General features: G+C 46.2%; 1 protein-coding gene across 2 annotated transcripts; it reads right to left on the bottom strand.

Moving 5' to 3' along the window:
• Window positions 1-15,386: 15,386 nt before the first annotated feature.
• GASK1A (golgi associated kinase 1A) lies at window positions 15,387-99,610 on the bottom strand. Of its 2 annotated transcripts, none has more exons than XM_015131214.3 (5): window positions 99,106-99,610; window positions 40,348-41,634; window positions 18,828-18,950; window positions 16,951-17,054; window positions 15,387-16,310 (listed from the first exon to the last, which is right to left on the bottom strand). In XM_015131214.3, the coding sequence occupies exons 1-5, from the start codon at window positions 99,106-99,108 to the stop codon at window positions 16,100-16,102; spliced, it is 1,728 nt and encodes a 575-aa protein (XP_014986700.3). In that variant the 5' UTR covers window positions 99,109-99,610; the 3' UTR covers window positions 15,387-16,099. The 2 variants fall into 2 exon arrangements, with proteins under 2 accessions (XP_014986700.3, XP_077848393.1); XM_077992267.1 differs by lacking the exon at window positions 99,106-99,610 and adding an exon at window positions 77,455-77,597.
• Window positions 99,611-114,380: the final 14,770 nt, after the last annotated feature.

The raw sequence follows: 114,380 nt of genomic DNA, 5'->3' as shown, positions 1-114,380 counted from the left end.
AGTTTCTGCACTTAGGGAAGCCTAAGGCCATGCTTTCTTACCAGATGGTATAGCTTATTCTTTGTCCTTCCAGCCCAGGTGTAGCTTATCAATCAGAGGTCAAAAACTCCCATGGGCAGTTTGGCCTAATACCGCACCTGACATCCAGCTAACTGGCTTGTCTGACTTCCCTGGGAGCAGAGCTAGAAAGTTAGCCCAAGATCAAATCTGTCCTGAAGAAAGAGGAGTTTTGGCCTTTTATTGTTGGGGAGACCTGCTGCAGGTCTGACTCCTGTAAGGGGCAGAGGGAAAGAAGCCGGGGAGAGGAGGTGGAGCCTAGGCTGTAGCTCAGTGCTGAGAACCTCTCAGCAGGCTGATCAGGGAGTTCTTGAGCCAAAGGTGTCCATTAGATAAGTATCCCTCCCCCCGCCCACCACCCAGTACTAGTCGTCACCTGGGAGCTGCAGTGGGAAATGTGGCCTCAGCATCAGTACTTGGTGGATTCAGCATGGCAGCTGGGCCATCCCCTTGTTCTCTGCTGCAGGAGATCTGAATGGTGCATTTTCATGGTCGCCATGGATCTTTATGACATTCCTTTTACCCAGAATATCTTTCTTCCTAACTGTAGCGTCCATCTGCCACCACCATAAACTGCCATGGGAACCCACACATCAAGACTCAGCTCAAAGCCAGAGATCTCAGACACTGCTGGGGCTGGGGGAGTGAAATGGTACAACCCCTTGGAAAACCATTTGGCGGTTTTTACTAAAGCTGAGCACTTAGTTGCCCTATCTCTCAGCAATTCCACTTCTTGAGATATACCCAAGGAAATGAGTGCTTATGTCAGCAAAAAGACATGTCTTCAAATGTCCATGGTTCTACTCTTAATGGCCAAACACCATAAACAATTCAAGTGTTCATCAACAGGTATATTCATACAATGGACACGACGATTTTAAAAAGAATGAAGTGAATCTCAGACAACACTGGGTAAAAGAAGGCAGACCCAAAAGAATACTTACTGTGTGATTCCATTTGTATGAAGTCCTAGAACAGGAATACAAACATAGAAATGGAAGTCAGAATGGTGGTTACCGGGAAGGGAGGTAAAGACTGGGATGGACACAAGTGGGTTGTGTGTTGGCAACATTGTGGTCTGGATGGTGGTTGCACCGTGGACATTGAGGAAAGCCACCATCTTGCTTACACGGCACATTAGTGCATTCACTCACCTCTGTGCTTTCTGTACGGCACACCTTGATTTAAAAGGAAGACCACTTAGCCCAAGGGCCAGCTCTCTTGAAAACCCAGTTTGTCACACCCACAAAGCCTTACCCCTGTTGGCCCCGCCACTGTCTCCCGGGAAGCACTTACCTCTCCACGAGGCATTGCTCACAGGCTGGGAGCTCAGTGAGGGTTTGTGTCATGTGAGTCACAGCCAAGTCAATGAATGGTTCCTTGGCTCAATGAATATACGTATCTCTGCCTTTGTCCAAACTTTTTTACAAATTGGGAATCTGCTTTATGTGAAACTTTGCCCCCCCCCCTTTTTTTTCCTCTAACATTATGACATGACCACCGCCATGTCACTGACAACTACTCTTTGGAAACAACACTGTGGTTAGCTAGAGAATGTTGTGTACAATCACTAGGAGATTAACCTTCTTCCCCCAGGCTCCACGGAGGAGCTGGATCCATGCCCAGCAGCCCAGGCCACCCCTTGACAGCACTAAGTAGTAGCAGCATTTTTTCTTTTGCCGCTGCTGCTTTTTTAAAAAAACCATTTACTGGTGTTTATGTTGAAATACACAGATCTTCAGTGTAGAGTTACATGAATTTTGACAAATACATACATCGATGTAACACACACATCCCTACACAATAGAGACCATCTCCATCATCTCCATATTCATAGGGGGATGAATGTATAAATAATCTCTTATGACTCCTATACACACACACACAGGAGTGATTAAGAGCTTACGTAACATCAAGGGCATTTACATTTCTCTATCCTGTTTATTATGAATCTGCATCTTAACCATCAAAGAGTCAGGTGAGGGGAAGAGCACAAGAGAGAGCTGAGGTCTGGGATATGCAGACAGCTACTAAGCCAAAGTCTGTCACAAGTAACCCAGTGGCTCCCGGGGCCAGAGCTCCTCAGCCCTTGGCTTCTGCTCCTCTTCCCCCTGACTTCTGCCGTAAGTCCACTCTGAAACCATCCTGCTGGCTGTAGATGGGGTGGCAGCAGGGGCGTGCCACATCTGGACAGGGGGGCCACATGATAACTTAAACCCATAAGGAATGCCTCAGGTGTTCCTCAGCCCCTGACCAGCCTCCAGCTGTTCCAATCAGCCACAGCCCGATATAGTCAGGCTGTCCAGGTGCCCAACAGTCCATGTGGCCTACAGCTGACGGAAGACCTAGTTAAGCCAGGGTTTCCACCCTTCAGGACAGGAGGGCAGTTTCAGGCCTCCAAGTAGTCCTTTTCCAGACGCAGGGAAGGACAGAAGGGAGGCAGCCTCCTGCTGCCACCACTGGTCTCTGCAGAAGTGCAGCCCTGCACCCTCCCAGTCCAAGTGATGGTGGTGATGATGGCCTGGCTAGGCCCCTGCAGTCAGCACCAGAGGCAGCGAACCAAGGCTGCATTGACCTGTGGACCGGCACTGTGGGCCTCCCTTCAGGAGGGTACAGGTTGTGGGGCCCAGGTCCCACCGCAGAAGCAGCACAAAGCCAGCCTCGCAGTCCGCTCTAGCCACACTGAGCCTATGGGAAAGCAGGTGGGCAGAGTGAGTTACCTTAAAGGGATGTGGTCTGAAGCCTCCTGTGTCATTTCTGTTTCCATTATGTTTATATATGAATTTTTGAAAGCCAAATAAATTCTAATTAACATTTTAAAAAACACACCCCTTCCAAACAGCAGCATAGTCAGCTATGTTTGTCCTTTAACCAAAGGAGTTTCATTTCTCAAAGAAAAAAATTCATGAAGTCACACACAACTAATTTAGAATTTGAGATAATTCTGTCCTGGATCCTGGGAATAAAAAGTACAAGAAGATGTAATCTTTGCCTTCTGGGAGCTTACATTTAGTGGAAATAATCAAATGATGCGTTTTTGAGTGTTGTACTTTCAGACTTTTGACTGGTTCAGGTAGGTCAGCCTTTTCCTAGGGTTGCTAAATTTAGCAAACAAAAGTAGGGGACACCCAGTTCAATGTGAATTTCTGATAAACAATGTTTTGCAATACTACCTTTTCCAACTAATGGAAAATGGGGGTGGGGGTGGATTACTGTGTAACTGTGAGGTTAATATCCCCCAGTATCCCCAAATCATCCCCATTTTCCAAGTTCAAATATAGAGACATTGGTGGAGAGGGAAGACTCAACCATGCCTCCACTAAAATAAGAAACAGCAACAATACCAAATGCCAGCAATCATGCAGAACAACTGGGTTTACATTCATTGCTGGTAAGAATGTAAAATGGTACTCTGTGAAATAGATGAGCAGTTTCTTAAGAAATTAAACATGTACTTATCCTATGACTCAGAAATTGGACTCCTGGGCATTTACCCCAGAGAAATGAAAATGATGTTCACACAAAAGCCTGTACACAAATGTTCCCAGCAGATTTGTTTGCAATAGTCAAGAACTGAAAATGACCCAGATGCCCTTCAATGGGCAAATCGTTAAACAAACCGTGGCACATCTGTACCACGGAATACTACTCAGCAACAAAAGGGATTGGGTTACTGATACATCGACAACTTGGATGATCTCGAGGACATTGTGCTGAGTGGAAGAAAAGCCAACCTCAAAAGTTTACATCCTGGGTGGTTCCATTTATGTAACATTCCTCTTGAAATGAGAAAATTTTAGAAATGGAGAACAGATTTGTGGTTGCCAGGGATTAGGAATGGGAGAGAGTGAAAGGGGTAGGTGTGACTATATAGGAGTGCAGGAGATCTTTGTGGCAATGAAACAGTTCTTTATCTTGATTGCCGAGGTGTTTGATGAGTGTACACGTGATAACAGGACTGTGGAATCACACATATTGTACCAATGTCAAGTTCTTGGTTTTGATATCACACTACAATTAAGGAGGATGTAACTACAGGGGAATCTAGGTGAAGGGTACACAGGACCTCCCTGTACTATCTTTGGAACTTCTGTGAATTTATGATTTTTTCCAAAACAGAAAGTGTTTAGCAAATCCTTGGAAGGGCTGGGGGAGTGTGCTCTAGAGTCAGCCTCAAGGAAAAATTCTGCAAACGCCACAACCCCAGCGGCTGCTGCTGTGGCTGTGAGTTCAAGAACCACAAATGGAGCTGGGATGTAGGGATGAGGATGCTGTTACCAGTGTCACAACCACCTCTCAACCATCACAAAGCTGGTGACTGGGCACTGGAATCATAGTCCAGCCCCACTCTGCCAGCCTCCCACCCTTGGGACCCAGAAAGCTGGCAGGTGGATACTGAAGCCTGCTCTAGGACACCTCTCATCTCCACCACTTTGCCTGTGAACTGAAAATAGCTAAAAGGCACAGGAGGATGTCCATACAGGAAGACAGCCCTCCCAGGAGAGCATCTGAAAGGTAGAGTCTAATTTGCATCCAGAGCCCAGCTGCAAGGGAGCCTGGGTAATGGAGTGTGCAGCATTTCAGTCTCAGCAGTGCAGGAGGCTCCGTAGAAAGAGGGTGGGGTGGAGGTTGGGCAGCCCAATCCCTGACATTCACCATGGTCACCCACCAGAACTAGGTGTGCCTTCATGTGGGCAGCAGAACTTCCATGTGGGCAGGGCAGAGAAAGGATGCATCCATTCATTCCCGATGTGAAAATCATCCAAGATGCCTGGGATCCTACCCCACTGTTGTGTGTGGGTGTGTGTTTTAAATGAAGCAGCAGTCGTGAGAACCAGGCAATCAGATGTCCAAGAAGCAGGGCACCCTTAGCATTCCCTTTAGGCACGGCTTCCCGGGTCATGCTCCTCATACCCAAGGTGATGCCCAGCGCACCACTCACTTGACACATGGACACAGGGAGGGCAAAGCCTTGTGTCCTGTTGTTATGCAGAGTCTGTGGTATACAATGATCCATGGCAAATGTGGCTGGGAACACACACACAGGAGACTGTAAAAATCCATATCCTCATATCCATCAGCTTTAAGTGACTTTACCTGTACCTACACTTTGAGGGTCCCTGGACCTCCATTCCCTCGGGCACTAGGGACCTTCCAGAGCTCACCCAGCTTAGCCTGCTCTGGGTCAGGGGACATGCCTGTGTTGGACCTATCACTCCACCTTCTACTCTCTCCCTGCGCCTGCCTCAAAAGGCCAGATGTTCCCTAGGAATCCTTACGAGGAGCTAGGTCCTACAGTGGAATTTTGGACACTAGCAGTAGGTCAGCAGGGCCAAGTTAGACTTCCCTAGCATTTCTCAGATCACACCTCACATGTGGCTCCTTCTTCATCTACAAGTAAGCCTGCTGCTTTCTTGCAGGCCAAGCCCCTCCCATCACCAGCACCCCTCCAACCAACACCACCTCTGGGGTTCCCTGGGCCTCACTCCACCATCTCCCCAAGAGGTGCTTCCTCCTCTGCACCACAGCCTCCCAGAGTCCTGCAGTCCAGCACTCTCCCCTACCCAGCCTCCTCCAAGTCCACTGGACCCATGACCCCTACTGCTATTTTCCTGCACAAACTGGGTGCTGCTACCTCTGCTGCTGTGTGAGATGTGTCGAACCCTGAGTTTCCACCTAGAGACACTTTCCTCTCTGGTTACATTGCCTTGGAGACTCAGTGATTCTTCCCTGGTTGCTTGGACAAAACCACCCAATGTGCCCTGCCCAGAGGTCCCAGAGGCTGAGCTCTCAGGCACCCCAAAAGTCTTCAGTGCCTATACCCAAATGCCATATCTCCAGCCCCCCGAAATGAGCACCCCTGAGCAATGCTAACCAGAACCCAAGATAGTTCAGGAGAGGCCTCAGGCAGCACTTTTGCTGGTCCAGGGTTGGGAGAGGGAGGCAACAGAGGAGGAAGAACTCCACAGTTCCTCGGAGAGATCATAAGAAATCCCCCTGGGCCTCCTCCCCATTGAAGAGACCTTGGGGCAGAGTAGGTGCATGTATGAGGGGAGGAAAGACCAGTGTTGGTAGCAAGGCAGGCTTCAGAGCCAAAACCTCCTGCCTGGGCAAAAGGAAAATGGGTAGTCCAGGAGTGGGATGGAGGAAGTCTACCTGAGCCGGCCAGCGCACCTCAGAGGGTCAGGTGGTGGCTGTTTACTCACCCACAAGCCCAGGCCAAGTGAAAATATCTCCAGATATTCACAGAGGTCTCTCCTGCATTTCTGTGTAGGCAGAGATCTTCCTTTGACCCCCTTTTGCCAACAGTGCTTTGTCTATCCTCCCAGGCTTTCTGGATCCTCAGTTACAGGAGACGTGCTTACCATACACAACACCAAGACACAGACAGTGACAGCCAGACGGAATATGGAAGACTGGGCCTGTCCCCAAACATCTGGAACGTGGGGCCACCACAGCATGGCCTCTTACTCCTTCCAAATTCTACGTTCTCTGTGGGAAATTTGCTTGATAATAATTGTTGAATAAGTAAATGAATGAATGAATGTAAGAAGGAAGGAAGGATGCTACAGTGGTTGGGATCAAGGGCTCTGGAGTCAAACAGACCTGGGTTCAAATCCCAGCTCCACTAGTTACCTGCTGTGTGACCTTGGGCAAGTGACCCAGCCTCTCTGAGCATTAGTTTCCTTATCTGTCAAGTGGGAACAATAATGCCTACCTTGTGGAGTTGTGAGAGTTTGAGATGAGGAAGTATCTAAAGCTTCTGGCATGGTGTGAGACCACTGTAAATGTTCAGAACATGCCAGGTGGTGCTTATGGCTGTCTTAGAGTGAGCCTCCTCCCTCAGACAAGCTCAATGCTGCCCATTCACAAGGCAATGCAAGGGTGACATGTTCCAGTCAGGGATGCAGGGACAGGCTTCTCACAAGCAGAGTGGTTTATCGTTCCCTTCATGCCCTTTGAAACATCATGTGGCCTGGGCATCCCCTCATCCCACACCACCTGCTTCCGCCACCAGCCCCTTTGGGGTAAGCTACAGCTCCTGGCAGCTGCCTCCCTGGAGTCACCCAGGTGCTCCTGTTGAGGAACAATGACCATATTTCTCTCCACCAACAGGGGGCAGCATTTTCTGCCTGGGATTCCTGCAAGGAGCAGGTGTGGCTTCCCCACCCAGCTGTCTTCCCTAAGTGGACCTGAAATCTGGAGACCCCTCTGGCATTCCTCAGGGGGACCATCCTTTCCAGCAGCTCTCCAAAGCAAAGAGCCCTGAATTGTAGCATTTACCGATTTCCATGGTATAAATACTCTTACCGTGGCAGATTCCAGGCCACCAGTGTGACATCACTGAATGCAGAGTTGGAAAGAAATGCATAGTAGTGCACACTTACACAGTGTTTCCACTGTACAGATATACAATAGATGTAAATAACCTCGAGATCATAGATGATAGCAAAATATAGTAAAATAATTGTGAGTGGTATATTTTGAATACTTATTACTTCTGTTTCAATGTAATTTATTTAATGGTAACTATATATAGGGTTTTTTTTTCTCTTTTTAAATACCCTTCAATTGGGACATGCTTTTTTAAAAAAAAATAATGAGTTGGGGCCTCGCTATATTGCCCAGTCTTGAACTACTGAGCTCAAGGGATCCTCCTACCTCAGCCTCCTGAGTAGCTGGGATTACAGGCATGTGCTACCACACCCAGCATATAGTTTAATTTTTTAAATAATGGCTGTGCTTTACAACATAAGCTCTTAAAAGCCGATATGAACAGACTACAGTATTTCACTGTGGCAGGCTGAAAGAATGGCCCTCCAAAGAAATATTCACTTCCTACTCCCCAGAATCTACAATTATTACGTTAAATGCAAAAGACTGAATATTATGTTATTTGGTGAAAGTGATATCTAAAAATTCTGAGAGGAGGCTCTTACCCTGGATTATCCAGGTGAGCCCTAGATCTAATAACAAGTGAAGTGTCCTTGTACGAGCAAGGCCGCAGGAGATTCGACACAGACACACATGGAGTGGAGAAGGCAATGTGAAAACAGAGGTAGGGATTGGAGTGATACAGCCACAAACCAAAACACAAAACAAGACCAGGCGTGGTGGCTCACGCCTGTAATCCTAGCACTTTGGGAGGCCGAGGCGGGTGGATACCTGAGGTCAGGAGTTCAAGACCAACCTGACCAACATGGAGAAACCCCATCTCTACCAAAAATACAAAATTAGCCAGGTGTGGTGGCATATGCCCGTAGTCCCAGCTACTTGGGAGGCTGAGGCAAGAGAATCACTTGAACCTGGGAGGTGGAGGTTGCAGTGAGCTGAGATGTCGCCATTGCACTCCAGTCTGGGCAATAAAAGTGCAACTCCATCTCAAAACAAACAAACAAACAAAACAGGAGGAATGCCAAGCAGCCAGCACATGCTAGAAGAAGCATGCAACAGATTCTCTCCAGAGCCTCAGGTGGCAGCACGGACCTGCCAACACCTTGATTTTGACTCACCCCCAGAACTATGGTTTTGAACCACCCATTGGTGGTAGATTGTCATGGCAGCCTGAGAAAACAGTTACAGGCCTGACGCTTCTTCTCACATGGACCTCAGGTATTTGTCTTGTCCTTAAGCAAAACAAAACCAATGGCTGCCTTCTTTGCAGAGATTTCTTCCTTTGGATTAAAAGCTGGCTTAAACTCCTATCCCTCCTGAGTCTTCCTATCAGTCTCCAAACTCTCCTTTTGGAGGGACTTACATAGTTCAGGTTTTGCTAGAATAAGCTGTTTGCTTAGTTCTCAAATACATTATAGAATGATTCCACCACAATTTCCAAATTGCCTGGCATTTTCATAAACTCCGGAAAGGCTCCACCTTTTCCTTAACAGCAAAGACTTGAAAAATGTCGTGCCTGGACCAGCAGTGCCAGTAGTACCTGGAACTTGATAGAAATGCAGATTCTCAGGCCACGCCCCAGGCCCACTGAGTCAGAAATTCTGAGGGTGGGGCGCAGCAATCTGTGTTTCAACAAGATCTCCAGATGATTCTGATGCTGGCTCAAGTTCACAGCTGCAGCCACAGACGGATGGTTTCAGAGTCTACTCAGGCTCTCAGACTCAGCAGCAGGCCAGGGGATGTCTGAGAGTCGGGGTGGAGCTAGCCCAGAGCTCCTGCACTGAGGAGGTTGCTCAGGACTCCACACATGTGAGCTGCACACTGCAGGAATTAGAGCACAAGGAAGAGACCGGCTCCTGCCAGGAGGGGCAGACCCTCCAGCCTGGGTGGAGCCCTGCCATCCAGATGGCTTAGGCTATGGGAACTTCTGCCCATTCTTCCCACTGCCATTCTCTTCTGTCGGGCACTCCCTCTCTGGATCAGCCACAAGCTCTCTGGTGCCTTTGAAACAGTGCCTGGAGGTGCGGACAGAGGAGGAGAAGCACTCATGCTTCCTACTTCCACTCAGTTGATAAGAGTCTGCCCAGCACGGGCCTACAGTATGGCAGAAGTCAGTTAAACCTCAGCCCACTGAGGCACGTGGGCCAGCTCCTCACATCCCTCCAGCCTCATGGGGGATGAACGGGCCAAGGGGCTGTTTGGCTTCCTTCCAATCTCCTGGCTCCCGACCCAACTCAGGGAACCCGCGTCTGACATTCCACTTAGGGTGGGGGCCGTGGCTAGGGGAGGAGGAGCATCGCATTCACCCCTCCAGGGAAGAGCCATCGCCTGCATCCTTGACCAGGCTTTCCTGTCCCTGGACTTCAGGATCCTTGTCTGCAGAACAGAGGGGTTTGAGCCAAGTCAGGATGCCTCAAAGTGCATCTTCAGGAATGCTGACAGATGTTACTTAACGCCTCTGTGCCTCATCTGTAAAACGGAGATAACAACAGCAATACAAAGGCCACAAAAAAAAAAAAAAAAAAAAAAAAAAAGAAGGGCTCTTTGACAAAAGTTTACGAAGGGCTGCACTGAACAGGGCGGTAGCCTCAGGATCACAGAGCCTTCAGATGCTGCGGTGGCCACATGGCCAAGATGCACCACACCCAGAGCCTCCACCTTGGAAATTTCTGAAGTCAAAGATCTCGGGATCCCTGAAGCATCTGTCCAGCATCACAGGTTAAAATCTGCTGCTCCCATCTGTGTGGCCTCAGGCAAGCCACCTCTTTCTTTTCCCTCCCCGCTACCTCTGTCGTTCGTTCCTTATCTGTAGGGTAACCATAATCAAATTGGGGTTGTTGTAAGTCATTCATAAAATAATCTGTATAAAGCCCGTAGTATGACTTATTACAGGTCTGTCCAGAATCCCATACTCAAACCCTGCGGGCCAGATGTGATTCAGAATTCTGAATCTTTCAGATTTAGAAAGGTAATATGGTGCACATGCCGTGCATTATGCAGTACCCTCAGCAGAGTCTGAGGATACACCCAATAACAAAACACATCGCTATTTCTGCAGTAAGTTGTATAAATATTCACACTGAGTGGGACATGAGTTTTGGCATCAAACATACAAAAAAGCTTTTGATTTTCATGTTCTCGGGAATTGTTGGAATTGCATCTAGAAGGTTGTGAACCTATGTTACTATCATCAGCTCCTCCAGCTTGGAAACCATCATTTTTCTTGGAACAGCCCATTCAGCTGGGGATGCAGGAGGAGCAGGTTGGACTTGGGGTGAGGCCTGTCTGGCAGCACGGAGGCTGGCAATCATGATTGCCTCAGCAGAGCCTCTGAGGCCGGTTTGCCTGAAGCGGAGCAGAACCCCCACCCCACCCCACCCACTGCAGACCCATGGCAGCTCCAACCCTACAGACTCTTGTAAGGTTAGTGGGAACATCTTGATTTCCAACTGTTTGCTTCACTTGGCACATGGTTCTCATTCCAGAGGGAACGGCTGGGTGAACAGCAAGCACTGAGGTGAAGAGGCTTTCTTGAAAAGGATAAAAGTGGATGAAGTTTCCAGTTTGCAGGAAAGACACAGCTAACAGATTAGGCAGACTTTAACAAGCAAAGAGCCAAATGCATGTGAATGTGCTTGACCAGGAGTTGCAGTTTGCGGCTCCCCGGTCCAGAGAACCAGCCCTGCCACATCATTAACAGAAAGTTCTTCTGCTAATCCTTCTGAATCCAAAGGGATTAGCAGAAGAGGAACTGTCAGGGTGGCTAGGCTGGGCAGCGTGGTGGGAAAAATGGTGGTCTTGGAGGCGAGACTTGCTAGCACAGTTCCTGCTGGGTTTGAAGTCCCACCCTTCTACCTACAAGCTGGGTGACCTCAGGTATGTTATTTAACCCCTCTGTGCCTCATCTGTAAAATGAAGATAGTAACAATCACACTTCCCCATGTGGTTGCTGTGAGGTTAAAAGCTTTGATCCATGTAAACCACCTATCCTAGGGAGCCTGTCCTCCTAACCCCAGGGAGGAAGAGGTCAGTGTTGATGGGAGTGCCCGGAAATGGTGTCCTTGCCAGATAAGCTAAGGAGGGAGAGCTGGCCCTATGCCACAGTGCTACAAGTGGTTGCACTGGGCAGGCTGAGAGGGGCCACTCCATATCTGCCCACATGGCCCCCGTCTGTGCTGAGTAGACCTGTTCACGACAGCACACAAAAGGGCTTGGTGCAAGCTGGGGCCTTGCTCACTGACAGGAAGAGTCTGGCGTGGTCTTTTCAAAGAGAAACTCTATACACACACACACACACACACACACACACACACACACAACCAGGCAGATTTCCCCTCCTTTCTTAGGCGGCCACCTCTGCCCCATTTCAGTGTAAAGGAAATCTGCTCTCAGGATGTGGCTCAGTTTGCCTGCTCTTCAAGGTGCTGGGCCACTGCATTCACCTGGATTACCAGCTATCTTTGTTTAATCCTCACAGCCAGGCAGTATGGAAATCAACAAAGACCACCCAAGGGAGAATAGACAGAGGCTTGCTACGGCAAGGGGGTCAACACCATCACTTGCATTTGGCAGGGACTCCGAGACAGGTAGGGACTGGGAAAGCTTTATAGTGAGAAAGAAAGGGAAGGCTCCAGGTGCACCCTGATTGGAGGCTGTTGGCACGAGAGACACTGGAGGAGGGCAAACTAGAAGTGGGGCATCCTAAGTGATTGATTAGGGGAGCATATTTGGCTTTCTCTGATTGATCCCGAGTTGGAAGTAGGGACAAAAGTAAGGAAGCTGGCAGTCACTGACTAGGTCCTCACCCTACTGGGCAGATGATACAAACATTGTGGTTGGTTCTCTGAGCTGCTACAGAGGTGGTGGGTAGAGTTTTATTATTATATGTAGTTTGGTCATTGTCCACTTGCATGTTCAGTCCCTCGGTGGTGAGACAGGATTAGATCTGTTTTATTTCAAAGGGGCTGTTTAAGTCACAAAGTAGAATGAGCCTCATCCTGATGTGAGAACTCCAACTCTGCTTTGCAATGAAATGTTTCTTTGTATTCCTTTTTCCTTGACATTTTCTAGGATGACAAGTGTCTCACTCCCACCTGGCTGAGTGTAGGTCTACCAGGCAGAATGCAAAGCAGAGACTGTTAAACAGAAACTGGTTGAGGCCTGGAGGAGCAGCATCACTTGATAAGGGTATCCTTGGAAAGAAGTGAGAACACAGGAAGAAGAGAGGAGAAAAGACAAAAAATCAAAGTCAAAAAAACATTGGTGACCTTAAGAGAAATGCCTGAACTCTCTAAATCCAAACTCCCTTTTCCAAGGGCCTGAGTCTTGCCCAGGACACTTCTACATTTCCACGCCCACTGAATATGCCAGGCATGTTGGTTTATTGTAGGCCCCTGCTACCTATCTCCTACAGTAGGTTGTAAAAGATCTAGCAAAAGGCACAGGGCCTGGATGGTTTTATGGGAGAGTGCTATAAAACTTTTGAGGAATAAATGGTTCTTATTTAAACTGTTACAAAGCATTAAAAAGATAATATAATTCTGAATTTATTTTATGAGGTATGTTTAAATTTAATAGTAAGACAGCCATGGAGTGCCCAAAAAAGAAAACCTTATGAATGTATATGCAAAGATTCTAAATAAAATATTTGCAAGTTAAATTCTGCAGTTCCCAAAATACTAACATACCTCAGCCAGATAGGTTTATTCTGAGAATGTAAAGATTATTCAGCATTAGAAAATAAAGGAGAAAAACTAAATGCCCAATAGATATTGAAAAGGGCATTTAATAAAATTCAATCCCCATTCTTGATTTTTGAAAAATTATTTTAGTAAGCTAAGAATAAAAAGAAACTTCCTTAACTTGATGAAAGATATTTATCAGAATGATTTCATTAAACCTTACAAAACTTAATAGAAACCACAGAGGTGTTCCCATTAAAGTCTGGAATAAGATGTGGATGCCTACTATTGTTGCTCTCCAGAAAGCTCCCAACCTAAGTAATAAGACAATATAAATAAATGAGAGGAGTACACAAACACACTTGTGAAATATAAATGTAAAATTATCATTATTTGAAAGTATTATTTTCTACTTAAAAACTATAAGATATGCACCTAAAAGTCTATCTAGAAAAATCTAATCAAGAAAAAGAACTCATTCTCAATAGGATTGAGAAAATTACAAGCTAACTTTAAAATGAGCTTATTTGTCGAAGAAATCTTTAAAATGTTACTAGAGTTCAGTGGCTCATGCCTGTAATCCCAGCACTTTGGAGGCTGGGATGGGAGGGTGCTTTGAGCTCAAGAGTTCAAGACCAGTCTGGGCAATATGGCAAAATCCCATCTCTACAAAACAATACAAAAATTAGCTGGTCATGGTGGTGTGCACTTGCCATCCCAGCTACTCAGGAGACTGAGGTGAGAGGATCACCCGAGCCCGGGAGGCTGAGGCTGCAGTGAGCTGAGATCTTGCCACTGCACTCCAGCCTGGGTGACAGAGTGAGACCCTGTCTCAATAAACAAAAAAATATTGCTAGAGATTATCAAAGAATAGGTGGATTGATAAACCAAGAATAGGTGGATTGATAAACCTGAATGAGAGCACTCAATATTCAAATAAGTCAGATTCCCACTAATTATAAATTCAATATAATCACAACCAAAACACCCATGGGATTTTGAGGATAATAGGAGAGGGGTGGCATGCTTCATAGATTGACATTATCACATGAAAGACAAATGCACAAAAATAGCAAAGGAAAAAAACTAAAGTAGAAGAAAAATATGGGAACTCAGTCTACCAGACAGCAAAAAAGAAAAGAATAAAGTAACTTTAATTAAAACACTGTCATACTAATGCAGGAACTGAAAAATAATATCAGAACACAGTTCACAAATGGACCTCCGTGCATGTGGGAACCTAGTATCTGATAAGAGTATACTTTCACAGCAGTAGAGAAAGAATAGACTATGAAATAATGTTATAACAACTATCCATTTGAAGGGAAATGAAACTTGTTAGATCCCTAACTCACACCATTCTCTGCTTAAATCCACATAAAATATAGGTTTTATATATGAATTTACAGGGAATATATAAGAAGTATATGAAAATATATAGTAAATACTATATAATATATAAGAAATATTATATAATACTAGAAGAAACACAGGAGATTATTTCAATAATCTTGAAGTGGTGACAACCTTTCTAAGAAGGCATGAAACTGAAAAGACTTAAAGGGAAAGATAAACAAATTTGACTACGTGGAAATTAACATTTTACACTTGGCAAAAGACTATAAACAAAGTTAAGAGACAAATGATAGGCTGGAAGAAAACATTTACACCAAGTCAACAGAGAAAAGATTGATTACCTCATTAGAGTCAAAGATTTCCAACAAATTAACAAGCAAAGGGCAAGCATCTTAAAAGAAAAGGACAATGCAGAAAAGAAAATACAAATGTCTGGCAAATAAGTGGAAAGATGACTTCGTTCATGATTAAGGAAATGCAGTTTTTAAATAGGTTTTCCTCCTAAAACCCAAAAGTCTGAGAATGTTAAGTGTTGGTGAGGATGTAGAAAAATAATCACTCTCCTACCCTCTTGGGAGAAATGTAAATTGACACCACCATTTCGGACAGCAATTTGGCAGTTTCTTTCAGAATACTGAATGCCCATACCCTTTGCCCCAGAAACCCCTTACGGAAATCTGACTCGCAGAAATATTTGCACGCCACGCAGTCATGTTCACGGCAGCAATGTCTGTAATTGATGAAAAATTGGAGCTACTTAAATGTTCATGATTATGGGACCAGCTAAAGAAAATATGACACATCCCTGCCTTGGAATTTCATGCAGTCACCAATAAAGATTGGGTCAAATCAGATGGCTGATACAGAATATAGTTAATAAAGTAAAAATATAGTGAGTTGACAAACAAAGCATGACCGCACTTTTATTTTTTAATTTGCAAGTAGTGTGACCATGAATAACACACACACACACACATACACACTGCTAGAGAGTTTGTGGAACTTATGCTTTTTGTCATATGCTTCTATTATTTATGAACTTGTTTTTACTGAGCATGTATTACTTTTAGACTTTTATAATTTTTTAAACCAAAAAACATAACTGAGTAATAATTGAAAAGTTAAAGTCTATAAAGACAAACACATTATGTGTCGTTTATTAGACCTGAGTCTACTTTCAGCCGGAGCAACTCTGGGCTGCAAGTGCAGTTCTATGAAGATTTTACCTTTATTGGGTTTGTCTCATGTATTGCATGCAGGCACGCACACATGCCACCCACACCTACACACCTCTACACACACACAAAGTTCTCCAGCTCTGCATATGCACGTGCATCACACATTTTTACAGTATCTTGAGCAGCTCCAGAACATTTTTTAATGTATTTGTTGGTGCAGGGGAATAAATAGCCAGAGCCGAGAAAGCGGAAAGGGATGCATTGAGATTGAAAACCCCATGCTACCTCCACCATCCCGGGCAGGTGAAATATCCCATGACATCCTTGTGCCCCTCTGGCTTCTGGCTTTTCCCATTTGTCCTCAAGATGAGTGAGCCCAAGAAAATGTGGCCATCAGGATGGATGCTCATTGACTCAGGGCTGGTGTGAGGCTCACGGGTCCTCGTCCCTGAAGAGTGTGAGGTTGTGCTTTCGGATGTGTCCCAGCAGCACCTGTCCTCGCTGCTCCAGGGTCTGGAGGACGTGCTTCAGCCCCTGAGCCCCGCCTTGGCTTTCCCAGAACACGGGGTCCATCTGCAGCGACTTCAGCAGCATATTCTGTAGACACCCTGATGCGAGAACCTTCACGGCAGACTCAGGAAACCTGGAGCGAAGGCCCCAGAACCCCGTAACAGAAAGAAAAAGCAACAGCGATCTCAGAGAATTTCAATAACAGGTGAAGCCAGATGGCCAGAGCTTGCATAGTTGAGGAACTCTGGCAAAGTCACCCTGCAAACTCCCCAGGCCTGCACCTGCTATCTCATTAACAGAGGACCCTTTGCCTAGCTCTGCTGTGAAGGCAGGGGATAGACCCTTCAGATGGGTCCCATCCTATAGAGAAGCCAGGTGAACAAATGCTGCTATCCCAGGCTCCATTTGGCAAATGCAGGGCCAGAAAGAATCCTGGGAAGGCAGAGCTGCCTGCCAAGAGTGAGCAGGGAGGGGTAGACTCTTCAGCCTAGCTCTCCCACCCAGAACAAGGGAAGGACTAGCCTCTCCACACCCCAGCAATGCAGCTAGTATTCTGCAGGCACAGGAGGCCCTCTGGATGTTGGGGTAGGCCCTGCCAACTGTGTCCCCTCTCAGCTTTCCCAGAGTTCCCCACCACCACCTAAAGTTCTGATCCAACAGCTTGTCTGATGGACCGTGGGCTTCTCAGGGCCATAGTTCAAGGTCCCAAGGTTTGCAGCAAGGCCATCAGGTCTCAGTCCCGTGAACTTCCACCCGACCCTTTTGACCCTCACCCATCTATGCCCTCCAGCAGCCGAAAGTTCAGCTTGTCCTCAGGGTGCTGAAGGTTGCCGGCGTTATCGATGTAGACCAGGTGAGATGGATTGCTGCTCCGGACCTCAGGGAAGAGGGTGGACAGATAGAGAGGTGGGTAAGGGTGCAGCTACGGCTGGCACCTATGGACTTGGTCAAGATTAAGGGGCTGAGAGCCCTGAGCTGTCAGTCCCACAGTCCATGCTAACAAACAGTCCTCACAGCTGACCACTTACTCTATGTTGGGCACTGTGCTAAGTGCTTCCAGGCATCCTGTCAGTTAGTTCTCCCAGTAACCTTAGGAAGCGGGCACTAGTGTTAGCCCTATTTTACAGAAATGGTGGCACCTTAACTTAAGCAATTTGCACAAAATCACACAGCTAGTAAGTAGCTGGGCCGTTTCAAACCTGGACCCATAGGGCTAAGGCAGAGCACCATCTGCTAAATTGCAAGGCCAAAGGACTGATCCTGTTTTGGTGGCTGAAGGGGTGAGGAGCACAGGTGGGAATCGGCAGGTGCCGAGGTAGCCTGCTCCTCAGGGCCATCGCTGTGAGAGGCATCACACATGTGCTGCTCACATGTGTACACACTCAGTCACCCCTTTGTGCCACCTGTGCCTATGCACCTGGGCATCCCCCTTAGCATCACTGAGAGCACACACAGATGTCTTTTATCCTCGAAAAGCAGTGACCACACTCTGTTTCTACAGAAGAGTTTAGCAGCTCCTAAACATTTTGAAAACCAAAATCAGCACCGAAGAATTCTTTAGTACCTTAAAGAATATGGTGTGGTTGTGAATGGGAGACCATCTCTTCTCGTCCCCACTCCCACGCACGCACTCCTTTCCCACATAGCCTCCAAAAGCCCATGGGCATTTCCCACAATCCTCTCCAGCGGCCTAGGCTTAAGCTATGAACTTCTGTTTCCAGGACCCCAGCTTCCCTTCTCTCTGCCTCTTCTCCTTTCTCATCCCACTCCACATGTCAGGATCACTTTTTGCTCAAAGCTGGGTGGCTCTTCCCTCTAGAAACTGCTGTCCTAAAAGATCTGTGAAATGCCTGCTCACCAGGGGTAAACAATGGCTATTAAAGCTTTGTCTCTCCCATGGATATTTACCTTTGACAAGGGAAAAGGAGAGATGGCTCTGGGGGTAGAGGAGGAGAATTGCCAGCACCCCCACTAAGCAATCCTGGCCTCTGGGTGATGTGGCCTCCCTGAAGCCCATCCCTGGACACCATGCTGGCAGCTACCCTCCAAGAGGAAAGGGAGGCTGTGGGGACACTATGCCTCACTGCAGGAGAAGATAGAGAAGCCCTTCCCTGGGGGAAGCACTTTGCTTCTTATGCAGAGGAAATGGTTATTCTGCCCTCTCCGATGGCCACAGCACATTGCTTCCCACCCTGGACTCTAGTTTTGACAGGAGCAGCAGCAGCCTGTGAGCCACTGGGGTCTTGGGTTCATGCCCTAATGCTGCTACCATATGGCCTTGGAGATTCCTTTCCCTCCAGACTGCAACTCCTCATTTACTGGCACAACGAGGATGTTGACTAGACACACCATTCTCAAACTCTACTTCCAGGAGCCCTAGTTGTTCTCTGGAGTCTCTTATGGGCAGTGGAGACAGTGAAAAGGGGGCTCCAGCCCTCATGCCACACTTCTCCTCAGGCACATTCTTAAAGCTCCATTTTATCAGTTTACATATTGCAGACTCCTGGAAATATTCAAACAACTGGTTTTGCTGAAAAGAACAAGACTGGGAAACCCCAGCAACAAATGATTTTTGAAACTTGTTAGCATCTTCTGAAGGACACAGGAAGACCTGGTTCTGGGGTGACAAGGGGATGGTGTGGAGACGTACCAGGATGTGGACCAGCCGCAGCTCGGCTGGGTTCCGGCATTTCTCTCGGAGCCTCTCTTCTACACAGGGGTCTGAGGGCTCAGGCTCGAAGCCACAACAGTAGCGATCCAAGCGGTCGTGGACCTGTGGAGACACCCAGCCTTTGGTAGGGTGAGGCAGGGCAGGGGGCCTGCCTCCACCAGGCACAGCACGGAGGCCACCTGACCTGCTGTTTCCTACATGACGCTGGGGCCACAGCAGGGGTGACTCTCAGTGGTTCTCTGTGCTGGTCATTACTAAATGGGGCTTCCACTTTCCTCCTCTGGCCAGCTCACTCTGCACACCAGGAGCTGTTTGCTCATGCCTCAGGCCAGTGTGGATTTTCACCCAGTGCCCACAGCTTGACCTACACTGTTGCTCTTGAGCTCTAGCCTGGCACCACTGGGGCTCCGAATGCTGACCGTCTGCCTGTCTACCCAGGGAGATTCTACATCACTCTATTTTTTCTTTAAGTAGCAAATGCTACATCAGGGATTCCTCCTTTCTTTAGAGGTGCAAGTCCTTTAATGATCATCTCAACAGCTCTAACTGGACAGCTCTTTTACCCTGCAGCAGGCCTGAATCAAGCCGGGGAAAGAGGAGGGCATCCTCAATGTGGTGTGCGGTCAGTTCTGAGGAGCTTTGCCACCCTTCCCCTGAATAGATACATACAGATGACACCCACAGCATTTTAGAGTGGATCAGAGGATTCCTAGAGTCACGCTTCCCACTCACTTGCTTCTGGGATGCTTTCTTCAGAAGGAAAGTCGCAGCCTGCAAGTCAGCAGTAGGAAGAATCGTGGTCTGCCCCAGCCCTGACCTACATGAGGATAGCATCTGCTGTAAGTGTCTAGGACAAAGAGATTGAGGATGGAGAGGCATACAAGCAGAACTGGTAGAGTCCTCTGAGGATGGTTAGGGGAGGGCTTGCTGTGGGGAGAAAGACAGGAAAGGGAGAATAGTCGAAGTGAGGAGTTGGTCTGGAGAAGGCTTGGGAGATGCTAGGGAGTGGATGAAAGATGAAGTAAGCGCGGCTGAGCAGCAGGGAATCACCATCACACACAGGATGTGCAAGCCTGGGAAAACTCATTCTATTTTCCTTTTACAAAGGAAACTTGGTTTGATGCAATACCTTGACGAATGCTTAGGGTAGAAGGTGAAATTACAGGAGGTCTGGGTGTGGGAGGACTTGCTTTGCATGGGACAAGAAGAAAAGTTAGTTTCTTGCTGTGGAAGTGGGAGGACAGAGGAATAGAGAAGGTGAAGGGAAGCAGGGAGCAGCAGAAGGCTGGGGCTGTGAGATGTACTCTCCCATAAGTTCTCCACCCTGCAGTGAAGCTCCTGCCCTTATGAAATGTTTGGTGGATGCTGAGCTTTGAGTTCAGGTTTGGTGTGGGGCAAGTCAAGGTAGTGCTCATGGCACATCAAACAGAAGGAGTCCATCCACTACTTGGGATTTATCCAAATCCTAGGAAGGGCTCCAAACCCCACAGGTTATGGGACCAGGGGTTTTAGTTGTTTTCTTAAATCTCTCAGGTGGTGGTGAAAGTCAGTGGGGAGGCCTTGAGGACCTCTGGGATCTACCAATCAGAACAATGAATCACATAGGTATCTAACTCTCAGGCTGCAAAATGTACTAAGTTCCTGAAAGAGCCTGCTGTGGGGAAGACCTAGATTGGACACTCTGATCCCATCTTTGCAGAATGGCTAGTCTGAATTAGAAAGCCTAGGAACACCACTGGAGAGGAAGACATCAGCCTGGGAACTTGGAAACTCAGTATGAAGGGAGCAGAGCAGACCTCATTTCAAGAAAATTGTCATTATCTGAACTGTCTGGTGATTCCCTGGTAAACTCCACTAAAAGGCATGGTTTTTTTGGTTGCCCAGTAGTAAAAGCCTTCTCCTGGACGGGTAGAGGACATTTGTTGAAAACATTTACTGCCACATGTTTCAAGAGCATGGCTGTCGGAGACAATGGATAACAGTTGGGACAAACAATAGATTAACCAAAAAGCTTAAAAAGGAAGAGATAAGAAATGAAATGTCCAAGGGGCTGTGAAAAGCTCCAGTATGTTCCTGGAAATCTGGAAGTCCACATGCACATGTGTAGGACTGTGCACATGTTCAGGAAAAACTTGAAAAGACCCTAAGCTCTCACCTCTGGTTGACCTTGAGACTGTACAAGCATGAGTGAAGGCAAAAGCAGATTTATCAACTGCATACATACGTGTTGGAGATGCCTCAACACACACACACACAGACCCTTTGGCAAACACTAGGAGACTTACTGGCTCCAGAAATTCATGAAAATCTGCTCAATCATCAGCTGATCACTGAACCAACTGAGCAGAAATTTCAGTGGCCATATACAATAAAGAATACAGATGAATATAGACTTTGTTCATAAAAATAAAACAAGCAAATAACAAAGAAAATAACTACAAATGAAAAAAACTACAACAAACAGCAACAACAAAAATCCTGGGGAAAAGAAGAATCTGATTTTCAGAGTGGCCATCTTATATTATTTAAATACTCAGTTTTCAACAAAAAATATGAGACAGTCAAAGAAACAAAGTATGGCCAATATGCATGAAAAAAGGCAATCAATCAAAATTGTTCCTGAGGAAGCCCAGATGTTGGAGAAAAAATTTAAATTAGCTATTTTACATATGTTCAAAGAACTAAAGGAAATCAGGCCTAGAGAAGTAAAGTATGAGAATGATACCTCACCATATAGACTACATGAATAATGAGATAGAAATTATAAAGAGAAACCAAATATAAATTATGGAGTTGAAAAGTACTACAACTTTTAAAAATTCACTGAGAGGATCAAACAGCAGTTATGAGCAGGCAGAAGAACAAATCAGAAAACTTGAAGATAGGTCAACTGAGATTATCAAGTATGAGGAATAAGAAGAAAAAAATGAAGAAAAATAAACAGTGCCTCAGAGACCCATGTAATACCATTAAGTGTACCAACATATATATAAGAGGACTTTTAAAAGGAAGGGAGGAGGATGTGAAAATAATATTAGAATTAATGTACAAAACCTCCCCAAATTTGGTGAAAAGCATTGATCTACACATCCAAGAGGTCCAGTGAACTCCATTAATATAAACTGAAAGAGACCTACACCTAGAATAAAACTGTCAAAAACCAAAGACAGAGAGAGAATCCTAAAAGCAGCAAGAGAGAAGTCACTCATCACATAAAAAGGATTATTTCAAAGAGTGGTTTGGTATCAGATTTATCAAAAACCATGGAGGCCAAAAGGCAGAGGAGCAACATTCAAAGTGTTGAAATTAAATTAAAAAAAAGAGAGTCAGTCAACCAAGAATTTTATATACAGCAAAACTCTCCTTCAAAAATTAAGGATAAATGAAGACATTAACAGAACAACAAAAACGGAATTTATTGTCAGCAGGCTTGTTCTACAAGAAATACTAAAAGGGGGCCTTCAGGATGAATGAAAGGATACTAAGTAGTAACTTGAATTAATATCAAGAACTAAAAAGCTCTGTTCAAGATAACTGTATACATAAACATAAAAGACAGTATAAATGTATTTTTTTTTGGTCTGGACTTCTTTTTTCCTCTCTGATTTTAAAAAACAACTGCTTAAAGCAATAATTATAATCTATGCTGATGGGCAGAAAATGTATAAAGATGTAATTTGTGACAAGAATAGCATAAAAGTGGGAGGGGAACAGATTTATATAGAAAGAAAGTCTTTTTACATTATTAAATTGCTGGTAATCTGACCTAGATTGTTATAAATCCAGATGTTAATGGTTATCCCAGTGCAACCAATAAGAATATAACTATAGTCCTAGTCACCAATAATCTCACAAAACCAGATGTTGAGAAATGAGACAGCATTCAATAGTCCCAAGTACTGTCCCCAAACATTATTTTCTCTGTTTTATACAGTTGAAAATGGAGAAATCACACCTCAGGTCTAGACAGGCTGAGGGCATTTCTGTGAGGCCACATTAGTAGCAGTAGACCAAATGGATTAAATATATCCACTGATTCTGGTAAAAAAGCAAGTTTATGCACAGAGGCCAATGCACAAAGTCCAGAAGATTGGTCCAGCTTGGCAAAGAACCACAGCCCTGTTTATGCAGTAAGCCAATTAGCAAGACTTCCTGAGGAGGACCCTCTTTACTGCTTTGGCCTCCTGAACTTTGGGTAACCAATACCCAATTTTCCTTCTTTCCTCTAATACCCTATTATGAAAAATTCCAAACATACAGCAAATTTGAAATAATTTTATGGTGAATACCCATATACCCATCACCAAAATTCTACCATGAATATTTTACTTATTTTATGACATATCTAACCATCGATACATCTCTATATCCATTCATTAAATCATCTTATTTCTTATTTTTTATGCATTTCAAAGTAAGTTGCAGACATTAGAAATTTCCCTCTAAATATATTGGCATGCACACCGCTCATTAGAGTTCCTGGTTTTCCTATAAGAGAACCAATCTTCCCTGCTAGATACAGTCTGGTGGCATCATCAATCCAAGTACCCTGCACATCCAGCCATGAAGTGAAGATGGGGTCCAAGCTCCTCTAACCATATACCCTCCATCCTTCCCCTGACTCTTCAGGCTTCCCAGGCCTTTTTCTTCCATTCCTTGAAGCCCTTAATGTCTTACCAAATACAGATTCTTTCCTTGCTTATGTTAATCAGAGTTAGTCTCTGTTGCTTGGAATCAAACTCCCTTCAAGTGATGCACCCCCTGAATTTTCCTTCTTCCAGGTTAAACACACTTGGGTTCTGAAACTATGGTAGATGTTTTTGATGCCCCCAACCCATGAACCTAGGGCTCACCTACAGAAGGTCCCAACCATACAGTGCCCATATGTAGAGGTACTCTTGCCCATAACAGGCTTAACCTACCCATGCAGCAGGCTGAAAGTGCTGGAAAATCAATGCTCCCAGGAGCAAGCTTCAACCAATGACTTATGGCAGTTAGTGTACAAATATCATAGCCCCTCACCTCCCAGGGGAATGATAGCCTACAGCAGTGTTCTACAAAGTCTGTCAAGGGCCCTCATCTGGGTTCAGCCTCACTTGCTCATGTGGCAGCCTGCCCTTTACTGTACCCTTCATTAGCTTTTCTTCCTTCCCTGTTTCACTTCCCCATTTGCTCACCAGGTTTCCTAGGACCACCTCCCAAATAAATTGCTCTATTCAAATTCTAGTCAGAGTCTCTTTTTGGGGACCTCAAACCTAGATAGAAACCCGTCACAGTCTCTATTGCTGTCACATGTCCAAGCTCTTGTTGGTCAGTATTCTTGTCATACTTTAGTACCTAGCACTGGACACAACAGCAGAGAATCAAGTTATAGAGTAGCACAGAAACATTGCCTCCCTGATTCCAGATGTTAAGACTAGATTTGCATCTTTGCCAATCTCATCATGTTGTTGACACATATTTTGCATGTCCAAAATTAGCAAGTCTCTGTCTCATATATGTCCATTCAGCCAGGGCTTCATTAACCTGCATTTATACCACTGACTCACAGGCCCTCAGTAGAAGACTTTGCATTTAACACTATTCCATTTCCTCCTTTAATCTTTCATTGCAACCCATTGAATATTTTTTCGATGGTTTTGTTGTCACATTCATTTGCTTTTCCTTCCCCTGCCAATTTTAGGTTATGTGCCAGCCAGACCAGTAAGCTACTATACCAATGGGAGTATTTTCAGCCACAAGTAACAGAAAACCTGACTCAAAATGGCTTAAACCACAAGGAAGATTGAGATTATCTACAGAAGGAAGTCTTGAGGAAAGGCAGGCTGGGTGGATTTAGCAGCTCCATATTGTCATGATAAGGACTTGGGATGCTTTCTGCCCTCCACATACCACCCACAATGTTAACAGCATTCCATTGTTGTCTTAGGATGCCTGCAGGTAGGTGCTGTGGGAATATGTTTCCTTGTTCCTGTCCAGCAGGAGAGAAAGAAAAAGAGTATGAGAGAAGGGGAGACAGAGAAGGAATCTCTCCCCTCAACAACCATGGAATAGAAGGCCTTCCCTTCAGCCAAATTAAGAGGCACACATTCTTGGACCAATAGCACTCAGTGGAAGATGTTAATGTACTGATCCTTGAACCCATTGCCTCTGAATCCAGGAATAGGTGGAAGGTGAATCAAATCAGGGCTCTGTGAGGAAGGACTACAAGAGACTGGCTGGGTCCCCTACAGCCCAGTGTCCTCATTCAGGCTACTAATAAAAATGTTGGCTAGGACAGGGTTAGAGAGCCCTGCAGCATACCACCAGAGACCTCACAGCCTTCCAGTTCATTTTAAATCACTAAAGCTAGTATCATACCGCATGTATTAGTCTGTTCTCATGCTGATGCAAGAGATGGTCTCCCAGTCTTGGGCAGCTCTGGCCCTGTAGGGTAGAGACCCCTCCCAACTGCTTTCACTGGCTGGCATTGAGTGTCTGCAGCTTTTCCAAGTGCAACAGTACAAGCTGTCAGTGTATCTACCATTCTGGGGTCTGGAGGATGGTGGCCCTCTTCTCACAGCTCCATGAGGCAGTGCCCCACTGGGGACTCCATGTGGGGGCTCTGACTCCACATTTCCCTTCCACACTGCCCTAGCAGGGGTTCTTCATGAGGGTTCCACCCCTTCAGCAGACTTCTGCCTGGACATGTAGGTGTTTCCATACATCCTCTGAAATACAGGTGAAGGTTCCCAAAGCTCAAGTATTGTCTTCTGTGTAGCCACAGGCACAACGCCATGTGGAAGCCAATAAGGCTTGGGGCTTGTACCCTCTGAAGCAACGGCCTGAGCTGTACTTTGGCCCCTTTTTGGTGCAGCTGGGATGGAGGGCACCAAGTCCTAAGACTACACAAAGCAGCAAGGCCCTGGACCTGGCCCACACAACCATTTCCTCCTCCCAGGCCTTTGGACCTGTGATGGGAGGGCTGCTGTGAAGACCTCTGACATGCCTTGGAAACATTTTCTCCATTATCTTGGCATTGACGTTTGGCTCCTCGTTACTTATGCAAATTTCTGCAGCCAGCTTGAATTTCTCCCCAGAAAATGAGTTTTTCATTTCTACCACATCATCAGGCTGCAAATTTTCCGAACTTTTATGCTCTGATTCCATCTCAATCATAAGTTCCAATTCCAAACCATCTCTGTGAATGTAAAAAACTGAATGCTTCTAAGAGTATCCAGGTCACATCTTGAATGCTTTGCTGCTTAGAAATTTCTTCTGCCAGATACCTTAAATCATCTCTCTCAAGTTCAAAGTTCCACACATCTCTAGGGCAGGGGCAAAATGCCGCCAGTTTCTTTGCTAAAGCATAGCACGAATCACCTTTATTCCAGTTCCCAACAAGTTCTCATCTCCATCTGAGTTCACTTCAGCCTGGACTTCATTGTCCATATCACTATCAGCATTTTGTTCAAAGTTATTCAACAAGTTTCTAGGAAGTTCCAAACTTTCCCACATCTCCCTGTCTTCTTCTGAGCCCTCCAAACTGTTCCAACTTCTGCCTGTTTCCAGTTCCAAAGTCACTTCCACATTTTTAGGTACCTTTATAGCAGTACCTCCCTCTTTGTGGTACCAATTTACTGTATTAGTCCATTTTCATACTGCTGTAAACAACTGCCCAAGACTGAGTAATTTATAAAGGAAAGAGATTTAATTGACTCACTGGTCTGCATGTCTGAGGAGGCCTCAGGAAATTTACAATTATGGCAGAAGGTGAAGGGAAAGCAAGAAACCTTTTTCCCAAGGTGGCAGGAAGGAGAATGAATGCAGGAGGAACTACCAGGCACTTATAAAACCATCAGATCTCATGAGAACTCACTATCACGAGAACAGCATTGAGGAAACCACCGCCATGATTCAGTTACCTCCACCTGGTCTCTTCCTGGACATGTGGGGATTATGGGGATTACAATCCAAGACGAGATTTTGGGTAGGGACACAGTCAAACCACATCACCACCCATATATGAGCCTACTCCATGCTTTCATATGCACCCCATCCTTAGCAAGAGTCACCAGAGGCTACCAACACAGTGGTTTACTGCAGAGATCAGAAAACTTCTCTATAAAGGACCAGAGAGTAAATATTTTAGGCATTGAAGGCCATACAGTCTCTGTCATAACTACTTAAGTCTGCCACTGTAGTGCATATCTTATATATTATAGATAATACATAAACAAACAGGCATGGCTATATTCCAATATGTTGGTAGAAGAGCTGAGGCAGGACTGGCTTGTCTGTCATAATATGAAAGAGTCTTGGAAGATGTCCGGGGTCCAGGGTCTAAAACTCCTCGTGGCCTTTGGAACACCAAGCTCTATGTCAAAGGGTGGAAGGCTACCCTGCCGCACCACAAATCTAAGCCCAGGGCATAAAACCCCTCATGACTTGGATGGAATCCAGGGCTCAGGGCATAAAACTCCTCGTAGCCTCTGCAATATGCACAGACTTGTTGGTTGCTCTCCCAGGCTTGTAAACATGCTCTCCATTATCTCAAGCAGCAAAGTATATTCTATATGTGTCAAAGAAAATGCTAAACCATCACAGCTACTCTTGATGCACTGCTACATTTCTACCCCCACATCCTCACGCCCTCACCTGTTTACCCCCACATCCTCAATGTCTTCACCATCTGCTTCTTTGTTTGATCACCAATAAATAGTGTGGGCTCCCAGAGCTCAGGGACTTCACAGCCTCCATACCAGCGTTGGCCCCCTGGACCCACCTTATGCCCTCTTAACTTGTCTTTTCTCATTCCTTTGATTCTGCCGGACTTTGTAGCCCCCACGGCCTGGTGTTGGGTGTGATCACCCCTTCCCCTTACACCCGTTGACACAGAGCTTGGTGTCCCAAAGGCCATGAGGGGTTTTAGACCCTGGACCCAGGACATCTTCCAAGACTCTTTTATATTATGACAGACAAGCCAGTCCTGCCTCAGCTCTTCTACCAACATATTGGAACACAGGCAAAACCTTATGTGCACTGAAATTGAATTTCATATAAATTTAGATGTCCCACAATATTATTCTTTCAATTTTTTTAACCACTTAAAAGTGCTAAAATCATTCTAAACCATTCTACAAACAGGTGAGGAGTAAATTTGGCGGCATTGTGGGCCATGGTTTAGTTTGTGACCCCCAGTTTGAAGTTCAGATGAATTTGGGGATGAATACTGCCTCCACTATGTCCTGGCTGTGTGAATTCAGAAAATTGCTCATCTTGCCATGCCTCAGTTTTTTCATCAACAAAATGGGGAGGTGATACTCCCATGGGGCCGTGTTGAGGATCACACAGGATGTAATCCAGGAGGCAGATGTTATGGAGAGTTCCCAGAAGTCTCTGGCCCTGGAGGGGACAGGCCAGTGGTTCTCTCCTAAAAAGCGCTGGCCTCACCCCCCACTCACCCAGCACTACAGGCCTGAGAACCAGAGTCTGACATAAAGGAAGTTATGATGGTCTAGTATCTCTTCCATGCACAAGTCTAGTGTTTGGAGCATGGACATATCTGTGAGACAAACCCACCAGCTGAATTACCTTGGGCCAGGAGAGCAAATGTCAGGACAGCTCTAGCAAGCCTAAAGTGCAATAACTGCTCTGGATTTTGCTTCACACCAGCTGCGTGGCCAGCCAAACCACCTTGCTCCCACCAAACCCTCCCTGCTCCCGTCTCAAGGCCTTTCTATACAGATTTAAACTTGCAGCAGCATTTATTTCCAGAGGAAGCTACAAGAAATACTGGCCCATATGATGCGTGCAGTGCTGGCTTCCCAGAATCTACACCCATTTGAATGTTTCACAGTGAGGGCTTGGCTGGCACACTTGCCAGTTTGATTATTCTGCCGTGCTGTCTGGTTGGCTTTTTCTACAGAAGAGAAATTAGGTTTAAACAGTAGAAGACTAGCAGCCAAACAAGACCAAGCTTAACTTTCATTCCCATATTCCTTCAAGATTTGATTCTTTTCCCCTTTTTGAAAAAATGAAGAGATACCAAGAAAAAATGATAAACCTTTAGAGTTTGGGTTTTCTGGCAGTGTTACATAATCGTGTGGACTGAAGTTTTTGTTTAATTTTAGTTAAGCCATTGTAATGCCCTTACTCTGTGCCAGGAATTATCCTTAGTGCTTTACCTATCACAAGTCATTTGACCCCTGCTAGCAGCCAAGAGATAGATACTGTTATTGTTCCCATTTCAAAGATGAGGCTGAATAATGAGTCACAAATGCTGAGTAATGTGATCCAGCCCCCAGAACATGTTTGTCATAACCAGAGACTTAGTTGAAGGTTTTTGGATGCAAGAACAAATTGAAGCGCATGACTGGCTGCCAGCATGAAGGATATAGTAGGGTCATTGCCTCTGTGACCTCCCAAACAGGACATCTGCATGGGACAAGATACTGCAGTCTGCCAAGGAGGGATACCAGGTCCAGCTGTGGGGGTGGGAAGGTACAGGGTGAAGGCTCTGGGGCCAAGACTCGGGTTCCTCAAGCAGTGCCTGATCTGGGTCTAGTAGAGTCCAGAAGAGCCATCTGTTGTCCCTGGTGTCCCATGCCCCCAGAGCAGAGATGCTTCCCCAAACTGGGAGCAGTCACAGGCCTGGGACCTTCACGGTGGAAAGGGTGGCTGCTGGCTAGGCAGGCTCACTGCCTGGGGGTCAGAGAGTTGCAGCATAGTTGGAGGCAGGAGGAGAGCCAACTCCCCTTCCCATACTCCAAAACCTCTCTCCAAGGAGGGTGGCAGGCTGCTCCCATACTGGCTGGCTGGCTGTTGAAGAATTTGGTGAGGCTTTGGGAAGGTCAGAGTGTGGAAGAGGAGGGAGTTACTCGGCACTGACTCTCACTCTCCTCTAAAGATTCACCTTGCTATGCTCCTTGCCTTTCCACATACACGGCATCTTCCCTGGAAGCTCCAGGGAGGGAACATCTAGACTGCTTCATCTGCCCAAACCCCGAGGCCAGAAGTCTCAGCACCATCTTTGGAAGCCAGTGAATAGACCAGCTGATGGGCTTTGAGGAGCTGGATTGAGAAGGACTACGGCTTATCTAAAAAGACATCTGTGGAGCCTCCTAAATTTTAAACATCAACACAAAACCCAGCAGCTGTTAAAAGATGAATCCACCACAGCAAAGTAGGTTCTGACCAGGAAAGCTAAGATGAATCACCATTGGAACACTGTCACAAAAGGTCCCCACTTTAATAATTAGGGGGGAAAATATGGTGACCTCTTCCACGATACCCAAAAGGCATTTGATAAAATTACACATCCATTCCTGACAATGAAACTCTTCTTGTTTTTGTTTTCTTTAGAGACAGGGTCTGGCTCTGTCACCCAGGCTGGAGTGCAGTGGCGTGATTACAGCTCACTGCAACTGCCAGCTCCTAAGCCCAAGAGATCCTTCCCCCTCAGTCTCCTGAGTAGCTGTAACTACAGGTGCATGCCACCATGCTTGGCTAATTTTTAATTTTTAATTTTTTTTTTTTTTTTAGAGACAGTCTCCCTATGTTGTCCAGGCTTGTCTTGAGCTCCTGGGCTCAAGCAGTCCTCCCACCTGGCCCACTCAAACTGGAATTACAGTCGTGAGCCACTGCACATGGCCTGAAAACTCTTAATAAAGTAGCAATAATGAATAATTCCTCATATCTTCAGTCAAAAGCCAGCATAGTGTTCAATGGTGAAACACTAGAAATTGTCCCAAATCTGTAAGAAACATGTCATGTCTCTGGGGCCAAGAGGGTTCCTCAAGCAGTGCCTGATCTGGGTCTGATAGAGTCCAGAAGAGCAACCTGCCAGTCCCTGGTGGCCCATGCCCCCAGCACAGAGACGCTTCCCCAAACTGGGAAGAGTCACAGGCCTGGGGCCTTCAGGATGGAAAGTCCTGGGATTACAGGTGTGAGCCACTGCACCTGGCCTGAAAAACTCTTAATAAAGCAGGAAAAATGAATAATTCATCACGTCTTTGGTCAAAAGCCAGCATTCTGTTTAATGGTGAAACACTAGAAATTGTCCCAAATCTGTAAGAAACATATCATGTCCATCATTGCATTAATATTTACCATTGCTCTGTGACACCAGTAAATGTAATCAGGTAAGAGTAAGAAAGAAGAAATGAAAAGATAGAATCCAATTTGTTACAGATGAAATGATGGTATGCAGGGGAAGCCCAAGAGGATAAACTGAGCAAACGTTAAAAGCAAGATGAAGTCAGAAGGTGGATGGTGGCAAAGTTAATATGCAGAAGAAATAGCTTAAATATGAACAAAGAGCTACCAGCCAGAACATGTAATGAAAGAAAAGGTCCTATTTCCAATAGCCACAAGAAGACAAAATGCCCAGGAATAACCCAACCTGAAAGTGAAGACCCAGCTGAAGAAAACATCAAAATGCTTCTGAGGAACGTGAACAGATGGAGAGGCATAACCTGTTCTCGGCTAGAGTGACTGTATTTCAGGATGTAAACGCTCTCTATATTAATCCACAAAAACTCAACTTGATTTCAAGAAAATCTCAAAAGGATCTGGGAAGGGGAAGGAAGTAACAAGCAAAAAAGTATACAAGAATATCAAAAAAATTCTAAAAAAGAGCAGTGAGAAGGACCAAGTCCTACTAGTTATTAACATAAAATATAAAGCTCAGTAATTCAAACAGTGTGACTCTGGCATATAAATAGACCCTTTGCTGGAACAGAAAAGAGTCCAGAAATAGACCTATATACGTATGGAAATTGGCTCTATGGTAAAGGTAGCCTTTCAAGTTGAGGGAAAGATTGATTATTCAACAAATGTCACTGGGATATTTGGGTTGCCATCTGAAAAAAAAAATAGTTGTTTTATACCTTATCCCTTACTCCAAAATAACTTCCAGATGGATCAGAGATATATCAAAAACATGAGAGAATTTTAAAAATAACCCTGAAATGAGAATAGCCTTTTAAAATATAACACATGAACCTAGAAATCAGAGAAAAGCCTGGTCATTTTAACAATGTACATTTTTAAAACTTTCTGCACTGCAAAAAGACTACAAACAAAGCTTAATGACAATCTAAGGGAAATATTATATACTACAATGGAAAACAAAGGGCTAAGTTCCTTAATCTATAAAAAGCTCTTAAAATCATTAAGAAAAAGACCAACAACCCAACAGAAAATGGGGCAAAGAACATGGATGGAGCTGGAGGCCATAATCCTAAGCAAACTAACTCAGGAACAGAAAACCAAATACCACATGTTCTCACTTACAAGTGGGAGCTAAACATTGAGTACACATGGACACAAAGAAAGGAATCACAGGGGCCGCACAAAGAAGGGAACAACAGTCAGTCACAGGGGCCTACTTGAAGGTGGAGGGAGAGGATCGAAAAACTACCTCTCGAGTACTATGTTTATTACCTGGGTGACAAAATCATCTGTACGCTAAACACTCATGACACACAATTTACCTGTATAACAAACCTGCACATGTACCCCTGAACTTAAAATAAAAGTTTTAAAAATAAATAAATAAAACCTACCTAGGCTGGGCACAGTGGCTCACACCTGTAATTCCAGCACTTTGGGAGGCCGAGGCGGGCAGATCACCTGTGGTCAGGAGTTCAAGACCAGCCTGGCCAAAATGGCAAAACCCCATCTCTACTAAAAATACAAAAATTAGCCAGATATGTTGGTGGGCGCCTGTAATCACAGCTACTCGGGAGGCTGAGGTAGGAGAATCACTTGAACCTGGGAGGCGGAGTTTGCAATGAGCCAAGATTAGGCCACTGTACTCCAGCCTGGGCGACAGAGTCAGACTCCGTCTCAAAAAAAAAAAAAAAAACCTACCTGGTGGCAGATTGTGCTGGTAGCAAGAAAAATAGATGTTTTAAAAAAGAAAAGAAAATGGGGCAAAGAATATGGATAGTATTTTTGTCTTTTAAAAGGCTTTTAAACAGAAGCAGGACTAAGATTGAGGCCAAAAAAAAAAAAAAAAAATCAAAAGAGGTACTCACTTTCTTTTTTTTTATATATACTAAAAGAATAAAGATTTTTATTAAGCATTGTAAGTTGCATTCAGTAGCCTTCAGATACACCACAATCCATCGACAGTCAATCAAACCCAACAGCAGTTCATTCTTGCACAATCCATGCGTCAGGGCCAAACTCCCTTCAACTTACAGTAAGATCCTACTTAGTTCTTGTGGGCAGGGGTTGGGGATTACACCTCATTTCTGATCACTAATGTGATGAAGAGCATCAGAAGTATATGAAAATAGTAAGAAGTGATTCTGATTTCAAAGTACATTGTTTGGAAACATTAACAAAAACATCAAAATGATAGGAACATACCTGCTTCTGCTAAATTCTCAATGGGAAAGTTCTCAAGAACAAGCATTTTGTTTCCTGCTACAGAATGGGGTGTGTGTGTGTGTGTGTGTGTGTTTTTAAGATCAAAGGGTTTTTTCCCACAGAATTTCATATTTGCTAATATGAAAGCATAAAACAGCAACAAAGAACAACAGTACATACAGCAGTGAATACACCAGTGTAATATTGATGTTCGAAATGGCTAGATAATTTTGGGGGGGCTTTAGAATAAATGCAACAGAGGTCAATAATCATAAAATTGCAAGGTTAGCGCAAGATCAGTCAACGACTAAACAGAGTTAACATCTTTTCTAGGACTATTACTGATTATTAGCATTTTTGTTTTGCAAATGGGCACATACTGATAAGAATGGAAGAAAGGACGATAACATGCATAATATTAACTACACACTTCAAAAATTACGAACCATGCAGAAGTTTAGCTCAAGTAGTAGTACTAAAGGTCTACATCCGATTCAAAACCACATAGTTCATTGATCACAGATGCATGGTGTGAGTCACAAAAAGTTTCAGAACACATTGTGTTGATTTTGAAAGGTCATTTGCATCTTCTATTTCAACTTTATCTCCATTTAACTTGCTCATAAGTATGTATGATGTATTGTATATTTAAAATCAGCAGAACAGTAATATTACTGTATAATTTTTTAGTTTTGATAGTTGCACTTTTTTTTTAACACAAAAGAACCACATCAACAGTGATGAAATTTAAGAAAGAAAAACTGTGGTTGTGCCTTATTTCTTTCATAGTCATAAACATCAAACCTTAAGGAAAGCTTCATTGTGAAACAGCAATGCAAAATCAAATATAATGGCATACATATGGTGCCAAATACTAAAAATTGTATTTTAAACTATATATACTTCAAGACTGCCAAAATTTGTTTTCTTTATACTTCAAGAAACACAATTATAGGCTTTTGTCATAACCAGCTTATTAAACTTTATGTGTACCTCATTTTAAGAGTGGGAGTCAAATGCTCTTCATTTTCTTTCTCTTTTTTGTTTTATTATAGCATTTTGACTATAACTGGTTAAAATTTAAAATGTATTGTTTAAATATCTGATATTAAAGAGGGATCTGAATTTCCAAAGTCCTCATTTTTCTCTTACAGAAAGGACAAAATGTACATAACTGCAAGTTCTTTCTCTCCAGATATTCCTAAATCCTTACCTTCCAGCATCCTTCACCCTCTATAAAAAATACATTTACTCTTCTTTATTTAAGACAGCTGCCTCCAGAGCAGCTTCTCTGCCACAAGGGCTGTCTGTACTTAGTGCATTTAAATGACGATTTGTATTGCACATTTTAGAGTCATTATTCAAGACACTTTCAGAGTGGCTGGGGGCCCTGGCATCACCTGGGGTCCCGTTCATCTTGGGAGACGGCTTCTCCTCAGCCATCACTCCATTTTCAGCCAGGGACCCGTCTGAAGACAGAGGACTTCGATTCCTCAGATTTTGACTTAGGTTCTGTGGCCACTTCTTCCGCTGAAGCAGCATAAGGAGGTCTGCCCTGAATCGCTGCCTGGTTTGAGGTACTCACTTTCAGTGTTGTGCAATCGCAGAGTCAGCACCCAGGAGTGAGCATGCTCTTAATTTTCTGCACCTTGGAAACCTCCCTTGCCTCACGTGTTAGTTTTCTATTGCCATGTAAGAAATTACCATGAGCTCAGTGGCTTAAAAGAACATATCTGTGATTTCACAGATTCTGTGGGTGAGGAGCCTATACATTTTTGCTAGGTTCTCAGCTCAGGGTTTCCCCAGGCTGCAATCAAGGTATGGACCAGGGCTGGATTTCACTCTAGCTCAGGGTCCTCTCTTAAGCTATTCAGGTTGCCAGCTGACACCATTGCTTGCAGTCGGAGGACTGAGGTCCTCAGGGTTGCCACGGTCCTTCTAGATGTCTCCTCTCCCCATAGGCAGTTCATAACATGGCTGTTTACTTTTTTCCTTGAGGCCAGCAGAAGATTCTCTGGTGCTTCACCTTCTTTAAAGATTAGGTCAGGCCCACCCAGGATAATCTCCTATTTAATTAACTCAGAGTTAACTGATCATAAACTAATCACTGGAGTAACATTCCTTCATATTTGAAACTGGCCCAATTTTCCAACCAGCTGGATGCCCACAGAACTGAAGCTTAAGAAACGTACATTTGTACGATAAAATGTACCTGCCGCCTGTCGACCGGCTCCTCTTCCATACCCCTAATTCCTGTTTTCCCCCACTGGTTACAATGACGCTAGACCACCTGCTGCCTGTTAACTAACTCCTCTTCCTTGCGCCTGTTGTTTTCCTTCCTGGCTGTATAAACTCTTAACTTTGATCAGGGAGGAAGGATGGATTTGAGATTTGGTGCTCTGTCTCTCTGGCTAGCATCGCTGGTAAAATAATAAAGCCTTCTTCCCTGGCAACACTTGTCTCAATGATTGGCTTTCTGTGAGGCAAGCAATGGGACCTAAACTGAAACCCTGGTGTTCAGTAACAAAGTTTGGTTCTGACCAGAAACACCTTGCTTGTGGGTCAGCTGCCACAGGCTGGGAGAGTTTCAGAAGCCTCCGAAGCTGCTGCCTGACTACATTTGGCCCAGTGGTTGGCTTTGGGCTCTCTCTCTGGCCTCGTCACCGCTGGCCCCAACTGCATTCCTGATTGTCTAGGAAGCCTTTGAGATTTGACATGTGCATCCAGACAAGTGAGTGGCTTTTGTGGGTACCAGACAGCAGGATTGGCTCCTCTCAATTTGGGAGCTGAAGGAATATCCATCTGCATGTTGAACAAGCCCAACTGACTGAGAGAGGAAAGCATCCTGATTGTTTCAGTTTGGAAACTCTTAGGGCTTGTTGCTTGTTGCAGCGGTTGAATTGTATTTTAGTGACTCTGTGTGTGTGTGTGTCAACACAGTCATGGGAGGTCAAAGTTTGATCCCAGAGTGCAGCCCACTTGGGTGCACTCTTCAGGGTTGGTCTGAATGTGTTGTAGGCTGATGGAGCCAGGGAAAGTCTACAGCCATAGCACCCTGAATGTGCCCGATCTCATCTGATCTCGTTAGTACATGATGTGCTGTGGTGCTGCTTGGCCCAGTGTTCTCTGGAGTCGGGGGCAGGGGTGGCCTTTAAAAAAACAAGCTGCCATAGAAACTGCTTTACCCAAAATTTTGGTTTGCAGCGTTGATTGTGTTACCTATTGGAGCAAGCAAAGTTTAGCCATGTGAACATGTTCATAAAACAGTGAGTTTGTGTTGCTATCTCATGGCTAGAATTCTGACATAAAAGCTATTGAATCTTGCCGGATGTGGTGGCTCATGCCTATAATCCCAGCACTTTAAGAAGCCACGGCAGGCAGATTGCTTGAGCCCAAGAGTTCAAAACCAGCCTGGGCAACATGGCAAAACTCTGTCTCCACAAAAAAATTTAAAAATTAGCTGGGCATGGTGGTGCACACCTGTAGTCCCAGCCACTCAAGAGACTGAGGTGAGTGGATCAATTGAGTGCAGGAGGTCGAGGCTGCAGTGAGCTGTGATCGTGCCACCACATTCTAGCCTGGGCAACAGAGTGAGACACTGTCTCAAAACACAAAACAAATCAAAACAAATATCAAAAAAACTATTGGATCTTTGTGTGTGTGTGTGTGTGTGTGTGTGTGTGTGTATGCATGTTTAGCTGTATTTACACATACTATATATTGTATCTACCAAATTGGTTTATAAATACAAGAACGCTCATAAATAAGTCCAAGTGTTTTTCAAGTCCATGTGACTTAAATAAATTTTTAATAAACAAACTGGCCCTGAGATTTTGGTAAAGTAAAAATAGGAGTGGCTTTGGGATTGTCAGCATACCCTTTTGACTGGGTTTTATCTTTGTCTCTGCTAGATATTTTGAGGTGTCAAGGTTTGGCACAGAAGGTTATAAAACTATGATAAACCCAGCCACAACAAAATGATCTCTGTGTGAATTTGTTTTCAGCCTCGGCCACCAGAATGAGAGCAGACCTGAATCCAACCCACAGCTTGCAGCTCAGCTCAGTTGAACCCAACTGACCCACAGATCCTGGAGCAAGAATAAAGAGCTGGCATTGTCAGCCATTGAGTTTTGGAGGTTTGTTACATACACAGTGTTATTTCAGCAATCACTAATAATACAGAGTGTTATATGGGATTTGTGAAGCATAGGTAGGCTTTATAGGGTGTATAAGAGATGTGTATGTGTGCAGGCTTGTGTTTTGTGCCTAAGTAAATGGGATGTGGAGATGTACACAGGAAAACAAGGGTTTCTACAGGATAAAACCTACCCCAGAGTGGGCTGAACGCAGTTTGTACCCAGCCCCTGATCAGAAGGTTCCTGGGCAGGAAAGCCCACATTCTACAGCCCTGCATCTCTCTGACTTGCCAGTGGTTTCTAGGAAGGTAGCATTAGCCAGACAGGGGGTGTTTGACTGGACTGGCACTCAGCAAAGCAGGGAAGAAGTGGCACGAGTCCAGCCGAGTCATGTCTGCCCATACAACCAACCTGTGTGTGTTTTGGCTACAGAGACTTGTCCCCACAGCAGGGCTTGGCAGCTGAGGAAGAGTCCCACGCTGCAACCCTGAGAGGTGAACAGAGGGGCTCTGTGTGGAGCAGAGAGCAGCTGCGAGCACATCAGCTGGACTGGGGCTTTGCAAGGAGCTGTACCTCAGAGATCAAGGCCCCAGGACACCCCTGCAAGCATCCCCTTTTCCTGCCCTCATTCATGGACAGCTGAATAGTGACTGTGATTCAGAGACTGAGCTCCAGAGTCAGACCATCCAGGCTGCTGCTCAGCCCACCAGCTGCCACCTTGGGCAAGTAACCTAACTTCTCTGGGCCTCAATTTCTCACTCATAAGTTGCCATGAAGAGTGGATGAGTAAATTCCCGTAAAGTGGGATGGTACCTGCTTATTATTGAGTGTGTGCCATCCTCCAGGCACTGTACTAAGTACAATACATGAATGACCTTGCATCCAGAAACTAAGCGTGATCAATGTTATTATCTGACGAAGGCTGGGATCCCCAAAGGACAGACCAGGATTCAACTGAGAGCAGTTTACTTGTGAGCTAACTCCAAGAAACACAAGTAGAGTGGGGAAGAGTCAGCAGTTACCACTGTGAATAACTGGGCTCCAATCCTGCTAGATTAACTGAGAGGTGTGTAGAATATGCATACAGGGCATCTATACACCTACTCTCCTCAGTTACAGTTGGAGGCTGCTCCTGGAGACAGTCCTGTTTGCTCACGACTGTCCCAGCTTCAGCCCTGAAAGTCCTATGATCTATGAACTGGGAAACCCCTCCTTCCCAACCTGCATGGTTGGCCACGCTACTTGGAGTGTACTCATCCCCAGCACTTCCAGTGCAGCAAGCGAGCAAGCCTGCAGATGCAGGTGCCAGCAACCAGGAGTACACCAGGTACTAAATGGTCAGGCTCAAGGGGATGAGGCTGGGGTGCACAGCCCCATTTTGGGGTGAGAAAAGTAGAGCTGAGAAAGGCTAGGTAATCTGCCCAGGAGTACACAGTGGGAAGTGGCCTGGGGGTGGGGGTTCAAACCCATGTCGGTCTGATGCCAAGGCCCATGCTCTTGACCATCAGGGTCCATAGCTCCTCCTTCCACATAGCAGCAACGGGGACATAGATTGGAGGAGCTGGGAGGACGACAGGAGAGCAGCTAGTCTCGTGACTGGAAACAGACTTATCTGTAGGCAGACTGGCGTAACATTCAAGAGGCCAGAAGGACAGTAGATGAGTGTCGGACAATAAAGAGGTAGAGCCTGTGGCCAAAAGGAGAGTATGGCAGCCTCCACAGGGGGCAGCAGATGCTCAGCTCAGGCTGCTTCCTGCTGTATGGGAATGAAGGACCAGTATTACTAAACCATCCAATTTTTCAAGGGAAGCTGGATTTTTATAGTAAATCTCTGAAGTATTACATATTATCTAAGAATTTTCTAAAATAGAAACCCAAACCCGTGTGAATGAAAACACCGCACATTGGTCCACTCACCTCTGCACGTAACCCTAAGGGCTGACATTGAGGACCCTTTTCTTCAACAGGGGTCTCTATAGAAATCGGGGCTGGCTCCATGTGCATTTGGTGCACACATCCACCCTCACTGAGCTTTATCTGTTTTTTGTCTTTGTTACTGTCTGGCCATATTTCCCCACATGTATATCTATGGCAGACATCCAGCTCATGGGCACCAGAACAGCCACACTGGTTGTTAACAGATCAGTAACTAGCTGGTGCCTATAGTCCCCCAGTCAGCCCGTGTACCGACAGTCCAACCCCTTCCCTGGGATTCCCACACTACCCCTCGATCCAGCAACTCCAGGGTTAACTCCTGACAGGTCAGGGGCCTCAGCCAGCGCAGATCCCTCTCATTCTTCAGTGCCCAAGCATCCTCCCTTTCTCTCTCCCTCTCCCATTCTCTCCATCGCTATCTCCGTCTCTCCCTCTCTCACTTTTTAAAAAATTATACGACCATCTTGAATCCTTGTTGAGTCAAAGATGTAAAGTTATAAACAGTGGTGTGCTGGTAAATGTTGAACAATCAGCTCTCCAGGAGTAGAGGGGAGTCCTGATTTGTAGCATTTGCTGCTTTCCATGGTGTAAACAGATATTCACACCCTGATGGATTTCAAGCTACCAACATGAGCAAATGTGGAGTTGTTGAGAGATGTGCAGTGGCACACCGTTAGCCAGCATTTATTACATAGACACGAAGCTGCAAAAGCACAGATGATAGGAAAATACTTAGGAAATAATGCATTCTGAGTAGTTATTACCTTCGTTGCTAATATAATTTATTATTGTTTCTACAACTCAATTTTTTCATAATGCCTGTGTTTCACAACTAGGTACAAAATTCCTGAAAATTTTAGCCATCAGCTCTTGTGAACTGATGAGCTGGCTCTGGTAACCACTGGATAAATAAATAGAGGAAGGAAAATTACAAGCACAGGTGCTTGGTGGTCAAAAAACCAGGACGTGGGGGAGAGTCACCATCCAACCTCAGGTGGGCAATTCAGGCCTCTCCACCCGGAACCCCCTACCTCTGCAGCTCTCTACCCCCACTGCCCAACCCCACCTACCTGCAACAGGAAGTCGAAGAGCGCCAGGCGTGCCCACTCGGTATGATGGATGCCCAGGCATGGGGCCTGGCCTGGCCAGCTGCAGCCGTGTGCCAGCAGGGCCTGGTACTGCAGCCAGCCCAAGGCCAGAGAGTTCTGATCCTCATCCGGGTCACTCAGATGCTGCACATCGGGCGCCCACCAGATGACAGGCCTCGCTCTACCGTCTGTGTAGCGGTAGGGCAGGAGGGGGCTGTGGAAGCGGCGGGCCACGGCAGGTAGGCTCCGGCGCAGCCCCAGCACGCGATCTACGTGGAAGGACAGGACCTCAGGCAGGTCCCCAGGCCTCTTGATCAGGCCACAGAGCCCCTGGGAGCAGAGTTGGCTGAGCCTGGGAGAGGACATGCCCTGAAGGGCACCCTCAGCGGAGAAGCCAACCTGTAGCACCTGCCCATGGGCGGGGACCCTGGCTTTGCCCCCCACCTCCCCCTGCGCCAACAGCCGGAGCATCTGCACGTCGTGGTCTGTCAGCCATGGGGGAGACTGCCCACCAGTCCTCGAGCTGCTCAACAGCGTCTCATCGTCACACCATACTGACCCTTGCAGCTTCTCAACAGAGCCAGGCCACTGATGAGCCCCTGAGGCCAAGGTGGGATCCTCTGCTTGTCGCCCACCAGTCAAGGCTCTGTTCTCAGCTGCCAGCAGATCCCTGCCTTCTGCTGTATGGGGCCAGAATGTCAGCCCAGCAGTAGCTCTCCAAGCCCGTAAAGTTGCCATGTCGCTCCCTGGGAGTGGACCGACCAGGGCGACCATCTCACTCTGTGTCTCTTGGATGGGACCGCCATGCTGCGGGTGACCCAAGTCTTTGGCTCCTGGATCTCCGACCTCATCCTCCCTCAGGAGCACAACATGCTGAATACTGAGTCTTGGATGTCCTGACAAAGTAATATCCCTCCTGACCCTCCCTAGATGCCTGAGGTCCCCTCCTAGGGACTCCCTGCTTCTGTCCACTCTTGCTCTATGGCCTTGCTCCTCAGCACAGACCAAGATGGAGTTCCTGGGCAAAGCACGGCCTCTCCAGAAGCCCATGTTTCTGGCCCGCTGCCTCCGGCTGGAGCTCAAAGCCTGCCGGATACGGGTTGCAGGGGTGCCAGTTACCCCCTGAGGCTCCATGGGACCAGGGTCTGGGCCGGCAGATGGGCGCTGTGGGGGAAAGCGGGTGACAGCCATCGCAGAGAGGGTCATCAAGAGGCAGAATGCTATCACTGGCCGCCTCTTGCCACGCAGCCTTCTCCAGAGCCAAGACGCCTGGGAGACAGGGTAGAAAAAAAAAGCTTAAGACCTGGGAAATACAACAGCTCAACCCACAAAACAATGGGGATGGGAAGCAAAGGAGACGCCCAGTTCATGAGAGACTGAGAAGAGCACAGCCCAAGTCGAGGGACACCTGGCTGCCTTCAAGAGAGGAAATGGGCAACTCCAGCCAACTGCACTCCTGCTTCCAAGCTTGGCTTGCTTCTCCTTCTAGGGCAACCTCTGCTGAGGCCTGCAGACCCATGCTCTTCTGCCCTATTCTCCCTTCGAAGAAACTGCCATTACAACACCGTCACCATGCACCTCAAGGGGTTTTTCTCATGTCTGTCCCCATCACCAAGATCTGGCCTTCTCTTTTTGTCTCCATGGGCCCATTCTGGCAGATCTCTTGATGTCCCCACACACATGCCCTTACCCTTTTCCAGGCACATGGAAACCCAGTCAGAGATGACTTTGCCAGCCTCCTTAGCAACGGGGTGTGACCACATGACCAAGTCCCTGACTATGTCATGAGAGCCAACCACTTTTGCCAGCCCCACATGCTTCAAAGGAAGTTGGCTGCCCTGGCCTTTCTCTCTCACCATCTTTGCTGGTTGCACACAGATGTGGCAGCAACAGCTCTGCACATGTTAGCAAGAACCCACCCTAGGGGCAGTGATTTCTCAACACGTAGTCCTTGAACCAGCAGTATCAGTATCACCTGGGAACTTGTCAGAAATGCACATTCTCAGGACCCCACCCCAGAACTACTGAATCAGAAACAGGGGCTGGGCAGCCTATGTTTTAAGAAATTCTCTGGGTAATTCTGATGTGGGCTTAAGCTTGAGAGCCACTGCTCTAGGGCATCATGAGCCACAAGAGGGAAGGAACACGGTGTCTGGAGCAGTGCAGCCTGCAGCTGGGAGTCTCTGAGCCTTTATGTGACAGACCTACAGGCAGAGCCCTGGTACATAATGGGATTCAACAGATATGTGACTGACAAAATGAATGGAAAATCTAGTCCAAATCACCAAAAAAAACTCCCCAAATTAAGTTTACTTATTAAATCCATGAGATATTCCTTAGAGATTTTTGATACTGTATGCCGTGTGAGGCAATTTGCTGGAATGCACAGAAAAGGCACACAGGTAAACAGAATTTTAAAGGTGTCAAAGAAACAACACCCACAAAACAAACCAGATTCCACTTTTTTCCCTGCATGTGCTTGCTCTTCTGAGAAGCTCCCTTGTGGGTGTCAAAAGAGTATTATCCAGGATCTGCAGTGGACATGTGGGTGAAGTCCATCATCAGTAGCCTCCTTCTTTCTCTCAAAAGTGCCACCTTTATCCCCCACAATCTACCCAAGCCATATCTATCCAGGGACTCCGATCCATGACCTAAGCTGATGGGGCCATCCTGGATCCTGACCCACAATGGACCAACAGATCCTCACCCCCAACCCAGTCCTGGGAGCATGGGCTTGTGATAAATCAGCAAGGCTGACTTGTCCTGCTCATGAAATGGAGAGCAGAGGCCCATTGCCACCCAGCCAAAGATGACAGCAGTGGGCCATACTCTGCTGAGAGCCAGTCTGCAGGGAGAGAGAAGGAAACAGTTGCATAGACAAACCAGAGATGAAAACAGAAGGAAGAGCCTTGCCCAGCTTTCTGCGCTGCGGTTCCGGTTCTGAGCCTGGCCCAGGAACAGCAGTAGCCACTGCCTAGGGCTCTTTGGGACTGAGCAGCATCCACGTAACCCATTCTCCCTCTACACCTGAGCTGCGGATCGTGGGTACTCCTGCTACATGCAGCCAAAAAGGCCTAATTCAGATCATCTCTGAGTTCCCTTTCCTCTACAATTAAAAGAGCATTTCCTGGCCGGGCGCGGTGGCTCACGCCTGTAATCCCAGCCCTTTGGGAGGCCGAGGTGGGTGGATCACTTGAGGTCAGGAGTTTGAGACGAGCCTGACCAACATGGTGAAACTCTGTCTCTACTAAAAATACAAAAATTAGCTGGGTGTGGTGGCGCGTGCCTGTAATCCCAGCTACTTAGGAGAATCACTTGAACCTGGCAGGAGAACCGCTTGAACCCAGGAGGTGAAGGTTGCAGTGAGCCAAAATCACACTATTGCACTCCAGCCTGGGTGACAACAGCAAAACTCCATCTCAAAAAAAAAAAAAAAAAGTCACAAAAGAGCCTTTCCTCCTTCAGTACCCATTTGACCTTCCCCTTCCTTCCAACCTCATGGCCTGGAGGAATGCCGCCCCTCATGAATTTCCTAATTTGTCTGCATTTTCAGTCCCTTCTAAGTCAGTGACAGTTGCTGCAGGAGCCAAACGCATTTCTCAGCACCATAAACATCAGATAATAATCAAAAGGAAGTAGAAGTGGGAAATCTCAGTTACAACCCAGCCTTAAAGTTCCTCCACACTTGTTCTCTCCCTGTCCTAACCCCTTCTGCTTCCTGGACATGAGGCCAGCATCTCCCTCTTAGTGCCTCCATGAATGGTGCACTGATGTCTCTCGGCCCCACTTTTGCCAAACACCTCAGCCACAGGAAACCAGTGTGTGGTGGTGGAAGGAATGCTGGACGGGAGTCAGCAGGCTGCAGTCTGTGGGGCCACCTTTACCCACTCTCTGGACCAGCTTCCTCATCTACAAGGGGTTGGGTTGGATGAAATAGCCTTTGAGGTCTCACTTCCCCCAATACCCAGTGATGCTAACTCTTGGTGGACAGTGGAGGTGAACTGACTCAGCTGTGGTCTCCCCTGAACCTCCTCCTGTCCATGACAAGCACCTGTAGCAGAATAAAGCTGCACAAGAGAACCCACACACCACCATTGCCCAGTAAGTCAATGTAGGCCCTTAAGGGTGGCTTTCAGAGAAAAGGGTTGAGATGAGGGTTTTCTGCCCCTGCCCAGTCACCACTGGGAGACCCAATCACCCACCTTGGCCTGAACAGTAAGACCATGATTGTTTGGGTGAAGGAAAAGGGACAAGATGGAGGAAGGTGAACAAGATGGAGCAGTCCCTGTTGTTTCCGGGCTCTTCATCACAGATTTTCCCACGCCCGCGAAAAGAACCAAATCAACTGAGCATGCGCAGAATGACGTCAAGCCAGGGACACCGAAATTCAAGAAGCCACTCCTACACAAACGCCCCGAACTCCTCCCCTTCCAGCTCCCAGGCATAAAAGTCCGCCGCCGGCCGGAGCCGGGGTGACTTCTTCGGCCCCCCACATTCGTGGACCGGAGAACATCACCCGAGAGCGCTGGCGCGACTTCCCTGGCCCCCCCCACACCTGAGGACCAGAGAACTTCGCCCGAGAGTGTGTGCATATTTGCAATAAAAGACTGCCACTTTCTTATGTACTTTGGCCTCATGTTTAATTACTTAGCTCTCCTAAATTAAGTTACATTAAATTAAATCAAAACAGTTGGTGCCGAAACCCGACCCAGGAGGAGACCCTTCCTCAACATCCCCTAAGGGTCTAACGAACCTCCTCCACAGCGAACCGGTTCCCAACCCAACCAGCCACGAACACCAAACAAGTGTTCCAGCTTTCCACTGGTGCCGCTCTGAGAATTTCTTCTTCGGTGAGTACTCCCCTTTGTTAACCATCTCCGTCCGTTTCCGTGTCTTTGGCCTAGAGTCGTACGTACGCCCAAGGACGTAGCCACCCTGTGGCGCAGTGAGGCCTTCAACCCGGAGACGTCCGTCTTGAAGTTCCTCAATTCTCCGTTAGTGGCTCCAGGAGCCCCCGGTCCCCAGCAGCGGCAAAGGACGCTTTGCCACTGCGTGAGGTCGGTTTCCATTTCTGGTGGTTAAACAATGGGAACCTCACAATCGAAAATCCCTACGAACACCCCTTTAGAATGTCTCCTCCAAAACTTGGAAGCCTTACATTTAGCTCAATATTTAAAACGAAAGTGGCTAATTTCCTCTCCACTGTGGCATGCCAAAAACCCGGGAGGAGACCCCTCCTCAGGGCCCCCTAAGGTCCGAGGAGCCTCCTCCTCCCACGCCGCGGACGGACCAGGACCTAGACATCGCTTTCCACACCTCCAAGTCTCCTAGGGGTGAGTACCTCTTGCCTCCCTCTCATACTCCTTGGCCAGAAGTCCTGCGCAGGCCCAAGGATTTTAGTCACCAGGTGACCCACAGGAGAGTTCCCAAAGGTAGAGACGTCTGCCCAAAGGAACTCCATTCCAGTCTGTGTGGGACCCGTCCAGGATGGAGACGTCCGCCTGGAGGTAATCTCCATTCCGGCTCCAGGAGCCTCCCGGTCTCTAGTGGCTCCAAAGGACGCTTTGTAGCCAGGTAGAGTTCGGTTTCCGCCTATAGGCGAGAGAAAGGCAATGGGAAATCCCCAATCCAAAATACCTAACTAATCTCAAAACTTTACAATTAGAGCAAGATCTTAAACGAAAGCGACTGATTTTACTCTCCACTGTGGCGTGGCCAGTCTCAACGTTGAGACTGACAACCAGCCTCAACGGCCGCGTGAAGGCACTTTAGACCGTAACATTTTAATTAGATCTCTCTAATTTCTGCCAGAGGCTCAGAAAGTGGTCAGAAATTATCTATGTCCAAGGCTTTTAGGACTTGCGCTCTCGCCCAGACCTGTGCGCCCGGTGTTAAATGGCCCAGGTCTTGTTAGCCTAAACCCCTAAACCCTGCCCTTGGCCCCCACCTCAGCAACTGAGGAGGACTCCACCTCCATATCAGATGGGGCCGACGGCAGGCGACCTCCCTCCCAACTTTCCAACCCCCCTCCCTATGGACTTCCTACCGCCCCTCCCGACACTCCTCCCTCAGCCACTCCTCTTACCTCTCCCATTTCCGCCCACACTCGCTCCAAGACCGCGGTAGCGGCCCCCATTAGTCAGCCCTCTACCAGTCAGCCTGCCTCAACCCCCTCTACCAGTCAGCCTGTCTTAACCTACCCTACTGGTCAGTCTGTTCCAACCTTCCCTGCTAGTTTGTTGCCCCCTCCCCTACCCCGAGAAGTTGCTGGAGCCAAAGGCGTGGTTAGAGTCCACGTCCCCTTTTCCTTGGCTGACCTTTCCAAAACTGAAGAACGACTTGGCGACTTCTCAGCCAACCCCACCTAATATTCCAAAGAGTTTCGATACCTAGGCCAGAGCATATAACCTTACCTGGCATGACTTACATGTCATTCTTACTTCCACTCTTAACGCAGAGGAAAGAGAGTGCATTCTCGCAGCCGCCAGGCAACATGCAGATCAATGGCATTTAACCGACGCCACCGTCCTGTTAGGAAAGATGGCTGTCCCGTCCATAGAACCAGATTGGGATTACCAACCGCAGCAGCCCGGCCACCATAGGAGAGACATTATGGTTCAATGTCTCTTGGCCGGTATGCAGGCAGCCTCTAACAAAGTGGTCAATTTTGATAAACTAAAGGAAATCATCCAGCACCCAGATAAGAACCCGGCTTCCTTCCTAAATCGCCTTACAGAGGCACTAGCCCAATTTACTCAGCTAGACCCCACCTCCCCAGTCGGAGCAGCTGTCCTAGCCTCCTATTTTATTTCCCAGTCAGCCTCAGATATTCGAAAAAAGCAAAAAAAAGGTTGAAGATGGGCCTCAGACTCCCATACAGGAAAATTGGCCTTTAAAGTTTTTTAACTCCAGAGAAGCAGCAGCTGAGGCCGCAGAGCTAGACAAGGAGAAAAGAAGGGCTGTGCTTCAGGCGCAAGCTCTAGTGGCTGCCCTCCAACCAGCGTTGCCCACTCTGCCGGCAGGGAAGACACAGGGCAAGTCTCCCAGGGGCTCCTGCTATAAATGCGGAGACCCAGGACACTGGGCAAACCAGTGTCCCCAGGCCAAGCCGGCCACTCCGTCTGGCCCATGCTTTAAGTGTGGCACAACTGGGCATTGGGAAAAAAGGTGTCCAAATCCTCGCCTGCCTACCACGCCATGCCCAACCTGCCAACAGGAAGGACACTGGAAGTCTGATTGCCCCGCCAGCAGGGCAGGCATTGCGCCTCAATGTGGTGCCTCTCCTCAAGGGTCGGAAGGCTCCTTCCAGCTCCTACACCTGGACGACGACTGACGGTGCCCACATTCGGAGACCCCTGTCACCCTCGCTGAGCCTAGGGTAACTCTACAGGTAGCAGGTAAGCCAATTTCTTTTCTCGTCAATACAGAGGCTACCTATTCTGTTTTACAATTATATTCTGTTTCGCCAACCTATGGAGGTCCTAGCCAGCCATCCACTATCTCAGTAGTTGGGGTAGACGGTAAACCGTCTAACCCTCGCCAGACCCCAATGCTAAGTTACTGCCTGGACTATGCATGTTTTGCCCACTCTTTCCTCATCATGCCCTCTTGTCCCACCCCCCTCTTGGGATGAAACATCTTAACCTAACTCAAAACATCTATTCCCCTTCCCTTATCTCCAGGTGGCCAGGTTCTACTCAAGGATCAACACCCTCCTCAAATTTTCCCGCTTCCTCACCATTGTTCATCTTAACTTAACTGACTTTTCCCTCATAAACCCCATAGACACCCTCCTTCCCGACCCATCCCCCAACCAGTAGGTTTCCCAACTTTTTACTCTCATAGAAGACCTAGCTTGGCAGGGTGCCCTTTGTGATTTCGGCAATGTTGAACTTACTCTCTACACCTTTGTCATCATTATTATGGTTCACTCTAATTCCCCTAGTTACTCCTACTAATCCTAACTTTGTATGGAGATTCTAAACCTGGTCTACAGACAACCAGATACACTCAGTCATGCAGGGCACTGCAGATTGTCCCCCCCGCCACCCAGGGTTGTCACTCTGCCCTCTCCCTAAATAAAATGTGGACTCATTAGGCCAGGATGAAGGACAGATACAGGGAAGGAGAGGCTATAACCAGAAGGCAGTAGAAAGCCCAGACCTCCCCAAGGGCCTCTGCGGCACTCAGTCCCTGTTGAGTCAGAGATAGGGAGAAGCCAGGAGGTAGGGGAGTTGGTGAGGGGAGCAGCCTTAATGAGCGGGAGGTGGAGAGACAGAGACGGAGATGGAGATGGAGACAAAGAGATACAGACAGAGACAGAGATGAAGAGATAGAGATGGAGAAAGACAGAGATGGGGAAAGACAGAGATGGAGAGAGACAGAGAGAGAGAGAGAGAGGTGGAGAGAGACAAAGACAGAGATGGGGAGAGACAGAGATGGAGAGAGACAGAGATGAGGAGAGACAGATGAAGAGAGACAGAGAGAGATAGATGAAGAGATACAGAGATGAACAGAGACAGAGATGAAGAGAGACAGAGTGAGACAGAGATTCCTTTTTGCTACTCTACGCCAAACTCTTCATGGTGTAATTGCACATAAGCTCCCAGCAGGACCCAGACGGCCCCTGTTGGAGGCTACTTTTGGTGTAACCAAACTCTATCTAAAACTCTTAACCATACCTCCATCACCCAGTCCCTTTGCGTTCCGGTATCTTTAGTGCCTAGCTTAACCCTATATAGCGAAGGAGAATTGTCTGAACTAGCTTCCCAGCTCAGCTCCAGCAATAACATCCAAAAGCGGGCTGTTTTTCTTCCCTTAATTATCGGGGTTTCCCTAGCTTCAAAAATTTAACGCCCCCTTAAGCCCCGGACCACCGGTATGGCTACTGCCTGTAGTACAGCAGATGCTTCCATTCCTAATTCCCATACTAATCCTCTGCCTTATGTTATGTCTTGCTCCCATTCTAATAAAATTTCTCCGAGCCAAGGTCCAAGAGATCACCTGAGTCACCTTCAACCAAATGCTCCTGCATCCCTACACCCAACTGCCAACCTCAGACCCTAACTATGTCCCTTAACAGCAGGAAGCAGCCAGACAGACCACGGCGCCCTAAATTCTTATAATCAATAAGAGGTTGGACTGTTTGGGTGAAGGAAAAGGGACAAGATGGAGGAAGGTGAACAAGATGGAGCAGTCCCTGTTGTTTCCGGGTTCTTCATCACAGATTTTCCCGCGCCCGGGAAAAGAACCAAATCAACTGAGCATGCGCAGAATGACGTCAAGCCAGGGACACCGAAATTCAAGAAGCCACTCCTACACAAACGCCCCGAACTCCTCCCCTTCCAGCTCCCAGGCATAAAAGTCCGCCGCCGGCCGGAGCCAGGGTGACTTCTTCGGCCCCCCACATTCGTGGACCGGAGAACATCACCCGAGAGCGCTGGCGTGATTTCCCTGGCCCCCCCACACCTGAGGACCAGAGAACTTCACCCAAGAGTGTGTGCATATTTGCAATAAAAGACTGCCACTTTCTTATGTACTTTGGCCTCATGTTTAATTACTTAGCTCTCCTAAATTAAGTTACATTAAATTAAATCAAAACGATAACCAAAGCCTCCCTTGCAGCTCTGAACTGATCCCCCAAGACTCAGTGGGACACGCCAATACAGGGTGACTCAGGGCCAATGGACACTTTCCATCTACCTGAAGTTGCTGCTGGAGGGACCAATTAAGCTAACCTTTCCTCCCCCACACGTGGAGGGAAGGAGACAGTAGAGAAAACCCCTCTGGCCTCTGGCACCCACGTGCTAAAATATCTTCCCCCATCACCTGACACCCCATGCATTCATGCTTCTGTGAAGCCAGCAGGTGAGCCTATGTCCCAGGGCCACAAAGCCCTGCTTGGACACCTTGCTTAAGGAAGGGTGGGGTGGGAACCAGCAAGCTAAATAAACAGTGGGGAAATCAGGTGAGGTCATGCTTCTGATGTCCCTCTCACTTCAGCCAGGGCCTTCAGAACCACAGGGCAGGGAGACAAAGCCTAGAGAATATTTTCCTTGTCAGTTGTGTGGTCCTCTAGACAATCTGTGTTCCCCAAACCTGGACTGCATCTGGAATCTCCTCCTGCTTACCAGAGATGGGACAGAACAATGGTTCTTAAACTTGCTCTGGGGCTTCCTTCATGTTCTACCATGGGGTGGGGTTTAGGAGATGACTCTGTGTGCTCTGCATTTGCCACCCACACCCACATACACTTCCACCAAGGGAGCTCCGTGTTCTTTATGGCGGGTTTAGCTAATTTACATTACTTGATATGCCATACATGTTTAGTCTTAGTTCTGTTGTAATATTTTATGTTATATTTTCTGTATTGTAAACTCAAAATAAAATTCTAAGCCCCCTTACCATCTGAATGGACCCCTCCTTTTGGCCAAGGGCCTTCCAAAGTTAACCTGAAAAACTGGTTGAGGCCATCATGGGAAGAGGAAGCCAGACATGCCTCATTATACCCTTATCCCTTTTGAAATTTAGGCCCAGCTGACCAGCATGGACATTAACACAGACCTTAAGACTGATAGAACAGCCTCTTTGTCTGATAAGAAACATTTACAATCTATTCCCTCAAGCCAGCTACCTAGAGGCTTTTATCTGCATGATAAAACCTTGGTCTCCACAAGCCCTTATCTTAACCCAGACATTCCTTTCTATTGATTCTAAGTCTTTAGACAATAACTTAACTCTTTCAATTACCAATCAGAAAATCTTTGAATCTACCTATGACCTAGGAACCCCTGCTTCCAGTTGTCCTTCCTTTCTGGACCAACGCAATGTACATCTTAAATGTATTGATTGATGTCTTATGTCTCCCTAAAATGTATAAAACCAAGTTGTAGTCTGATCACCTGTTCTCAAGATCTCCTGAGGGCTGTGTCACAGGCCATTGGTCACTCGTATTTGGCTCAGAACAAATCTCTTTAATATTTTACAGTTTGACCTTTTCATCAACAACATTTATAATATTTGAAGTCTTATACTATGTTTTCTTTTCACTTACTATGACTTTGTCTTTTGGTGTATATTTCTTGTAATATTTAGGAAATTTTGATTTGGGTCCTAATTATTACCTTTATTATTGTATGCCCTTAGTTGTCTGGTTCTTTAGACTGTAGCTCTTAATCCCCTAAAAAGAACAATATTAAAATTATTTCCTCTTCCCCCTCCTCCCCCTCTCTTTCCTCTACCAATCAATTTTCATCACTAGTATTACCTTTTTTAATGTTTATCTTTGTACAATTAAATATGTTTACATTTCTAATATTTCTCAGCTTGAAATGATATTCTTTAGTTCTCTGCTATTATTAATGAAGTAAACAGCATATTACTTCTTTCTCCCACCTTTTGCCTTCATCCCCCTTCCAATTGTTTATATTTGTGTCATTTCTGCATTGGTACAATAGGAAGCATATACATTCGATTCCATCACTCTAATACCTACATTTATTCAGGTCTTAGTTATTCAGTTAAATATATTCTACGCACACTCCTGTCCCCTTGGCCCCAGTTTCCCATTATTTCTTGGTTGACTGAAGTTCACATGGGAACAATATTCTCTGATTTCTTGCATGTTCAAACTGTTTTCTACAGCATTGATACGTGAAGTAAAGTTGCCTAGATAGAAAATACTTGGCTCACAGTTTCTTTCTTTGAATAGCTTATGGGTTCTGCTCCACTGTTTTGTAACGTTAAGGGAAATCTAAGATTAAACTGATTTTTTACCCTGCCTGGCTGCCCTAAGAATTCTTTCTTTTTCTTTAATATCCAGTAACATTCCTAAGATCTATCTGTGTTGACTGTTTCAGGTCAGCTTTTCTTGGCACGCAGTATGCCCTATTAGAAAAGGTAAACACAAGTCTTTTTATTTCATCAGAATTTTCTTGAACTAAATATTAAATATTTGTTCCATTCCATGACTTTATTTTTACTTTTTTCTTTAGGCTCTTCAATTATGTACATGGTGGCTCTCCTTTATCTTCCTTATATGTTTCTTACCTTCTCTTTAATCCTTTCTAACTATTTTCATTTCATTTTGTTCACTGTTCTTGTTTTTATACTCTATTTGACTTATTGTGTTTTATCTAATATTTATTCACCCTTTCTGTTATTTTCCACTTTTCCCTACTTCTTTCCAACTCATATTTCACATCTTTCCATCTTACCATTTTTTCTTGAGTTCTTGCATTTCTGCTTTGTGGTATTTATTCACAGAGGGTATTTTAAGTTTTAAAAATTCATTGTGATAAGATTGCTCAAAATTCCACTGTTTCCAGGTAACATTTTCAGGTGACCAGCCCTCATCTGTTAAGAAACATTGCTGTTCTTTGTCTCCTTTTTTCTCACAGTGTCTCAGTATAGATGCTGAACTCTTTTTATTGTATGAGTTGGACCAGTCAATTGAAAGAGGTTCCTTTCAAATTCCGGTGGAATTTGAAATCATCTGGTTTTCATAATGCAGATACTCTCTTCTTCTCATCTACCCCATGGCCAGGCTGCATCCTGAAATATGGCTTCTTAGCATGGCTCTTTATGTATCACAGTGTCCTCTGCTTTTCTAATCCCAATTGTCCAGCTGGATCCTCTGAGCCACTAAACTTGCCCCCATCCCATTTCCACACCCTCTTTTGCAGACAAGTGGGAGATGGTGATTCTACTCCTCAGGCGTGTCACTCACCTTCAGGTATATTTCAATGGTGCTTTCTAAGATCTGCCAACTTGGGCTTCCTCTTCCACTCTTTCTCACTTCCTCCAACACTGCACCTGCACGAAACTGGCTGCTGCTTGCGCTGTTCCCAAGTATTTTGGTGACTGCCTCCTAATTTAGCTGAAAAAGGAATTTGCATTTTGTCTTCCATCTTCTTTGTTGCTTTCTGCTAGCTTCCAGGATAAGGTGAGGATGCAGAGTTTATGCTGCCATGTTTATACCAGCAGTCCTCAATGGCACATTTTTAAGAAGAAAGGAGGGTGCCCTTACTGAATGTAGTGACTAATCGGCCCTCAGAGCAACGACCTTTTTCCAACTTCTGTGCTTGGGAAACACAGCACCCAAACAGCCCTGAGAATTCCAAGGATTTTGCTCCTGCTGCACATTTCCACAAGATCTATTCACCAGCTTTGTGTGAATTGAGTGCAGCCTCCAGGCCGATCACTTAGCAACATGCTTCTGGAAAGACAACCCTTGAAGCCCTTTGGAGTGACATGGACCAGGAAGTGAGGTGATCCACCTATCCCAGTTAGACTTCTAAGAGTCAAGGAGAGAGGGAGGGACCACAGGGTCACCTAGCAGTTCTCCACTTTATAATTTATGCACCATCTCATCCCCTCTCCTATAGATGCCCCTCCTTCTGTTTCCAATCTGGCTAAAAGGTAGCACTGTCCACCCAGATACCCAAGCCAGAAATCTGGGCCTGACCTTCATTCCACCTTTCCTCTGCCCCATACATCTAAATCATGCAATTTTTTTTCCCCTAAACAGCTCTTGAACCAGTCCATTTCTCATTAGACCCTCTGTGACTGAGCCCAGGTGCCCTCTTCTTTACCAGGACACCTGCAACCGCCCCCTTGGCTCCCACTCCTGCTCCTCTGCAGGCCACTTGCCACAAACTGGATCATACCCTTCAAAATCTCTTTAGAGAAGATCTAAATGCCAGAAGGGCTCTAGCCATACCAAACTTCTTTCAATTCTGGACAGCACCAGACCTTTATACGTGTTGATCCTTCTGCCTGGAACAGACCCCTCCTCCTGTTTCCATTGCTCAGGTCTCAGCTTAGACACCACCTCCCCCAGGAAGCCTTCCCCTGAGACTCCTCAATGAATTGGATGCCCTCACCATGTGCTCCCATAACACACTGTTCCTCCCCAAGCACACCCCTTTTCACTCTGTACTGGATTTGATCATTTAATGTCTGTCTCTCAATGGATGGGCTGATCCATGCAGGCAGGACATGGGCTCACAATTGCATCTCCAGACTATCACAGTGCCTGGCACATGAGAAGCTCTCTGCAAAATGAGCTGTCAGATAAGAGGGGTTATCAGGGAGGTGGAAACACTGTTCCCTGGCCTGTGGCACTGCACGTCTGCTGGTGAAGAGGGCTCCTCCAATCTCCAAGGCTCTTTTCTGTTTGGAATGCCAGCCACCCCCACCCACGACCCAACACAGCAGATGTGTTTTGTGCTCCATTATTTTAAAATGTACACAGAATTTGTTTCAAGCCAGTATGGTAAGACACACAGACACAAAAATAATTGCCATGAAATAAATTTTTGTTACATTCACAATCCACTAGAAACAGGAGGTGCAGCATGCCACACAGGGCCACACAGGGCCACAGGAGCTGAGATGGGCAGGCAAATTGAGACGGCAAATGCAGCTGAAGCCTTTACTGTGGTTTTCACAGTACAGAATGAGCAAGGAAAGTGAAGCAAACTGAAATTGAATAATTTCAGCAGACTCTAGGCTATAGGTGATAGGGCAGAGTACAGACAGAAACCTGATAAAAGATGGGTGATATAGACTCAGAATTGGTTGGTTTGCACACGAAAGGTGTGCTCACAGGCCATTTGATTACTCTCTCTTCTTAAGAATTAGCTAACCCTGGGAGGGGCAGTCCTTCCCTGAGTCCATAAGGCACCAGACACCAGAGCATCAAAAAACCAGAAAATAAGAGAATATAGTGAACACACCTGTGTTATGTCCCCGTGGCCCCCGATTGACTCCAGCTGCCCCCACAGCAGACAATCTCCTGTGCACTGCCAGTCCCCACCTCAAGGACTTGATTGCTCCTGCTTTCTTGCCTGCTGTGCCAGGAAGCTCAGGGGAAATTAACACCTCTGGTGACAGCCCTCAACCAATAGGGGACAAAAGTCAGTGGGTAAATAAGCCAACCTCCCTTTTGAGAGGCATTCAATATGGTTGCAACTAAGGGTGCTCGATAGGACTGAGCCTCTTTTCTATAAAACAAATGATGCCTTGTCACCCCCTAAGATACCTTTATCTGATGATTTTTTTGAAGTGAGATCCTAAATTTCTGTCCCAATTAGATATGTTTTTAATTTGGTCTCTGTTGCTATTTTAAAAAACACACAGGTACTACATGCATAGATATGCACTGTTAAAAACCCATGTAATACCAAATAAATCAGGGCAAAATCGAACATCTCCTTCCCCTTCCCAAAGGAAGCCACAGTTAGCAATTAGGGTGTGCATCTTCTCAGGCTGTTGCTTTTCTTTGCATTATAATATATGTATATGTCACAGTGTATTAGTTTCCTGTAGCTGCCATAACAGATTACCACTGACTTGCTGGCTTAAAACAACATAAATGTATTCTCTCACAGTTCTGGAGGCCAGAAGTTCCACATCAGTTTCACCGGGTCAAAATCAAGGTGTCAGCAGAGCCGTGCTACCTCCAAAGGCTCTACGGGAAAATCTATACCTTGCCTCTTCCAGTTTTTGGTAGCTGTCAGCATTCCTTGTCTTGTAGTCACATCACTCCAGTCTCCGCCTCCACGGTCTCTTCTTTTGTTTGTGTCAAATCTCCCTCTGCCTCTTCCTTATATGCATATTTGTGATGGCATTTAGGGTTCACCTGGGTAATTCAGGATAAGTTCCCCATCTGAAAATCCCAAATCAGATCTGCAAAGATCCTTTTTCTAAATGAGGTAACACGCACAGCATTTGGGGATAATTTTTCAGCCTACTACATGTGGTAATTATTTTCAGCATAGAGGAAATGACTATGCCATGACTTGTTTTGGTTGACATAAGAGGCCCTGAAGCTTTTTCCATATCTATCCATATAGAGGTACTTTACTCTTTTTCAACTGCTGCATAATATTTCACAGTGGAAATGTGCCATGATTTCTTTACCCATCCTTCAACAGAAGATACTTAGATCATCTCCAGTTTCTTATTATAACAAACAATATTGCAGTGAACATCCAATAAATGCAGCTCTTGGAAAGAATGTAAACATTTCTATAGAGGAGATGCCGCCAAGAGAGGAAGTTGTTGGGTCCAACTCCTTCTTATTGCCCTTACCCTTTCATCATATATAAGTTACTATCTCCTTTAATCCTCAAAACCACCTAGAGAAATAGGAATTATATAATTCCTATTTTACAACTGAGAAAACAGAAAGGTCCAGAGTGCCAATGTTTGCCCAGGGCCATATAGCTGGCAAGAATACTAAAGTAACACTAAAAAGGAAAATGGCCATGGACAAGTTGGCTTCGGTTTTTTGGGTTTTTTTTTCTTCTACCATGAAAAATGTGTTGAATTCCTAATCTGTATTCTCAAAGTATTGGATACCACTAGGGAAAAATAAATCATCTTTTAAAAATGTTTCAAGAAGACAGGCTGTTTTGATCCTTCTTTCAGCCTCACTTGGCTTCAGAAAACGTGGGGAAAGTTGGCGGTTGTGCAGTTGTGCAGAGAAAAGTTTGAAACAGCCATGAGCAGATGTCCCAGGCAGGGCCACCCAAGTAAAGTTTTGGGAAAAGAAAAGGAGCTTTGATCAGACTGAAAGAAAACATCATCTGAAGAGAAATATTCAGCTGAAGAATAAAGAGTACATTAGAGAAAACATAAAGGGGAATGATGCAGAATCTACTACAAAGTTTGCCGGTGAGATCCAAACTGACCCTGTCACTGCAGACATGCCGGAGCGGGTGGGGGAACCCACCTCCTCCCCTCAATTCTGACCATCCAAGTTACACACCCTGTCTCTTCTGCCCTGCAACGATCATGGCAGGAGGGAAAGAGAAATGGAGTTACCTTCACTGTCTGAATCTACAGCTACCCTCTTTCTCCTTCCCGGTCAAGCCCCTACCTCCCACCCCTTCACAAATACCCCTCCTTAATTCCTCAGAGAAGATGCCACGGGCTTAACAGTCCCATCCACCCACAGTTGCAGAGGAGGAGCAGTGAAAACAGGGGGATAGCCAGATAAATAGACACACAGGTTTTGTGGAAGACACCTCTGAGTTCTGCTTCTGCTCTTCTGAGCTGTGTTGCAATAGGCAAGTCACACAACCTTTCTGCTCTGTTTCCTCAGCTGTAAAATGGGGAGAATGAGGTATCTTCTCCCTCCAGGAGTTGGCACAATAAATAAATGAGTCAAAGTATGTAAAAACCCACTACATGGTTGGGTATATTTACATGAGTGGTGGGATCCGGAATTTTCTGTTCCCACTTCTGGATACAGTCTACCTTTCTGGGGTCTGAAAACACTTCTTTTCCTGGGTTTTGGCTCATTGTAAAGTCAGAGTAAAAACGGGGATATTTGGGAGCATAACGGAAGGTAGAGACAGAAAGAGAAGCTCTTTCATTGTAAAACCACAAGCGTCAGCCAGGAGGAGGCCACCTGGGCAGTGAGAAAGTTCTCACTGTCTGCTGAAGCTGCCTCCAAAGATAACCAGGATGGAACAGGAAAGAATTTCTTGACCTTTTAAAATCACGTGGGAAGGTGAGAAGGGAAAGGGTGGGAGCCAGAAGGGAAGTATGTCAGGGAGTTAAAGGAGAAGACTGAGATTCTGACAAGAATGGAGTTGGGGCTGCCTAGCAATTGAGGGAAGGGAAACCAGGTGAGTTCTGCCTGAAGGAGCCCAGCTCACTGAGAAGCTGGGGAACTGTGTGGGGCAGGGGGCAGGAGCCACTACCAAACTCCCTGCCATTGCCTCCATAAGGGTGGAAACAGCTCTCAACCGGGAAGTTCACTTCTCAACCATGAAGTTCTAACCATCAAGGACAGTGTCCTTAATGGCATTGTTTGTTTACAATTCTTCCTTCTTCCCCACCTTACCATGGTTGCACTGCAGATGCAGTCTACTTCCCTGCCTACTTTCTTTGACCTTGGCCATGTGACTTGCTTTTGCTACCAGGATGTGAGTGGACATACCATATGCCATGTCCTATGGGAGGCTTTAAATGTGCTTTTGTGGTTTGGCTTGCCTCCTTGCAAATCTGTCCTCACGATGAGAAGAGCTTGCCCCAGGTGAAGCACCTGGAGCAAACCTGAACTCAACCTCCAGCCATGCTCACTGGGCCCAGCCTACCCAACTGCTATTACCAAAATATAGGCATATGTTTTGGTTAGCTATTGAGACTTTGAGGCTATTGTTTATGCAGCATTATTACAGCAAAACCCAACTAATACACACCTTTTGGTGGCATCTCTAGGGCTCAATGTGTGCCCTTGGTCAGATAACAGGCAGGCAGGTTAGCAATGAAACCTAGCACCCCTCCCTCAGTTAATAAGAGTAGTGCTGTCTCTACAAATGGGGCTCAGGCTGTGATGAGGATGATGGTGCAACGCAGTCACAGATATATCTCTTGAACCAGTTTCCCCAGTAAGATGGTATGGAGGGAGGCTTCTGTCAAATGGCGGTCTTTTAAGAAGGACTTTTCTGAAAACGTTTAGTACAAGTGAACTTTGCCCAGAGACAGCTTGAGAAATAGGGACACTTGGAGGAAAGGACTGAACTTGTAGTTTATAGTTTGCACTGTAATAGGCAGCAGGAGATTTTCCTCATTTTGTAGAGAAAGGAAAGCTCTTCTTTGGGGAAATCCAGTGAGGATCTTGCCTGACAGTCTGGCACTAGATCACCACTCTTCAGACTGCCTCTACGCCCTGCACCACTCTACACCCTGACACCTCCACTGCTTACAAATATGACTGCAGTTGGCTGACTGCACAGGGACCAGCTGGCAGAGACAGAGGCTAAGTCATCTTTCCTCAACTACCAGATATCAAAAAAGGATGACAAAAATCTGGTCCTCCACCAAACTGCCATGGACAATGGATAACATGTTGGGCAGGGAAGATGGGGAGAAGACAGATCACATGCTCTTCTCCCCACCCAAAGAGAAAAAACTCACCAAGCCCTTGTAAAGTGTTTTTTAAGAGTTTTCTGGGTGGGGGAAGGGGTAGAGGGAACCATGTGATAGTGTGTGCGTGTGTCTGTGTGTGTGTGTGTGTGTGTGTGTGTGTGTGTGTTAAAAACTGAATTTGGGTCTAACTCTGGAGTCATCACTAAAGGTATGACAACTCCTTAGTTTCTGTTCCCCGACCTTTGCCCCCTTCTAAACAGCCACCCTGTCTGATTCATCACTACTTAAGCTCTGAGTTAAACTGGCAAAAATTTGGGAATTTGGAGTTTCTGTTCCATTTCTTAAAGTGCAGTTTGTCATAACAAAACTATGGCTGGGGTGAAAGGGAATATATTAGCAGACTTTCAGAGGGCTAGATTAAAACCACAAGTCCCAGCCCTGGGAGGAACTCAGCAGGCAACCCTGCTTTCCTTGACTTCCCAAAGTCAGACCCCAGGCAGGGAGAGCTGAACCGGCCTCTGGGGCAAAGGCAACAGACACAGCATCCCTCTCCAGTCAGATCTGCTGGGTCCTGGGAGACTGGGCTGTTTGCTTTACTGTGGGCAGAATAACAGGCATCCTGTCTCCAAAGCTACCACCAGGCCAGGTTCCATCAGAGGACTTTGATTTTTCCTCACACATCAGCAACTTCAAGACAAGAGCGGATTTTTGCCCCTATAATTTCTGGCTCAGCCAATTCCAGGAAAAAGAAAGAAAACCAAAGGAATGATAACTAACATTGATTCACCATTTGCTACATGTCTGAGACTGCTTGAAAACCTTACTTATAATTTAATCCTCACGCCCGTCTTATGAGGTATATACTACTGTTATCATCTTTATTTTACAGGTGAGGAAAACAACACATAAAGAAACAGAGAGGTCAAAGGTTCACACTGCTGGCAAGGGCAGCACCAGGGCAGGAACCCAGGTGGTCTGGCTTCAGAGCTAGCTGACCTAGTTGCTGTGCCACCCTAGGAAGAAGCTGCCACCTAAAGCCCCTGCTCCAGCCCTAATTCCGAAAGACGGCACTAGGTCTTAGGAGTGGGCCTTCTGTCAAAGGAGGCTTATCTGTTCAAGACTGGCCAGTTCATCCATAGAGTGGGGCTTGAATGAAGTCAAAGGCAGGTTGCAACCTTTTTGTATCAGGACAAATTAAGGAAAAATAAAAATGTTTTCAGGCTAAATGTTTTTCATTCAAAATGAAAACAGCTTTGTTATGTCTCTTGTCCTCCTCTATTCTTTATTTGAGAAATAGAAGAATATCAATGAGAAAAATGCCACCACACTTGATACACTCCAATCTGGAATATTTGAGAGGTAGTATCAGAAGCAGCTTACCAATAATCTGTTATCCTCCAATTAGTCTAGGGCTTGATATCTAAACCAGGCAGGTTCTATGCTTCCTGCTCATTCCAGAACCAGATGGTACCCCAGTTTCATGTCAAGAATTCTCCAGACTATCAGTCAGGAAACTGAAAACATCTGACTTGTGAGGTGACTACAGCAGATCCCAATAAAAATGACCACTTACTGAGCACATACCATGTGCCAGGAACTCTCAAAATCCTACAGCATATGTACTAATATGATAACATTACAATGGTAGAAATTCAGATTAGTGGCAGGCAAGATTTAAATTTTTCTGATAGTCCATGTACTTTTCACTTCACATACAAGGATGAGGGAAGAATCCAGAATCTCGGGATAAAGATGTGAGTATAGGGGGTGCTAAGCACGGGGAAGAAACCTGGGATTTTGCTGTGATTTTTGCTGTCTTGTTCAACAACTTCCTGTAACTTCACACAGCCCTTCCATCTAACTAAATACAGCCACTTCCTGTGACCTCAAACAGCCCTTCCTGTGACTTCATACAGCCACTTCCATTGACTTCACACAGTCCTTCCTGTGACATCACACTGAATCTTCCTGTGGCTTAACACTACCTCTTCCCATAACTTACCATAGCCCCTTCCTGTGGCTTCACCCTGGCCCTTCCTGTGACTTCCCACAGCCTCTTCCTGTGACTTCACACTGACCCTCCCTGAGACTTCCCCTTGCCCCTCCCTGTGGCTTCAGACAGCCCCATCCTGTGACTTCACACTGCTCCTTCCTGTGGCTTCACACAGCCCCTTCTTGTGACTTCACACAGCCTCATCCTGTGACTTCACACTGCCTCTTTCTGTGACTTCACACTGCCCCTTCCTGTGGCTTCACACTGCCCCTTCCTGTAACGTGACACAGCCCCTTCTGTGATCCCACACTGCTCCTTACTGTGAACTCACACAGTAACTTCACACTGTGACACTGCCCCTTCCTATGACTGCCAATTCCTGTGATTTCGCACTGCCCCTCCCTGTGACCTCACACTACCCTTCCTGTAACCTAACACTGCCCCTTCCTGTGACTTCACACTGCCTCTCCCTGTGACTTCACACTGCACCTTCCTGAGACCTCACAATGCCACTTCCTGTGACTTCACAATGCCCCTTCCTGTGGCTTCACACAACACTTCCTGTGACTTTACATGGCCCTGTCCTGTGACCTCACACAGCCCCTTCCAGTGGTTTCACACAGACCCTTCCTGTGAAATCACACAGCCCCTTTCTGGGACTTCACATAACCCCTTCCTGTGACTTCACACAGCCCCTTCATGGCACTTTACATTGCACCTTCCTGTGCCTTCCCACTGCCCATTCCTGTGGCTTCACACAACCCCTTCCTATGATTTCCTACAGTCCAATCCTGTGACATTCCACTGCCCCTTCCTGTGACTTCACACAGACTCTTCCTGTGACTTCACACAGCCACTTCCTGTGACTTCCCACTGCCGCTTCCTATGACTTCACTCAGCCACTTGCTGTGGCTTCCCACTGCCCCTTCCTGTGACTTCCCACTGCCCATTCCAGTGGCTTCAAACAGCCCCTTCCTGTGCCTCACACAGCCCCTTCCTGTGAACTCTCACAGCCCCTTCCAGTGGCTTCACACAGCCCTTCCCTGTGACCTCACACAGCTCCTTCATAACGCTTCACATAGCCCCTTCCTGGGGCTTCACAAACCCCTTCCAGTGGCCTCACAAGCCCTTCCTGTGGCTTCACACTGCCCCTTCCTGGGGCTTCATAAACCCCTTCCAGTGGCCTCACAAGCCCTTCCAGTGGCTTCACACAGCCCCTTCCTGGGGCTTCATAAACCCCTTCCAGTGGCCTCACAAGCCCTTCCTGTGGCTTCACACTGCCCCTTCCTGTGACTTTACACTGCCCTTCCTGTCACGTCACACTGCTCCTTCCTGTTGCTTCACATAGCCTCTACCTGTGTCTTCACAGGTCCACTTCCAGCGTCTTCACACTGCCCCTCCCTGTGCCTGTTTCCCTGTCATCAGAGCCCCTTCCTATGACTTCACACTACTCCTTCTTGTGGCTTCACACAGCCTCTACCTATGACTTCACACTGCCCCTTCCTATGACTTCACACTGCCTCTTCCTGTGATGTCACACAACCACTTCCTGTGACTTCCTATGCCCCTTGCCATGGCTTCACACAGCTCCTTCCTGTGACCTCACACTGCCACTTCTTTTGCTCTCACACAGCCCCTTTCTGTGACTTCACAGAGCCCCTCCCTGTGACTTCACACAGCCCCTCCCTGTGACTTCCCACTGCCCCGTCCTGTGGCTTCACACTACTATCCCTCCCTGTGGTTTTGCACTGCCTCTTCCTGTGACTTCACAGTGCCCCTTCCTGTGGCATCACACAGCCCCTTCCTGTGGCTTCACACTGCCCTGCCCCTCCCTGTGACTTCACACTGCCCTGCCCCTTCCTGTGACTTCACACTGCCCTGCCCCTTCCTGTGACTTCACACTGCCCCTTTCTGTGGCTACACACAGGCCCTTGCTGTAGCCTCACACAGCACCTCCCTCCCTGTGGCTTCACACTGCCCCTACCTGTGACTTCACACTGCCCCTCCCTGTGGCTTCACACAGCCCCTTTCGGTGACTTCCCACTGCCCCTTCCTGTGGCTTCACACAGCCCTTTTGGTGACTTCACACATACCCTTCCTGTGACTTCCCACTTCCCTTCCTGTGATTTCACACAGCCCCTTCCTGTGGCTTCACACAGCCCCTTTCATGTGACTTCACACTGTGCCTTCCTATGGCTTCATACTGTCCCTTCCTGTAGCTTCACACAGCCACTTCCTGTGACTTCACACTGTGACTTCACACAGCCCCTTCCTGTGACTTCTCATGCCCCTTCCTGTCACTTCACACAGTCCCTTCCTATGACCTCCCACTGCCCCTTCCTTTGACCTCACAAGCCCCTTACAGAGGCTTCACACAGCTCCTTCCTGTGGCTTCCCACAGCCCCTTCCTGTGAATTCCCACTGCCCCTTCCTGTGATGTCACGCTGCCCCTCCCTGTTATTTCACACCACCCTGACTCTTTCTGTGACTTCCCACTGCCTCTTCCTATGGCTTCACACAGCCCCTTCCTGTGACTTCACACTGCCCCTCCCTGTTATTTCACACTGCCCTGTCCCTTTCTGCGACTTCCCACTGCCCCTTCCTGTGGCCTCACACAGCCCCTCCCTGCCTGAGGCTTCACACAGCCTCCTTCTTGTGACTTCACACAACCCCTTCTTGTGACTTCACACTGCCCCTTCCTATTCCTTCACACAGCTCCTTCCTATGACTTCACACTGCCCCTTCCTGTGCCTTCACAGAGCCCCTTCCTGTGACTTCACACTGTGCCATCCCTATGGCTTCAAACTGCCCTTTCCTGTGTCTTCACACAGCCCCTTCTTGTGACTTCAGCCTGCGCCTTCCTGTAGCTTCAGACAGCCCCTTCCTTTGGCTTCACACTCTGCCTTCCTATGGCGTCCCATGCCTTCCTATGGCTTCACACAGCCACTTCTTTGAGTTCACCCTGCCCCTTCCTGTGACTTCACACTGCCCCTTCTTGTGGCTTCACACCACCGCTTCCAGTGACTTCACACTGCCATTCCTACTGCCCGTTCCTGTGGCTTCACACACAACCCTACCTGTGACTTCACACTGCCCCTTCCTACTTCATACTGCCTCTTCCTGTGACTTCACACAGTCACTTCCTGTGACTTCTCACTGCCCCTACCTATGGCTTCACACAGCCCCTTTCTTGACCTCACATTGCCACTTCCTGTGACCTCACACAGTCCCTTCCAGTGGCTTCACACAGCCACTCATTCTGACTTCCCACTGCCCCGTATTGTGACTTCACAAAGCCACTTCCTGTGACTTCCCTCAGCCCCTTCCTGTGACTTCCCAATGCCCCTTCCTGTGACTTCCCAATGCCCCTTCCTGTGGCTGCACAATGACCCTCCTTTTGGCTTCACACTGCCCTTCCTGTGGCTTCACAAAGCCACTTCCTGTGACTTCCCTCAGCCCCTTCCCGTGACTTCCCACATCCATTTCCTGTGACTTTCCAATGCCCCTTCCTGTGGCTCCACAATCCCCCTCCTTTTGACTTCATACTGCCCTTTCTGTGGCTTCACACTGCCTCTTCCCATGACTTCTCACTGTCTCTGCCTGTGGCTTCACACAGCACCTTCCTGTGACTACCACCTGCCCCTACCTGTGTCTTCACACAGCCCCTTCCTGTGACTTCACAAAGCCTTTTCCTGTGATTTGATACAGTCCCTTCCTGTGACTTCACATAGCCCCTTCCTGTGACTTCACACTGTGCCTTCCTGTGGTTTAACACTTCCCCTTCCTGTGGCTTCACACAGCCCCTTCTTGTGACTTCCTACTGCTCCTTCCTGTGGCATCACACAACCTATTCCTGTGACTTCACACTGCCCCTTCCTGTCACTTCACAAAGCCCCATCCTGTGGCTTTACACTGCTGCTTCCTGTGGCTTCACTTTACCCTTCCTGTGATTTCCCACTCCCCTTTCCTGTGACTTCACACTGCCTCTTCCTGTGACTTCCAAAAGCCACTTCTTGTGACTTCCCACTGCCCCTTCCTGTGGTTTCACAAAACCCCTGCCTGTGAACTCACACTGCCAGTTCCTCTGACCTCACCTAGCCCCTTTATGTGACTTCATACAGCCCCTTCCTGTGACTTCACACAGCCCCATCCAGTGGCTTCACCCAGTTCCTTCCTGTGATATCACACTAACCTGTCCTGTGCCTTCCCACAGCCCTTTCCTGTGACTTCACACAGCACCTTCCTGTAACTTCCCACCACACATTCTGGTGGCCTCACACTTCCCCTTCCTGTGACTTCCCACTGCCCCTTCCTGTTGCTTCACACTGCCCCTTCTTTGGCTTCACAATACCTCTCCCTGTAGCTTCACAATGCCTGTTCCTGTGACTACCCACTGCCCCTTCCTGTGGCTTCACACAGCCCCTTCTTGTGATTTGACATGGCCCCTTGCTGTTACTTCCCACTGCACCTTCTTGTAGCTTCCTACTGCCCATTCCTGTGGCCTCACACTGCCCCTTCCTGTGACTTCACACAGCCCCTTCCTGTGACTTCACACTGCCCCTTCCTGTGACTTTACATAACCTCTACCTGCGATTTCACACTGCCCATTCCTGTGGCTTCACACTGCCTCTTCCTGTGACTTCCTACAGCCACTCCCTATGACTTCTTACTGACCCTTCCAGTGACTTCACATAGCCCCTTCCTGTGACCTCATACTGCCCCTTCCTCTGATTTCACACTGCCCCTCCCAGTGGCTTCACACACCCCTTCCTGTGACTTTCCACTGCCCTGTCCTGTGACTTCTCACAGCCCATTCCTGTGATTTCCCATGCCCCTTCCTGTGGCTTCACCAAGCCCCTTCTGTGACTTCACACTTCCTCTTCCTATGATTCACACAGCCCCTTCCTGTGGCTTCACACTGCTTCTTCCTGTGGCCTCACACAGACCCTTTCTCTGACTTCACATAACCCCTTCCTATGACCCCACTGCTCCTTCCTGTGACTTCACACTGCCCTGCCCCTGCCTATGACTTCACACTGCTCTTTCCTGTGGTTACACACAGCTCCTTCCTGTGGTCTCACACAGCCCCTCCCTGCCTGTGGCTCCACACTGCCCCTCCTTGTGACTTCACACTGCCCTTTCCTGTGACTTCCACTGCCCCTCTCTGTGACTTAACACAGTCCCTTCATGTGACTTTCCACTTTCCTTCCTGTGACCTCACACAGCCCCTTCTTATGGCCTCACACAGCCCCTTTCATGTGACTTCACACTGCACCTTCCTTTGGCTTCACACTGCCCCTTCCTGTGGCTTAACAGAGCCATTTCCTGTGAGTTCACACTGCCCCTACCTGCGACTTCACACAGCCCCTTCCTGTGGCTTCACACTGCCCCTTCCAGTGGCTTCACACAGCCACTTCCTGTGCCCTCACACAGCCCCTTCCTGTGACCTCACACTGCCCCTTCCTGTGACCTCACAAGCCCCTTCCAGTGGCTTCAAACAGCCCCTTTCTGTGGCTTCAAACAGCCCCTTTCTGTGGCTTCCCACAGCCTCTTCCTGTGACTTCCTTCTGCCCCTTCCTGTGGCTCCACACAGCCCCTGCCTGTGGCTCCACACTGCCACTTCCTGTGACTTCACACAGCCCCTTCCTGTGGCCTCACGCTGACCCTTCCTTTGGCCTCACACTGCCCCTGTGACTTCACACGGCCCCTTTATTTGGCTTCACACAGCCCCTGCCTGTGGCTCCACACTGCCCCTTCCTGTGACTTCACACTACCCTTTTATTTGGCTTCACACTACCCCTTCCTGTGACTTCACATAGCCCCTTCCTTGGCTTCATATTGCCCCTTCCTGTGACTTCACCCTACCCCTTCCTTTGTCTTCACACTGCCCCTTCCTGTGACTTCACACTACCCTTCCAGTGACTTCACACAGCCCCTTCTTTGGCTTCACACTACCCTTCCAGTGACTTCACACAGCCCCTTCCTGACTTCACACTGCCTCTTCCTGTAGCTTCATACTGCCCCTTCCTGTGACTTCATACTGACACTGTGCAGCCCCTTCCTATGGCTTCACACAGCTTCTTTCTCTGGCTTCACCCAGCCACTTTCTCTGGCTTCACACAATCCCTTCCTGTGACTTCACACAATTTCTTCTTATGACATCTTCCAGCCCCTTTTTATTGCTTCACACTGCTTCTTCCTGTGACTTCACATTATCCCTTTCTGTGACTTCACACAACCATTTTCCATGGCTTCACACAGCCTTGACTTGCTGCAATTCAGTGTGTGCTAAATCCTAGAAGCCAGCCCTGCCTTGTAAATGACAGCTCACACAGTGGGTTCTTACATAGAGAAAAATGTTCCTATTTGCCATAAAAATCTCTTGCGATCTCCTCCTAACCTTTTTTTTTTTTTTTTTTTTGAGATGGAGTCTCACTCTGTCGCCAGGCTGGAGTGCAGTGGTACAATCTTGGCCCACTGCAACCTCTGCCTCTCAGGTTCAAGTGATTCTCCTGCCTCAGCCTCACAAGTAGCTGGGACTACAGGCACATGCCACCACACCCAGCTAATTTTTGTATTTTTAGTAGAGATGGGGTTTCACCATGTTAGGCAGGATGGTCTCGATCTCCTGACCTCATGATCTGTCTACCTCAGCCTCCCAAAGTGTTGGGATTACAGGCGTGAGTCACCACACCCGGCCCATTTCTTAATCTGCCTAAGCAAATGCCCTCCTGGCACATTTGAAGAAAACTATTTTGAACACTTAAAAGCACTATAGATATTTGACCTTAATGGATTTGTTGGGGGGTGGAGAGGTGGGAGCTGGGGGAGGTAGGAGGCTAAAGGTCCATGGCAGGGTATAATTTGAAATTCCTCTGAGGCTCAGATTTGAATCTCATTTACTTCAAGCAAATACAGTAGGAGGAGCCAGCCACACATCCATGGCTGTCTGCCCAGGTTCTGCTGCTTAGCTTCCATAGCATAATATCAGGGATATTGTAATCTTATTAGGTGATGGAAACTTCCTTGGTGAACAAATGGCAATAGCTAGTGCTGGGGAAGGAATAAAAATCAAAAGAAGCCTTAGAAAATGATGGTTCTCAGTTGGGATGGGCGTGGGGAGGGAGTGGTACACAGGGAGACAAGACCCAGAAAATATTAGCTTTTAAGGCAATAAAGAAAGGAATGTCAGACTTAGAGATTGCAGAAATCTATAATCCAAATGAATTCTCCACCCTCATGAAATAAGAAAAGCAATTCAAAAAATCATTTCAGCAAAGGTTTCAGCCAAGGTAAAAATTATTTTTCAAGAACAGTGATAGAAATTGAAATTTTAACTCTTGCAGCCCACTCTATTGCATTTCATGGGAGAACATAAAATGCTATAATGTTGTTTCTCGAATTCGGGGATTTGAGAAAGCCTCAAGAAGTAGGCTTTCTTGAAAAGCCTTGAAAGCATTAGGGTTCTACTGAAGAGTATGGCCTAGCAGGAAGAAGGCTCTGGCTGGGTAATATCTGAGTATGAGTTCACCTTTTCAGACTCCCTCCTTCACCAGAGTGGTTTCTGTTATTGTAGGTATTGAGTTGCTATTTATAACTGCCTGGAGCCCAACGTGTGTCTGGTAGACAACAGGGAGTGAAGGATACTGGGAAAGGCATGGGATGTTAGGCACTTTGGAGACCCTCAGGGCACCAATGTGGGAATCCAGAGCACCCTGGGGCAGGAGGCAGCTTCCTCCAAAGGAACAGTGTAGGGGTGAGGTTGCTCCCCAGAAAAATTGTGCTGCATTACAATTTTATCCTTCTATTCTGACCTCCCCTAATGCCAAGCACTGGACCAAGAAATAAGGACACCAGTGTGAAGAAGGCTTGGCCCCTGCCCTCCAGCAACTCACTGTCTCAAGTGAAGAGGTAATGATCTAATCATTTCCCCCATGCCAATTCTGGCAAATTTAGCCTTGCCTACATTCAGGCCACTTATCTTTCCAAGCTTGTGGGACAGGGCTGGTGAAGCATGGAAAGCTGGACAGTAGCTCTGGGTGCCACCACCTGAGGACTCCACCAACGTCTGATGACACCATGAGTTTGTTACATGTTTTTCACTGTTATGGCTAGAAGGATGTTACCTCCAGATATTCTCACAATGACTCTAGCATGTAGGAAGCAAATATCATACCGTTTTATGGCTGAGGAACTTGAAAAAGAGACCTCGAAATTTGCTCAAGGTGACATACCATCTAAGTAGAAGAGCTGGGATTCCAACTCTGGCCTCCAGCCTGCAGAGACCAAGCCCTTTCCAGCACACAGGAGCCAATTCTGGCCCTGGGGACTTAAGGGCACATGGGGAAAGAATTAGCTTGGGCCATGAGGGATTTATCCAGAAGCATTTTCAATGCTCCCAGATAATCTGGGGGAAGCAGTGCTAGCAGAAGGATTTTAAAGACCTGAGAAATACCTGATCTGTATCTTCATTACATGGGCTGGGGTTCCTGACACCAGCTGAGGCACAGGAGATGATGAATTGTGTTATCCTTCAACAAACACTTATACTCACTTCAGAAAGACAGCATCTGGAAGGATGCACTGAAGGATACACAGGAGTTGGACTCTGTAGGTCCAACCCCCAACTTTGCCACTAATGAGCATATAACTTCACATCAGTTTCTCCATCTGAAAAATGAGTATGAAAATGGTTCCTCCTTCACCTCAAAGAGTTGCTGTGAGGATTCAACACATTTTAATGTATATAAAGTGCTAAGAACAGAGCCTTGCATACATTTTTATAGTTATTACTTAGCGTTATCATTAAATCTCATGATTATTAAATCTCCGAGGTACTTGGTAACTCCGGCATCTCCTTTAAGTTACTGCCCCTGCCGCACTCTCTCCATCTGTGGATGGGCTGGTAACAGTTAGGGTCACAGCACTCTGAACACTGGTAAACCATGACTGAGAAGAAAGCATGTGAAGAGGTTTCAGGGACTGATGCCAAGGTGCTTCCTCGGAGCCACCACTTGCTCAAGTGACCAAAAGAGTGACCTCTGACTCCCTGCTCTGCTGCTCCCAAGTGCAGTTGACTTCTAAAGCATGGCTGCTCTGTACACACCTGTAGGGTCCTGGCGAGGGTGAAAGCATTCTTGGGCAGATGCCTGGCAGCAGAAGATTAGGGCTCAGACACAAAATACCTAGAAGATTGGCACTTGAGAAGGTTAAAACAAAGCTATAGTTCAAATCTGAGATAGAAAAATTAAATCTTTCCTTTTTCCTTCAGTGAGTCTATCAGATAGGAAATCTGTAAACTGAATGGGAAATAAAGAGGCCCTGCAGTTGGGATGCTCATGAGGCATTTCCTGACAACCGTGGGCATACAGCCCCTTTCAGCCAGGTGACCTCCAGCTTCAGAGGACTAGGAAGGAAGCAGTCAGCCACGTCTGGGGATGCACATGGCACCATGGAGGCATGGAGGTCCTCCCTTGAGAGACTCCAGAACACCAACTGTAGCCAGCATTGCTGAGCATCTCCCATGGCAGGCCCTGTGCCAGGTACCTGACACGATGGTTCCTCTACTTCCTGCAACCTCCCTGGAAGGGAGGTATCATTCCTCACATTGGGAAGCTGAGGAAACTGAGACATAGACAGCTTATGTTGGTTTCTTACAGCCTCATAGCTAAGTGGCAGAGTTAGACTCAAACCCAGGTCTAGCTAACTCCATCAGTTTATTAGCCGGAGTTTTGACCCTGCTATTATAGAAGCCTAAAAGAATGAGTTGTTTCTCCACCTGCCTCCCTTCTCCAAGCAAGCAAGCAAGCAAACCTGGAGAGCTGGAAGCCAACCTCTTTCTGCCCCAGGATAGAATAAAAAGGCCTTTGCTTTAAAAGCCAACCAAGGCTCCTAGAGGTAAATTGAGCTGGGCTGTCTGACTGATATCAGGTCACCTGGGTGAGGACAGGCTTGGAACCAGACAATTCGATTTAGAAAAGTAATGCTATTGTTCAGCTAAAAATGGTAGATTAAGCACCTGCCATTCTCTTTCTTTCCTCCTGAAATATGAAAATAATAATAAAGTGTTCTTATATTTAAAGAACAAACCCCTAAGGATAAAGAGAACAGGAAAGCAGACAACCATAAAAGCAAAATTCAGGAAGCTGGAAAGCAGGTGAATAAGTAGCAATGGCCTTAGCAGACTCATGAAAGCTGAATCCTAAACTGGAAGGCAGGTCAAAACTCAACATGATTTACACCAAGGGAGCCCCTAACAGGTCAAGGACTGGTGCTGCCAGGTGCCTCCAGAGGAGGCAGTAAAGATGAATAAAAAACAAAAGCATTGGCTGAAAGTTAACTTAAGAAGAAGCTAGACACCCAGATCTCTTATTCCATACCGTGAAGTCAGGCAGATGCCCCTCCTGCACCCAGCAAAAGACTGAAGATTGTTCTATGGAGAGAGAAAACCAGGGAATCTACATGCTGGGAGACATGTGGGACAGTTGAGGGCCATGGGGACTATACTGAAAACAGGAGTTTTAAGAGAACATTTACATGCTGAACATTGAATTATTGAAAGGACCCCCTAGGTATCCAACACAATGGCTAAAAAGTGAAACCTTAGTGGTATAGAATTCAGTTATTTGCAATTGTCCCACACACTTGCATTTTGACGAGATCACCCCCTAGCAACAGTATGTCCTGTTTCCACGGTCATGGAGACAGTTGGTTGCTGCAGCCATTAAAAGCAAAAACTTCCATAGCAATGGCTGCTTGGGGTCACCTATCCTGAGCTTCACCACTTGGCTGTGCTGTGCCTCTCACCTGCTTCCCTGTGACTACCAGGTGTGTGATACTGAGGGGTACACAATCCGGAAGTATAGGGAAATTTATGTCAAGTGGAGCAAAGCTTTGATCATTGGGAGACTGAAGGCAGTGGGTAAATTCAAGTGGTCCTGAATTCAATTTATGCAGCTTCTTGGATAGGTCCATAGGATCACACAATCAATTGCCTGTAGCAGCAGCCAGCTTGATAATACATCGCCATATCATCTCTCCTGTTTCCCTGCTTCTCTTTGGGTGTTTCCTGAGATTGTACTCCCAAATAACAGCACATAAGCCTCCAGCCTCGGGCTCTGTTATTAGAAAACCAGGTTAAGACAAACCAAGGCACATCAATGTAATGTTTCAGAACACTGGGGAAAATATCCTCCAAGTTTCCAGAGAAAGAGGGAGAAAAAAATAAAACAAGTTTTATACCAAGTAATCAAGAATCAGAATGGCTGTGGAATTCTTTACTACAATACCAGAGTCTAGAGCACCATTGAGCAAAGCCTTCAAAATCTGACATAAAATTATTTCTTATAATTCTATACTCAAGCCAAACTATCAATCAAATATGAGGGTAGAATGAAGGCAATTTCAGGCATATAACATTTCAACATGATTTACCCCTCCTGTAGCCACTTTTAACAAGCTTTTGGATACATTACTCCACTAAAACCAGGAGGTAAGCCAAGAAAGAGGAAGACACAGGATACAGGAAACAAAGATGCAACCCAAGAGAGGCAAAGAGACTCGTGGGATGCTGGGAAAGGAGCATCCTAAGCCAACGGCTGTGCAGCAACCAAGAAAGCGACCAGCTCAGAAGGGGCAGGTCAAAAGGTTTTGGGCAGGGGGTTTCCAAAGAAGGTGAAATTGATGTGTGCTTGAGTCTATTAAGAGGAAGTTAACTTGTGATAAGTACATGAAAAAAACTAAGGAAACAAAAAAGAGGATTACTTACTACAGAGAAACAGAAAGGTGCCCAGGAAAGGAAAAGTGATCATAACATATACAGCAGTCCCCACCCCTTATCCTTGGAAGATACGTTCCAAGCCCCCCAGCGGATGCCTGAAACCTTGGACAGTACCAAACCCAGTTGCCATAAATCAGAACACATTCCTGGAAGTTCATGTCTTCCACCCACAAATTGAATGCCTTTTCCATCTTAACCAAGCACTTATCACACACTGTGGCTGTAACTTTTGCCACAGTTTGAGGTGCAGCAGCAAAACTAGCACAAATTTCTCTTTCTTTCTTCAGAAGACAATTTCACAGATAGCAGATTCATTCTTACTGCAGATCTTAGCAACCCCAGCCTACGATTTTTTTTCTTAAGTCGAGAAACTTTCATCTTTTCACTTCAATTAAGCACTTTCAGCGTCTCTTTGTCATACTCCAATTGCTGGATCACTACTCTTGCACTTTGGGGCCATATCATGAAGTAAAATAAGGTTTACTTGAACATGGACAATGCAATACTCCAATAGTCATCTGATAACTGAGATAGCTACTAAGTTACTAATGGGCAGAGAGCGTCTGAGCGTGAATATACTGGACAAAGGGATGACTCATGTCCCAAGTAGGACAGAGCGGGATGCCACAAGATTTCATCACACTACTCAGTACAACACACAATTGAAAACATAAATTGTGTATTTCTGGAATTTTCCATTTAATATTTTCAGACTGCAGGTAACCTTGGGTAACTGAAACTGTGGAAAGTGCAACCAAGGATAAGGGGTACTACTGGATAGCACTCAGCCATCAAGATATCCATGTCCTAATCCCCAAACCTGTGAACAAGTTACCTTACATGGTTAGAGGGATTTGGACGTGTGATTAAATTAAGGGTCTTGAAATGGGGAGATTATCCTGGATTATCTGATGGGCCCAATGTAATCATAAGTATCCTTTTAAGAGGGAAGCAAGAAGGTGGCCATGTGATGACTGAAACAGGGAATCAGAGTCAGTGAGAGAGAAGATGCTGCACTGGTGGCTTTGAAGATGGAGGTGGAGACCACAAGCCAAGGAATGCAGGTGGCCTCTAAAGGATAGAGGTGGCAAGGAAATGGATTCTCTCCCAGAGCCTCCAGAAAGAACCGGCCCTGCCAACACCTTGATTCTAGCCATATAAGACTTACTTTGGACTTCTAGTCTCCAGAACTGTAAGAAAATTAATTTGTGTCATTTTAAACCAACAAGTTCCTAGCAATTTGTTACAGCACCAATACGAAGCTAATATAGCTGTGAATAGGTTTTAAGTAGTCATAATGTAAACACTGATCTCACCAAAATTATTACCTAAGTATATTGGGGGAATGGATGGATGAGAATGATGTGTCTGTACTGGAGGTGGGGAAACGTGGTGAAAGGCCCAAATCCTCATCTTCCAGAGAGGGGAGTGAATAAATAATGGCCAAAATTGAGAACAGTTTGGGAAGCACTGTTCCAGTTTTCCACCCTCATTTTTGATAAATGATGAAAAGGAACTCCAGAGAAGCTGTAGTTGAGCTATCCAGTGAGTCATCTTCTCCTGAGAAGAGGGTGGGTGGGTGTGGGCTCTTGTGTGATGATCACTCATAAGCTAGTTTATGTTTTGTGTCTTAATTAAGCAATGAAACAGCTGATCAGTTAACCTAGTCATCCCCCTGTTAACCTGGGGGAACTATTGGCAAGATCTGACATCTGCAGTGTCAACTGCTAGGTGAGAAGTCATTCATTAGCCTTCGCTCTGAGCAGCTAAACATCTCCTTGGCCAATGAAATAGCTTTCACCTGAAGTCAACAGGTTTTATTTTCCATGGCCTGACCCAGACATCTCTCCCCATTGAAGACATGCTAAATACTAAAAACTCACCTCGGGAAGCTTAAGAAAAAAGGCCTTCCTCACTCATTCTGCCACTCCCAAACACCTGAAGCCTGCCAAAGTTCTTCAACCATGAGGCAGGCAGGAAAATAACAGAGTCAGAATCCAGGCTCTCAGAGGGCAGGTAAATGTTACCAAAACAACGACAGCCTCATAGATCCTAAATGAAAGAATGAGTGAATGAATGAAGGAATGAATGAATGAATGAATGAATGAATGAATGAATGAATGAAGTGCGTATATTCAAAAGAGTCACTGATACAGTAGTGGGATTCAATTATCACTAGGGAGCAAAATCACCTTCTCTGGGCCAGTAGTCCCAAAACTTTTTGGTCATTTACCTTTACTGGCAAAAAATCTGAGAACATCCTTCCAATATTTACAAACTATTTTTTCCCACTATTTACAAATTAGAAGCATGTAATACTACATAAATATATTCATTATAAAACGTGGACAATAAATTTAAAATCATAAAAGAATTAGGTAAAATAAACATAAACAGCAGTTCTGATATTTTCCTGCTGCACCTGGTGGACTGTCTAGTGTACCCACCGAAGTGGCTGAGCCCCACTTTGAGACCTTTGATCTAGTAGCAGACTGCCTTCACACACAAGATGACTCTGGCAGGGAGTGACTTGAGTTTGAGTCTGTCTATCATCTATTATTATTTTTTGTTTTGTTTTGTTTTGAGACACAGTCTCACTCTGTCACGCAGGCTGAAGTGCCGTGGTGCCATCTCGGCTCACTGCAACCTCCGTCTCCCTGGTTCAAGCGATTCTCCCACTTCAGCCTCCCACGTAGCTGGGATATAGGTGGCTGCCACCACGCCCGGCTGATTTGTGTATTTTTAGTAGAGACACAGTTTTGCCATGTTGGCCAGGCTGGTCTCGAACTCCTCACTTCAGGTGATTCGCCTGCCTCAGCCTCCCAAAGTGCTGGGATTACAGGTGTGAGCCACCATGTCCGTCCTCTAAGGTTTTACTTTTAACACATCTATTCTCTTTTTAAAATGCATATTTATCCACAGTGTACTAGACATAATCTGAAGGGATTATGGGACTAAGTAAAGTAGCTATTTTGCTGTGTGAGTCAGGAGGATCACCAAGATTGAGATCAGTGCCCTAGAGATTCATTGCAGAAATAAATTAATCAAATGGAGTCCAGGCACATTTGAGTAAGAGAATTAAGGCATAATGAACACCTGTCATTCTCAAACATTCAGAAATGAAAATCAGAGAAAAAGGTCTGGAAACAAGGAAGGTGGGAATTGTTGAGCTTCATTTTCAAGCATAAAAGAACTGAAGAATGAGATGGCTGTAAACCAATGTTTTCCTCACTCAGAATCGTCCAATAGAAATACAATGTGAACCACACAGGAAATTTCAAAGTTTCTAGTGGCCAAATTTTTTAAAAAAGAAAAAGAAACAATTGAAACTGATTTTAATAATATATTTTATTTAACCTGATACATAAAAATATTATCAGTTCAACATGTTATCAATATAAAAACTATTAATGAGATATTTTACATTTTTTGTAAAGTCTTTGATATCCAATGTGTATTTCACACAAACAGCACATCTCAGTTCAGACTAGCTACATTTCAGTATGTGGCTGGTGGCTGCAATATTGAACAGCACAGCTCTAAACCAAGGCAGAGGTCCTTGGAGCCCCAGGAGCCCACAGAATGCTTGAGAAACGCGATACTAAAGGATAAACAGCAGCAGATCACTCAGACCAATAAAAACACAAAAGCAAGCATAAAAAATTGTGGTACAGTAGAGTCCCAACTTATGAGAGAGTCAGATTCTGAATACAGCAAATCAGACAAAAATTAAGTCCAGATCAGAACTACCCTTGAAAATCCCTTAAGAAATTGATACGCCATCAATTTTTCCTCCAGTCTTAGGACACATGCTGAGTCTTTTGTCTCAACAAAATAAAACCGCAGAGTTGGAAAATTATGTCACGTACTCAGCCTCTGGGATTGTCAGTCTTGAGAAACAAACTAAACCATCTGACAAGGAGGATTCTGGGAAGAAGAATGTTTGATTGCGGACCTACCTGGCTCCACTCACATTTAAAAGGAGACCAGCGATTATTAACACCAGACTAGCAAGCTGATTTCCAAAACTTCCAATCAGCGAGCTTTCTATGCTGTGTAACTTTTAGTAATAAAAAGCATCCCAAAGGGAAGGGAGGGCATACGTGACAGTAGAAAGGGCAGGGCACCCAGGAAGCCTTGAGGAGCCACAACTGCGGGTGGGAAAGAGGGTGGTTGAAGAGAGACAGGCAGCCGGTCAGACCCCTGGAGCCTGCAGGAGAAGGGGAAGGGGCGAGGCAAGGACCCACCTCACAGGAAGCCTCCCTACCCCTCAGAAATTCTTCCTCCAAAGCAAACTTGACTGCCAGCAGTCTAATTACACCCACAGAGGCCCACCTGTCCCCACCTTCACCTTTCTCACCTCCTCTCATGTCTCACTGAGGCGCCTGGAAAAATAAAGTGTCCCTGGAAGTAAGTAGCCATAGCCCCTCACCTTGGATATCAGCTCTTCTCTTTTGAAAGGGATCAAATTAATCAGTATTTCCCCTCAGCTCCCTGTCTGCAGCTTCATGTTCACAAACAAATAGGCAAGCTCTGCATTCTTGTCCACATGCTTGCTAGAGGCTGCATGAGCCTGCTGAGCACAGACCAATATTTCATAATATCTGGCTCCTTTTCTTTGTTCTGGCCTCCTGCCCTGCTCTGGCCAGGCCAAGTCCGTTGCAGGCTAGATGTGGCCACGTGCTGTTTGGATTTAGCTGTATCCAGCGTTAGAAGGAATGATGGCTTTCCTGGACTGCATATCATCAAGTTCCACGGAGAAAAGCAGCAGCTGGAAGGGTTTTGCTCCTTCGCTTGTGTCATGACGTGGAACTTCTTGCAGCACATGACCTGGGGTCAGCTTTCTGGACTAGGCCCACAATATCTGGGCCCTGCTCAGGGTTCTGCCAAGGTGAAGATCTGGCACTGGGTGTTCCCAACACTGAGGCGTCTGGAATGATGCATCTGGTGGACAGGGCGGGGCAGGGGTGGAGGAGGGGAAGAGGAGCCAAGGAGAGAGTTCTCCTCCTAGGCAGGGAAATGGGGACTCAATCCCCTCTACCTTTCTGTGACAGGCACCCAGGCATCTCCACCAGTTCATGATGGTGCCATAGAGTCTCAAAAGAACAAAGCTTTTCCTGTCTTCATGGAAATGTAAAACTCAGTTGAGGAAAGGAGTCCAGGCCAGATTTTCAAAGACAAAACTAGCAAGCAGGAGAAATTAATCTTCACTGTCCTCCGTGCCCCACCTTGCCCCAAAATACAATGACAATGAAATTGTCCATCACCTCATCCATGTGTTGAATGACTGTACAGTTAATTCCTTGGGAGCAGCACTCTACAACTAAAGTGAGAAGGATATTCTTCACAAAGTATGAATGTTATTTTCCTGCTTGCTTTCCTGAGAACCTGAGCTTGATCTTATTCATCTTCTGGGAAATGTGACAGAGGAATGTTACAAAGATAATATGCAGCGTGGGCCAAGGGAATGTTCGCCTTCCGATGTGTGAAATAGAATTATATGGAAATGCATGGTCTTGTAGGCACGGCTGCTGTCTTGGGAGAAGATTTCCCAGATTCCTTCATCTCTCTCTTTAGCATCAAAAGCCAAGCCTGGAGAATCTTGCTGATTGGCCTAGGGGCCTCCAGTTTGAGTCCCCTGTTTATGCGATCTCCTTCTGCTTTTAAGACTCTGGCTGCCTATCCACAAACTCAAAAAGGAACCTGACTGAAGAGCAAATCCCTACCTCTGGAAGTGGTAGAACACAGCAGTTACTTGTTAAATATCTAGTAACTACTGATTTTTCTTGTTTTGGTAGATGGGAGTCAGAAAGCCTTGGAAAGGCCACATTGGTCTAACTCGGTCCCAGGAGCACACAGCCCCAGCCTGACCGCTCTCACAGGACTGGGCCAACCGATGATGGGTAAGAACTCATGGTCCTCAAGGCAGAGCCTGGACAGCCCCTGTAGTTAACTGAATACTGACTCCAAAGATGTTCAGGCCCTAATCTCTGGGACCTGGGACCTTTGCATATGTGATAAAATTAAGGTTCTTGAGAGAAAGAGACTGTCTTAGATTAGCTGGGTGGGCTCTAAATGTGATCACAAGTGTCTGTATTAGAGGCAGGTGGAGGGAGAAATGAATACAGAAGAGGGGACAGCAAAGTGATAATGAAAGCAGAGACTGGAATGATGGTCTCTGAAGATAGAGGAATTCCTGGCACAAGCCAGTAACACAGGCAGCTGCTAGAAGCCAGAAAAGGCAAGAAAAAGGATTCTCCCCTAGAACCTCCAAAGAAAACCAGCCCTTCCGACAACTTGAGTTTAGTCCAGTGAAACTGGTTTTGGACTTCCGAGCAGAGCCTTAGAGAAAAAATTTGTGTTGTTTTGAGCCACTCAATGTGTGTTCATTTGTTACAGCAACAATGGGAAACGAACACAACCCCTACACTGGCTGCTGCAGAGATTGGAGGCATGGCCTCTTTAAGATGCCTTTCTACTGTAGGAGTCCCTGGGCAGCCAGGGGGCCAAGAGGGCCAGGCCCCGCATGCCCACCTCAGGAATCTGAGTACATCAGGGTGGGCTGCGAGAGAGCCAGCCACTGAAGCCTGAGTAGACAAGCTCCTCCCCACAGCCCTGCCCTGGGAGGAACAGTGGGGAGGCAGGCTTGGGGCTGACAGCTAGACCCAGGACAGAGGTTGCTGAGCACCTTCACCCCAGGGCTTGCTGCATGTGGAAGGCGCCTATCTGTGGAGGAGAAGCACCAGTGTGCACCAGCTCCGTCCAGAATGTGGAGAATACATAGGCAGGAGCGGTGATTTGAAAATGCAACAATGCATGCACTGCCTTCCAAATTGGCTTCATACCCACCAACCTGAACCAAGTTCCAGAAGAGGGGCAGCTCCATTAAAACGAGAGAGGAGTTCAATCAGATTGTCACACTGTGATTGGAACCCATTAGTACAAGGGAAAGAAAAGGAAGAAAAGAGAAAAAGAAGAGAGGAAAAAAATTAGTCATCAGGGTATATTATTTCATGAGACTTTAATTTCAGCTATACACACTGATATGTACATGTGCACACACACACGCACATATATTGGGTCACAATGTAGAATGTATACCTATGCATATTGGTTTAAAAAAAAAAAGTCCAAAAGCCAATAGACAAAATGACATAGTTGTGGCAGTAAGAAACAAAGAGGCTTTTCCCACCCTGTGAATCCTAGGGAAGCTGACACGGATTAGAGGGTCCCTCCACCCAAATCTAGGCATCACTAGTAGCCATGGAGGAACAAGTCAGCACCAGTTATAACCAGAGAAGTGATATCAGGTGAACTGGCACCAGAAAATCCCAGGTTAGCACCTAAGGTCACAGGGAGCAGGAGTGAGCAGGTGGGAGGAAGAGCCACCAAGAGGAGAGGGCCACTCACATAGGCAGTCTGTCATAGCAGGAGGCAGTGTGCCCGCCGCACACTCCTGCTGAGACACCTGTCCCGGGTATCCTAGCTCTTCACTCATTTCTAAAATGGTGGAAAGCTTAGCACCCACCTCCTAGGGTTGATATGAGTGTTTAATGAGTTAATGCGTATACAGTTCTATAAAAGTCACAGGGACATAGTAACTGTTCAAAAGGTGGTCGCTCCCATTATTAACATTACCCTGCTAAGAAAAAGCTACAGCAAAGGGCAACCTGGGCTAAGGAGCTGAGCTCCCGGTCCACGCTAGACACACCCACCAGCCACAAACTCTGCCAGGAGGCCCAGTCCCGAGTGCGTCTCCATCGCTTGCCCTGCCCCCACCACCTCTTCTCCTTCAGCCTCTCCTGGTTCTTGGATATGAGGCCCCCAGAATATTCCACAAAAGCTGACCCTTCATCCAACCAGCTCTTGGGTGGAGACCCCTTCCATTAGGAGTTCTCCCAGCTGCGTCTTCTGCAGTGTTGGAGCTCATCACAACCAATGTCCTCCATACAGTGGACAGCAAGGCGATGTCCCAGACCCCTTAAAGGACTTCAGAAGTGGTCAGCAGCAGTGTGCCTGCTGGGAAGCTAATACCCCCAGGAGCAGCCCTCAACCTATGGTAGACAGGAATTGGCGAATAAAGACTCCATCCTCTTTACCTGTGGGGGAGGACAACTCCTAAGAGTGGCATGTTCCTCAAGGTCTCCCAGAAGTTCCCAGCAGGACCGAGCCCCCGAAGTCCCCAGCAGGAACCTGCCCTCTCATGCACCCTGCACTGGCTGTCTTCCCTGTCTCGCTTCCTCCCTACCTGCTGCTGTCTTCTGATGACGTCTTCCAGATAAACTGCTTGCACTGGAATCCTGGTCTCAAGGTCTCCTTCTGGAGGAAGCCAACCTAAGACACAACCTTATAGGGCCATTATACTAATTAAATGAAATAACTGTCAAATGCTTACCATTATTCTAGACCCACAATAGATGCTCAATAAACATAAGCTATGAGGGGGAAGAAGAGGAGGAGAACTCCTCTATTGTGCAGTTGTTATTCCAGGTACAACTGAGGAGGGAAGAATCTGCACCCAGTGAGGGCCAGAACAGCCCATGGAGGAGAGGCCCCTGGGAGACACACCTTTGAAAAAGAACGTGCATGTGTTGTTTTCCAATCTGAAGATGATTCTCTCCATCTCTGTGGATCCCAGATCTATCTCTCTCTCTTTCTCTTTCCACACTCACCTCTCTCTCTCTGTCTCTCATGCATGTGAAAGTAGTAGCTTGAACATGTAATACCTGACACTTGAAACACAGAAAGTCAGGCCAAAAGGGGGCTCCGAAGAGCAGGGAGCAGAGGCCAGAGGTGGGATCAGCAAGACTTACTGAGGCCTTCTCACCCTCAGACCCAGCAACTCGACCCCAGACACTTCACACACAAAACTATGATCCTCTGCCTCTCTGAAATGGAGTTGCAGATGTCACCCAAGGTGCAGGTAGCAGAGGGTAGAGTGTGGGCAGGAAGAAAAAAATCATTCATCTCCTGTCCCAGATGAGGAACCCTGGCTGGTGGGGTTGCTCATCGCAGGGCCCCTCGGCCTGGACATGATTCCAGCCCAGGTTCCAGCCTCCGCTCTGAAACTGCTCGGCCTATGAAGGGTGCATGGGATGTGCAGTTCTGTACAGGGCTCTTCGCACGTGCAGCTGCCAGCTCTCTGCTCCAAGGACAGAGTGACCTACTTGTCATCAGAAAGACAAATGGCCTCTCAGAGTTTGTGCACATTCTCCAAGGAGACCACAAGTCCTGAGACTCAGTGTGGATGACCCATAGCCCACGGGGCACAGGCTGAGCCAGGAACTGAGTATCCTACACCCCAATGGTCACAGGGAGCACCCCTCAGTCCCTGACCACAGGACCATGACCTTTCTCCAGTCCCCAAACTATTTGACAAGTTTCATCTCTGGGCCTAAAGGGGAGATGGCCAGGTCCCCGTGGCCTCCTGCCATCACCAGCCTAGCATAGCTGCAAATAACACATGGGCTATTGATCCCAACTCCACTGTGGGCATTGATCTCAACTCCACTGTGTCCTTGCTGTGTGACCTTGGGCCTTGATCTCCTCATCTGTATAATGGGGGTCATAACAGTACCTAGTACCTCCTTCATAGGGTGGTCCATTCATTAGTTCATTAAGCAGGTATTTCCTGAGCCAAGCACTGTTCCAGGCAGAAGAGAAACATCATGAACAAAAGAGACAAAAGCCCTCTTATGGTGGTGACACTCTGACAGGAAAAGAATGTGACTTGTCAATCATAAAAATAAAATCACTCTACTAAACACTATGAGAGTGACATGAGGTGTTGTAGATAAAGCATTCAAAACAGAGCCTGACATGCAGTTAAGTTCAGTCAATGTTAGCTGTCATTAGGATTGTTGCTATTACCATGATGGTAATTTTCTAGCAATGCCCATGGGATCAACTCCATGGCAGGGATCCTGGCACTGTGCTCAGAGCAAGAGCCCCATAGGCAGGAATGTCAACGGAGTGTCCCTTATGTCCCCCAGTTTGCTGGTTGCCCTGGTCCAGTCTCCACGTTGATTATACATTGGGGCTTTGCAGCCCTGCTGGCCCCAGGAGCCCTCTCCACATCCACAGCTGAATTAGCATTTTGTTCCAGCTCACAAGAGTGCCAGTGTGGGAACACCACAGGCTAGATGGAATTTTGGAGACCCTGTCATTTGTTGGAAAATTTCTCTGGCTGCCTTGGTATTAACAGCCACATATTTTGCTCTCAGATCTGGGAGTGGGGCTGGGATCAAGAGGGGTGGGGATTGCTGCTGAAACATAAAGCAAGTTTCTTTCTGGGCTATACCTTTCCAACCTTCCAGAGATTTCTGCTCCCTGGCTGCTCAGAGGCCAAGATGCAACCTCAGAGAAGAAGGGGAGGGGAGCAAGTCTGTGCCTTCCCTGTGCACTTCTCCTCTCTTTTGACTAAACACGTGACAACAGGGGAGGCCGAGCCAATTAGGAATACTTCAGGACAGAATCCACCTCGCTCTTCACCGGACATCCACCCTAGTCTCCAGGAGGCGGTAGAGACTCATACAGGATGAGACCTAGAGAAGAGCTTATAAAACAGGACCTACAGGCCAAATCTGGCCTGCAGATGTGTTTTGCTTGGCTTGTACTGTTTTAAATAAATTTGAACCAATATTTAAAATCCAGGATATTTCACATAAAAATTCAGATTTCCAGCTTCCCTCGAAAAAGGGGAAGTTCTAGTTACACTTTGGGCCCAGGTCCCTATACGGCTGGCGTAGAGTATGGCACTCTCTCTCAATGATATGCCCCTGAAGTTCCCCACAGGCCCCACAACTCCCTACTGTCTCCCAACACCAAGGAAGGACAGTTGCCTTTGGCATCTCATTTGCCTTATTGTTTTTCTTACAGAAGATGAACACTTCTCTGACTACAGCTCAATTAAACCTGAAAAAAACAAAACATAGGCGGTGTTTTCATTACACCCAGCCCACTTCCTTCACTTATGCTAGAAGCCTGGCCTCCATCTGCACTTCAGTTTATATCTCTTGGTCCAGGGCTACAATGTCCAATATGAGAGCCACTGGCCACATGTGACTATTTACATTTGAATTAATTAAAATTTAAAAATTTCCATTCCTGGTTGCACTGGACACATTTCAGGGGCTCAACTGCCACCTGCAAGTAGTGGCTATTATGTTGGACAGCACAGGATAGAACATTTCCATCATCTCAGAAAGTTCTGTTGGACAACTCCGGAGATATTTAAATATAAGATGTAGGAGGCTAACAACCAGTCGAAACATCTGTTGCCCACATCCTCCACATCTACACTGTGCTGGACGCTGTTGGGGGAAATGATATGCATTGGGGCCGCTGCCTTCCAAGAATTAGGGAGAAAGCCTAATTAGAGAGTCTCTGACTTCTCAGTCAAAGACAGGAGAAGTGCCTCGCAGTGTCTGATGGACCCTCTTGGATTCGGAGAAGAGGAACAGGTCTCTGTGTCCATGGCACAAAGAAAATGCTCTGCTTGTCTACCGCATGCCCTCTCGGCCCAGTCCCAAGCAGAAAACTGCATCGGTGGCCTCCAGAAATGGAGGTTCCCTCAGCCCTCTCATGAAGATGCTGCTTAGAAGACTGAGGCTGAGTCTCCATGCATGTGTCTTGGAGGCTCCCCAAGCAAAACACGCAAAGAGAGTCAAACTGGGCTTCAGAGCTTGCCCTCCCTATCAGTGCTTCCTCCCCAGCATTGGCCTTCCCCATCCCTCTAGGCCCGGCTCCTGCCTCCATGCCTCCCCTGGGGCTGTCCTCTGCCCAGGCCTCCCCAAATCCAGACCCAGGGCCCATTATCTAGTATTGCCCTTTCTTCTCCTCTGTCTATACAAGATGCCCCTGAGACCCAGACCCTTGGGACAATGCTTGATGCACCAAACTAATTTCCAAGGATATTTATTTTTAACAAAAAAATTTCCAAAGACTAGATATCAAAATGCAAGGGCTAAGTCCAAGTGTGGGAATTTTCAGATTGATTGAGTGGAAAAAGCATCGCATTTGTGACTGGAGGGCCCACCTGGAAGTCCTTCATATTTATGAACTGCATGACTTGGCCATGACTCAGATTCACTGAACCTTTATTTACGGATCTCTAAAATGAGTCTCACACAGTAGTCTTAACATTTAAAGGATGAGAATTCCAGGAGATGATGAATGAGAAAGTTACAAAGTCTAATGCTTTGGGCATTGTTGTTATTGGGTTGTTATGCTACAATGACATAATACAATATGTTGTAAATACAGTATGTTATTATCACTGAGGGGAAATTATCTTTCAACACCCAGCACGGTGCCTGGCACACACCAGGTTTTAATTTTTTTAAAGATTATTTTTTAATGGCCGTGGAGTAGAGGCTGGGGAAAGATGCTTTTAGGCAAAGGGGCTTCTGTCACTCCCCCAGAAACAGATCACATTGATGAATATCTATGCAGAGGCAGGGGTTCCGAATCTTATTAATACCAAAGACCCTTCTGGCCACCTGGTGAAGCTGAAGATTCTTCTCAAGATGCGTTTTTTTATTGTATAAAATGAAAAATACAGGGTTACCAAGATAATCAATTACATTGAAATAATTATCCAGATCTTCTAAAAAACAAATGTGTGATATAATTCTACACGTGCTTCCTTATTAACACATTAAAAACCAGTATCTATCAGTATATCTAAAAACAAATGCACTTTCAAAACAGTGACGAATAAAAACTATATTTCAAAGTATCTGCTTCTGCTGTCATTACATAAAATATCTGTGACTTCTCTTGATGACAAAGTCACAGGTCCTGCCAACGCTACTGTGGCTGGTGCCTACATTCATTATCGAAGAAACACTGAATTCCAGTTAGAGATGAGTGAAAATAAAGATGTAGCTTTGTTTAACCTAGTGCTCCCCTGAATTCCATGCATTAAAGCAAACTAAATATGGCCTGAGAAGGACTCTGTATTTCTATATTTGAGTCCCTGTGGATGAACTGTAACCTAGCTTAATAGTCAGACAAAATTAAAAACCTAACTTAATAGTATGCGGCAGTAACAACGGCTGAGTGTTCACCAATCCCAGCAGCCATACTTCAACCACTCATAGACTGCCGAATGTTCAAACTGCTCAAATAAGGCAAACGCCAAGCTGTAACCAATCTCACTGTTTCTGTACCTACTTCCGATTCCTGTACGTCACTTTACCTTTTTTTGTCTATAAATTTGTTCTGACCATGAGGCACCCCCGGAGTCTCTGTGTGATTCTGGGGGCTGCCCGATTTGCGAATCATTCATTGCTCAATTAAACCCTTTTAAATTTAATTCGGCTGAAGTTTTCCTTTTATCACGTGCTTGGACCCCAGATCAAGAACTCTTGAACTAGGCATCCCTTTCCCCTTCCTTGAATTCCAGTTCACCGTCATAGGGATGGATCCCCGGGGATGAGGCAAAGGCAGCCCCTCTTTGGCATACATCCCAAACTCCTTCTGAGGGGAGCCAGACTCTAAGGCATCCCCCACTCCTAATCGTAGTGTTGCACTGAAGGATCCTCCTGACAGTTCTAGAAGCCCAGGCCTTGCTGTGCCTTCAGGCCTGTCTGTTGTCCAAGGACAATGTAATCACAGCTCCCATTAACTGAGCAGTGACTATGTGCTGACTGTTGTGCAAGGTGCCTCATGCTCATTAAAGCACTGAGCATACACTCCCACAAGGAGGCCCTGGTATTGCCAAGGGAAACTGAGGCTAAGAAGTTAAAGGTTCACTGACATGCCCAAGGTGGTGAGCAGGGTTTCAATTCAGTTCCGATTACAACTCACCCTCTGAACCCTTCATGCTTTAAAGCCACACCAAGTAAGATATTACGACAATTACAGTCTAAACTCAGCCACTGCCAGGGAGGGAAGTGAGTGTGAACCAGCAGCCAGGAGCCTCGCCAGACTCCCAGCGAAGTGACTACACAAGGCATCCCTGCCCAGTCAGCCTAAAGGGAGATGAGAGGATTTTAACCAGAGTTTCAGGGGAGAATGTTCTGAAAGAAAGGAATACAATAGCATCTTTGTAGTTGCAACAGGATCTTGGGCAGAGGGGTGGGGGTGGGGGGCCAGAATGTGGTGAGTAACTGTAAGAGCCCACTAGGTCCAGGGCCTGCAGACAGTGGCCAGGCATGCAGGGAGGCTGGGAATGAGCACCCGTGCTATCCAGGAAGCAACCCTGCCAGCAGCCAGTCCCTGAGCTGGGGTTCAGGTCCCCCAGGAGGCACACACTGAGCCTCTATGTGGACAGACAACAGAGCCACTCTGTCCTTGAGAAAGAACCCTGTGTGTCCCACTCACTCTCCTTCCAGCACAGGCACAGACATCCAAATGGCCCATTCACTGGCCGTTACAGCCTCCAGCCCTCAAACTGCCTGCAGCCTCCACCTCCGCTGGGCCCAGGCACCCAGGCAGCGTGACCGCAGCCCCCACCACAGTCTGGGCACAGCTTGAGCCTGGCTCCAGTCCCACTACTCCATCAAACACCTCTGCTTCAGAGCCCAGGCAGCACCTCTGCAGCAGCTCTATGGCTACGCAAGTGTGTGAGGGTGTGTGAGTGTGTATGCCAGATTACCAGTGTGTGGGTGAGTGTGTGTTTCACTGTGACACTGTGAATATCAATGTGAGCATGTGGTTTATGTGTTAAGTGTGTGAATAATGCATCTAAGTGCATGGAGTGGGTAGATGTGTGTGTGTATATCTGCGTGACTCTGTAGAGGGTTTGAATAGCAGAGACAACAGCAAGAAAAAGACTGATTGGCCAGGCGCGGTGGCTCATGCCTATAATCCTATAATTCCAACACTTTAGGGGGCTGAAAGGGAAGAATCACTTGAGGCCAGGAGTTTGAGACCAGCCTGGGCAACAAAGTGAGACCTTGTCTCTACTAAAAATAAGAAAGAAAAAAAGAAAGCAGGAAAAGGAGACTTACAGAAGAGAAGTCCCCAGGAGACTCCCAAGACCTCAGACGACATCCTTACAGGAACTTTCCCCAGCCAGTGGCCTGGCCTGGCCCCCACCCCCACTGCTTCCACCTAGACAGATCCAAGAGACTTCAGGGGTCCCCAGACCTCCTCCCAACCAGCTAGGGTGAAAAGAGTGAGATAACCGCACCCATCATTTGCTTACTTGTCCATAGTCGCCCCAGGCACAGGCCTCAAGCTCATTCAGGTTTGGGTCCAGCCCCTTACCCCACCATTTCCCAGCCACAAGAGCTCAGGCAAAGCATTTGGTTCCTCTGAGCCTTAGTTTCCTCAGTAATAAAAAAGAGTGACACCTAGCTGACAGAGCAACACACCTGGCCCGCAGAACAACATACCTAGAACATAGAACAACACTGCCAGGACTCAGAACATCACACCTGGGACTCTCAGAACATCACACTGGGACTCAGAGCTTCACACCTGGGATGCAGTCGACGCACTGTCATTAAGTAGGCAAGTAGGCTGGCCCCCATCCTCCCCAAGACTCGGAATTCCTGAGGGGCCAGGGTATAAGGCATGCTCATTCTCATCTCAATGCTCAAATGGAGGCTGGGCACATGGCAGGCAGATGCCGCTCTGATAAACAAACTTCGTAAATGTGGGTTTCCTTTGTCCTCCCTTCCTCCACCACAGACAACCACCGCTGCTGTCCCAGAAGCAGGCAGGGCAGTACTCTGAGAAGTTCGTTGAGAGTTATCCCCAAGGGTGTATGCATAGGGACCTCTTTTTTTTTTTTTTTTTGAGATGGGGTCTCACTCTGTCACCCAGGCTGGAGTGTAGTGGCATGATCATAGCTCACTGCACCCTCCACCTCCTGGGCCCAAGCAATCCTCCCACCTCAGCCTCTTAAGTAGCTGGGACTACAGGCATGCACCTTTTTAACTTTTTGTAGAGATAGGGTCTCCCTATGTTGCCCAGGCTGGTCTTGAACTCCTGAACTCAAGGGATCCTCCCTCCTCAGCCTCTCAAAGTGCTGGGATTACAAGCATGAGCCAACACACCTGGCCCTGCACAGGGACTCTTGACCATGCAGACCTCCCAGCAGGTCCATCTGTCTATGCTGTGAGTCTAAGGCTGGGAACACCACACAGAGACTCCTCCAAAGAGACCCAAAAGCAGGTAGGATTTTCCACAATAAGCAGGTATTGCTCTTACAATTTACAAAAGACAGAGATAAAACAAGAGAGTTGCAAAACCCTATCAGGCCCAAAAGGAAAATCGAGGAAAACATTCCCCTATGATCAGGTCAGGAAGAGAAGCAGTGACAATATGCAAAAGAACAAGTTTCTAAGAATCTTACCTCAACTCTACATTCACCAAAAAGAAAGATCAATGGCATTCTGAACCCTAAAAGGGAAGTCCAGACAGACAGAATGGGGCGCCTAGAAGAAAGAGATTGCACAGACCCGGAGACAGAAAGCAAACGTGAGGACCCGCCCCATCCATTAATGCGCCTTTTCCCAGGCTCTGTAGGAAACGTGTTCCTTGCTCCTCCCTGCAACCCTCTCCCCCTACCAACGTCTCCCCCTTTCCTTCCACCTGGCCAGTAAGAGTTATCACATTATCCCTGGGCTGCAGTTCATTCATCTCCTTTGTAGATAAGAATGAAAGGGACTGCGGCTTCTGCACTTTTTGAAATTACGCCCCTCTAATGTTACGGGTTGGCTGTATTTGGGTCTTCCCTTCCCATCTCAAAGATACCACCAAGCATTTAAAAACACGACAGTTACTTTGCCAGAATATCTTGAGAATTTCCTAGTGCCCAGTGCATTGGAAGTCAACTCACAACACTGCTGCAAAGCCAGTCTAGCTAGAAGCAAGACTGGCCAGTGGAACCACTGGGTTTGTCCTGCTGATAATGCCTCCCCCAGCAGGAGCACAGAGCTGACATTAGGGACAGCCCTGGAGCATGTGAAGCACAGAGAGGCAGTGGCAGTCAGCCCTCAGTCCATCCAGGCCAGCAGAAAACAGCACTGCTCTGCCAAAGGGCAACAACATTGATGAAAGCCAGTTCAGAAGAGTGTGCTCCACGCAGTCCAGGAGCCCCGCTGCATGGCACGCTCACAAGCTGAAAGGGGTGCCTGCCTGGCTCAGAACCATGCCTAGACGTGAAGGGTTCTCCACAGAGCTGGTCTCGTTTGTCTCTGTGCCTCACTCTCTTCATCTCGCATCCCTGTGTCTCTGGCTCTGACTCTTCTCGTTTTTCCCTCCCTTTCTCTCTTCTACTCTTATCCCCTCTGCTGTCTCTGACCAGTTCTTTGGCTGATGGCATTTCTGGAAAAATCCCTACCCAATTTGGCTCTTACAGAACCATGAACCTGCTTCCCCAAGATGAGAGGATTTGAATCCTCCAGCTGGTTCTGAAGAGGCTGTTTGCTCATTGCAAGCAAACACCCTCAAAAGCCAAACAAAAACTGCCCACAAGTAAACAGCATGTGATACAGCCCCTTCCCGCGGCCACTTAGCAGAAATCCAAGCCCATGGCAGGTGGAGAAGTTGGGCTAGGAAGGATGCAGCGGCCACAGCCCCTACCCACTCTCCAGCAGTGGTGGTCAGCTGGGTTGGAGGCCAGAAGGAAGGGAGCCAGGTGTCTATACCGGCTGCAGGAGAGCATCAGGGACCACAGGCAAGGTGGCTTGGGGGACATAAATAAACCTATACACACAATTATCACTGGAATTCTCTCTATCCTACCCCCGATCCCTTTTTTTTTTTTTTTTTTTTTTTTTTGAGCTAGAGTCTCGCTCTGTCACCAAGGCTAGAGTGCAGTGGCTCAATCTCAGCTCACTGCAGCCTCTGCCTCCTGGATTCAAGCAACTCTTCTGCCTCAGCCTCCCGAGTAGCTGGGACTACAGGCACATGCCACCATGCCCAGCTAATTTTTGTATTTTTAGTAGATACGAGGTTTCACCATGTTGGCCAGGCTGGTCTCAAACTCCTGGCCTCAGGTAATCCGTCTGCCTCTGCCTTCCAAAGTGCTGGGATTACAGGTGTGAGCCACCACACCCAGCCTCTCTCTATCCTACTCTTGTGATTATCAAGGCAATATGTACAAAATCAGTTCAAAGGCTTAAAGGAGAAGTATCAACATTTCACCATTGCTTTTAAGAATATAACATAAGTGATTTTATAGAACTAAAATGATTAGTATCATTGTTAAGTGACTTCTATATATGATCATTTGGTGGGATATGATGCAGTTTCTCTTCAAATAATCTGATCAATCTTTTATTCTGTAATTCATAGTACCCACTCCCCACCCCCCGCTTTTTTCTCCTTTTTTTTCCTTTTTGCCTTTGTTAGATGCCCAGGCACGCCACAGTACCAGGCGTTATCAGTACCAGCTCGCGTTCCTTTCCTTATTTGGAAAGAGGACTTACTTTCTAGCTCATTACAGACACCCCCTTCCCCTTCCTCTCCACTTTCTTTTACGTGCCCACCCTATCTAAAAAAAACCAAATGTTTAGCCAACCAGGATTAGTTTAGATTGTATGACCCGACCCCGGCCAATGAGGAAAGGGTATAGGGGCAGGACTAGTGTCAGGAATAAAGGCTCTCGTGCCCCTTTGTTCAGGTGTGCTCTCATGGTAACTGGCCAAGGAGGAAACCCTCTGCACAGAAGTAAAATTGCTTTGTTAAGAATCTTTTGTTTGCATCTTCAATTTCCTTAGGATTTGAGCATTATTCCTAACAATTTCTAAGTGTGACTAGAAAAGAAACACCAAAAGCTAAATTTAAATAAAAATGAAGAGAAAGGAGGAAGGCTGACAGAGACCCATATATCCAGATGCCTGAACAAGAACCTGGAGTCACTCCTGACCTGCTCTCAGCCTCCACATCTGAGATTACCAAGGGCTGGAGGTTCTCCTGCCCAAACATCCTCCTACCTGCTCCTCCAGCCTGCTACAGAATCCATACCTCCATCCTGGCCCCCTGGATCACACTCCTTCTTCTCAGTCCCCAAAACTGCTCTCCAAAATGCAAACGCAACCCCACCTCTCCAAGCTCAAAAGCCCTTCCATTGTCCCCTCTGCCCTAGGGACAATAACACAAACCCCTAGCTGGGTGGGGAAAGCACCCACATCCAAGAGCCAGGACCTGGCCCCAGTCCCATCTCCAGGAAGTTCCCCTGTGGTCCCAGCCCAGCTCCTTCCCAGCCAACTTTTAACAGCTCATTTTTGCCTCCAGGGGTTTTGCATGTGCTGTTCCTTGTGCTAGAATGCCTTTCCCTCTTCTTTTTGTTATATATATTTTTTAACTTACATACAGTAAAACTGAAACTTTTCTGTATCATTCTATGAGTTTTAACACATGTATTAGATATGCATGTCCACCACCACAGTCAGGACACAACACTTCCATCACTCCAGAATTCTCCTTTGTGCTGCCCCTTTATAATCACAGCCTCTCCACCCCTAACCCCTGCAACTGCTGATCTGTTTTCCATCCCTATAGTTTTGCCCTTTCTAGAATGTCATATAAAAGGAATACCACAGTATGTAACCCTGTAGGATTGGATTCTCCCACTCAGCATAATGCCTTTGACATCCCTCCACATTGTTGCATGGATCTATGGTTCTTTTCTATTGCTGAGGAGCAGTCCACCGTATGGACATACCACAGTTTATCCAATCTACAGCTGAGTGACATTTGGGTTGTTTCCAGTTTGGGGCAATTATAAATAAAGCTATTAGAAACATTTGCATCAGCTATTATAAACATTATAAACATATAAACAAAGCTATTATAAGCATAAACATTGTTTATTTGTAGACATGTGTTTTCATTCCTCCTGCATAAATACACAGGAATGGGATTGTTGGGATATATGGTAAGTGTATGTTTAACTTTTTATGAAAAACTAACAAACTGCTTTCTACTGTTTCCCACTTTCATGTAGGAGAGTTCCTGTTGCTGGCATCCTGACCAGTACTTGAGGTTGTCAGGGTGTTTTGTTTCACTTTTTAACTATTCTAACAGATGTACAGTGGCTTCTCCTTTCTTCCCTTGACAGAATCCAGATCCTCCTCAGATACTCCCTGTCCTGGAGCCTCCCTCTGCCCCACTCACTCCTCAGGTTGGGTCTATCCTTTCTCTATATCTTCAGCACAACTTTTGGCCTACAGGGCTGAAGCATTTCTTTGTGCTTCCCTCTCCCCTGAACCTACCACCTACCACCTGCCCTCCCCACCTCTGCCCACACACACACACACACACACGTACGCACAGGCAGCCTCAATAGACTGTGTACTCCTCAGAGGCAGAGTATGTGTTTTTGATTTTTCTGTTTTCTGCCCTGCACAATGTCTGGCTTAAAGAAGACACTTTCTAAATGAATTGATGAATGAATGAATGACAAGGCGGCAGGGAGACAGAGGGAGCATTAACACACATCTACACATTGAACGTGAATCCTCCTTTTGTGGCCTTCTTGATATGCCACTCAGGAATTCCAAAGCCACTTGGGAGCAAGACTCAGCCCCTGCCCATGGAGACACTCATTCCTTCAGAGCTCATGAAGGCCTAGAGATCGAGTGAGGCCCCTATAACCGAGTACCCCCATTTGTCTAAGACAAAGAGAATAAATTTTTAAAAATTATTTCTTCTTCTCTCTTTCTTCTTTTTCCCTCAATCCTTGCTTCCTACTTAGCTCTTTAGAAATGCAGTTAGAAGCTCTACCTTCCCTTCACTAAACACTCCCTACATGAAAAACTTATCTAACTATGTGCTTACTTAGAAGCTCCAGAGCCTGAGCTACCTTCCACCAGGAGCTTGCCTCGAGAGATAACAGTCAATTTACAACCTAAATTATGCCCACTCCAAAACTCTCTCCCACCTGCAGAGTATCTCAAGACAACGACGACCTTACAACCTAGATCTGCCTGTGATGGTGTTAGCTCAACTCCCTGGTAGATAAGGCACCCAAGCAAGTCATGGAGACCCCCACCTGCTTGCTCACTCCCCTGCATGCCATTCATGCCGAGTATCCCTTTAAAGGACCCTGCTTTCTGCTCTAAAGCAAAGCAGTATCCTTAAAGGCAGGAGCCTGTACCTCTTCCTCTAGGCTAAGCTTTAGAATACAGTCACTTTCTTTATACCAGACCTCACTCTGGTTAATTGGACTCTACAAGTGGTGAGTGACTGAATCTGCATTTCGGTTACACTCCTGCTGTTTCCTCACCCTTCACATCAGCCCTCATCCTGTTTCCCTTCCAGTCTTGACCTCCTTGACCCCAGGATTCACCAGATGCTATCATAAAGACTTTCCATCTTCCACTCAGCTGGACTCTGGGGAATAGGATCAGATCCCAGGCCACTCCCAGGAGTATGTGTGCATGCGTGAGTGTGTGTGTGCGTGCACGTGTGTATGAGTATGTGTGTGATGTGTGAGAGTGAGTGTGTGTGTGTGTGTCTGAGAGAGAGAGAGAGAGATAGGAAGTGAAATCCACATAAAGAAGGGCGTCCTGGGGTTTTCCCACAATCATGTCTCCCTCTCACTCTCAGGCCAAGTGGTCCTTCACACGCAGTCCTGTGCAGACACATCCAGAAAATGAAGGGATCACGTCCTAAACTCCCTAGGCGGAAACATTTTAGCAGTCACATCACAAGATGATCCAAGCAAAGACAGCCCCAGGTGACTCACAGCAACCATGCCTCAAAGAAAACTGATGCACTCTGTTTCTCTACTAGTACCTTAGGTGGGAGCGGATACTGGGCCTCCCAGACCTACTTGGAGGGATTTGTCAGCATCTTTGAGGCCAAGCTGAAGCTTGTTTCTCTCACTAGTCCCTAAAACAACTAAGGAACTCATTTCTTTGTGAGACCTGTTCCCACCATCCCCTACATCCCTGTTTTTTGGACCAACCCCTGTTTGGTATGGTTGGGGCCAGTGGATGGTTTAAAACACTCTGCTCCCTGCCCAGCCCTGCACAAAGCCTGGGTTAGGTATGCAGCAGGAGCTACAAGTAAGGGCTGTACCCCAGAAGGGAGAGGGGATCAAATTTCCCACAGGCTCCATGGGCTGCATTTCAAAGTTCCAGTACCAGTTTAACCTCTTCTTCAGCTGAGCCTGATAACTTTTAGGACTCATTCAGTGCAGAGGGACTCAATGAGGGGACCCCAGCATTAGACTCCAAGGGCCTGCGGCTGTTCGGGGAGCTACATTCTCATCCAGTCAGCAACACTGTGCAAGGAGGTGCGTGGGAGACTGGACAAACATCTGCAGGCTGGGTTTTCCTGCCTGATGGGAAGATGGACTTAAAAGAAGCAAGAAAACTACTTGAGGATAAATTCCGTCTATACTAGATCCTTACTTAGAGAAGAGTTCCACAAGCATCCCTTTGACTGGTATTGAATGAAAGGCGCCTGTGACTTCCTTACCATTTGTTTTAGACCCTAACAAAAAGCAAACCTATTTTTGTGGGTCTTTTGTAAAGCCCCCAATCTTACAGCACCTTTGAGACACCAAGTGTTTTCACCTCCATGACTCCATTTGCTCCTCACAATGACTCCTTTTACAGATAAGGGGCTGAGGTTCAGAGCAAGGCAGCACTTACCCAGAGCCACACGGTAACCTAGCCCAGCACAAACCCCATTCTGACTGCAAACCCCGGGCCTTTCCTCTGCCACTCCAAGCCACACCACATCCAAGTCTATGATGGGGCTGTAGTGCCTGTGACAGGACCTGCATAGGGAGTGGAGGGGGACCTGGGCCCTAGGAGACCTGGGCCCTAGCCCGGCTTTAAGTGACCCTAAAGAGGCCACATCCCTTTTCCAGCCTCAGCTCCTCCTCCTCTGAGTCTTAACCTCCAGGGATTTTAGCTCTTGGTTCTCCCAAGGAGGACTGGCCCGTGTGGGCTCCCCTGGGACTCCCTTTCCTCCACTGCTGCCTGCCTGATGACCTGCCCACAGCACAGAGTGAAGACAGGCAAGAGGAAACTCCTCCCACAGCACGCTGGGCCCTGGGAGGGTAGTTACAGTAAAAGCTTGGATAGAGAAAGAGGCCGGAGCAATTCGTTCTTATGAATTTGTCTGATTTCCACTTAGCTGGGCACTCAGGTCCTCATTTCCATGGATAATGAGAAGGTGGCCACATGCCACTGAAATCAGCCCCAATCCTGAAGTGACCTAAATGTCCACAAACAGGGAGACGATTATCAAAACCATCGTACTGAGCATTAAATGTACAGTTATGAAAGATTTTTCTAGAGATGTAGACATGGAAACATGTTTTGATATAAACTGAAGTAAAACAAATCAGACTGCAAAACTGCATGTGTGGTGAAATCTCAGCTCTTTAAAATAATACTCAAAGAGAATAGGAAATATGCCAAAATGATAATCGTGGTTCCTGTAGAAGTTGTATATTTTTTCTCAAAAATCAGGAGGAAAACATTTTTTAATTGGCAGTAATAGTTTCAACTTTCTCTATCAATATTTTTTCTTTTTTAATTTTTAACCTAACACATATACATCTGATTCTATCAATATTTTTCATCAAGTACAGAGTCCTTGGCAAACACCAAACCTCCCACCACCATCGCAAGGAAAGAAACTGACAAGTGCTCCAATCTTAGCTTTAGAAAAATACATACCAAGCCACGACCCCTGACCCCGCAGGATGATCAAAAATGCCCCCACAGATACTGCAGCTCAATGCTCTTTTCTTTCTTTTTTTCGTTTTCCAAAAAGACATTTAAGGATTCTAGGCTTTTATTTGTGTACTTCTAACCCAGAGTTTCCCATCATACGTACCTCAGACCAATAACAGGTTGGCATTAGGGAATTACTGAATAAAGGATACCGTATTCAAACAAGCTGGGCAAGTTCAAATCTCAGTGTAATGAATTAAAAGAGGATACTCTACGGAAGGACCCTCAAAGAGATATAGCATATGATATATGCGATATCATATAATGGGAAATGACATAGCATCTATCATTTCCCAAAAACTATTTTAGGACTATCTCAAGGAATGACCACTCTATGGACATAAGGATATCTTGGGAAGTGCAGCTTTGAGCCCCAGTTTTCCCCCATTCTCTCAGCCTTCTTGCCCTGTGGTTCTCAGCCCTGGCTGCACACTGGGCTCACCTGCAGTGCCTGAAAACATCCCTTGGTCTGGGTCTCATCTGGATTTGGGCTGGGGGATGGGGGCAGCCTGAGTCAGGGCTGAGAACCATTTCTTCCCCACACCTTTTTAGTTGTTCATGCTAAGCATAGCTCAACACTAGAATTGAGATCCAATCTCAAAGTTATTCACATATCACCCATTTTTGGAGCTAAATGGCACCTTGAATAACATCTAGTCCAATCTCTCATTTTACAGAAGAGGAAACTAAGATCCTCAAAGGATTCCTAGCCCCCTGTCTCCTCCCATGTGGCTTCCAGCCAGTGCCACACTGCCCTGTGGCCTCTGGACCTCAGGAGCCTTCATTCAGAGGGAGAAACAAAGGAGAGCCTTCAGATCTCCAAGGCCATTTCACTGCCAGAGGATGCCCCCAGGCCCCTCTCTCTGCAAGTGAACACTGAGACTACGAAATGTTGACACAAGTCCTCTTCCTAACACAATACCAGAACCCAGAGCCAGGGACATGAAACGGGGAAGCGGCACTGACTCGCAGAACTGGAAGCTTGCACTGGCAGTGGGGCAAACACACCAATGTTCCCCTAGGCAGCCTGAGCAGAAGGCAGGTACCATCTCTCCTCCAGGCACTCTGCTTCAGCCGCAGACCACAGAGCCTCTGCTACATCTGCCTTTAAAGCCAGGTGACTCCAGCACATGCTAATGCCCCTCAGAGTGGATGGCTGTGGCCTCAGTTCTGGCAACACTCTTGCTCTTAAACAGGGAATTTGTAATAGGATATCTCCACTCTTTTCGTTTCACATCTGTACCCCCAATTATTCCCCCTTTTGAAGCTTAAGATTCCACCATTTCCTTCTCTTAGCAGCTTTGAGAAAAAACCTGAAGCTGGATAGGTGTTAGGAGGGGTGAAACATACACACACCCCTGGCCTCAAAGGTACCCTTCCTGAGCCCCCAGCGCCTGATGACCAGCCCTCCACCTCTGCTCCAGCCACCTGCCAGGCCTCCCTGCACGCAAAGGAGCTGTTCTCTCAGAGACCCTCCATCCTACAGCGCAGTCTCTAGACAGCCTTCTAAACTCCAGGCCCAGCAAAACTCCCCACGAAGCATCTCCGGTGGGGTTCCAACCTGCCCTCTGTGAGCTTGGAAGGGAAGGAAAGAGGCGAGAGGGCACGGAAGCAGACAGGGGAGCCTGGTGAACTGCAGGAGCCCAGTTGGGGTTGCAGGGGTTTTCTGCTGCAAGAGAAGCAGAGCAACTAACCAGTGGCCGGGCCTGAGGGACGCCCCTTTCCTGGGGTTGCATGTGTCCTTTAGCTAAGCCGCCTGGGCCATATTCTCAATGGGTTTTTCTTTTCTGCCTGTTAGTGTCTGTGAGGTTGATCAATGGAAGGACCACGTCCACAAGACCCTGGTTTCATCGTGACATTCCAGACTCACCAGTGCTTCCACAACTGCCCGGTAGTCCTCCTGTCGGGGAGGTAGAGGGAGGCGGATTGGAACCTTACTAAAGCCAATTTAACTCAATAGTAATAAAAGTTAGGATATTATTTTTAATGTCAATACATAGCTAAATTAGAAAAGATAGTACATAATCACATAAATTTTGGAGAGTATTAAAATGACTTCAAAAGCTTCTCATCAGAGGCTGCCGTGGGTTCCCCAGGGAATGCTCCCCTCTCCCTCCCCTGTGGATTGCATGAAGATTGCGCAGAGTTGCGAGTGGGTTACGGTTCGGTTAAGGTGTGAGGATCCGTAATAAAAGCCCCCTTACTACCGTCCGCCCCGCCAAGAGCGGCAGTAGAGCCCATTGCCCCCAGTTCTGGTGCAGAAATGAAAGCCGCCGCCGCCCCATGCAACTTTCGGGGAACAACTCCAGCCTCGGGAGGCCGCGCAGGCTGCGCGCGCCCAGGGCCGCTGCGCGCTGCCAGCAGCCACCTGTCCGGGTGATCGCCCCACCCTCTGCTTGCGCGTTCCTTCCCGCGAGTCCTACCATGTCCCCGGCGGTGTTCTGGCCGGCTCCTTGACGCGCTCAGCCGGCTCGCAGACTCATCCCGCCTCCCCTTGGCCGCCCCCGGCGCCGTGGCTCGCCAGGCTCCACAGGATGCACGGCTACTCGGCTGGGGCGTGTTTCCCGGACTCAAGGTGCACACCTTTCCTGCAGCCAAGTGGCCCCGCGCCAACTCTCGGGAGATCGCTGCACGCCGGGATACTCCGCGGGTGGGGAATGCACGCCGGATCTACTGAGATCTGCGGGGATCTGCGGGAGCCTACCGGCAGCCGCGAGCCTCTGCGGTTTACTGGGGACGTTTGCAGAGTTTGCAAAGTCCCTGTCGCGCGTCCCGGCCCAGCCTCCCCATTCCCCCGAAAGCGCGGGGGGGGGGAGCTCCTTTCACAATAAAAGCCCTGCCGGGGGCTCGGCCAACCGCAGTCTTCTGGAGTAGGGGCCCAGGTGCTAGGAAGGAAAGGTCCACGCCCTGCCTGCCCGCCTGCCAGGTGATGCGTCAAGGCTGGGCGGTGAGGGACGCCTCTAAGGTGTGAGGGTGCTCGGTGAGTTCACTGCAACTCGGCAATAGAGCTGAGTGTTGCCCAAACTGCTACCCTCTCCTGCCAAGCAGGACAAGTCTTTTTTTTTTTTTTTTTTTTTTTTTTTTTTTACTGTCGCTTGTCAAAAGGACAAGTCTTTTTTTACTGTCACTTCTTCGCTTTGTTTGGGTTCGGTCCCCAAGAGGATTTGAAAGGAAAATCCGTTGACCACTACATTAATTAACAATGAAGAGTTTTTGTCCTTGAGAACTAATCACTGTTAAAGTGACTGAAGTAAGTGGCTGATACCTCTCTGCTTTGGATGTACAGACAGTGCCTTTGTCACCTATTGCAGAGTCACCTACTGCCAACAGTGGAACAGTCAGAGCAAGACCTGAGAGTGTATCTGCTCCTCGTTGGGGAGTGTCCTGGGCTTGGGGGGTCTGTAGTCCCCAAATCAGGGCTAGCCCCACTATTCACAGCTGGGTGACCATCGACCAGTCCCCAGACGTCTTTATGACTTGTGTCCCCCAGTGGCCCAGTGTTTGAACCCCAGGATTCTTAAGAGCCTGTAGGCAATAGATGGAGGTGAGGCAGACTCAGCAGTAGGGTGTCCTGAGAGAATTTGGGGGCCAGGCTGAAAAATTAGCCTCCAATATTGAAACTAACAGGAAGCATCATTAGTTAGACGAAGACAGGCATCTTCCCAGCAGTCATCTGCCCCAGAATGATTTGAGGTTGTCACTGATGGCAGTGCTTCTAAAAGGAAGCAAAGATCCAGAGGGTCTCCTTAAATTGTGTATGTGTGTATGAGCGGGAGGAACAGATGAAGGGCAACTATTGAGTCCTTAACATTCCAGATGCTTTCTGTACATTATTTCATTTAATCATCACAAACGATCCTAAAAGGAAAACTTTTGCAAATGAGGAAAGTCAGGATTAGGGAGGTGAAGTAACTCTCCTGAGACCAGATAGCCAGTAAACAGTTTAGCAAATCCAAGTCTATTTGCTAGAACATGAAACGAAGAGGAAGACTTAATACGGCAGAAACAGGAGGCAGGACGTAGCACTGCAAACTGCAGCTTGTCAGTGCATATGGAGTACTGAAAGGACAGAGAGTTTGAGCCCTGGTTGGGAAATGAGGGAAGAGGGAGGAGGACAGTACAAACCATTCAGGTTTGTATTTAGATGTTTAGGGAGACGCTGTGATCTTTTGAGTCTCATTTTCTGACTGTGACTCCACACAAGATGTATATTAAACATATATGTATAAATGTAACTAAAAGAACATTTTATAAAACATTACTTCATGTAATGCACTCTGACATTTTCTATTCTATTTCAATTTTACATATTTTTAATGGTGCTCTCAAATCATTAACTTAGGAAGAGAGTGCCCAGTATTTCCAGGATTACTGGAAGCAGAAATGTTTTTCAAAAGAAGCAGCTCCGATGACTCATGGAACACACTTGGGAAAAGTTGCTGCAGGATCTAGCCCAGCCAAATAAAATGTCACACAAGAACATGGGTAAGTTGTAAAGAATTGTTTGTTGTTATAGCATATCCTGGTCCATCCTAATAACATGAATCAAATTACTTTTAAGAAGAATTACTTGAAAAGAGTCATAAATCAGATTTTTGTCATTTCTCTGCTCAAAACCTACCATAGGCTTCACATCTCCTGCAGTGTAACATGCCACATCTTACAGGGGTCTACAAGTCCTTTCACACTTTGGCCCTCATTGCTTCTCTAACATTATCTCTGCACACTCTCTCTCACTGTGCTCCAGGACACACTCACCTTCTTATTGTTCCTTGCATATTACAGGCATGATCCCACCACAGGACCTTTGCACTTGTTATCCCTCTCCCTAGAATGCCCCAGATATCCCCATGGTTTGCTCCCTCATCTCCTTCAGGTCTTTGCCCAAGTGTCACCTCTTCAGTGAAGCCTTCCCTGACCTATTTAAGATTATACACTCCACTCCTCTTTGTAATTCAAAGTTCCACCTTGTAATTTTTTTTTTTTTTCCTGAACTAGGCAACTTCTTGGAAACTGTATTAAAGGGTTTTAAATTTAGATAACCAGTAAATCCCTCCCTTCTAGGAAACAACGCTTCTTGTTTTGTTACTTTCCAAATTTTGGTTGATTGGTGGTTGGCTGCTCCCAGGTTGTTGGCAGAGCCTCTGGTTACACTGCGGACCTTGCAAGTAGGAAACACTCAACTCAGTCAACTGAGACAGGTTGGTGCTAGAGAGGAATATTTTATTATTTTCATGAGAGGGTGCTTCCAAGTTCAATAGGAGTGAGTCTATCTTTCACCAGTTAGCAGGAGATTTCCAACTTGCTCTAAGGACGTTTTAGGGTTTCTTATAAACTGATCAGGCAGCTGCCCAACAGGCCCACTCTCTAATAAGATTCCATGTCTAGCTCCGTTCCAGACTTAACTGAATCAAAATTTCCAAGGCTTGAGTGTCTTTATATTGTTTAAGCATAGCCAGGGCTGAGAACTGCTGAACTAAGCAATTCCTCTTCCTTGGCTCCCATATCCAAATGGCCTTTCTAAATGATTCTGGAATCTTTCTCCTCCTCATGGCCAGTTCTTTGGCTAAAACTTTTGTCATCACTTACACTACTCTCAGAAACTCAACTAGCATCTCAGGCTCTACTTTTGCTCTCTCCAATCCATCCTGCACATCACTGCCAAAACATAAACATTGGTCTGCCACTGACCTGTTCCACATAACTCTCAGGATTAAGTGCAAATTCCTCAGCAGGACAGCTTTCAGACTTCTTCAACGTTTGACCTCTTATTACCTCTTCAGGCCTTTTACACACTCATAAACCTCCTTCAGGGCAGTTTCCTCCATCTCAAAGCCTTTTCTTGACACATTCCTATTTCCAACCTGACATATCTCCCTGCACCAGTCCTCTCCATCCTGAAGGTTCAGCACAGCATGTCCCCTGAAGTTCCTCTGTTGCAAATATTATCTCCTGTGACTTTCCCTCCCTAGAGGAAAGAACCATTCTGGGCCTTCTGTCTTCATCTCCCTGGCACCAAGTAGCTACTTGATAAATGCTTCTGAATAAAGGAATGAGACAGAGAATACTGAGGTTCAAAACTGAATCTACCACTCACAGAGCATGGGTCCTCAGCAAAGCTACTTCCTCTCCACTGACTTCAAGTTCCTCATCTGACAAATAAGAACCATCATCCCAGCCCAGCCTAACTCCCTGGATTCCTGCAACCATGTAGTGCACTCATATAAGTTACATCATCAAGGACAGGACTTTTCTCATGGTAAACTTTCAAAAACATTTATTGAATCCAAGAATGACGAATGAGAAAAAAACTTCTTTTGCAGCAGAGAATGTTAGCATCCAGTTTACATTCTCTCTTTTTCTCTCATTCACTTAACTCCTATATTTTAAGGAGCAGCAGTACACTTGGCCAAAAAATTATATATTTCACAACCTCCCTTGCAAAAAGGAACAGCCAATAAGAAGCAAATGGAAGTCACTGGTGGAGCCCACAGAAGCATTTGAGGGGGGCTGAGGTAATTTACATTATTGTTCAGCAAATATTTATTCCCTATATTAGTCTGTTTTCATGCTGCTGATAAAGACATACCCAAGACTGGGCAATTTACCAAAGAAAGAGGTTTAATGGACCTAAAATTCCACATGGCTGGGGAGGCCTCACAATCGTGGCAGAAGGCAAGGAAGAGCAAGTCATGTCTTACATGGATGGCAGCAGGCAAAGAGAGAGAGAGTTTGTGCAGGGAAACTCCACCTTATAAAGCCATCAGATCTTGTGAGACTTATTCACTATCACGAGAACAGCACGGGAAAGATCTGTTCCCATGATTCAATTACCTCCCACAGGGTCCCTCCAACATGGGGGAATTCAAGATGATATTTGGGTGGGGACACCGTCAAACCATATTATTCTGCCCTGGCCCCTCCAAAATCTCATGTCCTCACATTTCAAAACCAATCATGCCTTTCCAACAGTCCCCCCAAAGTCTTAATTCATTTCAGCATTAACTCAAAAGTCCACAGTCCAATGTCTCATCTGAGACAAAGCAAGCCCCTTCCACCTATGAGCCTGTAAAATCAAAAACAAGTTAGTTATTTCCTAGATACAATGGGGATACAGGAATTGGGTAAATACAGCCATTCCAAATGGGAGAAATTGGCCAAAACAAAGGGGCTACAGGCCCCATGTAAATGAAATCCAGCAGGGAAGTCAAATCTTAAAAGTTCCAAAATTATCTCCTTTGACTCCATGTCTCACATCCAGGTCATGTTGATGCAAGAGGTGGGCTCCCATGGCCTTGGGCAGCTCCATCCCTGTGGCTTTGCAGGGTATAGCCCACCGCCCTGGCTGCTTTCAAGGGCAGGCGTTGGGTATCTGTGGCTTTTCCAGGTTCACAATGCAAGTTGGTGGATCTACCATTCTGGGATCTAGAAGATGATGGCCCTCTTCTCACAGCTCCATTAGGCAGTGCCCTACTAGGGGCTCTGGGTGGGGGTTCACACCCCACATTTCCCTTCCACACTGCCCTAGCAGAGATTCTCCCAGAGGGCCCCACCCCTGCAGCAAACTTCTGCCTGGACTTCCTGGCATTTCCATACATCCTCTGAAATCTAGGTGGAGATTCCCGAACACCAATTCGTGACTTCTGTGCACTTACAGGCTCAACACCACGTGGAAGCTGCCAACGCTTGGGGCTTGCACCCTCTGAAGTCACAGCCCAAGCTCTACATTGGACCCTTTCAGCCATGGCTGGAACAGCTGGGACGCAGCGCACCGAGTCCCTAGGCTGCACACGGTATGGGGACCCTGGGCCCAGCTGACGAATTCACTCTTTCCTCCTAAGCCTCAGGGGCTGTGATGGGAGGGGCTGCTGTGAAGACCTCTGAGATGCCCTGGTGACATTTTCTTCATTGTCTTCGGGATTAACATTCAGCTCCTCGTTGCTTATGAAAATTTCTGCAGCTGGCTTGAATTTCTCCTCAGAAAATGAGATTTTCTTTTGTCTCCCATTATTGGGCTGCAAATTTTCCAAACTTTTATGCTCTGCATCCCTTATGAAATTGCCTTTAATAGCACCCAAGTCACCTCTTGAATGCTTTGCTGCTTAGAAATTTCTTCTGCCAGATACCCTAAATCATCTCTCTCAAGTTCAAAGTTCCACAAATCTCTACAGCAGGGGCAAAATGCTGCCAGTCTCTTTGCTAAAACATAACAAGAGTTACCTCTGCTCCAGTTCCCAAGAAGTTCCTCATCTCCATCTGAGACCATCTCAGCCTGGACCTTATTGTCCATATCACTATCAACATTTTGGGCAAAGCCATTCAACAAGTCTCTAGGAAGTTCCAAACTTTCCCACATTCTCCTGTCTTCTTCTGAGCCCTCCAAACTGTTCCAACCTCTTCCTGTTACCCAGTTCCAAAGTTGCCTCCACATTTTCAGGTATCTTTTCAGCAGCACCCCAGACTACTGGTACCAATTTAATGTATTAGTTCATTTTCACACTGCTGACAAACACATACCCGTGGTTGGGAGGAAAAAGAGGTTTAACTGGACGTACAGTTCCACATGGCTGGGAAGGACAGCATGCGAAAGACCATGATTCAATTATCTTCCACAGGGTCGCTCCCACAACATGTGGGAATTCAAGATGAGATCTGGGTGGGGACACAGCCAAACCATTTTACTCCCCTTCCCCCTGCTGCGAGCAGAGCATATATCTTTACTGCACTGTTGTTGGGGTTGGCCATGGACTAACTCTGACCAATAAGACGTGAGCAAACAGAAGCACTCTGTGTGCTTGTGCAGTATTGCTTGGCTTTACATTCTGATGATGCATCATGTGAAGAACAAGCACAAAGGTAATTTTATATTTTGAAATTAAAGTTGTATTCTAAATAAGTTACAGTCTTTAATAAAGAAAATTTTTAAATCCTATTTATCTTGGCTGCCCTTTCCTGGTGACAGTTTTTGAAATTCTGAAATCATCTTCTAAAGCTCAAGTCATTTTTTGCTAAAGTTTTTGAAACAACCTACGCATACCCATCGAATGACTCAGGTGTAGTCAGTTCATCCTTTTTCAGGCTCCTTGTTGGTCTCTTCAAAGAGCATCAAACAGTTTTGGAGAAACAGCATATAAATGTGTATAAACGTGTTTACTATAATCTTTTCTCCATTCTCATCCTCAATATATTTCCAAATTGAAGAAGAACATTGTTATGGACTGCAAACCCAGGGAGCCCTCGCCAAGACACTAACCCTGCTGTCACCTTGATTTTGGACTTCCAGTCTCCAGAACCATGAGAAAATAAATTTATCTTGTGTCATGGGTGGGCAATGACTAGCTGGGCCCATGACATGGAGAGGGAAAAGAATTCACCAAGACAGTTTTAAATAAACAAAGACAGATTTGTTAGAGAAAGTATGAAAATACATTCCAAGAAAGCAATGAGTAAATCAACATAAGAAGAGCTGACTGCAAAGAAAAAGGGCTTGCTGGAGATTTCATACAATAGTGTTTGTGCTGAAGAGGGCTTTGTGCAGTACTGATAACACCAAGGTTGCAGTGAGCTAACTTGCAGGTGTCTGGTGATCCTTGGACTCAAGAAGGCTACATGTCGTGGACCATGAAGAAAGGCAGGCTTATAGCTTATCTGCTTCTCTTTTGCTTTCCAGTCTTCTCTTTTTAAGCCATCCAGTCTATGTTAAGGCAGCCCAAGCCTACTAAAACAGACATCCTTTTGTCCCACACTTGGAAAATATTATTTTATGGCAGGCCAACATTTTAGTATCTTTTCTATGGTTGACAACAATGACAGCCATGTCTAAAGAGGTGTTTTCCACTTCTATATAGTCGAAAATCTTATTGTTTCTGCAGGTTTTGAGGAATTTTTAAGTGGCCAAAAATTTTCATTATAAAAGGCTCAATGTCAAGTAAGCAAATTATATGCCTTTTTAGCAGTATTTTATACAAGATATGCAGGTTATTTAGTAGGTAAGGTGTTTTCTTTTTCTTTCTTTGGTAAGATATTTATTTATTTATTTATTTATTTATTTTTATTTTTTTTTTTGAGACGGAGTCTTGCTCTGTAGCCCGGGCTGGAGTGCAGTGACCGGATCTCAGCTCACTGCAAGCTCCGCCTCCCGGGTTTGCGCCATTCTCCTGCCTCAGCCTCCGGAGTAGCTGGGACTACAGGCGCCCGCCACCTCGCCCGGCTAGTTTTTTTTTTGTATTTTTTTTTTTAGTAGAGACGGGGTTTCACCGTGTTAGCCAGGATGGTCTCGATCTCCTGACCTCGTGATCCGCCCGCCTCGGCCTCCCAAAGTGCTGGGATTACAGGCTTGAGCCACCGCGCCCGGCCTCTTTGGTAAGAAATTTATAGACTGAATGGAATTTGCCAAAATTTGTATTTGCACTGTGTGCTGAATAGGCAGATTGCTGAGTAAAGTCTAGTTTGTAGTTGAACACAATACCAATTATCTTTTGTGTTTTCTGTAGTTTTATTAAGATCTTAATAGAAATCAAGAAAATGATTTGAAACCTCATTTTTCAAATCAAACTACCTAACAGGTAGGGACATTTTTTGTTGCTATGATTTGACACATCACTTAATGTATGGTAGAAAGTATGATCATTGGTAAGATTTGACAGAATCAGCTCTATATGTTAGGGGGCTAACACAGCAGTTTCCCCCTCTAAGAGCCCACAGGACTTTTTAGTTGCAACTTCTATAATCAGGGAAAAAACCTTACTCGGTTTCATAGAGCAATCAAAGGAACAATAAAATAATGCGTGTTTGTTCATTCATGTGGTATGCCCAAGCTAATTCAGTGGCCTCTATGTTCGACTGAACATTGATGTCCTTTGGGCAAGAGAAGGGAAAAAATACTTTTGATTGATTTAGAAGTATTTGAATTTCTTATCCTAGACTTGTGAGATTCAGTCTCTATCTGCATTTTCATATCTCCTTCTCCACCACGCCCAATCCCAAATTCTTTCCATAACAGGGTACAATATGCTTTGTTTCCGTTATTCACCTCCCTGATCTGGCTGGATGTGTCCTTCCATCTATCATTAAAATAAGTTATTTAGTCTTTTTTTGCAGTGATATCTGGGTCATGCTGGCAATAGTATAATAATAATTCTTATTTTCAATATCTGAACTCTTAGAAAACATGGCCATAATATTCACAATGTTAAAAATTAAACCAGCACTATCTCAACACAAAGTTCAACAGCTGATCCAGACAAAATCAAAAACAGACTGTTAACACTCACAATTACAACACACTTAAGATGGACCCTTAGGTCACATCACTTGGAGTGAAGCTACAATGAATACTCCATTATTGTGAACCACAAATCATGGTTGTCAACATCGGTGGTCAAGGGAAAAATACGAAAGAGCAGCTACAAAAGGCAGATAATCTATACCTTATCCATTTGACACTAAAACTAGTATTGCTTTCAGCCCCTATTTTTTGGCCAGCAATGTGGTTTATGTACTTTTCTCCCAGTCTTCCCCAACCAGCACCAAAAACTGGAACTTTTCATGTCCCAAGCAGGGGTTCCCTGGGACGTGGAACTTTCAATGCTAAACTGGAACAGTACTGAGCAAACCAGGACAGTTGGTCACCCTAGATTAAAGGAAGCCCACTGGATATATCAGTCATATCCACTTTCAGAACAGATGGATTCAACTAGCAACTGATACACTTACTGAGCATCCACAATGCACCAAGTATAGTGCAAGGTATTTTAATGTACATTTAATTTTTTAAATATATTTAACAGCCCCATTAAGTAGCTGTTATATTTTCCATTTTATTACATTCTCCATTTTATAGATGGATAAACTGAGGCTAAAAATTTAGACTCCATCACTTATGGACTAGGGGAAAGAGGAAAATGGATTTTTGTCCTTTCCTTGGCTAGAGAAGAATCATATCTGAGTCAACCAAAGATCAGACATACTGGCAAAGAGGAGCAAATTGGAGAACTCTAAGGAAAGGACAGCAAATTATAGGCGAATGAATTAGGGCCTCATAATCCCACTATTCTTTACTTCTCCTGGTGACTTACTTTGTTCCTGGAAGATTGGGACCTTGTTTAAGAGTTGCTGAGGCAGGTGGATCACAAGGTCAGGAGTTCAAGACCAGCCTGGCCAATATCGTGAAACCCCGTCTCTACTAAAAATACAAAAATTAGCCGGGCGTGGTGGCGGGTACCTGTAGTCCCAGCTACTCAGGAGGCTGAGGCAGGAGAATCGCTTGAACCCAGGAGGTGGAGGTTGCAGTGAGCAAGATCGCACCGCTGCACTCCAGCCTGGGCAACAGAGCAAAACTCTGTCAGAAAAAAAAAAAAAAAAAAAACACAGTTGCATCCCTGGCCGGGTGTGGTGGCTTGTGCCTGCAATCCTAGCACTTTGGGAGGCCGAGGCGGGTGGATCACCTCAGGTCAAGAGTTTGAAATCAGCCTGGCCAACATGGCAAAACACTGTCTCTACTGAAAAATACAAAAATTAGCTGGGCGCAATGGCAGTTGCCTGTAATCCCAGATACTCAGGAGGCTGAGGCAGGAGAATCTCTTGAACCTGGGAGGCAGAGTGGAAATTGCAATGAGCCGAGATTGCACCATCGCACTCCAGCCTGAGAGACAAGAGTAAAAGACTCTGTCAAACCAGAGAAAATTCAGACCCTAAGGCACATGACCATTACCTCACAGCTAGCATGAAATTCTTTCACACCAATCCACTATATACATGTGCAATTATTTTAATGTTAAAATAATTAAATTATTATTTAAATATTTTAAATACATTTCTGACACTGTGTTTCAAAATCTTAGGTCTAAAATTACTGCTTCAGAAGGTTGTACTGTGGGCAAGCCATTTATCATTTATAAGCTTCTTATCAAAATACAAAATTACTCTCTCCACTTTTTCAAGCAATTAGAATTTAGATAAAACATATTATTTAAGCTTATTGCTTATTTATAACTGAATAGTATAAATAATTGTACTTTTTCTGGAATTCTAACACTAGTTCTCACTTGCAAACAGTCACAGCATAACCAGAAAAGATATATCACATTTAAAGACTAATTCACTGGCCAAGCCCAAAGAGTTAAGATATCAGTATCTCATTTTTATCCTTATTTGTCTTGTGTTCCAAGTGCAGGCAACTAGGTAAGTATTATTCCCGTGAATATAAACATTTATTATCTCCTCACCACTACAGATCTTACAGACACTGTAATAGTCTAACTCCACTATTGACGTTTGACAGCCAACACTTTTGATTCCCACCTCTTCCTCTTACCCTCTTGCCCACACCTGGACAAGCCTATCAGAATGCCTGTGGGCTTCCTCCCTTGGTGCTAGCAGCAAGTTGAAACCATGTAAGCCCCTGCAGGCACACTGGGAACCCTCACCCCAATTCTACCCCATAACCACAATTAAACTTCAAGCCACTCTCCCTTCCTTGTTCTTTTAACCTACTTTCAGACTGGCTTGGGTGCCTTCCCAGCCCTCCCCAGAAAGCCTCAATATTTAAGTAAAAATTCCCTCATATCCTCTTTGTACATGTGTGGCACCATCAGTTTTGATACCCAATCCAATTTTGGATGCATGGGTGGGTGAATGGTTCCATCCCACCTGGCAGAGTGATTTACAACAGACATTAAAAACATAAAAGGATATTATGAACAACTTCATGCCAATAAATTTGATAGGTGAAATGAACAAATACTCTGAAAAACACGACTTACCAAAAGTAGCAAAAGAATAATAGAAATTTTGAATATAATTAAAGATATCGAATTCAAAATTAAAGGCCTTCCCACAAAGAAAACTCTAGTCCCAGGTGGCTTCACTGGTTAATTCTTCCAAATATTTAAGAAAGAAATAATACAAACCTTATCAGAGGACGAAAGAAAAGTAGGAACACTTTCCAATTCATTTGATGAGGCCCTGATACCAAAACCTAACAATAACATTACAAGGAGGAAAAATTATAAGCCCTTACCTCTCAGGAACATAGACACAAAAGTCTTAAAGTATGAACAAATAAATCCAGCAATATATATACACACACATATATGTAGTGACTTCCTCCATTGAAGGCTTGAGCCCCTGCAAAATCATCCTTGAGGGTTGGAATCAACTTCTTCCAAACTCTTCTTAATGTTGGTATTTTAACCTCCTCCCATGAGTCATGAATGTTCTTAATGGCATCTAGAATGGTGAATCCTTTTTAGGAGGTTTTCCATTTACTTTGTCCAAATCCATCAGAGGAATCACCATCTATGGCAGCTATGGTCCTACAGAATGTATGTCTGAAATAATAAGACTTGAAAGTTGAAATTACTCCTTGGTCCATGGGCTGCAGAATGGATGTTTTGTTAGCAAGCATGAAAACAACATGAATTCATCTCCTTGTGCATCTCCATCAGAGCTCCTGGATGACTAGGTACATTTTCAATGAGCAGTAACATTTTGAAAGAAATCTTTTTTCTCTGAGTAACAGATATCAAAGCGGGCTTAAAATATTCAGTAAACCAATTATTCAGTAAACAGATGTGCTGTCATCTAGGTGTTGTTCCATTTATAGAGCACAGGCAGAGCAGATTTCACTTAATTCTGAAGGGCCCTAGGATTGTTTTTGAATGGTAAATGAGCACTGGTTTCAACTTAAAGTCACCTGCAGCATCAGCTCAAGAGAGTCAGCCTGCACTTTGAAGCTTTAAAGCTAGACATTGACTTCTCTCTAGCTATGAAAGTCCTCTTCTTCCAACATAAGGCTGTATCATCTGCATTGAAAATCTGTTGTTTAGTGTAGACATCTTCATCAATTATCTTAGCTAGATCTGGATAACTTGCTGCAGCTTCTCTGTCAGCACTTGCAGCTTCATCTTGCTCTTTTATGTTATGAAGACAGCTTCGTTCCTTAAACCTCACAAACCAACCTCTGCTAGCTTCAAACTGTTCTTCTGCAGCTTCCTCATCTCTCAGCCTTCATAGAACTGGAGAGAGTCAGGATCTTGCTCTGGATTCGGCTTTGGCTTAAGGGAATTTTGTGTCTCGTTTAATCCTCTACCCAGACCACTAAAACTTAAGGTTATTTCACTTCCGTGAATTCACTAGGGTAGCATTTCTAATTTCCTTCAAGAACTTTTTCTTTGCATTCACAAATTGGCTGTTTGGGGCAAGGGGCCCAACTTTTGGCCTGTCTTGACTTTTCACATGCCATCTTCACTAAGCTTAATCATTTCTAGCTTTTAATTAGAAGTAAGAGATGTGTGACTCTTCCTTTCACCGGAACACTTAAAGGCCATTTTATAGTTATTAGTTGGCCTAATTTAAATATGATTAAGGTCTGAGGAGTGGGAGAGTGATGGAGAAAATGGCTGCTTGGTGGAGCACACCAACATTTACTGAGTATGTTTGCCATCTTATATGGGTGAAGGTCACAGTGCTCCAAAACAACTACAATACTAACAACTAAGATCATTGATCACAGATTGTAATAACAGATTTAATAACAATGAAGGACTTTAAAATACTGCAAGAATTACCAAAATGTGATACAGAGATACAAAGTGAGAACATGATGTTGGAAAAATGGCGCTGATAGGCTTGCTCAATGCAGGGTTGTCACAACCCTTCAAAATGTAAAAAATGCAATTGCCTACCCTATAACAGTTCCATTCCCATATATATGTATGTGTATATTACATATGCATATATTATGATCAAAAAAAGTGTATATTACGACCAAATTGATTATGCTAATCTCAAGCTTGCTTTTTCATACAGGCTATATATTTACATATATACACATACATATATATGGGAATGGAATTGTTTTATTATAGTGTAGGCATATGTTTAGCATACATATACATATATTGTGTATATGTATATATTTACATATACATACATATATCTCCAAAAAGGAGTACTGAATAAATTATCCCAAAGGCATATAAAAGGATGTCCATATGAGCTTTATTCACAATAGTTCCAAATCTAAAACCAACCAAATATCCATCAACTTGTGGTATATTCAGTCAATGGAAGAGTATTCAGCAATTTTAAAAAGCCTCTGCTACATACAACAACATGGATAACTCTCACAGATATATTGTGGTGAAAGCATCTAAACATAAAAGAGTATATATTAAATGATTTTATTTATATGTAGAATAGATAATACTAACCTATAGTAATAGAAATCATAATGGTAACTAACCCTTGGGAGGAGACTGACTGTAAGAAAACTTTGAGGAAGCCGTCTGTGCTACCTTGATCTGGGTGGAGGGTACAATAAATCTCACTATTTGCCTCTGCTAAATACTACCTTGCTAGTCTCAAGCTTGCTTTTTCTCACTTAACAATATATTGTGACCATTTACATGTCAGCAAAGAGATCTCTTTCATTAATATTAAGTTGTTGATGTCTTTTTTCTTTTCTTTTTTTGTGACAGGGTCTCAGTCTGTATAAGCCCAGGCTGGAGTGCAGTGGCGCCATCACAGCTCACTGCAGCCTCAAACTCCTGGGCTCAAGCAATCCTCCACCTTAGCCTCCTGAGTAGCTTGGACTACAGGTGCATGCCACCATGCCAGGCTAATTTTGTTTTTTTAGAGGCACGGTCTTGCCATGTTGTCCAGGTTAGTCTCAAACTCCTAGCCTCAAGCTATCCTCCCGCCCTGACCTCTCAAAGTGCTGGGATTATAGGCATGAGCCGCCGCACATAGCTGGACATCTTTTTTTTATTAAACATACTTTCAGGAATCTTGTTCTCCAAAGTAAATTACAAATGCTACAGTGGCAGGGGCTCCAGCTTACAAATCCCATGAAGAAAGGGAACTTGGAGCTGTGGAAACAGTCCTGGGTTTAAAGCTGAATTTTGCCCCTTTGCCTGTGCAACCTTGGACAAATTACACACCTTCTCCAGGTCCAGTTTCCACAGTTTCCACATTTATTTTTTTAAAATCAGGATAACGCCTATACATGAAGTTGTTAGAAAGTTTTAAATAGGCAATGAATGTAAGCAGCTCAACACCTAGTAGGTTCTAATCAAATGATAGCCCCTTTCTCTTCCATCCTCACCAAGCCTTGCTCATAGAGCCCTCAATAAAGCTGTGATTATTTTCTTACTCTTCTCCTGTATCCAAGCACCAGGGTAGAGAATGAATGAAGGGCAGTATCAGCTCAACAGTCTTCCTAATACCAATCATTTCTTCGCAAGGTCAAGAGCCTGTTTTTAATTTGCTTTTAACAAGAGCTTGTTTTAATTTGGTTTAACTGACCACATCATTTGAGATTTGAAGATGAAACCTGAGAACTCATAGTAATGGGTTCCTTGATTTCTCTTCTCACCAGTCATGGCCAGCAATCCCGTCGGCAGGAATAAAAGGGAAGAAATGCACTGAGCTCTAAGCCTGGCAGGCAGGGTCTGACACATCCAGGCTGATCCCAGAATCAAGGATACAAGAAAGAAATATAACGAGAATTTGAAGAAGCAAATAGCACCACCAAGTGGCCAACATTCCATATGGAAGTCATTCTACGCCTGGATTCAGCCGTGAGTCTTTCCTAGCTACTGTATAATGTCCTGGCTTCAGAGGGGTGGAGAGAGAAATAAGATAAATAAGGGCAGTGAGCACAGTTGATCCCTCCATCTGTTCCTCAACAAGATCT

Source organism: Macaca mulatta, chromosome 2, assembly GCF_049350105.2.
Source record: "Macaca mulatta isolate MMU2019108-1 chromosome 2, T2T-MMU8v2.0, whole genome shotgun sequence".
NCBI lineage: Eukaryota > Metazoa > Chordata > Mammalia > Primates > Cercopithecidae > Macaca > Macaca mulatta.
The sequence above is the reverse complement of the archived record's forward strand: the minus strand, read 5'-3'. Positions and strand labels throughout refer to the sequence as shown.

Excerpts from the sequence above, each read along its gene's own strand:
- GASK1A (XM_015131214.3), bottom strand. Across the intron at positions 18,951-40,347 it reads TCTTCGACTTCCTGTTGCAG|GTCCACGACCGCTTGGATCG; the intron begins GTAGGTGGGGTT and ends GTGTCTCCACAG. Across the intron at positions 17,055-18,827 it reads TGCGGCTGGTCCACATCCTG|GTCCGGAGCAGCAATCCATC; the intron begins GTACGTCTCCAC and ends CTCTTCCCTGAG.